Source organism: Mastigoproctus giganteus, chromosome 12, assembly GCF_048544385.1.
Source record: "Mastigoproctus giganteus isolate SK-2022 chromosome 12, ASM4854438v1, whole genome shotgun sequence".
Lineage (NCBI taxonomy): Eukaryota > Metazoa > Arthropoda > Arachnida > Uropygi > Thelyphonidae > Mastigoproctus > Mastigoproctus giganteus.
This window is the reverse complement of record NC_143586.1, coordinates 86,891,600-87,035,778: the sequence shown is the minus strand read 5'-3', so window position 1 is coordinate 87,035,778 and position 144,179 is coordinate 86,891,600. Positions and strand designations below refer to the sequence as shown.

The window sequence follows — 144,179 nt, the reverse complement described above, 5'->3', positions numbered from 1 at the left end:
GAAAAACATCTGGTAGGAAACTGGTTAGTTGATAACCATGAATTTAAACGATGAAATGGTTATGTCCGTGAATTCTACAACAAATGCACACCACTTGAGTTACACAGAAGTTATTGAATGTGATTTATAACAATGTGTACTGTAGTGTTTTTGCTCCTGGTAATGTAGCTTCCCTGTTAGATTGAATGTATTGCGGGAAAGCTATCAATAATGGTCATTGCCAAATAGTTATAAAAGAGATATTATGATAATTTGAGCTTCCCGGCGAGTAAATTACCTTGCATAAACCCCCTTACGTATTCCAGAAAGTGTTTTACTAAACATTTAAGAAGAGTCCTTGGTGCTTAAGTTCTTAACCCAAGAAGCGTAATCTAAAAAAGAAACTGTTTGTGGTTCTTTACGTCAACAGGGATCACTTAAATATTGACAGCATCGCGTCCCATTAACGACTCACTCATTCATTTATCTCCTACTGGAGCGCCGCCTACAGTGTCAAACAACTCGAATAGGACATTTCATCTTGCTAAGCAAACCTCTCCTTATTTGAACTTCAGAAAACAGCTCGAGGCATTCTGGAGGATTTCCATAGTGTTCGTATTGAACGTCTTCGGTAACGGACGGAACCGGACAAATAGCTAGAGGTGCATTAAGACGCTTATGGACGGTGGTGCCGTCGGTCGATATCAGAGAATGACAGGAAGTGGAGAAATCCAGAATTTCTGAGACTTTCTAGAGAAGTCAAAATAGTCGGGAAAATATTCTCGGAATAGATAGATTGACGTGGTCTGCAGGGAAACGAAAGATTCAGGGATATTTCCCAAAATTGGAAGAAAGATCTACACAAAAGATGAACTTCGTCATTTTTGTAACATTCTAATTGGCTAACTCGACTAAAATAATATTATTGATAACGTTACTGATCCGAATAACGATCTTAACATTGCTGTTCTTACCCACTTCTGTTACAGAATATCATTTCTCCCATTTATTAATTAGCATAATCCATCTCTAACGCCAGAACATCGCATCCCCTGCAAAATGCCTTCACCTTCTCGTGCAAATTAGATAGAAGTTAATTAGAGTACTTCAAAGTTTCGGAAGAAGCGCGGATGTGTTTCTCCTGGAAACACACTGGTTGATCTCGTGACACAAGTTAATGGAATATTCGCGCGTTCGGTCACTTGGCAACGATTTGTGGGCTTATACCAAAATTTAAATAACCCGACTGTAATTGCATTTATCGAACAACAAGAACAACAAGTTTTGTCACCATATTGCTGTTTGTAATTATTGTTTTATCCTATTAATTGCCCCTGTTATATCGCACTATATTTCATTGTAGGATAATCAAAAAGTCTGATGTCGAAGTTACTACAAATTATTGTTCTAGGGCTGTTTAAAAAGTAGTGGCAATCCCCAGTTGTATGCGTATAAAGTCCAAGAAGTTGTTCGAGTGTTGCAGAGGGAATCAGATAGTGTTTTCTGTACTTGGCTTGTTATATGGCTAATGGAAAGTAGTGTGGTAGATTAGGGAAATCGTGGCGTGTAATTAGCACTCTGCTGAGCGCTTTGAACGCATTAGCAAATAAGACTGGATTAAACTCGTGGACGTAATTGTACGGATTGTAGTTGTGGTCTGTGTAAAGCGTGAGAAGACGACGTAATGCAGTAGGTGACCCTCGCTCGGTGGTGAATGCCTTTCACTGTGAGAGTGAGGGTGAATGATGAACTACGTTTTGATCGACCCGCTGCTGACATCACAATAGATGCTTCACTGTTGGATACGAACAGGATGTGACGATATGGCAACTTGGAGTTGATCGATAATGGTGATGGTGCACACTTTGAAGGTGAATGTGCAAAAGAGGGACTCTTATAAAATTTCAAAGGTGTCCCACACACGAATGCGCATTGTTGAAATTTGGAATTGAATAACAATCCAGCATCCACTATATTCTCCCGAAATGAATCTTTCGAACTATGATCACTTCCCCAAGATAAATGAACTAATCCTAGTAGTTTCTTTAATCCGCTTTTGCAAAAGACATCTAGGGAGTGACATAAGATGATCACCTACCCATCCAGAACTACCAACCTGCAGGCGTATCGATTTTGAGGCACTTTAAAAATTTCATTCTGTAGATGTTATGTTCATCGAAAGTATTTAGATGTTTTTTTGACTAAATTTCTTTTATTTGGAATATTTTATCAAAAGATTAAATTTTAAAGAACGTTGGATGAAAAATTCATTAATCGGATTTTAGCAGAAATTTATAAATATTAATTATATTCATAGAAAAGAATTCAAAATCCCAGTAACTTTTGTACCCATTTCCACTTATAAAAGACAGACAAAAACCGGCGTCTGATGATAAATTTTTTAAAGAAGCGAAGGTATAATGGAGGACACCTTTGGGTTAGCGAGGATTCCAAAGAAACTTGGCGGTGAGAAAATCGAATTTTTTATAAAGCATTGGTTTATGTCGACAACTCCTCCCCAAAATAACTTTGGTTAGGTTTCCCCTAAAGTTAGATAACTTTCTCTTTGTTCCAAAGAACAAAACAGCTTTCTTCTATTCCCTGAAGACCGCCCACGTAACGAAGCTGTATACGTAGCGGGTGTTACCATTAACCGTGACTGAGAGCTGCATTACCATTATTAGTTGAGAACGCTGTCCATATTTCCGTTGGTCGCAAGGAAGGTTTGTTAGCAAAGTAGGGTAGTTAGCGATGTTTGTGCACTCCATTATCATTAGCAGAATGCGGCACGCGATAAACCAAAGACAGTAAAACAACAAACACAAAAACTGTGCATCAAATTTCCGATTTCGGCGGTTGTTGTGTACATGGAGGCGGAACAGAAAGAAAAAGAAAGGTGGCTAAGCGTCTGTTGTTGATTATTGCCGGAAGTAAGGGCTCATTACCGAACACCAACAAAAGAACAAACGAAGCGAAATCCAATTGACACTTAGTTTGCCGGACTTGTTAAACGCAATGCTGGTTTAGTGGCCGGTTACGTTTGGCCCGACGGCGATTTCTTTCATTGTGCCGGACAATTACTTTGGAACTGTAATTAAAACGTTCACGTGGACATCTCAGTAACAGCTACTGTTCCCTGGAACAATCTCTGTGGTGGAAAACGAACCCAAAAATAGAAATGGGAAAACACCGGCGTAAATCACGATCCTATTTGTGTAAAGAAAAAACGATTTAATATAATATACGTTCCCTCTTTACTCTTTATCCCTTGAGCATGATTTCGATGACTCCCTTTCCCTTTATTCCAAGGTTCTTTTCCCTTTATTCCACAATTCCATTTCTCGCTTCAGAGACGGTACCTTCCACTTGTAAATACCATAGTAATAAAAGAAACATTACCAGAATAAGTGCACATATGCGCATAAATAAATAATATACTCCTTCAAGGATCGTTCTCTTTGCTCTTCTACTTCTGTGGTGTTAGAACTATTTATCTTAGAGATTCTGTCTGCTTAAGAATGGAAGTCAGCGTTGACGAATGCGTTTCCTTAGCTACTCCAAAACAGCAGTGCATTCACGCGAATTTTGAACTGAGAAAAATTTCTTATACCAGCAAAGCGACCACGTAGACATTTCTGTTTTTCTTTCTAAGGGGATTTCTTTTGCGGGGTTTGCTCCTTTTTTTTGTACATTTCGGTGTAAAGCTCTCAGAGATGCGTACTATCTCGCCGTATCCCATTGTCGCCTGATCTTTGAATCCGTTCTTGAAGAATGTCTGTCAAGATCACGCCACTTCATCTCTATTTGCTGTGGAGTTAACGTGTATGCCTGCGTGTGTACGTGCGTGTGGGATAGCCGCAGGCACATTCAAAGCTGAAAGATGTAGTTCGTCTCCAGAATGCTACTTGCACAACAACGAATTCTTTGAAACGGCTAACGCCCGGAACAACTGGCGCCAGCTAGCGGTTAGCTTTGTAAGAATTTGGGAGATGTTCCCCAATACATCAAGCATATTTAACCCAACTTCGAAGGTCCCTGAATCATTACCTGTATAAGGGAATCCTTAGTGGTACTGAATATTGGAGAATATATTTTATCTGCGATCAATGCGAATATTGCCTTCATAAATACGCTTACCATTTCTGAATTTTGAAAGTAAACAACACCTTTATTTCTCAGGAGGAAAAGATGGTTATTAAAAGACACTTCTTACTAGAAAGTGAGTTTAACGTTTCCTTCATAAGCCATTCTTTCACCAAACCTCATCCTTTACTCCATCATCAAATATACGTTTAGGGACTACCACTTAAGAAGTGAGAAAAAGGCAATTCTCTCTTTTCTAACCATGAAATGTTCGATCAATATTTCATTCGGGGTATATTTGCCGTCCCCTGTGAGTATTCTTTTACTAAAATACTTCTCAGAACATCCACTCTATCCTAACTTCATCTGCCACCTCTCAAGTGCCCTGTGAAAAGCAGCAACACATACTCCCGGAATAATAAAGACGTATTTTTTCCCCTGTTTGATAAACTCGCTGTCAAGTATCAAGTGCCTATAGCCCGAGGCAGTGAGATTTATGACAGACCCAGAACAAAACCTGCTGGCGAAGACGATGCGTCGACAGTTGCGAGTCCTGTCTGCGTCCTTCGCAGAACTGAAGGTGAAAGTGGTCGCCCAAAAGACTGTCAACGCGAAATAATCTTCTAAATGAGATTAAAAGGAAATTACGCGCATCCACAAGTGGAAAGAGTCACCTATGACGTCATCAAATTCAGATTTTGAAGTCTACAGAAGGAAAGTAAAAGAAGTGAATTTTTTTTTAAGAGTCAGTGAAAACGTATTGCATCCACTGCAATATGCGGATAGCCCAGAAACCCGGCAACTCAACAGGTGCTTCGCTTTCCGGCCAGTCGGAAATTATTCAAGAATAACGCCATCGTTGGATGATGTTAAAAAAAGTCCAATATCGGTCGGAAAATAGTTTTCTTCTGTCGCTCTTATTTTCTTCTTTCATTCTCCTCAGACGGGCGCAAAAAGAGCTAAAGGAAGGAGCTCGATCGATATCCAAAAAGCCTTGTCATCAGCCGGATTACTCGTGTTGTCTGAATTGTACATGAAATCACATCGCAACGTGTTTTTTGCCCTTCAATCACTTCCGCTGCCGTTACCATGGTTATTCCGCAGAGTTGCCCGCTCCCGTTTTACATCGTTTCGTAGTCTTTAAAAAATTAGATTAGCTTTGTGTACGACTTTTATCAAATGTCTGGCCTCGGTAATGAGCATCAACTGGCAACCACAATCAAGAGTTAGGTTTGGCCTTCGCCTGTCTTATGTCAGAAATGTGATCTTCTTTTCGTGTCTCTTTTTTATTTTCTTGTTTCTTTTTGTTGTAGTTTAAACGACCCTTTCTTGCAACTCATTTAGTGGCTTCGGAATTAACGAGACAAAAAGTACTAATGAAACGCGACACTTCATTAGTTTCTCCAGGCATGGACAACGAGAGGGTTTGGTAGTAAAAAAATCCTCTGGAATACATTTGCATGCTATTTCAAGTGAAAAAGGAACGCGCTCTGCAAACAGACAGGGGAACCCTCCACGTATTCAGAGGATTCGCAGACCAGTTGGCCATGCGAAGGGAAGTAGCATTTCGCCAGAAATATGACATAAGCGGTTGCATTTGAAACGCAAAGTTGGAGCCACAGGTTATTTATCGGTAAGGGTGAAAAAAGCAGTTCCACTCGAAATACGATTCAAAATAAGATGTTCAGAATAAGAGATGGAAAGAAGGAAAAAAATAAATCAAAGGAAAATCTTTCTCGCTCTGTTTCCTTTGCCTGTTTTTCATCACCTCTCTCTCTATTTGCTTCTTCCTGTTCTAGCTTTCTTTCTTCCCTTTCTGTCTTCTCTTTTTCCCCTCTTTTCTCTCACTTTTCTCTTCATCTCTCTCTCCCTCTTATCACTCTTTTTGCTCACCCTCTTACACTCGTTCTTTCTCCACCCTATTTCGCTTTCATCTTTCACGTTCTCTTTCTCCCTTCCTTTGTCCTTCTTTCTCTCCTTATCTCTCTTCTTCATCCTCTATTTCTTCACTCATCTTTCTCTCCTCATCTCTCTTCTTCATCCTCTCTTTCTTCACTCATCTTTCTCTCCTCATCTCTCTTCTTCATCCTCTCTTTCTTCACTCATCTTTCTTCCGTTTTTTTTTGCTCTCATCTCTGTCTTTTCCTTTATCCTCTTTGTCCTTCTTTCTCTCCTCATCTCTCTTCTTCATCCTCTCTTTCTTCACTCATCTTTCTTCCGTTTTTTTTTGCTCTCATCTCTGTCTTTCTCCTCTTCTTATCACTCTTTTGCTCGCCCTCTTTCTTTCGTTCTTTCCCCATCCCATCTCTCTTCTCATTTATTTATTTAGTAAGGCACATCACAGGCACCAGTTACAACGTGCATGGTCATTAAGGCAGTTAAAAGAGAATTTGATGACGTAGTATGAAATAAAATTGGTTTAAATTATGATTAGGGGATGGAGTACCTTTTAAAACAATAAAGGCGAATACAATAAATAAATACAATGCAAGCAATATAATGAATACAAAAGTACACTACAATAAATTAAATAAATTTGAATAAAAAAAAGTATTTGTGTAAATTGAAAATAACTTTAGATAAAACTGGGTAATTTAAGAATTTGCGTAAGATATAAAAGAGTCGTAATGATCTTTTAAATGAAGGCGAGCATTTATTGGACTAAGTTTGCCAATATGGCTTCTAAAATTCAATAAAAAGTTTTTGTGAGAAGATGTGTTCTCTTGGGAACGTTAAAGTTAATTTCAGAGAAAAGGGACCTGTTTTGACATTTACTATATATAACTTTGTAAATAATTCTCAAAAATTGAGAGTATCTTCTTATAAACAGGGGTTTCATTTTATATTTGGCGAGATAAGAGTGATATTTATGACTGTTCATCCTCTCTCGTTCTTCCATCATTCTTTATCCTCTTCTCTCTTCATCCTCTATTTCTCTCTTCTCTCCTTTCTTTCTTCACTCACCTTTCTTCCATCATCCTCTGTTTCTCTCTTCTTTCTTCTCTCACCTTTCTTCATCCTCTCTCTCTGCACACTTGCGTCTGAAATGGATCCCGTCTCCGTCTTTCTCTATCCGATCATTACTCTCTCGAATCTTTTCTTGTATCGATTTTTGCATTTGGCGGCAGCGGCAGGAGTCGCTACTCTATTTACGCCACCCTTTCGCAATTTTCTCTCCGCCTTCCCTTATTATCGCCCGCGTTCTGCTCTTTCTTATTACAATTCCGACCAAATCTGTACAAGAAAATCCCAATTTCTGAATGTCTTGCCTATGTTTTTCATTCCTATTCAGTTTGTGAGCATCTCAGAAACCCTCAGCCCAAGCAGCGCCGTCTGTAATGGTGATATCAATTGTTCTGCCAACCATAAAGTCGATAACATGTATCCATTACAAAGGGAAACTTCTCGATCTATTTTACTTGACACGAAACCAGCGACAGGAAATACAGCAATAGAAAGAGAAATTACACTAACAATTGAATTGACACAACTTGGCTTTCAACTTCGTTTCCCATTGGAAAACAGAGATATAGAATATCAGAGGCTGCAATTACTTGTGTGCGCTGAATCCCAAACAGCCGAATTCTGCTGGCCATGCTTATTTTATGATGGAACTGCAAATCTCTTGTTCACGGTTTATCTTCGGTAATCAGAGAAGATAACAAACGTTTTTTCTTTGCTCCAAAAAAAAGCCACTTTAACTCGTCCAACTCTCTTTCGCGAGTCAGCCTGCCGATGGGCACGCATCAACACATAAATAAAGAGATAAATCGAGTTGAACACGTGTGGGTTATGCTCACAGCGCAGAATTACTCGGTCCGCGTTTACTGAACTGACGGAAACTTTTTCAATTTTGGGAGTTTTGTTTTCAGCGAAGATGCACAATCGATCATCGACACGTGGTAAATTGCTTCCTCTCTAAAAAGATTTCGCTTCCAAATATCCTCAGGTATCCAGTATTAACTTAATAATAATGTACGAAGAAAGGGTTCAATTTTAGGGGACGTAGGTGGCGCATTTATTGCCACGCTGTTCTTTCTGAATATTGCAGGTTTTATAAACCTTAGTGAAATGGAGTGGTGATGTTTGGGTTTGTAATAAGTTTCTATAGAATTTTGTAAACAATTTAAGCGTCTTGAGTGCTTTTACGATATTGTCAGAGGCTAACATTTTTGTCTCACGGAAATTGTATCGAGTACTTTAAGACAGAACGCGACAGAAAGAAATGCTGCCGTCTGTATGGGTTCACATTTCTGAGTTTGCTACACTGATTTAGAAACATATATAAAAATAGACGTCAGTTTTGAAATCTCTAGAATTTTCCACAAATTGGGACACACTTACAAAATAATAAATTTCAAAATATCAAATATTAAGTTTAAACTTTAAAAGAATAAATTTATTTTCAACATAATAAAACGCACAAAAATCATTTGAAGTGAATTAAATGGAAGATTATCTTCTTCTTCTTCTTCTTAGGATTTATTCCGTTATTACAACGGTTCTCCTCAATCTAACATCGAAAAGTCATTCCTTTATTCTTTTTTTCCATTTTTTCACCAGTCCTCTTCTATTCATAGCTGCTGTCACACCCTCTATCCACGTCCTTCTTGGTCTTCCTCTCTTTTTCCTTCTCCATGGCATCTATTTCATGGCTCCTCTGGGCAATCTGTCGTCCTCCATTCTCTTCACATGGCCAAACCACTCCAATCTCTTCTCCTCTATTTTATTAGTACAAAACTAAAGGTTTATGAAGAGCCACCAGATTTATTGGAATAAATTCGATGGTCTTAGAGAAATTTATTGAGAATTGCAAAGGTAGTTTCATATAACTGGTGTCTTTCGCATTTTCTAGAAGGTGTGAACAACGTTTCTGAAGCCAAATTATGCTTAGTTTGCGACTGCAGTCACCGTTACTTCACACTGATTGTCTGAAGTTAGCTTCTTCTATGGCCCAATAAAAATGCCTTCTTTAGTTTCACATCAATGCACTTGGACACCGATTGCAAAGAGACTTAAAGCAATTATCCCCTTGTCTAAAGTCTTTACAAATCGCTTCATCTACTCTAATTGGATGACTAAATCCCACCAAGCTGCTGAAGCCCAATATTTTTGAACCATATACAAGACTTTCTCTACCCAGTCGCTGTCTTCCTATCCAATTCTGAGTTTGTCCTCTGCTATTCCACATACACACGAAACATGCCATTTTAGCGTATTCTGACTGCTGTACCCAATAACATACATAGGACCTTCAAGTCTCCACAAAATAACCATTATGTTCTCCATATTTCACTTTATTAAGAAGTTTAGGCTTTCGGACTTCTTTAAGTGAACCGTATGTGCAAGCAAAACAAAAGCATAAATGTTCCCCTCATGAAGGAGAATGCCTTTCAGGTTAGTTTGGAGGAATCATTGAAAAATCTGCACCCACTTGGTTAATATATTGAAGCTTCAAAGACAAACATTAATCTAGAAATATTTCAGCGATAGAAAAGTGAGTCTCACTGAAAAGACATTGAATGAACTTCTTCTCAAGATGTCTGTACAAAGAAAATAATATCCCCAGAGAGAGAGAGAGAGAGGGTTGTAGTTCTGAATCCCGGATCTTTGCAAAATTTTTTGGAAGATCCAAATCTATCACCAAACCAATTATTTATCTCGTTTTTGTGGACAGTTGCGGTTCGCACTTTTCCACGATGTGAAGAGTCACTTTCGCGCCACACAAGCTAATTCAGAATCTGATGATGAAATGGTATTGAAGAGATCGGACTTATAGCAGATGGAAAGTTGAGATACAAAATCCCCTTTTTAATTTCTAGTGTTATAGCCTTTCACTTTAGATAAACAAAAATAGCAATCAAGACAGTGGCTTCTTGGTTCGCACTACAAGGAGATAGCGAAAAGTAGAGTTTTTCTTGAGTCCATTTCCTCAATTTTTCAATACAATTATACTGAACAATTGACTTTGATGGAGCCCATTTATCTTAGTCGCCAAGTTTCATCCCGAAGTACGTCCAATACATCATTTTAACAAATTCTGGAATGGTTTTTCCTTCGTTCTTTTACAACGAAGCTACCACAAACTTAAAAAAATATGTCAGGTTTATTTACCCAACCTCTCGTTGTCATACTACCACCAAAAAACATAAACAAGATGCTTTAACACGAACTGAAAGAGAACAGAGTGGAGACTCCTTAAAAGGTCCGCTGTCCAATGTTATCTCGCGCTGTGCATTCTCAGAACTTCTGAAAGGTTCGAGTTCATGCTGGAAAAATTGCTCCCTAGTAGTCGCCAACCTTCTAAGAAATGCAGCACCGGTTTTTGCTTATTTTATTGAAAAACAGAGTATGTAGAATATGTCGAAAAACTTGAATATAATGGAGAAAAATTTAAATTTTTTACACTCTGCATACGATATACTAAAGGAGACATAAAGGACCCCAGAACCATTGTAGGACTCTGTTATCTGAGACAAATACCCCAGGATAAAGTGGCATGCAATGTAGAAAAGAAGAATAATTATCCTTATACACAAAGATAATTACCCTTGTGTATTAGCCTGTAGTTTTATTGGCATTGTTAACGGTTTACTAAGAAACAGAATTTTACTAAAATCCTGGTTATTCGAGAGGTTAACGAAGCTTATAAAAGTTCATTGCCCGCTTGTAACACGAACTGGTGGAACAGTTTCAAAGTGCTGACCCCCTAATGGCCTTAGAAGGAAAATCTCCGACCGACCGTTTCTTAAATCTTCCTGTAATCCTCGGAGTAAACAGCCGACACACACAGACACGCACGCGCGCGAAACGCCCATCAAGCATACACGCATGGAACACGTAGGGAGAAACTGTATTAAAGTGCGAATCTTGGTTTATTTTTAAACGCGAATGTTTTACGAGGTTATTTGCCCTAAAAGATACCAATCGAATGGTGTCTTATAACGCAGTAATCAGCAGTGCGTGCCTAGAGAGAAAGAGAGAGAGAGAAGAGCATCACCAGGGAAGGAAATGGCACGACAAAAATGATGTGATGTGATGTGGCTACGTGATTTACCCAGAGTATTGCAGTCACGTGCAATCTGGCGTTCTCCGAGAGTTCAGTATGGAGGAGAGGTAGATTGTACGAGAATAATGGACTCATTTAAGAAAAAGGATTCGCCATTTCCATATTGGAACAGCCCCATTTCATAGTTGTCTGCCACACACCTCTACAAAATTGATTATTGAAGTACGGTAACAGTGAAGTCTACCTTGCTTTCATATTCTCACTAACCAAAGTGCTCCCACAAATACTTCTCAGAATGAAATACCATAAATTCGCTGGAAGCTCTGTGAATCTCTGCTGATAACGGCAACTTGATCGCGATAACTAGTTGAAGGTATACAAAGCAGAATCAAAATAGGTTTTTCGAACTTATGAAAACTCTGTGGAGCAGCACTGACGTCACTGTACATTGGCAGTCCATGCGTCATTTGGACTGTGACCTTAATCAGCGTTGAAAAGTCAGTCGTGGTTAAGACCTGACTGCGCTTCTTTGGATCTAGCTGTATCCCTTATCCAAAGAAAAATATATCGACTAAGCTGCTTTCATCTGAAGAACGCAAGTTTCAGATGAAAGCAGGACTGGAAAAGAATGGAAAGGTATGTCATTCCATTCTTTTTCCACACACTGGTGGAAAAGTCTTCAATTTCGATCCCATTCTCAGCAAAGGACAGAAAGGTTTTCTGCTCCTGAAACTCGGGTTTTTCATCCAGAAATATTGACCAGTGAACACACTCAATTTATAGACAATATACACAGCTAGATAAGAAGTAATTCTCCGTTGCGCGCCTAATACGACAGTTATTGAGTTTTCTCAAACCGTGGCCTCGCTGAAGACTGACCGTATTCAACGAGAATAGCAATCTCCTCCCTACCCCGAAACAAGGATATTTCATCTAAAAATAGACTATTTACAAAGACAATACATCGACGCCTCATGGTTTTGCACCGAATTAGCTATGATCGGGTGCAAAACCATGAGTTAACGGCTTCTTACAGTCTCTAAAGACTAAGAAGCCATTAACCCACCAATCGAGTCTTTGCAGACATAACTGTAAATAGCAACACGTCAGAGGTGCAAACAGAAATGGACCTTAAGAAGCCGGAATTCTCTTAGTCGATACAGGACGACTAATCAATAGTCGTCCAGTATCGACTTTCATCTGGCACAACTTCCAACATCTTCCTACTGTTCTAAGAGCACGGCCCACACGAGCAGTAATACACACCTGGGAGAAATTTCGCATTATTGAGTTATCTAAAGCCGGGTGGTTGAACAAGAAGGCATTACACTCAGTCAAAAAAAAAGGGTGAAGACACACTTCGCCCTTTTTGATCACCCTTGCTCAAACGTCTGTAATAATGACTAACACCCTCCACACTTCACAAAGAAGATAACCACCGATGTTTATTTGCTCCTTCTAGGTTAAGAAATTTCAGTGACGTGCGATGTATTCCTTACTTTTGCTCTTCTTCTGGCAATCCCCTCCCCCTCTTAGTTCTCCTTTGGTCTAGTGTCTTGGTCTTTCTCTTTGCGCCTGTGCGTGAGAGAGAGAAAAAATGAATTACAGACTTCCATCATAAATATAAACACATTTGTAATGACCTTTAATTGCTGTCCAACTGAGGGACTTTTGATTCAATTAAAATGTTTCTTCGACATCAAAAACTGAGTTCCCCATTAAGGGCCACAACTCCTTGATTTATCCCTTCAAGGCCCCCTGTCTATAACGCACGAACAGGGTGAACGATGTACTAAAAGCTGTAGTAACTTTCCAAACCCCGCTGGATATTCCACACACTTGTCTCATCACTCAACGCAAATACGTTCCTTTATTTCTGCGTCTCGCATTCCTTTCGGTAACTCGACTTGATATTTGGCTTCCCTGCCAGATCGTTTGCTCTAACAGCTGCTAACGATCGTGGAAGGACAGTCCCGCTGAGTACGGGGTGAAATGGTGTCTGAGCAATCAGTACTTTACTGCCAATGCCAACTGCAGCTGCTCGGATAAAATCCGCTCAAATAGGCTGACTATTGAGACACTTCTGTTACCGCACGTGAACGAAAAGGGGACACTAACACCTCGTAACCGAATAACAGAATGTCCTCCTTTATAGCGACATCTGTAGATTATGTGAAGAAAGTGTCATAAAAGGACACGTGGATGGCTGTTCAGGAAGCGGAAGGTGTGCGTGTGTTGGGGGGAATAAGAGAAACATTTGTCTGGATGGGTGGATGTCACTGAAAAATTTCCAGCACCTAAATAGACGTGCGTTCTAAAGGATGGTTTGTCTGCTTCTGATAGTGAACTCATATTAGATAACGTGAACTGTCCTACCCTGAACGAGATCTTGAATCGAATATTTAATAGAGAACTCCAAAGCGGATATTTTAAAAGAGTTATTTTAAATTCACTGAATAAAAATTGTGGTTTAGGTGCAAAGGGCTGACTAAATTTTTGATTGCTTTTAATTTTCTCCAGGTAGGTAAGGCAATGAGGAGTTAATACATTTTTTCTGTAAAATGCCTGTATTCTATGGTATGTTTTTTTTAACTTTGCGAGATATAAAATAACGACTTTCCAGCAGTAAAAAAAACCCTGCAAACTTTCTGGAGAGGCCGATTAATTCGTCGATTGTTTAATAAAAGCCCATAAATCTTCCCCCTTGACTGAAATCAGACCCTAGCGTAATTTAAAATTTAGCTTCGCTTTCTGTATAGATTCATCTTTTCAAGTCCGATTTCGTGTAAACACTTTAATCTGTCACTTTCGGAAAAACACAACTTTCGATAATTAAATTGAAACCTCGCCTTTGGTTCCGATGACAATATCGATTCATCGTGGAACACTTTCATCCTTGTTCTTCTTTGCAGCAAGCAGCAGAAATCTGTGTCTATTTCTCCTAAGCGCAGTCGCCAGTTCATCTGTAAAAGAGGGCGCATTGGTCGCACCTTGACCCGGCGTTGCAGTTCATCCCAAACGTCAATCAGATTCAGATACGGAGTCTGGGTTGTCCAGATTATTTGTTGTACTTCATTTACACAGAAAGTTTTTACTCTGTATTGGATGGAGTAAAACCTTGGAATTGTCCAAGGTTTTACTTGGAATTGTCCAAGAAGTCAGTAAACGACTTGGAACTGATCATTTTTGGCACTGCAGCCAATGGTACGAGTCTCAACCACGAGAAGCAGTCCCGCACCATGACTTTCTCTGCTCTGATAAAGAGGAGACAAAGTATCCTTCATTGTGCAAAGGATACACTCATGGGGTTGACCATCTCCAGCTATTCTCCATACCCATAGTCAACCGTCTGATGCGAAAACTGTGTAATGCGACTTATCGCTCCACAAGACCAGTTTCGGCTGTTCCATAGTTTCAAGGACGACTGGCTAGCCATTACTGCAAATGGCATACTCCCGTAGAGTCCACTTGAATTGAGCCTTCTTAACACAGTCCAGTTAGAAATGTTTTCACCTGTCGCCTCAGCATCCTCAAGAGACAATTGATCACAGGACATCGTAGGTTCCGTCTTGCTGTTAGAGCCAGATAGCAGTCTGTTCTGGTTGACGTAGTCTCAGGCGACCATGGCCTGCTCTTTTCGTAATAGTTAACTGAAACCGTTCCCAAAGTGCCCAGACGACACTGCGTGACACATTAAGCCAACGTGCTACCTACGCTTGCGACTGCCCGGCTTCAAGTCGTCCAACGGTCTGCCATCTCAAAGAATCATCTAAACGACGACCATTTGCCATCCTGCACTCCTCACCTGATACCGACTAACTCAACCATGTTGCGAAAAAAGCCCATAAAAATTCATGGTGTCATTGACGGAATTCGATCTCACAATTGAAAGTCTCTGGTACAGAATTCTTGATTTTCTCTTCAATAGAATCAAAATTCTTCAAATATTGATTATTGTAATGGAAAACTCCAAATTAATTCTCGGAGGTTTCCGCAACAACTTTATTTGAAATAATTTCCATATTTGTCCAAATTGACATTACGGACTTGATGGTACGCCTTGCTGCTCTCATTAAATAGATCTTTGAAGTCATCTCTGAGATGTTTAGAGATTTCTAAATCATCTTTCCCCCCCTTTCATTATGGTGATCCCACTCTCCTATTCGTCAGTGATTTATTTTCCAAGTCTCCACCTTACGCTGCCATCCTTAGAGATGACCTCGCTTGGAAACATCAAACTCCCGTCCCTCAGTTCTTCTGTACTTTATTATAGTGTTTATTAAACTTTATTAAATTGGTTAAGTGGCCAATTGAGTTATTTTCGATAAACAGAAAGTTGGCTACAAGGAAACAAACAATTCTTATAGTTCAGTTAGTTTTAACTGTTCACTAACTACAGTGGGCAACAGCAGCTGATTTCACCCTGTAAGAGTAAAGCTGACTCCCTCCAGTTTTTAACTTACAAAGAGATGTTCCACTGCGTGTGCAGATCAATAGAAAGCTACAGTGGTATTAAAACCACTGTTGTTAAGTTTTCTCTCAACGTTCCAATACTTGTGATAATATAGTTTATAACCGGTACTTATGTCTAGGAAAAAAGTTCTTTTATTCATTAACTCTCATTCGACCTACTTTAGTTCAACCGAATCTTGTAATTACCATAACAGATTGAAGTGAAGTTGCCTATTCTTCTGTCGACTACCAAAAAGTAATCAAGAATTCTTCTATTAATGTGCAGGTTAGTTCACAAGTAAATTGGACAAATCGAAATCAAGTGGACGAACTCCTACACTCATTCGACAAATCTCTTCTGTTTTCATATAATTCTTAATTAATTAAGGTGGTTATTATTCTTGTAGTAACCGTACTTTCAGCAACACTACTTGGTATCGTTCACTGACTCAATTCTTCCAATCTTATTTTCCCACGTTCTCATTAACCAAATTTTATATTCGTTGATTAGACAACCAACAGAAAATATTACATCTTTGGGTTGTTGCTAGCAGTGTGTCCTTAAATTTGTAATTTTGGCTAAAGGGACTTCTTTTGATTGTGCTGTCATCTGCCAATGGATTTCTCCGAATCCAGACCAAATTCTTATTTTTCTAAGCGCTCTACTCTGCAAGGTGTTTGCCTTTGAACACCGATATTTTCCATTGTACTTATGGATAGCAGATAATCAATACCAATTTACGTTCTATCCCAATGATAATGAGCACTCGTCTGTAATAAGGTTCGATTTTACGATAATGCTATTTACGCCTCACTTCGCAGATAAACGAGCAGTTCTTCATTTAAATCGTGTGACGCGAAAGTCGTGAAGTTTCATCCAACTGAGAAGCACTTCGATTAATTCGGCTGCGCTCAATATGTATTTCAGCTCAATTTTAGAACTGTTTTAAAACAATCTAAAAAATGCTACCAATTCCAGTCAAAAAGATCTTGCAATAAATTTCGTGATGTGGTTTAAGAACAGAGAGAAATGGGATATTCACTTGGTCCAAGGAAAAGAAGATACAAAAGTCAATGTTAAAAAATGACTAAGAAGCCGGAAAGGTAGTTAATGAACGTAGTGCGTTACATTTCAGGCGCGTTAGCAAACAGTAATAATTCATGATGTATAACAAAAAAAGAGCAAAGCGCTCCATCTACTGGGATTCGAGTTATTACATGTGGACGGACAGAAAAAGAAATAATAATTGTCGGATTAAATTTTGAATGGATCAACAAATCCTTTTGGAAGGCCCAAATAAAAAAAATCCGGACACTTAGAATTGAGTTATTAGATGAGGACCAAAAAAAGAAAAGTGGAATAATAATTGTCGAATAATTGGTCCGATTTTAATGAAATTTGTAATGACTATACAAATATATTTAAAAGGCTCAAATATAAACTTTCATGAAAATCTGTCTAATGGAAGTCGACTTATTACATGCAAACAGACGGACAGATGGACTAATATGATGAAGACAACAGGCGTATTGCACATAATCGCTAACGCGACTAAAAACAGAAATATTTTTAAGAAAACGAGGGTACGCAGTCCATGTTTACGTAAATTTATGCAGAGATATTTTCAATTCCCTCATCTGCTCTGCTCGGAGAGTTCCCTCAGTTTATTAACAGTCCGTTAAACTGTGGACATTCATCCCATTTATTTCTTTTTTATGTTACAACTTCCTCCTTCGCTGATTTGCCTTTTGATTTGTGAAGACTTAAAAGCTACTAAAACGCATCCTCCTCCCATATTTAATGTGACAGTCACCTCGGGGAGGCGTTGTATGACATAGAGGCTATTCGACTCACGTCTTGATATCCCAAAGTCCTTAAAAGATTTCTTCGCAACATCGATCCGCCACCTTAACCAAAGTAGCCATTTTTATGCAAAGCGCACGTAGTTGTCAAAGTGACGCATGACACATACGAAAGGATTTGGTGAGAACACACACCCACACACACACACACACAATGTAGCCATATATATTTATAGATCTCTCAAAAATTTGTATCCGCCGGAATTATGTTTCCATTCCCACAATGCCCTTTAAGTGAGCGATATGCGCGAGGCTCCCATTGGAAACAGAATTTTGATTCGAATAATCTAGAAGAGGAGAAAACCGAGCCGGCCCTGCTATTTACATAAGAATCGCTTCAACTGAAAGCTGATAAGAATGTCAGAACAGGCATCCGACAAGCGATAAAACTGAAGAGAACAGGAGTAAAGAATGAGGGCATATAGAACCCCATAACACGCGATACACAATGGCAGCATTAGATAATGGGTGGAGAAAATAAAGAGAAGAAATGTGAGCGGGTAATCCTCGCACGTAGACATCTTCATGCAAGAGCTTTCACTCTGATGCGCCAGCAGTGTGTGTGTGTGTGTGTTTTCCAACACACACACACACACACACACGAGAATTCAAAATGTCACCGTTGAAATAAAAGTACTCTTTAGTTTCTTACTTTGCGTTTCAAATTTACAAACCAATACACTTTTCTTTTCTTTTTTCACTACGGGTTGTTTGCGAAGGATGTTGGGTTAGAACTAAAAAGACGACCGCAGATGTTTTCCAGTGGAAATTTTAAAGAAAATGGTCTGGAAATAAATGATAAATTCTTTATCCCAAATGATAAAGAATTCGTCGTGGTTAACAATTTGTTTTCCATTGCTCTTTGGGGAAAAATGTTCAGATATTCTTTGTTTTAAAACCGATAAGCCAAACAAATAAATATGGCCCAAAATAAATAAATGGACTGACTCTTCCGAATGCGGAAGTAAAAATATTTGTTGGCTAAAAGGATTTCTAAAACGCTTAAAATATTCAACAGGAAGGCTCCTCTTGAGTAAAAAGTGAAATTATTACTGATACAGAACTATGATAAGCACAGGAAGAGTAGGATTCAAAGAGCTGCGTGGATTTCGATTTTTCAAGGACAAAACTGCCATTTATATTAATTATTACGCGTGTTTTAGCGGGTCTATGGCAGCTCGTTGACATTGGTCCACAGTGCAGACGGTGATCGCCAGGATTGGTAGAAACCATTCTCTCCATGTCTCTTTTCTCCTCAGATTTCAAAGATATTAAGAGTTCAGTTGGTGTGTCATTATTAAGGCGTCATATTAAGGTCACCTGAGGACTTAATCTCTGCCCACGTCTATTTTATCCATAAACCGCGTTTGTTCTTTGATCGATTTGCCTGTTTTGCTGGACGAGAAATGGGAGTTTACGGGGTTGAGGGAAGGGGAGCCTTGCTATCCGCGCCTGAGCCTCGGACTCAGCCACGGACTAAAAACCACCCATAAAAGTTCCGCGCGTCATTGACGAGATTCGAACCTGCACCTTTTCCATCCGGTATGGGAAGGACGATGATTGTAACCACCATACTGTGTCATCATTAAAGAAGAATTAAAGAAATAGAACACTCTTATAACACGTGGTTTTTGGATTAAAGTATAAACGATGAAGCAGAGATGATCCATCGTACTGGCTGCTTCTTCTCAGACGTTGGAAACGATTCCTCTTCGCTGTATTTCAACCTTCAATCTTTTAATAGTGGAAGCCGAAAGACTTGTCATTCAGCTAGAGCAACCTTTTCGTTATGCTGTTTATCCGGATGATTTTCCTATTTAGAACACATTCCAGACGATGTAAAAAAAGGTAAACCGCAGCCATTATCAACTCACTGCAGGATGAAAGCCACTTCGACAATTCATGTTGAGGGAAATGGATCATAATCTACCACGCTGGTCCAGGGCGAGTTGGCAGATCCACAGTATTTAGCAATGAGGGGCTTGAACCCAGGACTACTCCTTCCAGACGATGACTTTGACAAAACTTGGTTAGCTGTCACTACAACCCCTTATGGAATTCTCTGAAGGATAAATAACAACTTTCGGCCGGCCAACTGTCCGGGTTCCGTCTTAACACGTATTTATAATTTCAGCAATTGCAGAAACTTTATGCACGTCAATCATTCCTTCTTGATCACAATTGCCACATAATGAAGAAAATGTGGCGATCCACCTCTTTCAGTTGTTTTAATTTCAAGTAATAACCAAACTTCTGTTGTATTTTAAGGTCATGTAACAGAAAAACCTCGATGGCCAATAGTGTACAGATTGGCTACAGGAAAATCATTTCTCCATTATTCGTATTAATTTTCACACACTAAGAATAATTGCCAAAACTTCGTTTTCATCTCACTATTTAACTTCTTCCAGATGTGTTAGTGGCTATTTGATCAATGAATCAAGTGTTGGAAGTGGAAGAACAAGTTCCTCGTTTGGCTCGTACAGTAAAACAAATGTATCCTACTTCACACGCTAACTTCCGACAGCACTGTTCCATTCTGATATTGTCTTCACCTATTTTTCTTACTTAGAGCGAAAGTGAGCAACGGACAGAAAATAAGGAGAAAGATAAACAGGGAAGTTCAGAGCTGGTCGAATTGAAGACAGAGGGAAAAAAAAAACACCGATTTTAAATTCTTTTCTGTGTAATGAAGAACAAGTAATGAAACACAACCTCCCCTGATGCGTTTATTCACGGCAGGAGGTTTCTTCGAAGGCAATTTCAAGTGCTTATAGTGTCGCAATAAATTTTAAATATCTTCTCTCTTTTCTGACCAGACAACGCACTACGCGCTTTATTACACGAGCAGCTCTCTTGATTTAAGTTGAACAAATAATGAAAATAAATCCAGAAGCAGAGGAAGACGGCAACTTATAATGAACTGGTATGATTTCAAAAACAACATGGAATATATTACTGTTGTGTGTAATGCTAAACTACTCGCAGATAAAGTATTAACTAACTTAAAATTCGTATAGCCTCTTCATCCAATTTACGAGTATTTCTCTTATTTATAGCCAATGTCCCATATCAGGAATTTTTCGTATTTCTGATCTTCTTTGGTTTTATTAACATTATAAAATGAACCTTGAGGAGTCCACTGAATAAGTACCATAACGGACTCTTCGCTGTTCTTTGACATCTATTATACTAGAGTCTGGAGAAATAAGGTATAAAACGCAGGAAACAGATGCGCACAATGGAAAGCGTCATGTCCTCAAACGGCTGGAACAGTAATAGAATGTACCACGATGGCAGATCGCTCCACTTATATACACGTGGATGTGACGTCACTATAAATATAGCAACAATAGTAGTAGTAACGTGAACAAACAATTTAAAAAAAAGAAGGCAAGTTAATGAGACCTGATCTTCACTGATACTAGCTAAATTGAGGAATTCTGTTGATCAGAAGAGACCTGGACAAAATTATAAATCCGACAATTAAGCCAAATACATTGCCTTACCATTAATATACAGACACTTGCATATCTACAAATAACCTTCATTTAGAGGAAACGTTTAGCCTCTATGGTGGCCTCTAGTCTCCATGGAGCACACTCCATCAGTTTTTTTTTTTTCGATATTTTCCACCATTCGACCTTCAAAAATGGCGACCTCTTCAGCTCTGCTCTCTTTTTTTTTGTACATTCTCTCCTGACACGCATCCGACGATCCAATTCATTCGAGGTTTCTCTGTAGGAATGAGATCAGGGTTCTAATTTGGTCAGTCCAACTTTCTGACGCTCGTGTCAGACTAGTCTGCCACAACTACAGCAGTATGACATGGAGCGTTGTCCTACTGATACAGGTATGTGCCTTCTCCGATGTGCTACCACAAACTATGTGACGCATTATTATAAATCTCAGTCTAGATAAATCTCAGCATTCGTGGGTTTTCCGAAACAACCAGTGGTCCTAGGCCAAACCATGAAAAACAGCTCCAGAGCGTCCCGCTGCCTCCTCCAAACTTCATTGTCGGGACGATAATGAAGATAGCTTTCTCCACAATCCGCCATACCCAGGTAAGACCATCAGACATCATGAATCTGTTGTGACTCATCACTTCAAAGGATAGCTTTCCATTGGTCTATAGTCCAAGCTAAAAACTATTACTGCCTGTCCAGGGGTTTACCAACCACCATCCTTGGGTATGTCACCAACACCCTCAATGACAACAGGACTAAGAAGAAACTAATTGTAGCCAAGCTTATGCTGACCTGGCAGGCCAGATGGACAAAGACTGACCAAATCTCTACTCTGGTTCTCTCCAGGTCTTTACGCAAAGTATCTAATAACTAAGCATGGCTCCATCAATAAACAATTGACCGCCATTAGCATAATAGATAACATATTGTTCTTGTGGACACATCGAGGACTAGAACCATCTGCCTACTATATGAGGACCTTCATAGCGTCGTTTACACTAGGATCCAAGACTTACCACACGGATATAAACACTTGCTCACATAAGACCAACGCGTCGAAGGCCCACGAGCATATTTATAGTTTTGTCTGACACGTGATGCTTGGTTAGGATGTGACCTTTTACCAACGGAGGGGTGTCAGGATACAAATAGTAGAACAACGTATTGTATGTTGCTTAACATTTTTGAAGGGTGAATTTGGCATTTTAAATACTTAAAATTAACAACATTAATCAGTTGCTAAGTCTCTTTCTGTCAGCATTAACTACAGAAATGGGTTTTTAGAATTTGAACTGCATATTAATGAGTATAAACTATTTTTAGTAAACAAATGTCATAAAATTGCAGTCATTTATTTTTAAAAAAAAGTATTAAATATTCTCTTTAAACAACCGTAATAAAAATATTAAAGTTTAATCTGGCTAGCTTAGTTACTGAAGTTTCTGTTTACACTGAGTCCCATAGTTACATAGACCATACTGTAGAGAAAGCATTTCAGTAATCTCGTTGGATGTGAATAACGTCATTAAAGATAATAAGGAACACTGATTATTTAGTTATTGCAGCATCGTAGTTGTTCTATTAGGAATGTTACGGCTCTGTTGAAAAGCCAATTATAGACAGCTACTAAACTCCCATCCAAGATAATTAGTCCATTGTGAACGAGCATTCAAGATCTCAATTGTCGATATTGACGATCAAGTGCAGTACTTGTTTGTTTATTGTAGGGTCCTAGAGGCATCAGGAACTTAGGGCATAGGGCGCCGTATATAAATATGTATGTAAATTGCACGTGTTCTGTGGGCGATTTGCTGTTTCCGGGAGAAAAAACCATGCTATCCTCGCTTGAGACTGGCTAACTCAATCGTGGAGTGGAAACAAGCCCATAAAAGTTCCTCGAATCATTTATGGGATTCAAACCGAGGCCTTTTTCCATACGATGTGTGGCAGATGGTCATTCTTACCAATTCGCTACCCCGAGAACAAACCCAAGAACATTTGGTTAAAAAAAGTGAACAATTTTAGAAATATTTCGATTTTTGCTGGGATTGCTGTAGCCGAATGATTTTTTTCTGCTTGCTGGATGAAAAATCTCATGTTCATTGGGGAAGATAAGTTATATAATTCTCGCTCGACTCCAACTAAGCCATAATGGTAAAAATCTATAAAAGTTCTTCCTGTTCAAACCGACTTCGAATGCAATCCTTTTCCACCCGATGTAGAAAGACTGCGATTATAATCTCTGTACTGACCGCGGCGTTGGCTCCAGAAAGTTCATTAACTAATTACTAAATTACTCTTAATGGTCCTTTTTAATAGTAACTAACAGTAACTTAGTAAATGGGCTTCCTTGCATGTGCAAACCAAAACTGAGTCTTTTAAAGTAAATCACCCATCACTCGTTTGAAAAAGGTTTCTTTTAGATTCGAAGTCATTAGCCATAGCTGCCTTAAGCTCTTCAACCGAGTCCGATGAGAATCTCTAAACTAGTATATTGGCTAGTAATCATTACTAATAATTATTAATATTTGGTTATTACCTAGTTAATAAATTATACTCTTATTAACAGATCTTTTTGGGTTTTTTCTTTTCCATTCTACACTTATTTAATGAAATATTTGGAAGAAAAAGTTCCAGATAGTCAAAAAACAAAGTTATCTTGTTGCGAACACCATTCGCTAAGCCAAGACATTCAATTACATCCAGAAGAAAGGAATGGTATGGCTTCATTCTGACACTGCTCCAGGCATTGGTGTCTTATAGCCATTTCTATTATTTTTCTTTCTGCGCATAAAAAAGCTGTATCTTGGTCAGAATAAGATTAGTCTCTTCGCACGAATAATTGGACGCAAAAGAAACTCCTGGACTTGAGTACCGTCACAGACTCGAGCTTATTACTCGAAGTTTTGAGCAGATAAATTCTGGAAACAAGAATTCTTTCAAAGAAAATATTAATATTTTTTTTTTAACCAAGAAAAAATAAAACTGTTTGCTTCTTTTCTCTCCTTCTCCCCGTAAACCACTCCAGCATTCTTTCGCTCTGCACAATTCAAGTTAGAGAGAGAGAGAGAGAGAGAGAGAGAGAGAGAGAGAGAGAGAGAGATGTTTTGACAATAGTTGTGACAAGATAATGCCTCTACAATTCTAGTTACAGTGAAGTAGCCAGCAAGAAAAACTACCGGCAGCATTTAGTAACAAAGACTTAACCTCACTGTCACCAACCTATTCACATCATCAAGAGATAAACCTATTACATGACCCAGCACACTGCAAATAGGCATCGTGTGGCTTTTTTATTGCTTTCTATTTTTCCAGTAGTCACACATATTTATTATTTTTCGACGCTACCTTTCACGACACTTTATGTGAAATACATCGACGAACCACTTTATTGGGTGCACTTACCTAATAACAAATAGGGCTCCCCTTTAGCATTCAGAATAGCCTGGATTCGTAGAGACATGGACTCAACAAAGTGTCGAAGGGGTGCCACCTGAATGCTGATCTACGTTGACTGAATTATTTCCTACAATTGTTACAAATTGGTTGGTTGCAGATCTTTACTCCAAAACGTTCGCTCGACATCCCACAGATGCGTAGTTCAAGATCAAGATCTGGTTACTAGAGAGGCCACTTCAGTTGTCTGATTCACTCTCGTGTTTCTGGAACCAGTTCTGAATAATTCTGGCCTTGTGACGGGAACATTGACCTTTTGGTCAATGTTCCGGTTCTGTCGCAGATGGATTAGCTACTGGCAGAAAGGGATGTGCTTGGCTGTAAACATTTCCCGTGGCATCCAAACGTTGCTCCATAGGTATCAAGGGGGGGGGGGCAACGCGCACCACAAAAACACCATTACACCGACACCACTACCATCAGCAGCAGCCTACATTGTTGACACCTGGCAGGATGGATCCGTGGATCGCACTGTCTTAGCCATATTCTGGTCTCCTCCCGCCAGCGTGAAACAGTAGGAACTGGGATTTGTCAGATCGGGTACCTTTTTTCCAATCCTCCACTGTCCAGTGTTGGCATTTCTGTAAACGTACCTTCTAATTTTTTTTTTTTTTTTTTTTTTTTTTTTTTTTGATGGGAGTGTAACGTTCGGTCATCTGCTGCGATGCCGTAGCCGAGGGGTCAAGCACGAGAGTACGAAAGTGCACGCCTTTTGAGTGACCGCGGTTCGATCCTGCATGACTACTAAATATGGTGGCGTTCTTGTTGTGAACCCTATCCGAAATACCTCTTTGATTGCCACTGTTGAACTAAGTTGTGGTTTGACTGACTCTAGCCTTTCTGTTACCCTCCACAAGTCTTATCAGCCTCCGTTGGCTTGTCTTATACGTAAAAACCCCAGCAGGACTGCAACTCCCGAGATTATGGAAGATACCAGCGCGTCTGCTTCCGACTACCATGCCATGTTCAAAATCACTCAAATCTTTCGTCTTGTTCATTCTGACACTGAATTGCATTCAGCATCCCTACGCATCTTCCCACCCCCTCAATATCGCATCGTACGAATTCATGATGCTCTCACCAAAGGAGCATTCCATATCATGAAAAGGATAGGTGGCCACTCATTGATTATTTCTCTAAAACATCTTGTTCATGAAGTAGAAGTAGTAAGTAGAAGTTGACAATACAAATTTGATTGGCCTCGGGTGCCAAGCGAATCTTGAGGCCAAGCGATCTTCTGGGCTATTTCTACTGCGATTCCTGCGATTTTTCTAGAGCGACTGACTTTTATCTTGTTTTATTTCGTTTTAAAAGTCTTTCTGTTAATTACCTCTACTTTTTAAAGGTATAAAAAAGAGCCAGAAAAAGGAATGTACCTTTTACTAACTGTACTAACTCCTACGCTTGGCCACAAGCGACACTGCTCCTGCCTCTCCGTGGCGGGCCGGTAACCTGGGTGGAAAAGTTAATCCCCCAGGGCGAAAGGTAGCTGAAATGAATAAAGAAAACTATCCAGCATTAGAGCCTTCGAGCTCAAATACCACAGATTGGTATAATTCTGATGATGATAATACGCAACATAAGAGCCTAAAAAAAAAGACAATCACCAATCAGATTATCCAACTTTCCTCATTATCCATTCCTTAAGTAGTCAACCAGTAAGCAAACTCTCTCCATTTATAATACAGGGATATTTAGAAAATGCTGCTGGATCACCTAAAATGGTAAAAACATTACAATTAGGGGATTTACTTGTTGAAACGACACAGTCCAAACATTCAGAATTGTTGTTAAAGGTTACAACATTTGGAGATCCTGTTGAAATCTCTCCCCACACAACCCTGAATAGTTCCAAAGGTGTTATCTCTGAGTGGGATCAGACGAATGTAACAGAGATGAGCAAGAACTAAAAGATCAAAAGGTCATACAAGAGAAGAGAATTCTGACCCGTAGGGATGGCAATCTCATTCCAACCCGCAGTGCAATACTCGTTTTCAATACTCCAAACTTACCAAATACTGTAAAAGCTGGTTATCTAAATTGCCATATCCGCCCCTATATTCCAAATCCAATACGGTGTTATACGTATCAGAAATTCGAACACCCTCAGACAACATGTCGAGGAAACACAATATGCCCAAGATGTGGATCTCAGGATCACACTCAGACAGACTGTACTGCAACATTTCCAGTTTGCCTTAATTGCAAGGAAGATCATCCTGCATATTCTAAAAATTGCGAGTCATGAAAACTTGGGAAAAAAATACAAAAATTTAAAGTTGAACACAAACTGACCTATCAGGAAGCGAGACAACAAATACTGAAAGATACTTCTGCACGTACATATGCTAGTGTTACAAAGAAATATCGCTTACACCAGACTTGTAATACTCCAATTTCCATCCCCTCTACTAGTGGCACCAAGTCCCAAAGTGAGACTAGGATGCCAAAAGGTGAATCTTCTATTAAGAGCGAAATTGATACTACAGAAATGGATATAAATGACAAAACTCAAGAAGAACCTATATTAGAAATTTATGCTGAAGAAAATCTGGACACTGGACGGCCTACATTTCCTAAAAAAGATAAAAATTAAATTTGATCGCTCTAAGCCTACTGCCTCTAAAAAGCAACCGGATCATCCTACCACTAAAATTAAACAATGCAGGGCATTTTACAATGGAATTGTCGTGGACTACTAAATGCAGATGAACTTTATGACCTAATCCGAGATTTCAATCCAGCAGGCATTTGTTTACAGGAAACATAACTCCACAAGTGACCCTCCCCCTCAATAAAGAAATATACTCTGTACAAGCGTGACAGGAATGAAGCAACTGCAGCCCATGGAGGTGTAGCGGTTTTAGTATCCGTTACTAATCCGTCTAGGCAAATCCCCCCCCCCCAAACTAATTTAGAAGTTATTGCTGTAAGAATAGAACTTGGAATAACTTTATCTCTTGTTTCTATTTATCTTCCACCGAAACAAACATATATGTACTCAGAGACTTTGAATACATACGTTTGTTTCGGTGGAAGTTTCGGTTTGTTTGATTCAGAATGAAGTTTTTACATAACTTCATTCTGAATCAATAGATGAAGTTACTGACCATATCACTAACAGATACTAGCAGCAGCTGATAAAGCTGTTCCTCAGTCGTCGACCTATCCACGCAAGCGCAAAAAGTTCTGGTGGAATGATGAATGTAACAGAGCAAAAAAAGAAAAGAATAAAGCTTGGAATATTTTCCGCAAGCATTCTGCTATTAACCTTATAAATTACAAGGAACGTAATGCTAAAACACAATAAATAAGAAAAGCCGAAAAATATTCCTGGATACAGTTCTCTTCCTTCCACTATCACAAAAAACACCGATACTAAATTAATCTGGAGGAAGGAAAATCCAACGTCTGAATGGCAAATATCCATTGTCATCCTCTCCTATATTGATCTGTAAGACAGGAAATGTCTTTCCCCAAAGACATTGCAAACGCTTTTTCTGAAGTTTTTGCAAAAATTTCAGCAGCAAATTCATATGATGCTCCATTCCAACAAATTAAAGCGGTAGCAGAAAGGTATAAGTTAAATTTTAACACTGGTCTCTGTCTTTCATATAATCAGCCTTTTACAATATCCGAGTTAACGGAATTTCTAAACAGAGCACCCAATAGTGCAGCCGGCCCTGATGGCATATTTTGTATTATGCTAAAACACTTGAATGACACTGCTTTACAAACTCTTCTAATATTTTTTAACAAAATTTTTCAGGAACATGTTTATCCTCGCTCTTGGAGAAATTCAATTGTATTAGCCATCCCTAAACCAGGAAAAGACCTCTCTAATCCAGTTAATTATCGTCCAATTTCCTTAACTAGTTGTTTGTGGGAAACACTGGAGAAAATGGTTCTCAAGCGCCTCACCTGGTTTCTAAAGTCACATAGCATCTTACATAAAAATCAATATGGCTTTCGGCAAAATAGATCTGCATTAGATATGATGACCAAAGCAGAATTAAACATCAGAAATGCTTTTGTCAGAAATTACCACCTAGGTATGGTAAGTTTGTATTTAGAAAAGGCCTTTGTTACAACATGGCGTTTCGGTATTCTACGGGATCTTCAAACCTTCAAACCTACGAGGCAGCCTTCCCTTGTTTAGTCAGAGCTTTCTCCAGGGCATAACCTTTCAGGTTAGTCATCTAAATGTTCTTCCTAGAATTCATATACAGGAGAAGGGGATCCCTTCAGGGATCTATTTTGACTCATACTCTATTTTTAATAAGAATAAACAATATTATCCATGATATTCCAAGCACAGTAGAATTATATCACTATGCAGACAACCTCATGATCTCGTGCCAAGGAAAAACTCTGAATTCTATTGAGAGACAGCTTCAGATTTCAATTAACGAAATTGAGCTATGGATGTCTCGCAATGGCCTACGCTTATCAACACAAAAATCGAACTGTATTCATTTCTGTAAAAAAAAAAAAACGCAAGGTCCACCCTGAGCCTGAATCACAACTTAAAAATTTCACCATTCCTCTTTCCAGTAGTATCAGATTTCTTGGCCTAATCCTGGACTATCTTCATCAATGTGGGGTGCTGATTGATATGGTTCATCCCACAGCGCCAGTTCTGCTTACCAAAAGTGGCCCACTGGGCACTCACATCCTTTCGTCCGGGCTTCGATTCAAGCAAGCTGGACTTCTCACCCATTTAAAGTTTGAGAATAGGTTGAGGTTGTTTCGGCCCCAAGGCCTCTAATCATTCGCTTTACCGGATGAGACTGATTGCCTCTCATTGATACACTCTGCTTTGGTTATGTTGGGTATTAATCCGATCTCGCTTGGATTACGGAGCTCAAATCTATGACTCTGCCAGGAAAAATGCACTAATTCGGCTAGACATTATCTATCACAGTGGTTGGATCTGATTGGAGACAATTGAAATCCAGCCGAGTTCTTTGTTATCTTGAAGCAGACAGGGCTATTTAACAGATTTTAACTTGAAACTGCACTACTGAATTGAATCAGGCACGATATGGCCTTACTAGCCCTTGTACCATTAAACGACATACACGTGCAGACTGAATATTAGTTCTTTAATTACCATGCATAAAATTTCAGAAATGGATGTCCAGAATATGTTGTCTGCAGACTATCCAACTAAAAGCGGTTAAATAAAACTAAGCCAGGCTGTCACCAACGAAATATCCCAGCAAATGGGGGTGCATTATTTCGATTGGTGCCGATACAACGCGAGCTACTGGATATCGAACTGTCGTGCCTGTCCATTACTTGTGCTTTAAAATTGATTTGTTTGTGGCGTGAAAAGTTTGTCTTGTTTATCAGTGTGCGATCTCCATCAGCACTTAAAGTAGATATATCCAATTCTTGTGAAATATCTGTGTAAAAGAAGAAATAAAGAAATGTAATGAGTCAATAATATTGCTTGAGTGTTTCTATCAGCGAAAGTTTACTAACTGGCGAAACTTTTCTCCAGTTAGGTGTAGGTTAAACACTTAAAGGTTATGAGGCATATATTGTATCTGTGTCTGTAATTGCGTGCATTCTCCCGTCGGTTTGCTATTTCCTGGAAGAAAAACGCAATTTCCAAAAGAAAACACTATGCAATCAAACCCTCGCCTGATACAGGCTAACTCCTCAATCACTTTTTGAAAATAAAAATACCATAAATTCCTCGCATCATTAAAAAATTCGAACTCAGGCGTTTACCACCCGGTGTGGGCAAGGTGGTGATTATATCCATTGTGTTGCCTGCGAGGGCCTTTCGCCAGTAACTAACATCGTTCTAAGAAAGTATCAAATTCTTGTTAAACGTTGGAATATGTGCTTCAGTTGTGAAGATTTAAAGTATACTTGGTTCGATCGTTCGTTTTTCAATTTGTTCGCTTAGAACTCCTATCGAAGGATTCTGCTGAAAACATCATCTGTTGAGATAGCATTTGCGACATTTCAGGGGTGTGTTAAAAAAGGTTTTAAAAACAACCTGCATTCAGTTTTTCTTTTTAATTTTGGCTTCTTTTAACAGTTTTCAGCTTTATCTATTCCTCCTTGACAAAGTGTATGGTACAAACACACATACACGCACACTCTTTAATTTAAATGGGCCTCTCAAAGCATCAACGGGAACACTCAATTATCCTGTCTCCATTATCGGTCTTACTTTCGTCACAGCTGACACACACTACGGGAGAATATTATAAAAAGCTTCGAATCTGATTCTGTTCATTCAGTTGGCACTATAATTGACTTGGATATAAATGAAAGTCCATTACCTGACCGTATAATGATAATGGAAAATATCGGGTCTGTGAACTAAATTGCTACTCTGTGGAAACTAATGGAGTGTGTGGTTTCAAACTTGTAAGGTGTCCCAGTATTGTACAATTGACGATTTTACTTTATCATTATGAAGCTGTTGATCGCAGAGATAAGTCTGAGTTGATATCCACTGCCTACAGATGATGTTAGGAGTCCATCATTGAAAGTGTTATTCGTGGAGAAGCTCTCAGTTTAAAATAAGAATATCTTTAATGAATATAGAGAAGAGAGCGAGAAAATAAATAATCTATTTGGCGAGCTTTGAGAAACTTCCTCCTCGTTCATTGGTTTCTCTTAAGTACACCTATTTTTCATAACTTAATGAATTAAAATCTCATTCACCGTATCAATATTGTTAATTGAGATGAAGTATTCCTATCTCAAATATCTCTCGAATTTTCGGGATGTTTTTAATTCTCCATCTTTGTAAACAAGCTGCAGGGAGTTATAAAAATATCAGTGCCATTAAATAACTTTGTAGACATAGCGCAAGCTTTGAAAGAAAGCATCTTACAAATTAATTTTAATTAAAGATCACTGAAACCGACGTTGTTAAAGTAATTTAATAGAATAGTAATACATTTTTAAAATGCTATCGGTGTTTCACTGAGCAATATTTAATTAAAACTTCGGAGGGAATGAGATGGTTGGTGTTCTCTAAAAGCTTGACAATTTCTGGGTATTTTCGAGGACAGTAATCGTCTTACATCTAATATTACATAAAACAACCCTTCTAATATTATTTAATATTACAACGTTATGGATTTACCAACACTCCCACTTTATTGGTAACTCATGCCATAAATACGAAAGTCGAATGCGGAATGGCAGCGCCACCGTACAAGTTTTGGCAAAGTGGATGTAATAGGCAAGTATGGTATATTTTAAAGTGACAAAGCTGGATTACGAATGTCAAAACAACCTTTTAAAGCTGTGCGTGGATAACTCCAAAAGCTGGAACGTCAAGACTATAGAAAAGTCATCCAGAATTTCCACCCGCCATATAGAGAAAAGTAGTAGAGGAAAACTAGCACGATCTTTCTCCACCACGTAGAGTTTTCGCACACATTTTACAAAAATAAATTATCTCATTATATTTTTTATATAATAATTTAACTGCTTTATTTAAGTCGTTAAATTTTTGACATTTAAACAGTTCTCTTTGAATTCTGTCAATAACTTCACTCTCTATTGATGTTAGACAAAAAAAAAAGCCTTCGATGTTTCTGTTTGCATAGAGCAGAGCATTGAAGAATAGGACGTTGTATTCCTGTTCGTTACTAAGCAACACATTCAGAATTAAATCAATTTCTTGTGCGCCTGAATACAACTAATCCTTACAAAATTGTATTCCTCCTGCCTCTCAGTCCTATTCAAAAGTTGAAACTTGCAGTTTTTCTTAATCCTAGTAAATACATTTAGTAAAAGACGTTTGGGCCCGCACACAGCTGACCACATTCTTACTAGCTCACGTGTGTGACTGGTGGGAATCATATCTGTCAGCTGACACAACATTTCTCTTGTCTGCTGCTCCTTGTAAGCCCACTCAAAGAGGTTTCTTTTCTTTTTTTTCCCCGATCCCCGGATGCTGAGCACATCTGGTCGTCGAGCAAATGCAGACAAAGAGGCCAAAGGAATCTTCTTCTTTAAGTATGTTATATTTCTGAGATCAAACAAAACCTATAAAACCACGTGTACAGGAAAATACAGAAACATCCACCGAAAAGAGACTATAAACAGCCTGCAACTATAACGCCATCTAAAAAAACTTTCTAAAATGAAAAAAAAAAAAAAAAACTTGAGGGACGAGTCACGTGCAAATAATAAGATCCTGTATTCATCCTTCTTATGATGAATAGTGGAGTAGGTTTATGCATAAGAAAACTGTGGATGTCTGCGCAGGACTGAGGGTTTTGCGTTTGAAATGCTACTGCAATTTCACCCTGAAGAGAACTATTTATACCTTCCAAATATATTCACCCGTTACTAGATGAAAATTTTAATTAAACTAAACAGAAAGCAGAAATGTGATTGCTTCCTAGTTTTCGAAAATAAATATGCAAATTTGGCAGGTTATTTATGGCATTAATTTCCATAAGGTGACGATCTGTTTCTTATGTCTACAAGAAGACAAGACAGACATGAAAAATTTTAATAAGAATTTTAAAAAAATACGATTTAAAAACAGTGGTTGTAGGACGTTAACAACAGAAGTGATTATATTTACGAAATATAAAATCTCAATAATGTGTTCAAACATCAAGTAATAGTCGTAGTATTTTGTCCTCTGGTTATTCTTTTGCAAACGATTCAAGACTTGTCTCCTTGCTCGAGGTAATTTAGGATTTTTCTCGACACAAGAAAACACATGAGACAGTACACTGCCCTTCGATTAATATCTGGACATCTGCATATCTAAAAATAACCCTTAAAACTACTAAGGTGTGCTGATAACTTTAGCCTTTATGACCGACAGCCTTTAGTCACCGTCGAACACTCTCCACCAGTTTTTGCAACTGTCCTCCAATATTTTCCGATATTCGACCTACAAAGCGTGAACCAGTTCAGCTCTGGTTTTTAGATGCACGTGAGCAGGCAATCCCTGCTCACGTGCATTCGATGATCCAATTCATCACAGGGGTTCTCTGTAGGATTGAGGTCAGAGCTCGCGGCTGGCCAGTCCAACTCTTCGGTGCTCATGTCCTCAAGCCAGTTCGTCACAACGCCAGCAGTATGACATGGAGTGTTGTCCTGCTGATACAGATTATTGTCTATGACATCTATGTAGGCTTTGTCTACAATGTTTCCAGGCCAAACTATGAAAAAACAAAACAACCCTAGACCATCACTATGTACCGTGAATCGTCACTCCAAAGCACAACTTTCCATTGGTCTACAGCCCAAGAATGGCGGACCTCGCACCCAAATAGATAGCGTCTGGCATTAGTCGGGATGGTTGGTTGTTTGTTTCTAGTTGTATCAGCAACTTAGGCCATATTGCGCCGTATATAATATATATATATATATATATATATATATATGTCCGTAAATTGCGTGTGTTCTGTCGTCAATTTTCTGTTTGTTGGACCCGAGTTTCCGGGTGAAAAAACAATGCTACCCTCTGATGAGAACGAATAACTCAGCCACGTTGAGAAAAAATGCCCATAAATTTTTTTTAGCGTCATTGACAGAATTTGATCTCAGGTCTTTTTCATATCGTATGAGGAAGATGGTGATTATACCAACTGTGTTACCCACGAGGGCTCTTCCAGAGTGTCGAGTATATTCCTCACGGACATGACATTCAAAAACCCAATTTAATTTGGTCTGTCGGTTTAACAACAATGACGTTAGTGGGTGGAGAACGTTTACGCCGTTTTGGAGGTCTCCTCATGGTGGATATTATGACAGGTATTTTTCCAGATGTCGTGCAGAGATACTGAGTGTTAGTTGAAGAAGTGTGGTTAATATAGAACAATGTTTCCTTTTATTGCAGCACATGAGCTGGTATAGACTGGATTCAAGAGACAGGAAGGAGAAACAGCGTTGGTGAGATTACTGACAGGTGATGTGTTGCATGCCTTCCAGATCGGCAGGTTTCCAATTCGGTCATAGTTAATATGGTCGGAGTCAATTCAGAAAGAGGAAAAACGCTGGTGTACATTGTTTGAAGTTGATGGATTTTACAGTCGGCGTGAAGCGCTTCATTAATGGCTAAGGTAGTTAACGGGTTCACACTTTTAACATTAATGACAGGGCAGTGTATTTGCCTCTTCTGGTGAATAAAAAACCAAATTTTCCGGGAGGAAAAACATCATGCAACACTGGTGAGGCTCGAATTTTTAGAATTCTCCTGTGGAAAAAGTTTTCCATACCTCCTGTATATAAATTGCATATATGCTATTATTGGTTTGTTCGTTTTGCGGGATGAAATGTCCAGAGTTTCCAGGATTAAGATCATGTAACTCGAATGAGAAAGTAAAAGCTGATTTGAAACTATTACAGTAATCAACATTAGTATTAACAGTTATTAATAGTTATTAATAATATCAATAGTTATTAACATTAGTATTAACAGATCTGCTGAAGTTGTATACTTCCATACTGCGCTGTTGTAGCTGAATATGACCTTAAAATTGCTAATCTAAAAATACTATTTAGCAATCAGGCAATTTGACTACTTTATTCCCAATGTCAATTAATCAACGTGAAATTATTCACTGCATTAGCTGAATAGTTTGTGTAGACAATTACACAAAGCAATCGCGACAAGACTCTTCTGCTACGAAGATAGTATAATTAGCCAGGTAACCAGAGATAGGCTCAACTTCTGACATCGTTTCAAGACCAATATTCGAATCATTTGTGTAAATAATAAGCATCACAATCAGACCAACACCGGGGGAGATGTCTGGTGCTGAAAGGTCGGAAAGATCAGAAGCGTCTATGATTAAATCTAAATCTGGAATTCAACGAAATCTTTTTTTTATCTAAAGGAACAAAAAGACATTTTCCTGTAAAACTTAATATATATATTTTTTTGTCTAGTAATGTACATTAGGAGATTGGTTACCAGGGAAAGTAGTGGGTTACGAATGAAACTTTTTCGGTTATTATTACATCTCTTCAACCACAAAAAGTTGTGATGCAGATGAAGACTGAGCTAATTGGATAGCAGGTATAACATTTTATGAAAGCAGATCAAAAACCCTTCAAGATGAAGTTTAAACGAAACTGTGCAAAAGTTTTGGATGAATATACGAAATAGATATTCATGAGAAGAATAAGAGAAAGTGCTGGAAATGTCCACCGATGCATTCATACTTTGTAATTTGTCTGATGCAATTCTGCTAAGAATATATTCATGTGAATATAGAAAAATATGACAATTGTTTTAATTGGTACCAGCCGATTTGTATATTTATTAATAAATTTTAATTGCAAAAATTTAGACGCAAGATAATTTCTAAGACAAACACGTTTTTTATTTTTTCGGAAAATTCCGTGTCTTGCACCGCATTAATGTCGCTGTACTGCTTCTCAAATGTCATTGCTGTCATAATTAAACTGGTTTGTGCTATCGTGTGTAAAAATATATCACTGCACATGTGATGACATTACGTTCTCTGTTGCTATGGTTACCTCGTTTCACACTAATGTTGACCAGTGGGTTGAGCGATAAATTGATAACGCTATATACAAGTCTGGCTTGACAGTACGTTGTCCAGATAATTCATTCCTCTGTCAGATTATGGGAGATCTCTTGTCAGAATTTTCGCTGCCAGTTTAATTTATCACTATAATTGCGAAATCATTATAAAAACATCAAGCATTTTTAAAAACTTCCAATTCTTTTTGTGTTTAGACATCTTATAGTGGCATCATTGCTAGTAGTCATTGAAAAATCTTAGGATGCACTGCGACTGAAATTCATAGAAAAGGTCAACACATAATACTATCCTGTTGGGATGATAGACATCAGTCGGGTGACTTAATCTCGCTGCTAATGGACGTAAGGAAGCACCTGATAGATCGAGTCTGAATATTCCATTAGATATCCGCTTAATTCAGTGGCGTTAGCTATTATAATCGATATTTCGCTATTATAATCGCTATTTTTCCACGTCGTCTACAAATCGCTTATCATGAGACAAAAGGGTCACTGAGTTAGTCAATATCAAGCGAGCGTTGCTGGGATTTTCCTCTCAGAATTTAGGTTTTCATTCCGGAAAACCACGGAATGAAAATTATTAATTTCATCATCATTAGCCATTTTCAATCCACTGCAGGATGAAGGCCTCTCCAGCAACTTTCCAGTTCCTTCTGTTTTGAGCACTGGCCATCCATTTACTACCCACAAACTCATGAATTTCATCTATCCATCTCCGCCTTTGTCTTCCAGGTTTTCTTCTAGCTCCTCTTGGATACCATTCTGTTATTTTCTTAGTCCATCTGTCATCATGTCTTCGAGCTATGTGTCCTGCCCAAGACCATTTTAGTTCTTTAGTTTTGATAAGAATGTCCTTTACTTGAGTTTGCTGCCTAATCCACGTGTTTCTCTTCTTATCTAACAGTCTGATTCCCAATATGATTCGTTACATTCTTCGCTGTGTAGTTCTCAGCTTCTCTTCCATTCTTTTGGTGAGTGCCCAAGTTTCACTTCCATAAGTCATGGTGGGGAGTATACATTGGTTCATTATTTTACGTTTCAGACAAACTGGGATATTGCTTTTCAGTATGTGACTATATTTCCTGAATGCTATCCACCCAAAATTTATTCTTCTCTTGACTTATCATTATTACAGCTAATAACTTGTCTCAGATAATAATATAGCCTATTATTAACTAAAGTCAATAATAGGCTATCTTTGGTTTTGGATATGCAATATTTGTTAAGTATCCACCAATATGGTTTTCGTAAACCGAGATCATTCGCGTACCTAATGATAAAAGCAGAAACAAATGTTCACATCTTTCTTCGAAATGAACATATGGTACATGTGTTCGTGGAGAAAGCAGTTTATACTACCTGGTAATATGGCATTCTTCAAGATCTTCAGACGCTGACTTGAGAAGAAACTTACTGCAGTCAACGCAAAAAACTTTCTAGGCCATGATCCATTCAGACGAAGTACAGAAATGTCTATTCACAAGCCATATGTAGAGAACTCCACAGAGATGGGCATTAGTGATTGGATTTAATTCCATCAAAAGACATATCAGACATAGCGGAAACGGATCTATATCCGAATTATCTTACCATCTCATATCATAGATTATTGGTATTTCAGGAAATCAATGAAATACGAAACACCGATTAAGAACAATGAATACGGATTCTACGAATTTACGTCCATAACTGAGAGCAAAGTGGAGGAGAAATTGTTGAAGATAAACACAAGAAAGGCACCTGGGGTGGATGGGATCTATCCAGTTATATTAAAGGAGGCAGCAAAGGAAGTAAGCAAACCCTTAGCCATAATTATGAGAGCTTCCTTGGACTCAGGGGAGGTACCCATTGACTGGAGATGTGCAAATGTGACCCCAATTCACAAAGGGGGATCAAAGGCTGACACAAGTAATTATAGACCTGTGAGTTTAACTTCTGTTCCCGGAAAATTAATGGAGGCACTGGTGAAAGAAGCACTGCAGGATCATCTAGACAAGACTTCAGTTATAGCTAGGACACAGCATGGTTTTGTTAAGGGGAAGTCTTGCCTGACCAATTTGATTGGATACTATGATGCAGTCACAAAAGAACTGGATGCAGGGAATAACTTTGATATTATATACTTGGATCTTAGAAAGGCTTTTGATACTGTTGCACATGGAAGACTGCTGCACAAATTGGAGCAGTGTGGCATTGGAGGCAGGTTGCTGCTATGGATAAAGGGGTGGTTGAGGGGGAGAAGACAGAGAGTGGTAATCAATGGACACTGCTCATCGTGGACTAATGTTATTAGTGGAGTCCCTCAGGGTTCAGTATTGGGGCCTTTATTGTTTTCTGTATTTATAAATGATATTTATGATGGTATATCAGGCTTAATGTCCAAGTTTGCAGACGATACGAAGGTTGGCAGGGTTGTCAAGGACACTACTGACACTATGCTGCTGCAACAGGATTTGGAAAGTTTGAGCAGATGGGCTTCGAGGTGGCAAATGAAGTTTAACATTGACAAATGTAAAGTACTACATATGGGAAACAGCAACCCCAGAGCAACGTATCAACTCTGTGGTACTACACTGACAGTGGTAGAGAATGAAAGGGACCTGGGGGTGGTGGTGCAGGCAGATATGAAGTTCTCTGAGCAGTGCAGACGAGCTGCAAGAGTAGCTCATGGTGTATTGTCAATGATATATAGGAATTTTTCTAGCAGGGATAAGGAGGTGATTATTCCCTTGTATAAGGCAATGGTCAGGCCACACCTAGAGTACTGTATACAGGCCTGGAGGCCTCATTTCAGGAAGGATGTAGAGCTGCTGGAACGAGTACAGAGAAGGGCAACTAGATTGGTGAATGGGACAAAGGGGTTCTCTTACGAAGAAAGGCTTAAGTTTTGCAAATTACAGTGTCTGGAAACTAGGCACCAGCGGGGTGATCTGATAGAGGTGTACAAAGCCTTGAATGGTTTGAGCATGCTCAATGCTGATGGGATTCTTCCTCTAGCTCAGAAAAATCACCTGAGAGGGCATAAATTCAAATTGAGGAAAGACAGATGTAGGATAGATGTGCGGAAATTTGCCTTTAGCCAGCGGGTGGTTGGTGGGTGGAACAGACTTCCATCCCTTGTCGTGGAAGTTGATAGCCTAAATAAGTTTAAGGCTCAGCTGGACAGGTATTTCGAACGAACAGAGGGGTGAAGTGGAAGTGGTTATTTTTATTTATTTATGTTACTTAATTTTTTTTTTTTTTTTTTTTTTGGCTGATGCTGCATAAGCTTGCTTTCTTGCATCAAATGCCTCTACTAATGCTAATGCTAACTTGAATGAAACAAAAAAGAATAGCTGAAAAAGAAAACCTACAGGTGACATCAGCACCTCGATAGAATATACAAAACGAAAATAAACGAGAATAAGCCAAATTATCTAATAAATATAACTTGGATGCAATACAGGGCAATGGTTCCCAACCATTTATTATTTATGTTATCTCAATTTCCAGTTTTCGCATCGCCTTTTGAATTTATGAATTTTCAGTGTATGAATATAGTTATATATTCAAATACTGAAAACTCATAAATTCAAAAATTTAACTGCGTGAATAATTCAACCAATATGGCAAAATAACCACAAATGGCACATTACTGTTACGTTTAAAACATTATTATTCAAATGACAATAAATATAGCGATATATTCACTAACAGGGCCGAACCCAGATATTTTGGTTGCCTGAGGTGAGATGTGAATAATCATTTGTAAAATATACCAGTTTATAAGGCGGTTTATTCATATATAAGTTATACCTCAATATCTTGTAATAAATCTGGGATGCTGAGTTTATTTTTCTATTTTTAATGCGGACTCATATGGCCAGGTTTATGGAGTGGGGCAACTTCACTGTAACTCTGGAAAGATGATCAAACTGATTATCGAGTATCACGCATGTGTAAGAATACATTTCATGTGACGTGTGACCACACACCGGAACTACAAATATGTAAATTTGATGAAATGGGAAAAAAAATTATAATAGTAAAAGATCTGGAGTATTAAACATGCTCGAAGATGAATTCTAAGAAATTCTCTATCCCATCGATATGCATTGACATGCAAAATACGTGAATAGATAAAAGAGACATGCATGTATTCAAATTATAAATGAAACCAGTACACATAAATGTATTTACATTTCAATGGTACTTTAAAATGATGAAGAATTTATTCACTGGTTATAAAATAAAATACTTTAGAAAATATTCATAGAAAGAGAAACAAACAGATATAGGAAAGATGAGATCTGAACTATACAAGTTCATTCGAAACGATTCGGAAACTATTCATCATTTCAACAAAAGCGAAAGATGACACGAAGAACCAAATTAGCCGAAACCTTTAATTCTGAATGCAGTACATTATATAAGCATTTAAATGCACAGGTACGTGAAAGGTATTTGATCTGCAGTTGAATTCCACAGAAACGAAGAAACTTTTTCCCATGGAATAAATAGGTGGTATTATCGTTGTCGATTTACGTTATCAAAGGCAGAATCCAGTCGCAAGGGCTTTTATAAAATTCATTATTCACAGTGTTCGATGTAGCTCTTAAACTTTGTAAAACTGCCAAATCAGTTCGATGGCTTAAATTCTTCCCTTGTGTATTAAATTTGCCCATCAGCTCAGTGGGTGGTGTCCTAAGACCTCTAGCGTTTTTTGCACTTCGCGGCTCCACAAACAAGTCTGGTATGAGGCCAATGGCGTAGCTACCATGTAGGCAAGGCATCCGGGCTCTTTAGGGGCCCGGCGTCTTTGGCTGTCTCTCTTTTTGCAATTTTCATTAATTAAGTAGGGACTCGAACACGTTCTTTGCCTCCGGGCCCGAAAAAGGGTAGCTACGCTACTGTATTAGACCCATCTTCAGAGTAAAGACGGAAGTAACATTGTGACATCTGCCTGGAAAGCGCTCTTAATCTGCTGTTTTGAAATAAAATTGCAAGGGAAACTTCGGAAAAACAGCACTTTGTATTCCTTTGTTTTCCTTTTTCATAGCACCTATTAAAATTTATCTCACACCTCATCGCACTGTGTCACTTTTATAAATATGAATATAGTATGAACGAAAATAAATTACATTTCCGGACGTTATCTGGGAAAATTCATTTCTTAACCATCACATATTGGGAGTCTGCTGTATTGAAACTGGGCCTGTGTTCTATAATTTAACATTTTCTCCTCTAGATGGCAGCACGATACGGCTGCTCTATAAAGTAATTGTGTACAAACTCTTTTCGAATGATATGCAGCATAATATTCTTATCAGATTCTCTGAAATTCGAGATTTTGAGCTTCATTCTTCTGATATGCTAACAGTTACTAAAGTAAAACAGAAATAAAATAATGAATAAACGTCTCTATGGGAGAACTAAAACGGTGAAATTTATCTGTTCTGCCGATAACTTTTGTGAGATTTTGAAAAATAAATAAAGAGCATTCAAACTAAAAATATACTAGGAGTGTGGAAACCTCAAAAAGCATCTTAAAGAATACAAAAATGTTTTATTAAAAAAATTTTGTTAAAATTATTTTAGTTTTATTTTTCAAAAATATTTTATTAAAAGAGGTAGGAAGGAACTGTATCGAGGCACGTGAGCATAAACGGTTTGATACTGCGGATCTAGAATAATGCCCAAACCAGCTTATAGTGACTTCAAACTGAATATCGGTATATTGAAAAAGATTTTGGTGAGAAGGATCTACAGTGAGGGTGTCTGTAACTAGACCACCCTGTAATTGGATTCATTAGACCCATTGTGAATTCTGTTTTCGATTGTATGTTGTGGGATGAAAAAATTCAGTTTCCAGGAGGAAAACGATTGTGCATCATTGAAACTAAATTGAGCAATTTTTGGTTATAGCGTTGAAAAAGTGCTAGAGATGAGAGTCAAATCAGGTCTTTTCCATATGATGTGGAAAAGCAGCAGAAGCGGATCTTTTTCATGATTCTCCAGTACCATTTAAATACGATTTCATGGTTATGAAATGGTACTTGAATGGAAAAGTATGGAAAAGAACGAGTACAGAGAAGGGCAACAACATTGATGACATGAACAAAGGGGTTCTCTTACCGGTAGAGGCTTAAATTCTGCAAGTTGCAGCATCTGGACACTAGGCACCTGTAAGGTGATACGATTGAGGTGTACAAGACCTTGAATGGTTTCAGCAGGCTCAATGCTGATGGGATACTTCCACTTGCTGAAATTAAGAACCTGAGGGGGTATAGATTCGAATTGAGAAAAGACAGTTGTAGGATAGATGTGCGGAAGTTTTCCTTTAGCCAGCGGGTAGTTGATTGATGGAACAGACTTCCATCTGTTGTTGTGGAAGTTGATAGCTTAAATAAATTTAAGGCTGAACTAAACAAACATTGGAGTGACTGGATGGGTGATATGGGAAGGGTTTTCGTTTTTTTTTTTGTTTTTTTTTGCTAAGTAGTAATGCTAATGCAAAGTACTATTTCATGGTTATGAAATGGTACTTAATTATATAGTAGTAAAGAAATGTAAACAAATTATAATTTTTTGCAGATTCAAAGGGAGACACTAATGCATAAATGTTGCTTTTGTGAGATTATAAATAACTTATCCGCACAAAAATATACACAAACAGGTTATGTAAAAGTTAACTTGTAATACATAGTTCTCTGCAGGACCGAATTTTAGACGAGTCACCGGATGCAATGCACTAGAGACCCTGATTGAAAAGAATCTCCCCACTCAGTCCAGGGAAGGCGAACGCATGGACCAAACTTTAATTCTTGCACTCTGGACTCACTGAACTCTAGGACTGGCCCACGTCTTCTATGATAGAAAACTGACTTGCCACTGATTTCTCTAAAAAAAGGTGTTAAACTAGAGGAATTCTCTATAAGTTTTGTTAACCAGAGCCGTAGTTATCTAGTCTGAGGCAGAAAGTGTAACCCTTTCGCCATGTACAAAAAAACTGACTTAGAATGCTAAGTTTCCGCGTAGTGTGTATTCTGCGTATTCAAAGAAGTGTTTTGCAGTCAGTTGATTTCTTCATGTCTTTATATAATGCGTGTAGTATTATTTTTACAAAAAACAGATCGACTAAAAAACATATCACGTACTTTGTAACCAGCGTATTCAAGAAAAGCAGACTAGTTTTCAGAATGTTTTTATTTTCATGCTACAATCGAAAATAAACAATATATAGGCACACAAAATCCAGCGATCACTAATGCACTTTTCTATTCATTTACAAAACGTACGATTCATTCGACTGTTTTAGCTAAATGGAGTAGAGAGAGACATTTCTTAAGTGCTGATCCATCGAAAGGGCTTATGGGAAGTATGCTCGGACGTTGATTAATTCTTAACAAGCTGCGATAACTTTGTTTCTGGTGGATGTCGCAGCTTCTGTCAATCATCAAAAGTATTTTCCAAATGTGTTTGGAATTCCGACAACTCATTGATTGTGTTATCAGTCGAATACAACCTTGATGCAATTGGAACATAGACACTCATATCTACTTCTGTTAGGTCGGGCAGAAGTATCTGAGTCAAATAACAAAAAACAACTCAAGACTCATATTATCATTATCGTATATGAGTCTTGAGCCAATATTATCAACACTGTAAAGCCACAATGTCTTGTCAAAATACGATGTTGGGAATGAAACCGAGGCTAATTGGATCAGTTTCTCCTCGTGATAGCAAACAATAATCATAGGGTGCTCAAACGAGTTATCCATAACTCGTTTAAGCATCCGAGACCTTATGATAAAATGTTTCTAGGTACGTTTAAAAATAAATAGAATAGTTAATTCGTGATAACACAATCTGACATATATTGAGATACATCTTAGTAAGTTAAAAACAACGAAGTGCAGTATAATTCTGAACTAAACCATTCCCTTGTAGGGCTGCCCCTGCTAATATGATAATGAAATGTATTTTCTTATTATCAGGGAACACTTTACAGGTTTACTCTGTTAAAAATTATTAAAGTGAACAGCTGCAAACTATTCAGTTAGGAATTATCACAAAATATAACAAAATTCTGGATAAAAGCATACAACCAACGTTATTAACAATAATGGTATTATTAATTATTATCGAAAAATAAAATTCCCATAAGATGGCACGCCCTTGCATCTGTCCACTAGAAGTCGCATGAACATCGTTAATTAATATTAAATATACGACAGTTGGGTTGAAGCATACAACGCAAACAAGGCACAAAATGCATATGAAGTCTTCATCTGTTGGGGCTAGTGGAAGTAGAATTATTAAAGTCGTGGAGCTAGGAGGGCTTCAACTTGAGTCTAGGGAAAAAAATCAATGAATATTAGAAATTGTTTAGTAAATAACTAAAAAAATAAATAAATAATTGAATACATACAACATACATTGCGTATGTTGTATGTATATGTCGAGAATGGACAAGAGTAAACATTTAAGTGACTTTTTAACGTGGCATGGTATTTGGCGCGCTGGGAAACTGCAACCATGCTGGGGTTTTCGTATTTGACTTCTCACTGATACGAGAAGCCAATGCAGCCGGACAAGACTTGTGCAGATAACAGAAAGGTTGAAGTCAGTCAAATAACAAACCAGTACAACAGTGGTAACCAATGTGATAAACACAACTCGTCACGGATGGGAGCCCCGTCAACGTGGGCACTTGTACGTGGGGAGTGGATCTCCCAGAGACGCTGCTAATCCTCCAGATTAGCATCACTGGAATCCAACGCCCACAGCCTAGGTTCCAGGCTAACATCATAGGAATCCCGCGTGTTTTCCGTGTGCTGAAAATCGTGGAAATTAAGAAAGGGAGATCCTGGTGGTTGAAGATCCGGCTTCAACACACCACTTTTTCCCCTGCTTCGACAAGCTCGGATGGTCTGGCTAAGATCAATCAGCTAGTGGGTTCGCCTACAAGGGTCAGACGTGTCAGTGCTATACCCCTATCCTCATAGTCAGAGGGACAGGATTCAGGTTGGCGGAGTGCGGGTATGGTGTCTGCGTAGCCCTCGCGTCCCACTCCAGAGCGCATTTATTGCTTGCCGGGGAGGCCTGACGTAGCCCAGTGGTCAGGAGCGAGAGTGCATAGCACGCGTTCCTGAGTAGACCGGGGTTCAAGCCCGTGACTACTAAATACGATAAATATTTGTATTGACGATTTATTGTAAACTCTACTGACTTGGTTGTCGTGCCGGAGTATAAACAGAAAATTTATTTATTTATTTAGTGGGCACTCATTTGGGCTTCGTGGTGGATGCGGAGCCTGAGCACTGAACCACAATTAAAAACACTATGAATCCTGATAAAATTATTTCTTCTGGGGCCCCAACCCGATCCCTGACTGAAAACAATACCTCAGAAACAGACAATGCCACTGGCGCAAAGAGACCACGAACTGAAGTTCTGTCAGGTTCCATTCCCAGATTTCTGAGAAAATGTCGTTGTCGTTTTGGGAAAATGTCGTCCTTTTTCATTCAGACGGGTTTAGATGGGTAAGCAGGTGCCCCTAAAACAGTTAAGAGGTTTCTTTCTGGGGACCTCTTAACTGAAACCAGAAATGACAGGTACTCTGAGCAGCTATTTCGAGCAACATCAATCGGAGGAATACCAGTTAACGTAACACCACACACAGCTCTAAATTCATCAAAGGGTTTCATCTCAGAGTGGTACCTCCTTGAAGTTACTGAGGAGTAAATCCTCTCCGAACTAAAGCCACAGGGAGTGAGCTGTTAAAATAATTTCTATGCTTAAGGATGGGAAGTCAGTATCAACTAGAAACCTCTTCCTTACATTTAATTCTCCAACGTCTCCGAATTCGATAAAAGCCGAGTACATAAATTGCAATGTAAGGCCATGTATTCCAAACTCATTGGGAAATATGGGCATTCGTAGATGGCCTGTCGTGGAGCACCCGCGTATGCTTGGTGCGGTGCAAAAGGCAATGAAAGCAATGCATGTATAGCCACCAAACCCACTTGTGTCGACTGTGAAGGTGAGCACCCTGCATACCCAAGAGCATGCCAGCGGTGGAATCAAGAAAAGCAGATACAGCGACACAAAGTAGAACTGAATATTCCATATCAAGAGGCGAGAAAACTGATATTATGCCAATAGGTAGCAATGAACCCACATGTGCTTAGAAGGCTGCAGGGAGGCAATTTATTGGAATTCAAACAGATATGACAATCCCACCGAAAGAAGCTTTTGCTCCCATTGCCGCTAATTACTGAACATTCAAAAGCCAGTACAAAACACCCGATCAGCTGCCTCTCCCATATAGATACCACCTACTGCTCCACCTCTAACTAAAAAATATAACGTGGAGGAAACAAAAAACCTAATTCGCTACCTGTGACAAATGAAAAAATGGAGATAGGGGTGAAGGAATCAAATGATGACGCGGTATCGGAACTTTTTGTGGACGAAGATATGGACACTGGACAACCGCCATTCTTCCCCAGAAAGGATAAATCCAAGACTGAAAATGTAAAGCCCTGGGCCTTTCGAAAGCCCACAGGCGGACCCACCAAATTTAAGTAATGTCCACTTTCAAATTTCTGAAGCAGAACTGCCACGGTTTCCGTCGAAACAGTGAAGATATCAAGGCCTTGCTACATAAGTACGAGTCAACGTGCTTCTGCTTACAGGTGATATTTAAAGGCAAAAGAGGACCCTCATATGCGTAGCTCATTCGGAAAGACAGAAGTGGGCTGGACCTACTCACGAAGGATTCGCCATCCTTGTGGGTAAGTAGTGGTGTGGAGAGTGTCGTGGTGTGCATTTAGGCGCTTTATGAATTTGCAAAAAAGACAAAACTTTTCTTTAAGTGACTCACAAAGCAAGCTGAAAAAGCAGATTATTCATAATTTCAGCGATTAATTTAGAGACTATGTTAGATTGGAGGACATACTTTTAAACCATCATTTGTTGTTTGCAAAATGCTTTCCTCTTCTTCATAAACCTTTTGTTCTTCTGCGAGCTCCTCTTTCATTTTAGTTATGTACTCCTCTACCATAGCAGTGAGTTCTGCTTCCTGACGCACTAGCTCTTCTTTCTCCAGCTGCACTCTCTCGACCTGCCAAGCAGAAAATGTGTCCAACCATGAATATTAACTTAAGCAACATATAAACGTGTAAGAAGGTCGCTTGAAAAGTAAGGTAACAGACGTTATTTGTTGTTCTTCTTGATTTTGCGCCAGGGGAACCTAAGGTTATGAGGTGTCAGCGAATTGTGTCTGTAAACTGCATGCATTCTACAGTTTGCCTGATTTTCTTGATGAAAAATCCGAATTTTCTGGCCGTACACTCTTCGTGCGAAAACAACTAACTCGGCTACCGTTTGTTCACGTGACATTTCCGAATTGGGGAAGGCAGAGTTTCTCGCCAAAAACATCTGTTACCTTAGTTTCCAGTTCAGCCTTCGTATAGAAGGATTCACAGCAGGACTCAGTGCATAAAATAGATTAAATTAAAATCATAACGCAAATTTTCTCAGCTGAGTTTTAAATTCGGCCAATGCTTCATGTGCTTTAGAAGTGAGTTTAGTAAAGTATTAACTTAACTGAATTTCTAATCTTAGATTGGATTAAAATTATACATAAGTATACCGTTGCGAGTATTGTATAGATATTACAGCAATTCAGTTTATAGGCTTTAATCACCATAACCATTGCAGCATGTCTGCACTACTCAGAGAATTTCATCTCTGACTGCAATTATCCCCATCTCTTTTTCATTCTCCACTACCCTGAGTGTAGTACCACACAGTTGATAAGTTACTCTGGGGTTACTGCTACCCATATGCAGTACCTTACATTTACATGATCACCATAACCACCCTCTCCGCGCCAAAACTATTTCCAGTTATCAGTTCTCACTGCAAAGTAAACTACGTATAATCTAAAACACAGCCATAAGTGTTCATCATCACAGTCAGTACTGCCTAAATATTCACCCCCAAGACAACATCTGGAATCATTATAATATGCCGAATTCTACCAATTTGCTGTACAATTCGTTAAATTCAAGTTCGCGTGAGTTCTGCGATCGAGTTTCTGTTTTCTGGACGAAAAACCGGGAGAGAGAAAAACTATGCTGCCCTCTCCTGAGACCGACTAAGTTAGCCACATTTGGAAAAAGGCATATAAAAATTTCTCGCATCATTGATTCGAACTCAGTCTTTTCCACCCTTTATGGAGAGGGGAGTGATTATATCAACTGGCTACCCATGAGAGCGACGTGCTATCAGTTGAAAATTTTTATCATGCAATCCGATTCAACAGTAGATATGGTGGTCTCACTTTGAAATGTGTTCGTTTAACATTTTAGTAATTCATCAAGACCAGTCGGGCGGTGATACTGTCTCAAAAAAGTCGTGTGGTGACACTGTCTCAAACCCATGTTAAGGTTCCTTGCCCGATGTGCCAATCTGGTTCGGCTGTCCTATTCGTACTATCAGTCTTTCAGTTCTAGTGACATTCGCCAGTTAACTTCACAAGGGCCCAAGTGGTAGAAACTGCAGGAACACTCTTACCATCCAGTGATATTTTCTGTACTGGTTATCCGAGCGGCAGCTCATACACCAAGTGTACTGCGTATGTATGGTGGTCAACTGCGTAAGTATGGTGGGTTGCCTGTTTAACTGGATGAAATAACGTTTCCACTACAAAAACACTTTCTACCCTCACCCGCGATCAACATACTCAGCCACAGTGCAGAAAAAACCCATAAACATTCTTTGGGTCAATGACGGAATTCGAATCAACTCGAGAACATTTCGAGGATATTTCTGTACGGTGTGGAAAGATGGTGATTATAACCACTTTGCTGCCTGCGAGAGCTTCCATCCAATGCAAGCAAATAAATATCAGTTTAAATCAAGGTACCACGTGCCATTTGATTCCACATCATTGCATATACCTTCAGCACACGTAAAATAGATAGCCTTTGTATATCATGAACATCAGTGTTTAGTGTTACAGGTCAAATGGCGCCGGGGAATTCTTCCAACTACATGAATATCAGGAACATCAATGAGGCGAATTGTGAACTTTTCACTTCACTTCTCTTTTCTTTTTTTTTTTTTTTTGCGAGTATTTTTCAATACTTCCAATAGCACCGTGAGAGTATTCAAGATGGCTGCCTATGTAGTGTTCTGTGTTGGTAGCTCTCGGTGAAATCGAGTTTGAATTTGATATTGTGAGCAAAGAAGTGAACAAACCGATTTTGAATTTGGATATTGTGAGTGAAGAAGTGTACAAATAGTTGGGAGTGATATTCGATACTTCCTGAGTTGTCAGGAATTAACAGAAATTAAACAGATACAGATACTTAATAAGTGGTGATATTAGTGATTGTGGAGTTTCAAACGATAATAATGATGCCAAAATGGCGGCCATTATGAGGTGAGAGGAGATTTAAAATTGAATATAAAATATATAATTAGAATTGCTGCTTGTTTGAAAATGATTTTATTTAGTTCTTTGATTAATATCTACCAGTATAAATAGGGGTTAGCAGAAAGTAACAGTGTTATTGATTTAGTTGCACTGGATTATATTCTGGTAATTTAGTTGATTGGCTTAGACTGTTCATTTAGTTCATTTAGTACTAATTCATTTAGTACTAATTTAGTACTGTTCATTGAGTTCATTTAGTACTAATATCGTGGTACAACTGAAGATTAATATAATTACTAATTTGGTGGCTAGGAAGGTTGCAGTTAATTTAAGTCGGACTCGCTACTTTCAGTGATAAGACTTTTTTTCAGTGTATGATAGAAATACCTTGCTTGTCTGCGTTGATAAATAATTTAAATTATCAGAAATTATTAGATAATTTCTTAATAACTTAATAAGAATTATAGAGGATATAAGTGAAGAAGCTAGGAAGCATACAGTGAAATCAGATACAGGGGTGGATAGTCCCCCCCCCACTTCCACCTAAAATGCTGCAATCGCAGGAAGAGTTTAAATGATATGGGGAGTTTGTATATTCGAGAGGACATACTCTGGAGCATTTTTCTGTCTAGCCAGGATGTTGAAACAATGACTGATGAATTAGAGAATGTACGAGACTTCAATGTATGAAGGGATCTCTAAAATGGGAAAAGACATTACGAGCTTTCTCTTAGAAATTAAAAAAGTTACAAAGAAGGCAGGAGACATAATGAAGGACAAGGACTTATTTAGAAACGGTGACTACGGCTGTATTAAGAAAAAATGAAAAGGCCTGTAAGGCACACTGTGGGTGTGCCTTAAAGGCCTTATAGTGTTATTTTTAATGCTGCTCCGAGGGTTCCCACCAACTCCGCGGGTTCAAATCCCGCCTCGGGCTTGGATCAGAGTAAAATGCAAAAACTTTGGGAGGTGCATTATGGCCACAGAAGCCGATGCGCCAACAACTAACAAAAAAAAAAAAAAAAAAAAAAAAACACCAACTCCGCGTCAAGCAATGTGATGAATACAAACTCTATTCATTTACGATTTACGTAAGTTTAGTGAGTATTCTTGTAGTGCTAGTGTGGGTTGTGTTGTTTATCCGGCCTCTTAGCCTAAGGCAACCTGTGGCTCTTTAACTTTTAGCTCATATAAAGCATAATTTGAAATGGAGTTAAGAGGACTTAAAAATCAAGGACATTTGGAGTGCAAGACTAAAATGCCTTAAAACTGAAATTGGGGATTTGGAGAGGCAAAAGGCTGCCCTTGCACTTCTACACAAATGGACGGCGATAGATGAATTGAAAAAGCGCGACTAAATTGTGTTCCATACCGGACACGTATATAAATTTGAAAATATTTGGATTTGAACTTCTCCCAGTTTTTGGTTCGATGAATTTCTGCTGGCAAATATTTTCGAGCATGAACTATATTAAAAATAAATCAAGAAACCGTCTGAACAATACGAGTCTCTCAGCATGTTTACAGATAAAAATTACGGCATACTAGCCTGATGTTGAGAGACTCGCCCAAGAAGTTCAGCAACAAAAGTCACATTAATTCGTACCTAATTGGATGTTTGTTACGATTTTTCAGTTATTAATAAATAATATTTGAAAAATTATATTTTTAATAAAACACCTTCCCGCTCTATTCCACTTCTTAAAAGTACTTCCCCTCCCTCATCCCAGCTTGAGCCGAGGTGCGGCTCTTCGGATTGATTGTATATATATTTTTTTATTTAATTAGATCAAAAATGGCTCTTCACTCAGAAAAGGTTGCCGACTAATGGCCTAGGGGCTTGCAGAAGAGGGTCAGGATGTCCATCCTGCTCTGCGGGGGAGTGCCGCCTAGGATGGGGGAGGGGAGCGAAAGAACAACCAACCCTGGTGGTAGGAGTGAAAGATCATAGGGATCCCTTTCCCTATGTTGAGTGCCTGTCTGGTGCTCTGTCCCAAACTGATGCCGTGGCTACTTCTAAGTAGAATACTTAGAAGATAGAATACTTTAAAGTTAACTTAAATAAAATAATAAAAAATATAAACACTGCCAAGAATAAGGGGTAGTACTAATATAACTTACTAAGAATTATGATTTGTATTGGTCCTCACTCACACCCATGCTTCCATTCATTCTTTCATGCATTCGCTTCGGTTATCTTATTCCATTCTTTCTGCACTGCATCCCCGGGCCCCACTACTTACTATTGCTATTTAGTTGGGATGCAGTTCCGGCTGCATGTTTGTATGCCAGGGAGCTGTGCAGTGAGTGTATTGGAGTTGTTAGTAACTGAATTTATTTGTGTTATGTATATTCTAAGAAAGTGCATCACTCCTTGTAATTGTCGTCCGAATAACGTAAGTATATGCCAATATTTCTTATAGATTGCATCAGATAAGATTGACACGCGTATGCGATGACGTAATATTGCATCAGCAGTTACTTTCGCTCTGCAAGAGTTGCAGTCATTCCTTGCTTATATCAGGATGGGGAGTTACGTGCAGTTGACGCCACGAAGAAAAAGTGCTTTATTTGAGGACGGTCATATTCCCGTCATATTGCTTATAGAGTGTCTTAACAGTGAGTAGATTTCTTTCAAAACTCAAGAATACTGGTTCTGCTGATAGGAAAAAAGGAACCGGACGCAAAAGAGTCTCTACGCCAAAACAGGACCGCGTTTTGAAGCACTTATGCCTTAAAAACAGTAAAGCTTCTTCGTCTGAGCTGAAAAGAGAATGGGAAGAACATACAGGAGTGGTAGTAAGTGCAATAACACCCAGAAGACGCCTTTTCTAAAATGGACTTATAGCCCGTCGTCCTAAGAAGAAGCCCATCCTCACACAAAAAATGAAAAAGGCCCGATTCATTTGATGTAAGGAGCATGTCAAGTGTGGACATGTGTATATGTAATGGGCATCCCCCTCCCCCATACTTCTCCTTCAACCCATGCACGGTACTAAGTACTATAGGTTTTGATACCTTTCGTGTTTGGGGATTTCATAAAAAAAAAAAAAAAAAAAAATTTATACTCTCAATCACATTCACTCCCTTTCACCAAAATTCTCATTAACTTTCTTTCACCATAACTTCATATTCATTGCCTTTTGTGAGTGAAATATACATAGAGGGAAAATTGTGGTGATATAATTTCATTTACACTCTATCACATTCATTCAGTGCGCAGCATATTCACTCAATTCTTTCGCATTCATTCATTCCATTCATCTTACTTTCATTCTACATTGCATCCCCTTGCAACAAGCTTACTAATATTATTCAGCTGGGTTGCTTCCCTGGCTATCTGTGCATCTCCCTCCCCTTTATGTTTACACTGTGAGTGAGTGTGGGTTCCCCAGGTCCCTACCCAAGGCACGGTAATCCTGGATGCCCCACATCAATTCGGTTATGTCAGTCTGGGTATCTTTCAGGGTGTTCTTACAGCTACTTAAATGTCATCATCTGAGCGGGAAACATGGGCACTTTGGCTGTGGATTGTTGTTTGGCTGTAAGGCCTGTCTCTGCATGTTTCTTCTGATTTCGAAAAATTATTAAATGCCTCATATGTATTTTCATCTATAATAAATTGATATTTCTGCCTCCTTAGAAGCGGGCCAATTTCAGATATTAATTGTGTTCTCTGGATTTCATATATTGTACATTCATAAAGAATGTGTGCCCATTCTTCCCTCTCGCCACAGGTACAGTTTGGGTCATCACTCAGCCCTAAGGAAGTTAGTTTTGCCTTTAGAGAGCCGTAGCCTGCCAAGCCAGGGCCGAACCACTTTGGTGTATTTGGACTAACAATTGCCACCTGTGGCAGAAACATTTTGGCAACAGTACCTCTGGTTTCCTGCTCCCAATTTGATTGCCATTGCTCGTGGAGCTTTGTGGCTATTCTCTTTCTCTCAGCCTTGGTATTAGTGGCTCTGTCAAGGGCTATCCCCAGAAATTCTTTGGGAATGCCCTTCCTCATCTGTAATATAAGCCTCTTTTGGCTATTTCCAGACAAAGTGGGAAAGCACCTGCAGTGCCGGTGTGCTCACTGTGCAACATGCTCTGGTTATAGTGAGAAGTATTGTTCTCTGAATTGTCTCTAATTTGTTCCTGTTTCTGAGTATGACCGGTGCGGGTAACCCACGCACCGGCTCCATAGATGATGGTAGACAAGAACACTTCTCGGTATATGATTGCCTTGTTTTGAACCCCCAGTCAGCCCGACTGATCCTGGAAATCATACCTGCATAGTTTCTCACTTTTTTTTTGCAAAGTATGCCAAATGGGGATAAAAAGTTAATTTTTTTAGTCAAAAACAACCCCTAGGAATTTTATTTCTGATGAAAGTTTTACATTTTTCTCATGAATTTTAATTTGTGGGGGGCCTCCTTATATTTAGGTTCTCTTTCAAAAGTATGGATTTAGTTTTTTCAGGTGATATCCTGATCATGTGTATTTGTGCCCACTCCTGCAGTTGTATGATCTTTGATCTACAACCACTCTTGAGTTTCCTACTACAAGGAAAATCAAGTCATCCGCAAAGGCCAGGCTGGGGATTCCATTGGGGCTGAGATTCAAGGATAGAAATTCATCTAACACAATTGTCCAGAAGAAGGGCCGAGGATTCGGTCCTGTGGGCAACCTTTATTCACAGGCCGTGTCAATTCCTGGAACATTATGCGTACCAAGACACTTCTATATTTTAGTTAGCTGTTGATCACCTAATAAAGGTTTTGTGGAACATTTGTCTGGCGGAGTTCCTGAGGACACTATGCCATCAGAGGGAAGCAAATGCCCCAGCAAAGTCTAATTGAAGCATGTATGTCTATCTGTGCCTTATGTTCATATGTCATATACGCCTATGAAGGAAAAGATGAAATAGTCACGATCAGGTGCAAGTGCAGAGGATGGAACCTAGGCGTACTTATGCTGAGATAGTGAGTGGTACTCGGCCTAGGGACGGAAAATCTTATAATCCTCCGAGCCTCAGACAGTAATGAGCTTAAATTGAGTTCTAATATGAAAACTGCTGTAGCAAATGCATTAAAAATTTAATTTAAGTCAGTGTGAAAGTCCGGGCGCTACGGATTCGGTGAATATTGCCGAGTCGGATTCTCTGTCGTCTGTTGGAATAACAAAAGGGAGTTCCCAGACAGGGTATCCCCTGTTGTTATTATGATAATATATGACATTCCTATGTAGTTAAGCTGGGAAGATATCACTGAAGAGTTGTATTGGAAGAGTACGGTATCTCATTAGTGGAAGTTAAGAAAGAAATAAGTTTTAGGTTTACGATCAAGTCTAGAAGTGCAGCTTTTGTAAATTGGATTGTTACTCTTCTCCAATGCTATAAAAACTTATATCCACATTGGATCGACTATATTTGGAGTAAGTTCTTATAGGCTTAGACCTTTTACCATTGATTGCAGATGTTTTCTGTGTCTTGGATACGGACATGTTACGAAGTATTGTCATAGCTCCCCTACTGGTGGACATTTTGCAGTGGGGGGGGGGGGAATGTATACACAGAATGTCCAAATAAAGACCAGGAGCCAAGCTGTGTTAACTGTCAACGCCGTAAGCGGGATTTTTGTTATTCAGTAAAGGGATATTAGATGCTCTGAATATCAAAGCGTACTGGAACTGGTAAGAACTCGGATAATTAATGAGTGGTTGTAACAGTCGAGATATAGGCAGAAGTAATGAACGAACAGCGAGGGGTTTGGATGAGAATCCTGGGTTAACCGAAGTATTTGATGCGGAGGGAATTAAAATAATGCATATCAATGGACGTTCGAGATTGGTAGCTGATGAGATTAGAAAGATTAGTGAGGATTTTCAAATTGATTTGTTAACAATACAAGAACCCTATTGGCAGGGACGTTCTTAGGGGATGCGAGGCCCGGGTGCCAATCGCAATTTGGCACCCTCCTCAAAAATATTTATATACTTTCAATAACAAAAGTAACACAATTATAATTATTGACAAAGAAACTTACATAATTACAACTAATAAAAAGTATAAATTAAAAATTAATTAGAAAAGAAACAATGAAGTATAGGTTATACATACAAAAGTATTATTTTTATACATATAAATCATATAAAGAATGATTTATACATATAAATAATGATATATCATATAATATCAAAGTATATAACTAAAACTAATCAAAGAAAAATCGTTAACAATTTCAGAAATATTGAAACTGTAATCAATCTTTTTCAATACTAATGAGACTCAAATTTGTTAACCTTTCTGGCATCATTGTGGAATTTCTTCGTAAGAAAGCTTTGAGTTTATGTATCACTGAACATGTTTAGTGATAATTTCAGTGTCCCCATATACGAAATTGTTTATTGGTGATGATTGTCACTTTGAGTTTTGAATTTTAGTCACCATATTAGCAATTACACGAGACGTTTATGTGAACATCTTTTATAGTCCGCTTTTAGTACTACTGCTGGAATGAGAATGCTGACTTGATTGGGATTTTTCTAGAGAGCATGAGTGTATTTACGCCATAGGCCTTGATTGGATGGGGCATCCACCATCACACTATATTTCACTGTAATAAAAGGTTAGGTCTTCCTTTCATCATCCCACAACTTTTTTTTTTTGTTTTGCCAGAGAAGTAATCTGAACTATGCCACAAAATTTAGCGTTTACAAAATCCTTAATTTTAGTACTATGCAGCTAAAGACCATTGGCAAATATATACTTTAGTGCTATATTTGCCAATAAGTCCTCGCTAGCTAAATACTTGGCAATTTCAATGTATTCCTGGATAACATTCCATTAAAGAGTAAATAAATATTTTCAGTTAGGTGTAATGCCCATATGCGACAGAAAAAAAAAAAAAGAGATAATAATGCCGGTTCGAATAAATTTATTAAGCACCAAGGAGGTTAATTAAGAAGCTGAATATGTATAAAATTAAAGAAAATAAATTCTACTATTACTGCAGGGAGGTGAAAACATCGCTAACATCATATACGTATTCGGATACATGATGTCAGCGATGTTTTCAACTCCCTGCAGTGACGGTAGAATTTAATGTAATTAATTAGATAAATCATTTGCATAGAGGTAGTGGGGGTGTTCGGGTCTGTATTAGTGTGTGTACATCGGCCGATTTTGGTTGGTGAGGGGGGAAAAAACCCCCCTCACAGGGCCCGGCCCAAGATCGACTAACTTGGTACTGAAAGAAAAAACCTCTGGAAACTCGTCCAGTGGGATTCGAACCCAGGTTGTTTTCAGTCAGCAAGCGCGCTGCCGCCGAAGGCACTACGCTACCGAGCCCCATGCGTACAGTCCGTAACTTCGCTTACTTGAACTCTTTACGTGCACGTACATTATACGTGATAATGGAGTTTGCGTAGTTCGGCTAGAAATGTAGTAGCAGCTCTGCGCAATTTACACAATCCATTAAAGGAAAAAATCAGACAGTTATTTATGATTGTTTTTCTTTCACCATTATTACTAAATAACGTAATAATCAAAGATAATTTTCTACGGAATTTGTATTTCTTTATGAAAGAAAGAAATTATTTTTACTACAAAAAGATTACGATTTATTAGTCATTCCTCGATGATACATTATCTACTTCTATACTCATTATTTAGGGAAATATCTGTATAGATATTTTAAAGAGCATCGCATATTTTATCAAGATTGAATTTAAGGACTTTTCTGGCATCAAATCTACATTCCCATTGCGTGTCACCGTTGGAACTGCCGGTTTTAAGCCACTCCAACGATATGTTGATGCTGGAAACGTATTCATGGATACTGCTAAAAAAATCCTGCACAATTTCCTAGAAAGGTACTGTGAACAGCGTTTATGGAAATTTTTTGACCAAGAAAGTATACCATGTAAAAAACAAAAAGCTGGAGTCCACCTGGACCTCGCGCGAGTATTGAAGAGTTAATATATACTGTATACAGTAAATTTTAGAGTAGACAAGCATTATGCACGCATCAACAAAAGTTCGATAACATGTTTTAATATTTTCTTCGTTGTGTATGTAAATTTAAGGTATCCCTTGAACGTTGACGTCCTCTTGACAGCCCGCCCGTGGTTATGATAGCCTCGATAGATGTTCAATTCTATCTTTTATCTCTTTATGGTGCTTCTTAAACTGCGTGGATGATATGCGTCGCTCATTTTAAGACCTAAGCAAGTGATTATTTCGACAGATGCTAATGCAAAGTCTCCATTATGTATAGTGACATCTGAATAAGTCAAATCAACTGTCTACATTCTGTGGGGGCAATGGGTGAATCCAATATTGATTTAACCATAACTTCCGGTATTAGACATCGTATTTGTAACTAGCAAGTAATACTTGATTGGACATCAATTGATCATCGAGCCATATTGCTTTATGTGAACCATGTGCCGGATTTAACTGGTACTTAGGATCGGTTACCATAAATTGTTCGGTTTTTAATGAAATCATTTGATGGGTCCATGTATGAAGCTTCAATTCTTCGGGATTTTCCCTTGAATAAACAACAACAGATATCTGCAGTATATTTAGTCAATAGTGTACAGGATTCACTGGTAAGTCAGGTAGGAAGAAGACTATTAAACTAAAATCCTGCCCATGGTGGGCAAACGAATGCATTATCCTACGACGGGCCGTATATCCGCTGACAATTATATACCTCTTAAAAATAATTACAGGAGTACCGTGGAGATCGTTTGTAAAAGAATCGGGGTGAAATGATCTCTGGGGTTTGTTATCAAGTGATAAACTGAGGAGTTTGGAGGTATTTAATACAATTCAAGCGGATTCTACTGAGACTATTGGCTGGGAGGATTCGGGATGCGCTATTGATCAGGCTGTTCCCGGGGTGCCAATCCCAACTGCAGATCAAAAATTAGTCATATGTAGTTAGAGACAATACCAGAGCGTTTACAATAGATGAAAGGGCAAGGGTGTTAAAGGACCTTAATTTTGCAAAATGTCCAGGAATAGATTTGACTGAGAATGCATTTACAGGGAGGTTTTTCAAGTTGGTGTGTGTGTGTTATGGGGGTTTAGGGGCGCATAAGCTGCCTGGGCTATTGTGCGCCGATTCACGGGAAAAAGCTAAAACCAAAGTTCAGATGTAACTGCTTAATTTTTATTACCAAGATCTTTTGTTACCTACCATGTTGCTTCTATTATATAACAAGTATTTAGAGGAAGGACTATTCCCATTGAAATGGAAACCTTTATTGGAACCTAAAACAGAGGTTGATGGCAATACAAGAATTGTTGCAAATTCAAACAAAAATTGTTTGAACAACACGATATGGTTCCACCTAATCAGCATAGTTTTACACCAGGAAAATCGTGCGAGGATGCTCTTGTGGATTTCCAAACATACATTTCAAACTGATTCAAAATATGAACTTACTATATACAGACTTTCACGGTGCTTTCGATTCTGTATGCTGAGAGGCACGAACACAGATCACCGGATGACATCACGACCGGACCTGAATGAGAAGAGCAAGAAGATTCTGCTAAATGGCGATCACGCTTGTGCTCTCTTGCACGGCAACTTTTGCCCCACTTCCATCCCTTACTTTCGCCTGATGGATGTATTCCATTGTACCTGGGGGATGCCTTCTTCTTCATCCCCCATATTTCTACCTTCCCCCCCCTTTTCTTGACTCTAAAAGCCCACCCGCTCTAACTCGCCTTTTTTTTTTTACATTGGTCTCTGTCAGGAAGCTTAGGCGACCCTGCAGAGACTAGCCAGAGAATAATGGGCAGCCTGGCTACCTCCTAGCGGTGTGTGCGGCGGGCAACGTGGGGGTTCTATCATGGGCCCTGTGGCCAAATGCCAGGACACCCAACAGAACCCAACACAAAACTACGTATTCAACACAGAACACTTTTCTGGCATTTACAGTAGTTCTGTATTTCGTCACAGTGTACATATGGCGCAGATGTAGGAAACCACAGGGGGCGCCTGACCCTAATACTATGCCATTAGTGAACACCAAAGACGACCGACTATAAAAACTGTTCTCACCCACTACCTGCAGAACGTGCAGTACTGCGTTCAGCAATGGCTCTAGGATCATTTCTTTCACAACGTCGTCGCTACTAGTGTATGCGGCGATCATTAGTCTCAAGCATAATCGGGATTCATCGCTGAAGGAAGACCACTGGACACCATCATGAATCTCATGTGGCCCGTGCGCAGCACCATTCCAAACGCTGTTGACGATGAACAGCGGTCAGAGGTAACTGACACAATGGATGGTATGTACAGCAGCCCCCTACTGTCAGTCGGCGCGCAATAGTATGATGAGTGATCGAGCAAGCTATCACAGCTTGTTCGATGGTAGCAGGAGTGGCTATAGTCGTGGTGTAAACTTGTAGACGGATAAGACGATCTTGTTCTGTACGCCTCCGTCGTGCTTCACTGCCCATTCGACGAGCAGTCGTACCTTCTACCACTTTTGCCATGTGTGCATTCTGGTATCGTCACGACCTACACATTTCGCTACACGACTATCTAGCCTGTCGAAAGCCCATAATCCACCCTCTGTCGAAATCACTGAGAGTCTGATAACGGTGTCTAACGTGACCTCTCGGCATTCTCTACAATCTCCTTGCACTCTGTAGTCGGTTCCTGGAAGCGTGTGACGCAGTTAGCAGAAACCTGTTAACTGCGTCACAAACGCATTAATTTGAACTGCACGATCTCTACTTTAGTTTTTATATCAGCCGCAGGTTCTGCCCAATTGGTCCCTTATTTTAATCGTTTGTATATGTTGGCGCAACTAATGTGCTTGCTGATTATTCCTTCTGGGTGCTATATCGGTATCACAGAATGCACCTTGATTCTAAATCAATTTTTGAAAAATTGATTTAGAATCATTGAACTGCTGCAATCCTGTTATCTAAATTTTACAAGCAAGCGCAAGCTAACTGTGGTGATGAATTTCTTTACTTTCGGCAGTTTCACACTGTTTTCTTGTATCAGAAAAAAAAAGAATATGAAAAACTTGGAACAATTTATATACAGGGTGATTCACTACCAGTGCAACAAACTTGCAGGAGGTGTAGGGGGCACAAACACGAATCGGAATCACATAGCATTGCAGGGTCCGAAATGCCTTCGTCATGCGGTAGAGGACGTTGAACGGGAGGTCGCGTGAACAGCGATCCCGCTGGAAGTCAGCATTTGCGAACCGGTTCCCGAGGCAGTAGGATGGACGAGTATTCAAACGTTGAACTGGCCGACATGCACCTGGCGTATGGAGCTGCGGACTGTAACGGGCGCCCCGCTCTGCGCTTGTACCAGGAACGTTTCCCGCACAGGCGTGCTCCTCATCATACGATTTTCGCACGTGTGCACAGAAGATTACGTGAGACTGGTTGTTTCACGAGAGGTACCATGAATCCAGAGCGAACGACGAGGACGCCAGACAATGAGGAGAATTTCCTACGTCTTGCAGAAGGCAATCCGAGTACGAGTACTCGAGCGATAGGCCAACGATTGGGTATTTCCCAATCCACTGTATGGAGGATACTGTCAACAAACCAAATGAGTTCATACCTCCTACAACGCGTCCAATTATTGGAACCTGCGGATTATCCACTGCGGAGGAGTTTTGCTACTTGGTTTCTTCAACAGAAACGGTTCGAAAATGCTGACTTTTCACGCGACCTCCGGTTCAACGTCCTCTACCGCATGACGAAGGCATTTCGGACCCTGCAATGCTATGTGATTCCGATTCGTCTTTGTGCCCCTACACCTCCTGCAAGTTTGTCGCACTGGTAGTGAATCACCTTGTATAATCATACATGACGTCACGCATGATAATAGTGTTTTCGAGTAACTTCTAATACAGAAACGGCTTTTAAGATCTTTCTTATACTAATGACAACGAACTGCTCTGTTGAACGTTTGAAAACGAAACTGATAAAAAAATCTCAAAGTACAAATATAATCCAAAGTTACAATGTAAATCGCTCTATAATGAATGCTGAAGCACGTCTTGACTCCGCGGACACTACTGAAATATTTGAGAGCTGAAAGGATCTGAAACTACTATTTTAAAATAAATATTGGAACGAAGAATTGAACTGATAATACAGTATATATATATTTTGTACTCTGGAACAATTTGTGTCCTAGCTTTATAAAGTAATAAGGTAAGACAGCTTTAAAATAAATTCAATAATATTATGAATTTTTTCTGTTACTAATATGAGGGAAACAAATCCATATGAAAAAATAAAAGGGGTCCCGTCCAGAAAAATCATGAACACACGCCGTAATGCACGTCAAAATTAATTTTTTTTTCAAAATTATTGGGTCTATGAATAAATTTATGCATAAAGTGTAGATACCCCATGCTTTAAATTGATACCAATGTCATTTCTTCAATATCTAACTGAATGCTGAGGCTTAACTGAATCCTGAAAGTTACTTATGAGTCTGTATACTTTACACCAGTCATTCTCAATTGACTGCTCAACTAAAGACTGGGGAGGGGAACTAACCCCGAATCATTTTCCAATGAGTGCCATGCCGGCACAGTGTCAACTTAGACAAAGTCAGTAAGGAAAACCGCACGTTTATTCTTCATAGACAATGAGTGGCACATACATGTATCTACATCTCAGCAGTTACCGGCATCGTTTACAATATCAACCTTCATTGAAAAGCTTTACTCCTCCAGCCTTTTGAAGCATAATTGGAGAAATGAAGACTGGAGAAGATTATATTGATCTCTTCTCTAATAATTACAGTGCCCAGCTCCTGGCACTGCTTTCTTTGATCTAAGGAACCTAAAAGTATATATATACTGTATTATCAGTTTAATACTGTATTTCTTTACATCAATGCTCCCAACAGGGCAAACAATACACATAGAGAACTCAACTATTATGAACCACTTACAGTAGCTTCAGCATCCATCTTTTCTTTTTCTACAACCAAGCTCTTCCTAACACCAAATGCGATGCTGCTCTCATAAATAGTCTGGTAAGCGTCCAGAGTCATGTGCAGCTCATCCCTTACTTGCATTAACAACAGCCCTCTCTCCGGACAGACGATTGTCTCTTGTCTAATGATTTCGTCTGAAAGAGAAAGTGAAAATTGTATATCTAAACCATAAATGGCTAATTTATCTGGTAGCAGTGAAAATACAGAACTAGATACCATCATAGCAGAAAAATTTTCCAAAGCTTGTACGAAAACTATAACAAGTGTATCGATCCCTTGTACATTATTTTGAAGGAGACTTTCGGCTTCTAAGACGCCGAAAGTTTTCTTCATTTTACCGAGTACAGTTTTCGGTAATTACCAGACTGTTGTTGGAGTATCAAGTGAATTCCAGTTATACAGTTTTAACTTGTGCTGATGGGACCAAACTTCCGCCAATGTTAATTTTTTAAAGAAAAAATTTAAAAGACAAGAATAAACGATAAACTGCCAAATGAAATTCACGTACTTGTACAACTGGAGGGATGGCTGGATGAAGAATGTATCAAGGATTGGCTTGTAAAGTTTTGGTCCAAGCGTTTGGAGCACATAGGACTGAAAACATCAAACGACTGGCAGAAATGATGAACACAGAATTGGCGGTAATTTCGGGTGACTTAACTTCCCAGTTACAGCCGTTAGATGACAGCATCAATAAGCCATTCAAGAATAATATGCAGGAGCAATGGACTAAATGGATGATAGAGGGGAACCATGATACGACGCCTACGCGAAGGCTGAAACTTGCATCAATAGCAAAAGTGTGTGAATGGTTGCTGAAGTCATGTCATGATGTTAAGACTGTCCTTTAAAAAGATGTGGTATAATGGATGGCACTGAAGTTCATTTATTGCATCAGAGTGACAGTGATACTAGTGAAGAGGATGATGTTGAGGATAAAGACAATCAAGTCAGTAATGAATCTAAAGTTGAATAATAATAAGAGTAATAATCCTATACCTTTCTTTATTGGCTTTTATTTTTATTGAATTTTAAATTTCCATTGTATTAATAATAATTTTTTTTCAAAAGTTTTTTTTTTTTACTTAAATATACCGTTCCAAAATTAGGGTGCGTCTTCCACGTCGCAGCGTCTTATAAGCCAACAAATACAGTAATATTTAAAGACATTATCATATAAGACTAAGTCATACCTCTGTCGTTGCGAAGTGAGCGAAGCAGTTAATATTATTACTATGTTTAATACCACTCTCGTGCCACGTGAACTTCATAATATAGTTTGTTGAGCGATTGCTTGGATCGCCGTGAATTGGGGGTATGATATTCCCTGCCAGAGACTTGGTAATTTGAAATCTCCTCTGGCTTAAAATCTCTCTTCCTCATTCTGTTAAATTCATCTGTTTTCTCTACCGTTCTCCCAACTCCACTAATCACTTGGAGCTCTTTGACTTCCTCTCTTTGTAACTTGGTTTTCTCCAGTCCAACTTTCCAGTGAGGTAATTTTCCTTGGTGATTTTAATGTTCACAACTCCAGCTGGCATCCGTTTTCTAGTCACACCGACCCAGCTGATCGAGATGCTGAGGCTTTTGCAATGACCTTGTACAGATTATTCATTTACCTACAAGAATACCAGACAATGCTAACATACAGCCAACACGCTTGATCTTTTTCTCACAAACAACCCTTCTAAGTACACGGTCGAAATGAGTGGTTCTTTAGCCACCTCAGATCACAACTTGGTGATTGTCTCTTCTCCAATGGAGCCTTCTCCAACCTGGTGTTGTTTGGCATTACAAGAATGCAAAATGGGATGACCTGCGAGATTTATTCTTTTCCTAGACGGATTAATCTTTTAAAATTATTCTTGTAGGAATGGAATCCTTTATCCCACACTCCACTTTAAAATCTTGTCCTTTATCTAAACCTGGGTTTTCCAATAAATGTGCTAAGGCTGTTCAAGAGAAGAACGTTGCATATCGTAATTGGCTTGGTTCCAATTCTTCAGTTTCATTTTCTGCTTACACCAAAGTTCGCAATAATTGTAAAGCAGTTATTAATCAGTCCAAACTAGATTTTGAACATACTAAGAGTAGAAAACTTGCTTCTTGCCCTAATGGTAGCCGAGCATTCTGATCTCTTTGCTAAAGCTACTGGCGGCAACGTTTGCTCATCTATTCCCACCTCTGTCCAAATCAGATGGTTCTATTGTCACTTCAGCCAAGGATAAAGCTGACTTGCTAGCATCCCATTTTTCTTCCAACTCATGTATTAATGATCTTGGTAAAACACCTCCCACCATTCCCAACACGCTCCATCCAATGCCTCCTGTGGTCTTCCATCAAAAGGATGTCAGAAGGATATTGAAGAATCTTGATGCTAAGAAAGCTCCAGCTCCTGGTGGTATTTCTCCACTTGTTCTCAAAACCTGTGCTCCTGTTCTTTGCCGCCTTTTTTCACATTCTTATTCCAAAGGTGTTTTTTCTTCTGCTTGGAAATTTGATCATATCTAGCCAGTTCCTAAAAAAAAGGGTGACAAATCCCTACCATCCAATTACTTCTACTCTTTCTAAAGAAATGGCGAAATTAATTAACCGCAACTCTTAAACTACCTAGAAACCTTCCGTCTGATAAACGATCGCCAATATGGATTCCGTCAGTGTCGATCCACTGGTGATATTCTGGCTTATGTTACCCATTTATGGACTAATTCAATGAAAAATTCGGTGAAACAAAAGCAGTTGCCCTTGACATCTCAAAGGCTTTCGATCGTGTTTGGCATAAAGGTCTTCTAAACAAGCTTCCATCTTATGGTTTTCCAACTGTTTTTTTGTAATTGATTCTACAGTTTTCCCTCTGATCGCTCATCGAGGATGATGGTAGATGGCTCTCTGCCTTCTAACTTCTCCACTGATGCCGGTGTCCCCCAAAGTTCAGTTCTTTCTCCCACTCTTTTTTGTATATTAATGACCTTCTTCCATTGACTGGAAATCCTATACATAGTTTTGCCGATGATAGCACATTGCATTCCACTCTCCATTTTAAAAACCTTTCCCTGCTCAATCAGCTTCAACTTCTCGAATATCCGCTACCAATTCCTTAAATGCTGATCTCCAGGTAATTTTCCAGTGGGGCAAAGACAACTTAGTTGATTTCAATCCTTCTAAAACTCAGTCTTGTCTTATATCTCGCAAAAAGGATTCTTCTGCTTCCATGCTTATCTTAGACGGCACTCTGTTTCCTATGCAAGATCATATGTCTCTATTGGGGATTATCCTGACTTCTAATCTCTCTTGACATAAGCACATTACAAATATTGCTTCCTCTGCATCTAAAAAACTTGGTTTTCTCTTTCGCTCTCAGCGTTACTTTTCTTCTGAAGAGCTGTTCACTCTATACAAATCGGAAATCCGCCCTACCATGGAATATTGTTCCCACATCAGGCCTGGTGCCCCCAAAACCTCTCTCAGGCTTCTAGATTCCATTCAGAAGAGGGCAGGTAGGTTAATTTAGGACTCCTCTCTAATAGAGTCTCTCCACTCGCTGTCTCACAGACGTACTGTTTCTGCTGCATGCCTTTTCTAGAGATACTTCCATGGGCACTGTTCTTCTGAATTGGCTTCTTTAATTCCCGCTCTCTCTTCCAAAACAGTCCGAACAAGTGCCGCCACTAGCCAACATCCATTTACTGTCCAACTTCAAACTCACAGATCCAACCTTTCTTATTCCTCATTTATTCGTTCTACTGCCGTTTTCTGGAACAACCTTCCTTCATACATATTTCCTGAAAATTAGTCTACAGAAGTTCAAGTTTAATGTCAACAAATATCTGCTCTCGTCTTCTCAACCTCCAACCCAAGCATAGGACTAAGTACATAGGTTATAATATCTCTCGTGTTTGGGGTTTTCATTAAAAAAAAAAAAAAAAACAGACGGGTATAATGTGCAGGAGCTTCGTCATGCAGAAAATACATACCAATCCTTGTAGCCAATGTAACATCCTCCAGTAGTAGTGGAAGTTCGTTTTGCAGAAATTCCAGGTAAATGGGGTCCTGTAAGACGATTTTGTAACACAACAGGTCCAATCAACTGATTATCGATGATACCGCACCACAGAGAAGCGATGTTGAAATTTTGTTTCTACAGTGGCATGTGGAAGTTGGTCTGACCACCTATGAGAGTTACGGGTTTAAGTAGCTTCATCGCAACAGTATTAATTTAATTAATGGATGATTAGCATTTATCCATCGACAAAATTCCAATCGCTGGGCGTCGTCTCCTGGTTGAAGGTGTGGCACCAGCTGTATGTGAAATGTATACGAGACGTAATGTTCGCCATACTCTTGTCTGTGGAACAGAGATACGCGTCGTAGAAATTCTTCGTGTGCTAATAGTAGGACTACATTCTACCGACTGAAAAATGTGTTCTTTTTCATCCACATTTTGTTCATTTGCACGGTCAGAAGAAATATAAGTGCTGGGAACTGTACCAGTCTCACGCAGTTTGGTGTAAACACTCTTGAATCTGGTACACTGCTTCCCTGTTAGACCGTGCCTTAATCCGGCACTGCTTCTTGGTCACACCTGATTCGGGGAGCTGTGCGCACCAGTTTCAAACAGCTGTATCTCCATATCCATTGAGAATTGGACACATATTTATATGAACCTTTTACTCAGAATAAACGATACTATAACCTCCCAAAATATTTACTGTTCCTCCTGAATCACCCTTTATAAATCATAACGAGAAAGAATACAGTCTCACAGACGTACATCATAGTAAATAACTAAATAATGTTTATTCTTCATGATTTTCTTATTGAAAAATCGTTGGCAATTTCAGAAATACTGAAACTCTAAACAATCTTTTTCAATTCTAATGAGACTCAAATTTGTTAACCTTTGTTTCTTTGTTGAATTTCTGCATCACTGAACATGTTTAGTGATAATTTCTGTGTTCCCATATACAAAACTGTTTCTTGGTGATTGTCACTTTGAGTTTTGAATTTTAGACGCCATATTAGCAATTACAGGAGACGCTTAGATAAAAATAATTTATACTACTGTGGAAATGAGAATACCAACTTGATTGGGATTTTTCTGGACAGAATCAGTGTATTTACGTCATGGGCCTGGACTAGGGAGAAGGCTCCTACCAGCACACTATATTTCACTGTAATAAAGGTAATGTCTGCGAAGTAACCTGAACTATGCCACAAGATTTAGCCTTTACAAAATCCTTAATTTTTGTAAGAAATGTCTAAAGTATACAAGGCAAATATAGACTTTAGTACTATATGGAGAATACTATTACTAATTCTCGATAGCTAATACGTGGCAATTTCAGTGAATTCCTAGACTTAATATCTGATAATGTTCCTTTAAAGAATAAATAAATATTTTCAGTTAGATGTTAATGCCCATATTGAAATTCAGCATGACTGCAGAAAAAAAAAAAAAAATAAATAAATAAAATAGCGGGTTGAATCAATTTATTAAGAGCCAAGGTTAATTAAGGTTAGTTAATTAAGAAGAATACGCTATATTATCACTAAAACCAATTAATTACCAATAATTAAATTTTACCATCACTGCAGGGAGGTGAAAACATCCCTAACATCAATTAGCTGAATATGTAAGTGATGCTAGCGGTGTTTCCACCTCCTCACAGTAATAGCCGAATTTAATCTAATTAATTAGATAAATCATTTGCATAGAGGTAGTGGGGAGGGGGTGTTTGGGTCTGTATTAGTGTGTGTACATCGGCCGATTTTGGTTGGTGAGGGGGGAAAAAAAACCCCTCACAGGGCCCGGCCCAAGATCGACTAACTTGGTACTGAAAGAAAAAACCTCTGGAAACTCGTCCAGCGGGATTCGAACCCAGGTTATTTTCAGCCAGCAAGCGCGCTGCCGCCGAAGGCACTACGCTACCGAGCCCCATGCGTACAGTCCGTAACTTCGCTTACTTGAACTCTCTGCGTGCACGTACATTACACATGACAACGGAGTTTGCGCTGTTCGGCTAGAAATGTAGTCAACAATTGTATGTGCAAGTTATTTATTAGACAATCCATATTTAAAGGAAAAATTCAAACATTTATTTATGATTGCTTTTATTACTAAATTACATAATAACCAAAGAAAATTTTCTACGAATTTCTATTTCTTTATTTAAAAATTTACTAGTTATTCCTCGATGATACTACTATTTATAATTGGAAATAAATGATAAAGATAGCAGCCCTTCACTGTGTTATAGCAGAAATGAACGAAAATATTTCGATGCATGCGTGTTGTAGACAGCAAATATCTTGATTAAATTTCAAGACAACGTTTTATGCTTAGTTACATATTGAATAACATTTGATACGGTTTGCGGAATATATTTCTATTAAAGTAGTCGTCAGTTGGGGTGGAGAAATTCCAAACCACGTCTGCGAATTAGAGGCGTAAAGTTGACTGATCGTTGTGTTTAGTATTATTAGTCATATAAAGCAAGGAAGCTACAGTTTTTGCTGCCTGGGACACAAAAATAAAAATTATGCAATTCCCTCCTCACTGTAGGTAACTATCCAGATGACCTTTTTTTGAACAAGAGGTATTAGAACCTATAGCACTTAGTACCGTGCCTGGGTTGGAGGTTGAGAAGGCGACAGAAGATATTTGTTGACATTAAACTTGAACTTCTGCAGACTGTAATTTTCAGGAAATATGTATGAAGGAAGGTTGTTCCAGAAAACGGCAGTAGAACGAATAAATGAGGAATAAGAAAGGTTGGTTCTGTGAGTTTGAAGTTGGACAGTAAATAGATGTTGGCTGGTGGCGGTACGTGTTCGGACTGTTTTGAAAGAGAGAGTGGGAATTATAGAAGCCAATTCAGAAGAACAGTGCCCATGGATCCGTAGAAGAGGCATGCAGCAGAAACAGTACGTCTATGAAACAGCGAGTGGAGAAACTCTGTTAGAGAGGAATCATTAATTAACCTAACTGCCCTCTTCTGAATGGAATCTAGAAGCCTGAGAGAGGTTTTCAGGGCACCACCCCAGGTATGGGAACAATATTCCATGGTAAGGCGGATTTCAGATTTGTACAGAGTGAACAGCTGTTTGGAAGAAAAGTAACGCCGAGACCGAAAGAGAAAACAAAGTTTTTTAGATGCAGAGGAAGCAATATTTGTAATGTGCTTATGCCAAAAAAGATTAGAAGTCAGGATAATCCCCAATAGAGACATATGATCTTGCATAGAAATCAGAGTGCCGTCGAAGATAACCATAGAAGCAGAAGAATCCTTTTTTGCGAGATATAAGATAGGACTGAAATCAACTAAATTATCTTTGCCCCACTGAAGAATTACCTGGAGATCATCATTTAAGGAATTGTTAGCGGATGTTCGAGAAATTGTAGCTCTTTGAGAAGTACAAGCTATCTCAAACTGGAAGGTGGAATGCAATGTACTATCATCAGCAAAACTACGGATAAGGCTTTCGGTCAATGGAAGAAGGTCATTAATATACAGCAGGAAAAGAGTGGGAGAAATAACTGAACCTTGGGGAACATCAGCATTGGTGGAGAAGTTAGAAGGCAGAGCCATCTACCATCACTTGCAGTGAGCGGAGAGAGAGAAAACTGGATGCCCAATTACAAAAAAAACAGTTGACCAACCATAAGATGGAAGCTGATTTAGAAGACCTTTATGCCAAACACGATCAAAAGCCTTTGAAAGGTCAAGAGCAACTGCTTGAGTTTCAAAACATTTTTCCATTGAATTTGTCCATATATGGGTAATATAAGCCAGAATCACCAGTGAATCGACACTGACGATCGTTGATCAGATGGAAAGTTTCTAGATAGTTTAACAGTTGGCCGTTAATTGATTTCTTCATTACCTTAGAAAGAGTAGAAGTAATTGAAAAGGGACGGGGGGATTTGTCAACCTTTTTAGGAACTGGCTAGATATGAGCAAATTTCCAAGCAGAAGGAAAAACACCTTTGGAATAAGAAAGTGAAAAAAGGCGACAAAAAACATGAGTAAAATTTGGAGCACTGGTTTTCATAACAAGTGGAGAAATACCATCAAGACCTGGAGCTTTCTTAGCATCAAGGTTGTTCAAAATCCTGCTCACATCCTTTTGAAGGAAGACACCGGAGGCATTGAATGGAGCGTACTGGGAATGGTGGGAGGTGATTTACCAATATCATTATCACACGAGTTGGAAGAAAAATAGGTTGCTAGCAGATCAGCTTTATCCTTGGCTGAAATGACAATAGAGCCATCTGGTTTGGACAGAGGTGGGAACAGATGAGCAAAGGTTGCCGCCAGTAGCTTTGGCAAAGAGACCAGAATGCTCGGCTACAATTAGGAAGAGAAGCAAGTTTTCTACTCATAGCCTGTTCGAAATCTAGTTTGGACTGATTAATAACTGCTTTAAAATAATTGCTAGCTTTGGTGTAGGCAGAAAATGAAACTGAAGATTGGGAACCAAGCCAGTTACAATATGCAACATTCTTCTCTTGAACAGCCTTAGTACATTGATTGGAAAACCAAGGTTTAGATAAGGTGGAGTGTGGGATAAAGGATTCCATCTCTACAAGAATAATTTCACTGACACGATCTGAGCAAACGTTGAAATCCGAAGTTTTGAAACAGTAATCCAACCAATGAAAAGAAAAGAAATCTCTATTCTCCCCATTTTGCATTCTTGTAATGATAAAAAACAAGAGGTTGGTAATGGCCGTGAGAGAAAGGCTCTATTGGAGAAGAGACAATCACCAAGTTGTGATCTGAGGTGCCTAGAGGACCACTCACCTCGACCGTGTATTTAGAAGGGTTGTTTGTGAGAAAAAGATCAAGGCTGTGTTAGGATTGTCTAGTATTCTGGTAGGTAAATGAACAATCTGTGCGAGGTTATTAGTAATTGCAAAAGTCACAGCATCTCGACTAGCTGGGTCAGTGTTACTAGAAAATAGAAGCTAGTTGAAGTTTTGGACGCTAAAATCACCAATGAAAATTACCTCACCGTTAGAAAAGTTGGATTGGAGAAAGTCAGAGTTCCAAGTCAAGTGATTAGTGGAGTTGGGAGAAGAATAGAGGCAACAGATGAATTTGGCAGAATGTGATAGAGAGATTTTAAGCCAGAGAAAATCGAAAAGAGGAAATTACAAAGTCTCTGATAAGGAATGTCAGAAAAAGTACATGCGGTTTGCCAGACTGTAAGTGGAAATGGGAATCAATGAGATTAGAACTGAGACCACGTATATTTCTGAAATGAATGAGGAAGTATTTGGGAGGGTTAGATCTTTCGCAGATGCGTTTTCTATTTGTTTGACAGTTCATGGTTTATTCAGTAATAAGATAAGGTGTGAAGGGAGGAACTATGATACTTGTGGAGGCACTGGTTCCATTAGTCAATTTGGCTAAAATAAAACTTCCAGAATGTAATCAAAACCTCTTCCCATGTAATTTGAATTTATTGACCATCGTTTTTGAATTTTTTTATAACAGTGAAAATTCTGCCTATATTCATTTTACTAACATCTCTCATAGCCTTATGAACCCCAATCAGGTCCCCTCTAAGTTGCTTAGTTGCCAAGCGGCGCCAGGTGCCAAGCGATTGTGATCGAGCGTTTTCTCTGTGCTTAAAGTGTGATTATCCAAAAGCGATTTAGAGTTCTTTTAAGTTCCTGCCCTTAAGAAATTTATTTATTTAATATCAGCTACTGTTACAAAAGTACTTGTACAGAGCAAGAAAGAAAAACTACCTTTCTTTATTTTTCATATTTCTTTTACTAACACTTATTACTTTATGCTTGGTCACGCCGGGCACTGGTGTGACCTCCCCGTGGCGGGGCCGGAAATCTTGGCAGAAAAGCTAATCTGCCAAGGGCCAAAAGTAGCAAATATGGATCAAAATACGTTTCTGCCTCTAGAGCCGACAAGCTCTCGGCCAGAGGTAGACAGTGACCATAACACGTCGCAACCCAAGAGGTTGAAAACCACTTCCTCAGCGACAAATTGTCTTGCATTTCTTATAATTCACTCGCTTGCAGATCAGCCTCTCCGTTCCTTATCCAGAAACACCTGGAAAGTCTGGCAGGATCTCCTAAGACAGTCAAGAGACTGCAATCAGGCGACCTTCTATTGGAAACAATGAACTGTAGACATTCAGAGAACTGCTAAAACTTACATGCTTTGCTGGAATTCCAGTAAAAGTTTCTGCCCATGCAACCCTAAATACATCTAAGGGTGTTATATCCAGCTGGGATCTATTGAATGTCACGGAGGAGGAGATAACACAAGAGCTTAAAGATCAAAATGTCATTGCTGTGAAAAGAGAAAATACACTCACACCTACAAGGAACATTATTCTAACCTTTAACACGCCAAATCTACCACCATCGATAAAAGCAAGCTACCTACTTTGCCGCATTAGCCCATACATTCCTAACCCATTGAGATGTTTTAAGTGCCAGAAGTATGGCCACTCTCAAACGGCGTGCAGAGGAAACCTAGGCGCCTCCGTAGCTAGGTGGGAAGGAGCAGCAGTGCGTAGCACACGCTTCTTGATTAGACCGGGGTTCGAGCCCGTCACCACCAAATACGGAGGATGCGGAAAGGTCAGGGAATGACCACCGCATATCCCGGAGCAATATGGCCTTAGTTGCTAATACTCCTAAAAACTAAATAACAAATAACTAACAAGCAGAGGAAACCAAGTTTGTCCTAATTGTGAGTCCTCTGACCACACCCAAAGTGACTGCTTGGCAAAAGAAATGACTTGCCCCAACTGTAAAGGAAACCATCCTGCCTGCTCAAGGACATGTGACAGACGAAAAACTGAAAAGCAAATTGTTAAATATAAGATCGAAAATAAAGTAAGCTTTCAAGAAGCACGGAAATTAATTGCTCCTAGTATGAATAAACGCACGTACGCCAATATTGCGCAAAAATATCAATCAGTGGCCACCCAAACTGATGTTACAGTCTCTTCAAACACCTCAATCTCTGACTGTTCTCTCTCAGCAACAGTTGAACCAGGCAAGTAATACTGCACTTACAGTACCAGCTACATCTTCTCCTCCTCCCCCAGTGATTGCTTCTATATCGAATAATCGAAGCTCAAATTTAAAAACCGATATCCAAGAAATGTCTATGGATACAATTGACTCATCCAGACAAGAAGAACCGATCTTAGAAATATAAGCGGAAGAAGAAATGGACACCGGTCGACCATTATTCTCAAAAAAAGACAAACCAAAGCCTGAACGTCACAAGACAGTCACATTAAAAAAAAGTCAGATACAGCTTCTTCTACTAAACACCAGTAATGCCTTACATTCTACAATTCTAGTGGATTTCGTAGCAACCTTAATGATATTCAAGTCTTAATTAACCGCTACTCTCCATTTGGTTTCTGTCTACAGGAAACCTATCTAACTCCTCAAATTTCCCCCCACATAAAGAACTATGCCATCTATCGACACGATCGTAATACTTCAAATGCTGCCAGTGGGGACGTGGCCATCTTGGTCAGCTCAAAGATTCCGACCAAGCAAATTGTTTTGCAAACTGAAATTGAAGTTGTCGCCGTGCGTTTGATAACCCAGATTGCTTTAACACTAGTATCTGTCTATCTCCCACCAAGTCATACCTTCTCTTACCAAGATCTTGAAAACCTGCTAATGCAATTTCCTTCCCCTGTCTGTCTCTTGGGTGATTTCAATGGCCACAACCCCTTATGGGGATCGACAAAATTAGATATACATGGCCGCTTAGTTGAAACCTTCCTGGATAAGCAAAACCTTACTGTTCATAATATTGGTGCACCCACTCACATACAACTACCAACTGGACAAACCTCTGCAATCGATCTATCAATATGCACCCCGATTCTATTTCCAATCATAGAATGGTCTGTTATGGACGATCCCAAGGGCAGTGACCATTTTCCGATTATTTGTGATTTTCTCACTGCACAACCACCATACCTCAGTCTTAAAACTATCTTCGTGTTGGCGATACATTGGCATATTTCGAATCCAGCAGAATCTCTCCCAAGTCTAATGATGCCCTCGTAATTAACCTCACTGGTTCAATACACTTTCTGATTGTCTCCCTCAAAGTTACTGGTTATACGCCATCAACTCCAGGAGCCTTACTTTCCTTTCTGATCGAAATTTTTTTTAATAAACAGTCATCAGTAATTTCTAAATCACTACTTTCTCATGGCTCAAAATTTACGCAGCCTCTCTTCAGCAAAGACCGATGAAGAGCCAAGCATCTATTCAGTTCATTAGCAACATCACCTGGGTTATCTAAGACTTTCCAATACTCAGTACACAACGGTTCTATCTGAACCGTGTTTTCTTCTTTATATTAGCATACAGCACGTGAAAAAGTCCTTATCTCCCCCTTTGCTCTCTTAGCCAGTGTTTTCTCATACTCACCCTCCCTAACCGTATTCATGGTTAGGGAGATCAACTTGTAGGCTTCAGCACTTTTCATCGGTCTATAACTTTCCCACGCTATCTTTTTCTGCTCTATTAGTCCGGCCAGCTCAGTATTCATGCATAACGGCATCCTCCTTGTGCGACATTTCCTTGATGGTATATATGCTTTCATGTTTTCTTGGGATTTTTGCTTTAAAGGTGTTCCAATATATTCGCCCCCCCCTGCAATCTTCCAAATTGATAGACGCCATATAGCACCTTAAACTGATGTAGTTCTCTCTTCCGAAATTATAGCTCGTGCCTTTACCTTTAACCACTGCAACATCTTTCAACTAACAATTGCGTGATCACTACCTGCCAAAGGTTCCTGTTGTTTAAGCCCTGAGATGTCAACTGATTCATGAGTAACGATGAGGTCAAGAATATTCTCGCTCCTATTATTTTCTCTAACATGCTACTACAACTCATAATCACGTAGTTCATTTAAATACTTTGTTCTTCTTGATGAGTCTCCCTCCCACTTATTCGAATGAAATGGGAGACAGATTACCACTAATATCGAGTTACCCATACAATCATGCTTGTTTGCCCGTTCCATCTGCATGTAGAAATTCTTGTCGTACTATTCAAAATCTTCTGGTCTATAAGATTACTTCCATTCTCAGGTTTTTCCCCCCACACTGGGTGGAAAAAACCTGAGTTCGAGTCCCTTCGATGATGGGAGGAATTTTTATGTGGCTGAGTTAGGCGAGGGAAGCATGGATTTTTCTCCCGGAAACTCGAGTTTTTCGTCTAAATATAAAAAATTGACCTCAGAACACACGCAATTTATACACGGAGCAATATGGCCTTAGTCGCTGATGCTCCTAAAAACCCTACAACAACGCGCTCAGCCTGCTTTTGATAAAAATTATGACCCCGTCACCCTCTCTATCTTCTCTAAGTACGTCATCTACAGTTTTTGAGTTGCAGCACGTTTCTCTTATCCCAGCATTAGTTGTCCTAACCAAGAGTTCGAATTCAGCCATTACCGTAGACACAGTGAAGACCAGGTATTTTCTTATATTTCTTATTCTTCCTGGCACATTTTGTCTATAATGAGGTTCACCGATTGAAGATGTAATCTTCCGAGAATTTTGAAATTGTGGTTACCCAATTGTGTGCACTTGCATTCTTTTATGTTGAGAAATTAGGAAAACTCTATTGAGTACAATTACTACGTATATTGCGAATATACAGCTTTTCAACTTCGCATGCAACAGTATTGCAAAAGTTTGGGAATCACTGGTTTAGAGTAGTGATCGCACACCAATATGCCTTGGCACATTGGTGTGCCGCGAGATTAGGAAAAATTCCATTGAGTTCGATGGCAATCACAATCCGGTGTGCCGTTAATATTCGGCTTTTAACTTAAAGTGTGCCTTGAGTGATGAAAGATTGGGAACCACTGGTTTAGAGAGTAGTGCACTGTTCTCCTACTTCATCAGCAGATGAAAAGATTGGAGGATTTGGTATTTTTGCTTCTTGTACAATTTCAATGAAAACCTAATTTGCATTATGGTCACCGAGGGACGGAAATTTTTTACATGTGACAGATTTATGCTTTGTAAGAAAGCTTGGGATTTATGCGTAACTGAACATGTTTATTGATAATTTCTGTTCCCTCATATACAAACTGTTTCCTGGTGATTGTCACTCTGATTTTTTAATTTCAGAAACCATATTAGCAATTACAGAAGACGTTTATGTGAAGATCTTTTACAGTCCGCTTTTAGTACTACGGTTGGAATGAGAATACAAATTTGTTGGAGCTTTTCTGAAGAGCATGAGAGCAAATGGTAAATATAGACTAGTACTAGTCTATATTTACCTATAGTCTATAATGTTCCATTCAAGAGTACATAAATATTTTCAGTTAGGTGTAATGCCCATATTGAAATGCGGAATGGCTGTAGTAAAAAAAAAAGTGGGGGTTGAATAAATTTATTAAGAATATGCTATATTATCACTAAGATCATGTAGCTGAATATGTACGTGATATCACCTCCCTGCAGTAATATTTAATTTTCTGAATTTAAACTAATTAATGAGATAAATCATTATTGAATAGAGTGTGAGTTGGGGTGTTCGGCTGTAATTAGTGTGTGTACATCGGTCGATTTTGGTTTGTGAGGGGGGAACCCCCCCTTACAGGACTCGGCCCAAGATCGACTAACTTGGTACTGAAAGCAGGCTACCTATAATTTATATAGTAAAATTTAGAGTAGACAAGTATTATGCCCATATCAACAAAAGTTCAGTAACACGGTTTAAATTTGTTTTTTCATTGTGTATGAAAATTTCAGGTTTTCAGACGCCCTGGTGCAGTGCACCTTATACCCTCAGGACGGCCCGCCCCTATATGATTGCTTGGAATTAGCGCTGAAGCAGCTAAGAACTCGAAACATCGTTATATTATCTGTAAGCTGCTGGCCGCCTGTGTTGCTGAGTGAAAAGCAACTTTTCAGAAAGAAAAAACATACAATCCTCGGCTGAGACTAACTCGGCCATGAAAAGAAAGCATAAAAAGTCCTTCCGTTTCTGCAGAATTTGGTCCCAGGCCGTTGCCATACAGTGTCGAAAGACAGCGTTCATAACCATTGTGGTAGATGTGAGCACCGGCTTCACCCTACATCCGACCACATGAGTTCAGTATATTTTCCGCCGAACTAATGGCAATTTAGGTTGCACTAAAGTATATTGAGTCCTCCAATATTGAAAACAGTATAATTTTCTCTGATTCTCTAAGTGCACTTCAAGCCCTGGAAAACACCATGAACATCACCCACCCAGTCGTAAAAGAAATAACACACTCTTATCTTACCTTATCTGAGCTTGGAAGAACCATACATTTCTGTGGGGCCCCAGAACATATGGCAATTCCAGGAAATGAATTAGCGGACATTTCCGCAAAAGCGACTGACTTACCACCCGATGACAAGTGGAAAGTTCCACATCAAGACTATAGACGAATAATCCAGGGAAAATGCATGTACAAGTGGCAGTTAACATGGCAAATAAGCTTCGAAGTATCAAGCCAAATCTTGAGCAATGGCCTTCACGCTTTAGTCCAATTCGACAATAGGAGGTAATACTAGCTCGTCTGGGAATAGGTCACACTAATAAGGTTATATTTTATGAGGGAAGATTCACCCTCAGTGTCATCACTGTAACACAGTGCTTTCAGTGAAGCATATCCTTGTGGAATGCACAAAATTTGCAACAGAACGCCATAATCTCCTCACTCCAGTTACAACAAAAGACCCTCTAACACTTCACTTTTGGGCAAGCATTTTTACCTTTCTCAAAGCGATCAATGTATACCACCTTCTTTCAAAAGTCAAAAACCAGTTTTATGACTCGCGATTTTTGTAAACTATTTCTTTACAAACCATAGTGCGCCATATGTATGCCTATAGAAGGAATACCCTAACCCTATTCATCTTTAATTCCCTATCCCCCCGGCAGGAGGGGGAGGAGACGGATGCTCTGTTTCCTCCCTTCCCTGTCGACCCATCTCTTCGCCTGGTGAGGCGTGGGCCTGCTTCATAGTGGCATAGTGTTTTGTGAAAGGCGCCACCTGTGGTTTCCCACATCTGCACCATGGTACTTTGTGAAGAAATACAGAATCTCTGTAAAAGCCAGAAAAAGTGTAATGTCTGGTTTCTGTCAGAGTAGTGTTATGTTTTGTTGTTGTGTCTCTGGCTGCTTGGCCGCAGAGCCCCTAGTGGGACCCCACGTTGCCCGCCACCACCACTGGGAGGTGAGCCAGGCTGCCCATTATACTCTGGCTGGCCTTTGCCAGGGTTGCCTAAGCTTCCTGACAAAGGTCAAGTGAAAAAAAAAAAAATAATAAAAAAAAATAAAATAAAATAAAATAAAAATAATAATAATAAAATAAAATAAAAAAAATAAAAAATAAATAAATAATAAAATAATAAATAAATAAATAAAAAATAAAAATAAAAAATAATAAATAAATAAAAATAATAATAAAAAATTAAAAAAATAAATAAATAAAAAAAATAATAATAAAAAATAAAAAAGTGGGGGGGGAGGAAAACAGAGCAGGAGTACGAGTTAGAAGGAACAGAAAGAGGGAAAGGAGGACGGACTGAAGTTAAGGAGCAGTCCGCTCTTTGTGAGGTGAAAATAGGGATCTGGGGTGGGAGTTAAAGTAGCAGGGGACAGGTGCCCCCTGCATGATCACCAGAGGCCAATGGACTCTGTATCCCGTACTCAGGAGTTCTCCAGAGTGCCACCAATCCCGCACCAGAACGGTGCCGGCTGATCCTACCCTATAAGGGGTTTGCAGCAGTATCCCGCACTCGATGAGTGCCAGCAGTCCCGCACCAGAATGGTACCAGCAGTGTTCCTACCCTTAAAGGATTTGCAAGTTGTCAAGGCAGTGTCCTCTAGCGGAGGAGGAGCTAACCCACGCCAGTCTGATTCAGGCCTTGGGCAGCATGATCCAATGTTGTTCTCATTTCAGCAATCTTGGCTAGCCTCAGTGCGAAGATTTCCTGCGCATACACAGTTAGTGCCCTGTATGTGTTTTCATCGAGCAGCAGCGAGGACTCTTGGTTTCGTGGATTCCTTTGAATTGCGGTAGCAAACTTGATTCTACTGTTGTCATAGGCAGGGCACTCATACATGAGATGCCCCCAGGACTCTTCTTCTCCACAATGGCACCGCGGGTCTCTTTCAATCCCCATAGCTGTGAGTTTCTGACGGAAGGGGCCGTGTCCAGTGATGATAAACGTCATGTGCAGACCAGGTGAGAACCATGGAGGGGGCTCTGGGTGAGTATGGTTTATAGTTGGGAGGAATCGCCTCGTGATGTCTCCTTTCTGTGTGGTTTCCCAGCTCTGTTGCCATATCGCTTGTAGGTGTTGGGTGATTCTCCTCTTCTCTATCTTGGGGTCATTTGCAAGATCCAGCTGGAGATTTACTATTTCAGCTGGTGTTCCTTTCCTAAGGTGGTAATATAGGCCTCGCCTGACTACTTCTAGGTAGAGTGGCTGACAACCTGTTAGAACTTGCAAGGCAGGGGTGCTAACAGTGCGGCACGCCCTACTAATTGATAGCAGCATGAACCTTTGAATTGTATCCAGCTTCTGTTTGTTTTTTGATAGTGTAGCTTGTCTATACCAGGTGGAGGCACCATAGCAGACAATCGGGACATATACTGCTTTGTATATGAGGGTCAGAGCTTTGCTTCAGGCCCCAGTCGGCTCTGCTCACCCTCCTGATCATGGCGGCATACTTCCGGATTTTGGTGGCTAGATATTTCAGGTGGTTATGGAAATTAAGACCTGAGTCAATGTAAATACCTAAGTATTTAACCTCTGTGTACAGTCGGATGGGGGTGAAGTTTAATTTCATCGTAGGTGGTCTTCTAATTTGTAGTCTGCCCTTTAGGAGAATGGATTTTGTTTTTTCTGCCGAGATGGTAAGGTTGTGCAAGGCTGCCCAGTTCTGGAGCTTCACAAGCGCCGCATTTGCAATAATTTCCAAGGACGACCTAGTGTCCGCACGCACCAACAGGACAAGGTCGTCCGCAAAGGCCAAGGGCTCAGCCCCCCCAAGGTCCAAGCCCAGGAACTCGTCCAAGACAATAGACCAGAGGAACGGGCCAAGCACAGAGCCCTGCGGACATCCCCGGTGGATGAATCTGGTAACTGTCTGATATTTGTTAGTAACTCGTACTTTTCTGTTGGTTAGATAAGACTTCAAACTGTTATATAGATTTTTAGAAACATTTGAGTGCCGAAGTCTCCGAAGAACGCTGGGCCACCACAGGCGGTCGAAAGCTCCAGCAAAGTCCACCAATATAGCAAGAGAGTACTTGAAAGCTGAGTGCGTTGCTTGGGTGATTAGATTGTTGACAGCGTCTTCAGTGCTGCAGCCTTTTTTAAAGCCATATTGTTTTTCTGAGGAGAGTTGGTGTTCCTCATAGCAGGCAGAAAGTCTAAACAAGAGTAGACGCTCCAGTAGTTTGGCCATCACGGAGAGTAAGGCAATCGGGCGATATGAGGCTGGGTTCTGTGGTGACTTGTCCGAGTTTTTCAGAATTAGTTTTAAGGTTGCAGTCTTCCATGAAGCTGGGAAGGTGCCCTCTGCCAGGCACTTATTCTGTAGGCTTAGAAGTATAGCTGGGCAGGCCTCAGCGAATTTTTTGAGAACTTCTACTTCCAGCAGGTCTGCACCTGGTGTTTTTCCATCTTTCATCTTGTTAATTGCCACGTCCATCTCAAAGCTGGTGAACGGGGGCTCCACCGTTGCTGTGTGGTATTCTAAATTCTGGTTGATAATTTCTTGTTGCTGTTGCGTCAAAGGTGCCTCTTCAACAGGGTAAATGGTATCAAGAATGTTATTTATAGTATCCTCCCAGGTATAGGTGGAAGTACCGTCTATTTTCAGTGTTGTATCAAGCACCTCACCACGTGGTAATTTATTAGTTACAATTTTGAAAACGATGCCCCATGGGTTCTCATTTCCGGAGATAGACACCAGAGTTTGCCACGATTGCTTTTTGTTTTTGCGAATTTCTTTAGTATATTCATTTCTGACTGTGCGGTAAGCTTCCCTGGCTGCCGTAATCTCTTGGGAGGACATCGTCGCCCTTGCCCGCTGGAACATTTTCCTAGCATGGTGGACCCTTCTTCTTAGATCGTGTAGCTGGTGGTTCCACCAAGGGACAGCATATCTGTAGGGCCTTCTGCGTGGGATGGAAAGGTCGCAGACGCTTCTGATAGTAGCGGTAATGCTTTTTACACAGTCATCCGGAGTTAGCGTGTCAAAGAGTGGAATATCTTCAGGGAGTCTCGTTGACAGTTCTGTTCGAAAGCGCTCCCAGTCAGCCTTCTTGACGTTATAACGTATCACATCTCTGGGGACTGGAGGGGTACGTTCCAGAGAGTGAACCAGGGAGAATGAAATTGCTCTGTGGTCCGACGTAGTCCACGATTCTTGAACAGTCCATCTGGCGAGCTTGACAGCAATATCTGGAGTCGCCGCTGTAACGTCAATGTTGCTTTCCCAGAGGGGGCCGCTGTAGGTGTGGAGATGACCAGGGCGGTTTATAACTTGAAGTCCTGTTGTGAGGAAGAAATCTTCAAGTTGTGCACCATTCCTATAACGTATCACATCTCTGGGGACTGGAGGGGTACGTTCCAGAGAGTGAACCAGGGAGAATGAAATTGCTCTGTGGTTCGACGTAGTCCAGGATTCTTGAACAGTCCATCTGGCGAGCTTGACAGCAATATCTGGAGTCGCCGCTGTAACGTCAATGTTGCTTTCCCAGAGGGGGCCGCTGTAGGTGTGGAGATGACCAGGGCGGTTTATAACTTGAAGTCCTGTTGTGAGGAAGAAATCTTCAAGTTGTGCACCATTCCTATGAGCAGACCTGTCAGGTGTGTGACTGTGCCAAAGCACAGATCGGCAGTTTGCGTCCATGGCTATTAGCAACCGCCCCCCTGAAAGAAGTTGGAGAGCTGTCTGGATAGTTGAGATTGCTGGGGCAATATCTTCTCCAGGATGGGTATATAAGGACAACAAGAAGAGCGGGCCCAGCGGAGTTATAATTTGTGCGCAAGCACTGTTTGCAGTACAGAGTGGCGTTATCTTGGTGGTAGTGATATCTGGATTTCTGACTATTATTGCAGCCCAAGGGTTCTCTGTTGTGCAATAAACTGTTTTGTATGTTGCAGGATACCCAGTAACCACTCCCGACCGGACATAGGGTTCTTGAAGTAAGACCACATCTATTTGATTTTCCTCTATTTTTACTTTTAGCTGGTCGGCTACTCCCCTAGCTCTCTGTGCATTTTGTTGGACAATTCTTATTTCTTTGTAGTTATTGGTTAAAGGGGCTCTATCCATAGTTGATTCTCATTTGGTACAGACTTTTAGCTTTTAGGTATACTGGACAGTTTCCATCCCTGATTGAGTGCTGATGGGGCGCCTTGGCCACCTTACAGTTGGCACAGGTTGGTGGTTGATCTTTTGCTGGGCAGTCCCTGTATCCATGCCCTTTTTGGGCACAGTGGCCACACGTCGACTCTCGCTGGTTGCATGTGTGCGAAGTGTGGCCAAAGCGAAGACATTTATAGCATTTGGGGACAGGAATATGTTCTTTAAATCTGTGGCTTCCCCAGCCAATGAAAATACGGCTCTGCGTTCCTAGGATATGCCACGCTCTAGTAGAGAGATGGATTACCCAGTTTACGTTAGAATGAGTTTTTGATTTAGTCTTGTATTTTGGAGAGACGTCATCTTCTGCGTTTTCATGTAAGTGCAGGCTGAGGTTTTTACCGTAAATATCTTCTGCAAGTTCTTCAGGAGTGACGTCCTGATCTACGTCAAACACTACGATTGAAGGCCCTTTTTTCTTGGGAACTTCTGCCTTTAGTCCAAACTTGGTCATATTGGCATTGTTAAGGATAGTTTGTGCCTCCTCCTTGGTGTCTGTTTCTATCACCACACCTGGGTGCCTGGTCTTCCGGATACTCCTAATCTTGACAGTCTTCATTTGCTCCTTTAGATTAGCTGTCAGCGTCTCTTTGACGGATTCACTAGTGTCAAGCTGCGCATCCTCTACCGGTTTAATCAAAACGATGTGCGATTCTGGCTTTCGTTTTGTCCTCTTGGTCTGGGAAATGTCAGGTTTGTTAGGCGCAACAGGCGCGCCATTTCTCAAAGATTCTGCAAAGGTTGGGGGGCGTTTTTGCATTTTATTTCCCCTTTCCTGCGAAAGAACTTCCAGTTTGGATTGTAGTCGTTCATGTTCAATATGGAGATTTAGGATTACCGTCTCCATTTTGCTGAAGATGGTGAGAATGTCAGTGCGGATAGCAGCAGTGACTCTGTTGGATTTCTTGCCCAAATATTCATCAAGTGTCCCTCTAATAGCAATGACTTGGTCCACAGGGGTTCCTGATAGTGGGGGACTCTGAGTAAGGGGAAAGGCTCGGGTATTATTATCCTCGTGGTCGGAATCACTTATCGATTCGTTTTCTCCGTCGTCTGGATTTTCCTTTGCTGGTTGCGAGTCTGTCGCAGATTTTATTCTACACCTCTTCTTTAGTTTTAATTTTGAAGATTTGGTTGTCTCTTCATTTGTAACCGGCGCTTCACTTCTTGAGCGGATAGGATAGTCAGACCGCTGCCGGTCAATAACCTCGATATCTGCGTCACTCATAGTGAAGTGTGGGAATTTTTGGGGTGGGGCAGTCAGTTGACAATTCTGCAGTCTAAGTACAAGTTGGTAGAGTTTGAGGGAGAACAATAGCGTTTAAGTCGGACAAGCGCGCTGCAATGAAATGGGATAAAAACAGGTGGTCGCGGGTGGGAAACTATTTCCGAAGGCAGTATAGTGCGACGAAGGCTTAGGCCGCAAGCAGTAAAAGCAGCATGACCTTGGCAATTAGCTTTATATATGTTAACCAGTCGTTTCCCAGCAGTGACCTTCAGCCGGTCAGATAATGGCAGCAGTTCGCTTCGGCTTTAGCAAGATCGTTCATATACAAATTAAAATTTAAAGTTACTTATCTGCTATAAGTCCGGTACCTCCATAACCCGTATGGTTGAAAAGCTTTTGGCGTCCACTACACGATGATATCCATCAGATAAAGAAACAAACTAGATTTAATCACTAAATTTAAATCACTTTAGGGAGCACAATTTACTATCAACTCGTACTACCGGCCACCTAGCGGCGATCGTGGGCCTGCTTCACTGACCACCTGGGGTCGCATTCTCTATTGTCCCCATACTTCTCCCTTTCACCCCCTGTCTTCAGCCTCCCCCATTCTACCTGTACGCCAACGCACACTGCAAAATCTAACTACATCCAAATTAAATCGCGTTCTCAAAAAAAAAAATTTTTTTTTTTAATTCTAGCGTTTACCCCATGATTTATTTTTATTTTTATTTTTTAGTCCTTAGCCACTGAAATCTCAGGAAACTAGGTGGCAGGACCTGCCAAAGTAAAATATAGAGCTACTGTGTGCCTGGTCTGCCTCCACGGGGTTTAGTGTGAGCAACTGTGGGTCCCAACGGCTAAATGGCCAGATGAACAACGATACACAAACACTACACTTCCCAAAGCCCACATACTTAAATAAATCATGTATACACTTTGATGTACATAATCTTGAGACTGTATATTGTGTGTAATTAATAAATGAATGAAAAATGAAATGCTAATATTGGCGACACCGATATTTATAAACCAGAAGATAAAGTCTTAAGACTTTATCTTCTGGTTTATATTTAATAGCCTTAAGTAAAGAAGATATCTAACTTATTTTAGATAGACCCTAGGCCTCAATTTTTTTTCTATTATCATATAAGTATATAGTGTGCATTTGACAGAACCTTGCAGAAAACTGCACAGTTCTTTCATTAGGTTGGTTTGTTTTTCCATGGAAGCAACTAGGACGTTAATGTGTTGCGTCTGCCCTACATTGCGTGTATTCCGTTGTTGGTTTATCTGCTTTGCTAGAGCCGAGGTGGGGAGAGAACACAAACTGCAGTCCTCACCCGAGACGGACTGCAAAAACCCACAAAAATTCCCCCCTCTCATTTCGGGATTATTCGAGTGTTTTGTACAGGGTGTAGGAAAGGCCTCGATTGGAATCTTATCTTTATGAAAGAAACCTTTTTCGGCTTTCTATCACAACGTAGGCCGAGTTAGTCAGCTCAAGCGGGGGAGGGGAGTGCAAGGTGTTATCTACCAGCAATTCTGATTTTTCGTCCATCATGATGTGTTAAGTTCCTGTTAAGTTCTTAAGATCATTAATGAATAGCATTCTCTGCGTTACAGCGAAGAGTTAAGTAAGATAACAAAATAGGAATTACTTACTGAAACATTGATCATATAGATCCCGGCGAATTGGACAAAGACCTAGTTCCCTTGCTTCTCGTTGTTTCAAGCGAATATCTAACTGTTCTTGCAAATTATTGATATCATTAACTGTTCCTGGACTCCGAGCAACATATTGTATCCACAGTTTGCCTCCTTCTTCATATCGTCTACCACAAAAAAAAAAACAACTTTTAAAATAATACAGAATGTATAGTTTTCCTCCTGTTAATATCCAATGGGTGTTAAAAACTAAAATGAGGGTACTATAAATGGAAATATTCCCAAACTGGGTTCGTTTGTTTCCCAATTCGTGTAGGTATTATTTTATAAAAATTTCCTATGGAGAATTAAATACGTCTTCTCTGTCCAGTAACAAATGAATATATTTCTCATAAAACACCACAAGCTCCCATATGTTTTCATAACCTCGGGAAATTCTAGGAACAGGTTTGCGCGAACCGGCTGAATCCCACCACTGCTTATAACCAATTCAGTATCAATTCCCTCAGATCGGTGGCTGACGTAAAACGTCTTCCTGAAGGTTGCAGCAATATATGTTGTTGATTGCTCGACCACCCTTACCAAAATCTGAACCAACGTAAGCAGGGGTCGAGGTATGGAGCCCACACCACATGGAGGAATGCCGCCCCTCTATGTTACCAGGCACTACTAGGTGGTCATCAACCGGTGCAATACCACCACTTTGCTTATTGGAGGCTTGAAGTGGTGGAACCCATGTTTAGTCTCCAGACCTAAGTTCCGGTCAATCCTTCCCCATCTCTTCCATCATGCAGTATGATTGATGACTTTTGAGGTTATGATGAACATCGTGGCGAGATCCAATATTCCTTACATTTCGAGGGTACAGCTCTAAAACGGCCGCTAGTTAGTACATCGGACCGAACCTATTGATAACCCTTTACGAGGCTTCCGGATCAGCTAGTGTATAATCTTGCTACCTCTACTCTGCCAGATAGTGACTGGAGGGAGTCCGAGTAGTGTGTGTGCGGGGGGCATTGTCGAGGCCACGTTATGTCAAGGATCTGGATATATTCTTACCATGTATACACCATATCCAAAAATTTCATTAATTCATACAGCATGTCTCCCCCAACTTTTCTTACTATTGAATACACCGTGAATTGTCAAACTAATAGAGTAAGCTTATCTGCGAAAAGATCTAAATCTCCCAAACACTTCCCAGTTCATTTCTAAGTAAAAGTCTATGCGTTATGGTTTCTCTCACCTTGGAGGAAGAATTATATCTAAAACATCCTCGTATTGCTCTTTTTTACTTGGTTCCGGTTTCTTCTGTTTAGGCAGTTCGCCAGATACAGACACGCCTGAACCTCCTTCTGGCTTTGAAGGCTGGAAAATAAAATAAAAAATAAGTATAAACACTGAACAGCTACTTTACATATATGTGTAATATTTAAATTAATTTCCATGTTTTTAAATTTGGAAATTAACACATATACACGCAGTAATCACTGAATTATGACCACACCATCTGTAACTATGCAGTGTAAAAAAGCCCAACAGCTTCCTACGCTAGGGTAGTGGTAATTTGCATCTGATCGAGCAAGTGAAAGGGATAAATAACAATTATAGGAGGTAGTAAAGATATCACGTAGTTTCAAAACGGCATGATTGTGGGAGCTCGTGCGTCGGATGCTTCCATATTGAAAACGGCATGTCTTGTCGGTTTGCCACGGCCACTGTGGTTAAGAATGGTATGGAATGGGTCAAACCACCTCCAACAGACAGAACAATAAAGAATTACGCAATGAGGACGTTTGTGATAAGCGAAGCGTGCAACAGTTTACATAGAAATACAATATTCCAAATGACGATGCGTTGCACACTCAGATGTATGGAGTTCTACAGCAGACGACACAAGGGAGACTCTCTCCTCACCGCTGTTCATCGTAGACGGCGAATGCTCTGGTGTCAACAGCATGCTAGTTGTTGACACCAGAGTTCAGAACTAGTGTTCATTATCCAGGCAGGTGACGATGGTTTCTTAAAATGGGACATCTTTTGCTGACAAGACTAGGACCAACGTTTCACTGGTGAGGTCTTAGGAGACCAAGTGCACCCTGTCATATTGCATTTTCCTGGACAGAAACGGTAACGCACCTGCACTGTACACAAGTAGTTCGCAGAACAGTGAAAATATCACCCATCTTGATTGGCCTCCAAATTAATCTCACCTCAATCCAATTAAATAAATGTGGAACGTTTTGGAACAGGTGTTTAATTGATGGCAGTTCATCAATTAAACATTAAGTATGGACACGCAACTGTCATTTATTTCGATACTGTGGAAAGATTTTCAGGCAGCATGGCTCCAAATCTCTACGGACGCCTTCAGACATCTTAGTGGAGCCAAAGCCTTGGAGAACAGTGGCTGTTATCTGTGCGAACGATTGCCCAACACTGTATCAGGTAAGTGGTCATAATTCAGTGTATATTCCGTGTAAAGAGAGATACAGTTATCTGAAATATATCGTAGAAGGTAAAGTGAGAATATTTTTATTTTAAAGATAGGGACTACAAGAATATTTCATATGTTATGGTATCACGTGTATATATAACTCTGCATGTTAGCAATGACCTCGAATACTCGCCCTTAATCTTAATCTTTACTGTACGTAAAGATACCATGATACCCATCACGGCATGCTTCCAGGGGTCTCACATGGATATAAATATGCAAAATAGTGATATTGAGTAATACAGTATATAATGCTAATAACAAAATAGCAATAATAAATCAATAAAATAAAAATCCATGATCAGATACCATGTCAGCCAGTTCTCCACACGTCTAGATAAGACGATACGTGGTTCACAGGTAAGTGGCACCGACAGAATTATCCACTGTACCCCCTCGACATGGGCACATGTACGTGGTGAGAAGACCTGCCAGTGATGCTGCTAGCCTTCCAGATTAGTATTACTAGGATCCAACGCCCACAGCTTAGGTTCCGGACTAACATCAATGGAATTCGGCGTGTTTGCCGTGCGCTGCGACCCGTGGAAAACTCGAAGAGGGGAGCCCAGCTTCAACAGCCAATTTTGGCCCCTGCTTTCATTCAACCTCTGAAAGACCCATTAGAAAGATGTCGCCCTTCTTTATTCAGAAGGGACGGCAGGTTTGCCGAAATCAGTCAAACGGTTACGCTCTGGCGATATCTTAATATAAACAAAAAACGAAAAGCACTCAGAACAGCTTCTTCGAGCCACCTCTATCAAGGGAATTCCGATTATAGTTACCCCTTATAAGACATTAAATTCCTCTCGTGGCGTAATCTCCGAGTGGGATCTTATGGAAGTGTCAGAGGAAGAAATCTGTTCTGAACTTAAGCCACAAGGAATGACAGCTGCCAGGAGAATGTTCGTACGTAGGTATGGGAATCGACTACCTACTAGAAACGTGATCCTTACCTTTAATATGCCAATATCTCCTAATGAGATTAAAGCTGGGTACCTGAACTGTACAGTAAGGCCATACGTACCAAACCCCTTAAGATGCTTCAAGTGTCAAAAATACGGAAACTCGCAAATGGCTTGTCGTGGTTCCCTTGCATGCGCTCGATGTGGTGTAAAGGACCACGAAATAACGGGGTGTTCAGCTACGAAAGCTACATGTATTAACTGCAATAGAGAACAAAAGGAAATACAACGACAAAAGGCAGTTAAACCAGTAAGCAGCGGTAAAGCAACATACGCTGAATAGGTATCCAAAGAATGCTCGATTGGGACTCAAAATAGATATGACTGTACCACCGAAAGAGTCATTCACGCCCATCGCCCGCTATTTACTAAGTTCAAAAATGTGGGGTAGTGCTAATATCAATGGAAGGGGGAGAGTCATAGAGCATATGCTCACTGACAATGACCTCTCCCTCCTAAATGTGGGAACAAACATCTTCTTCCACATGCCTACCCGTACGTTCTCTGCCATTGATCTTGCTATCTGCTTCCCTCTCTCCTTCCTTCACTTACTTGGGAGGTGGAGGAAAACCCATACGGAAGCGATCACTTCCCCGTGATAACCACCCTAACTAGTTGCAGACCGTGTCAGCCATTTAGTTTACGGCAGTGGAAGATTGATCAGGCTGACTGGAACGCCTTGACATCGCTACAGTCAGTTAGGAGCCCATCAATGATGCAGTCGCGTACATCACAAAAAATATTGTCCATGCAGCTGCAATTTCAATCCCAAAAACATCCAGCCGGTTTCCGCTATTTCCTAACCCTTGGTGGAATTCGGAATGCACAACAGCAAAAAGGGCACAAAACAAAGCCTCGGGGATATTCCGCCGATGTCCCATGACCGATAATTTAATATCATTTAAACGTGCACGTGCAAAAGCACGTTATGTACGACGTCAGAGCCAAAGGAAATCTTGGATCCGTTTTACATCGTCCATAACCCAGACTGCTGGCTCAGTTGTATAATGTATGTACAGAATCATCAATGTGTAAATACTGTATATATTAAACATAAAATGTGTATATAATATTTCGGGACGAGACTACGTGTTCAGTATATGTAACCCACTGCACGTAGTATCTCGCACCCTGATATGTACTTAGCACCCTCCTGGCACTTTGCCGTCCCGGGGTGGTTTCCTTATGGAAATAAACGGATAATAATAATAATAATAATAATAAAAAAAGTAGTCTGGGATAAGATCCCGAAAATGAAGGGGAAATATCCACCATGTCCTTCGGTGATCCTCGAGCACAATGGATATCCATTTGCAGACCGAACTGCAGTTGCAAATACTCTAGGGGAAACATTTGTAAAAAATCTCTGCAATAACATCATTTCATCATTTCCCCCCCCCCAGAGTTTTTGGCCCTGAAAAAGAAAAGTGAAAAAAACCCATTAAACTTCTATTCAAAAGGGAGCAGCACTCTTTCTCATGCATGCAAGTGCTGTGGGGCCAGATGACATCCACTATGAAATATTAAAACACCTCTCACCACAATCTAAGGATCACCTTTTAATTTTGTTTAACAGAATTTTTCTTAACAAACAATTTCCGGATTCCTGGCGAAAGGCTACCGTTCTTGCTTTCCCAAAACCAGGAAAGGATCCTAGAAATCCAAGTAACTATCGTCCGATCGCTCTGACAAGCTGTTTGTGCAAGGTCCTGGAAAGAATGGTTAAAGCACGCCTCGTATGGTATTTGGAAACAAATGGTCAGCTTTCTAGGACTCAGTGTGGCTTCCGAAGAAATAGATTCTTCGGAAGCCGCACTGAGTCCGACTGGAAACGTGCATTCATAATGCTTTTATTAAATCCAAGCATCTGGTAGCAGTTTTCTTTGATATTGAAAAAGCGTACGAAACAGCTTGACATATTACAAGACCTCTATAACTGTGGTCTCAGGGTAACCTCCCTCTTTTAATTAAAAACTTTCTTTCGAATCGCAATTTCAAGTCCGTTTAGGAGGGAGTCCCGCAAGGATCCGTTCTAAATGTCACGCTTTCGCAATCAAAATAAACTCTATCATCGAACGACTTCCACCCACGATGAACAATGCCCTCTACGTTGTCGATTTTACTATATTTTGTCATTCATGCAATATGAGGGTCATTGAAAGACAACTGGAGAAAACCATTGATCACCTTACAGCAATGTCTTTGGCTAATGGGTTCAGATTTTCATCACAGAAGACTGTACACTTCTGTTGCAAACGTAATCATCATCCTGACCCTGATTTAAGCTTGGGCAAAACAATATCCCAGTTGTAGTAAAATTCAAATTCCTTGGACTTATTTTCAACAAGAAGCTGACATTTCTACAACATATTCGTCAGCTTAGGAAAAGGTGTCTTAAACGGCTTAACATCCTTCGTGGGGCGCAGATCGTACTACCCTCCTTCATCTTTACAGAGCACTTGTCCGTTCCAAACTCGATTATGGGTCTCAGGTTTATGGTTCTGCTAGAGATAGTGTACTTCGGTGGTTAGATCCAAGCCATCCGGACAGCCACTGGAGCTTTTCGCACATCTCCTGTCCAAAGCCTTTACGTTGAAGCAAATGAACCATCTCTATCTCTTCGACGTAAGCAGTTGTCCTTACAGTACGCCTTTAAATTGAAATCACTGCCCGATCATCCCACGTGGGCATCCGTTTTTGAGCCACTTTGGGAAAACCTCTACAACAGCCGTCGGACTGCCAACAAACCTTTTGGTATTCGGATCCAAGGGCTGTTAAATGAACTAGACATGACGGTAGACACGTTGCTCAGTCACCAAGGCAATTCCTTCCACCCTGGTATGCCTATTTTCCAACTTGTGACTTCTCCCTTAAGATCTGGGAGAAGGCTACTACGCCATCATCTGTCTACCAACAACTCTTTGCATCACATATAAAGCAGTATTGTGACTTTCTGCCAGTCTATACAGATGACTCAAAGTTAAAATGTTATGTGGTATCTGCTGTTGTGTTTCCTCACAAAACGTTATCCAATAAGATCCCACAAGAAACTAGCATTTATACTGCAGAGTTGCGTGAAGTAGAAACAGCCCTAGATCACATTAAAAATAGTGATTACCAAAGGTATATGATTTATTGTGATTCATTGAGCGTGTTGCAGGCTCTAGTATCGATGAGATATAACCCTCATCGATATTGGTGAGGGAAATGAAGGGATCCTCTTACCAAGAGAGGCTTAAGTTCTGCAAATCGCAGTGGCTGGAGACTAGGCACCTGCGCGGTGATCTGATTGAGCACGCTGAATTCTGATGAGATCCTTCCATTTGTTCAGATTACGAACCTAAGGGGGCATAAATTCAAATTAAGAAAAGACAGAATAGATGTGCGAATTTGCCTTTAGCCAGCGGGTGGTTAATTGCTGGAACAAACTTCCATCTGTCGTTGTGGAAGTTGATAGGTTAAATAAATTTAAGGAGGAACTGGTGTGATTTTTTTTTTTTTTTGGCTGATGCTGCATAAGCTCATACACTTGCTTTCTTGCATCACACTCCACTACTACTGTCACGGATTCGGCAGATCCTTTTTTCTCTCGTGGAATTAGAATTTGACATTCGCTTTTGCTGGATCCCAAGCCGAATTGGCTGATACCGCTGCCAAATCAGCCACTTCCCTAGGTAATCATTGCCTGTCAGTCCCTATACAGACTACAGGAAAATAATACGCTCTAAATTACATTCCCAATGGCAAGATTCTTAGCACGGACAGGCAACAAATAAACTACATCACATTAAGCCTGTAATCGTGCAATGGCAGTCCAGTTTACGCAGTGCTCGAAGAGAGGAAGTTGTTCTTGCTCGGCTCCGCATAAGTCATAGTCATCTAACACATTCCTATTTGCTGAGGGCGGATGACCCACCTGCGTGCGAGATAACTTTAGATTGAGTGGGGAGAAGGCTGAAAACTGGGGGGCGGATAGATAGAAATATGGAGTGGAAAGGAAAGGCAACTCCAGTTTACAGTGGGGCATGCCCAGACCCCACCAGAGGGAAGAAATGGGGTGGCAGAAAACTGTCCCCTCCCCTCCCAGGAAGGAAGAGGTGAAACAGTGAGCCTGCTCAGGTCGCCAATGTGGCCTGTGTGCAGGGTTGGGAGCAGACCAGACCAGACCGCGGGGTCAGGTCCACACCATCCAGGAGAACTTGAGGCCCGGCAGAGGCGATACAATGTTGGTTTGACCGAGAACAATCATGTCTAGGCAAGTCTTGATCTTAAACGTTCTGGGAAGTGGAGTTTTGTCACTTCTTGGAAGAGTTCCAGTTTTGTCCTGCATGATGGATCAGGCAGTCAAACCTGACGTCTGGTTGGGGGTCTCTGGGAAGCTGTGTTTGACATGTCTATTCGAGGTTTGCAGGCAGAGGAATGGTCAATCGTCTGGCATACAGGTTTAGGCAAACTTGGTGAGTGCTATATATGAGGCTTCGTCTTCCAGTAAGTTGTGTTCCCGGTTTTTGGGGTTGAGGCACACTTGGGTGATTAATTGAACACGAAGATCTTCATAAAGTTCGCAGTCATGCATCTGGTGTCCCCAGGTCTCCACAGAGCCACATGCACACATTGGGTTGTCTTCGAGTCCCAGAAGGTATAATTTGTGGCGGATCGCTCCATGTCCTGTACAATCTAGGGCAAAGCCATGCCGGATACTGTGGGTATATTTGCTGTAGATCTGGAAGGAACTTCCGTGTGACTTCCCCTTTTGTGGAGGTCGTCCAGCGCTGCTGCCATATTGATCGCAAATAGATCTCGAGTCTTTTCTTCTGCACTGTCCGATTTGCAGTTGGGTCTGTGGTGTTGATTCTGGAAGGTAGTTGGATTTCTGCGTCCAAGCTGCTGTAACATGCCTAGGCGAACCACTTCAAGATCAAGGGGGGAGGGTTCCAGTGAGTACTTGCAGGGCATGAGCAGATAAGGTGCTGCACACTCTGGTAAGGGTTAATAAAATCGGTCGGTGAATGATACTGAGTAGACGAAGATTTACCGCAGCAGAGGCCTTGTGCTAGACTCCAGAAGCATATGCAATCGCAGGGATGATGACTGCTTTGTAAAAAATTGCTAGGGTTCGTCTTTTCAGCCCCTAGTCGCGGCAGATAATCCTGGCAGTGTAGTTTTTCATTTTCTTCTTCTTGTATTTTAAATGGGGTTTAAATGATAAATTTCGGTCCAGGATGACTCCTATGTACTTGATCGTTCTGTTGTGGATCTTTATCTGCGGTGGCCTGGTAGGAGTTAGATATCCCTTTAGTAGAATAGGTTGGGTTTTAGTGATGATTTTCAGTCCATCAGCAGAGAGGATTAGGGCGAGATCATCTGCGTATGCGAGTGCTTGCACGCCCCCCAGGGAGAGGAACTCATCCAGCACGTAGTTCCATAGGAGGGGACCCAGTACAAAGCCCTGAGGGCAGCCTCTGTGTACCTGGCGCTCGACTTGCAGTAGGGAGCCTGCACTAGGACCCTCCTATTCTTCAGGTAGCTCTAAATGCATCCATATAGGTTTGTTGGTAGCTCTTAGTCTTGCGAGGACACTACCACCAGAGGGCGTCGAACGCCCCCGCAAAGTCCACAGAGATGAGAAGGTATTTTCGTTGGCAGTTTTCAGCGGAATTCATGATATATTCTAGTGCATCCAGAGTAGATTTCCCCGGTTTGAATCCAAATTGTTTGTCTGTTGTTAAATTTGCTGAGGTGTAATGTACTTCAAGCCTCTGTCTAAGAAGTTGTTCCAGGACTTTGCTGAGTACTGACAGGAGGGCTATAGGTCGGTAGGACTCCAGTATGTGTGACTGCTTTGATGGATTTTTTTATGCTGGCTACCTTCCAATCGGAGGGGAACCAGGCCTGACGAAGACAGTGGTTATATAAATCTAACAGCAAGTTCGGGGCATACTCGGCCACCTTTTATATCCGTTGTGGTTCAAGCATGTCCAGTCCCGGGTTCTTTTGTTTTTTATATGGCAGTTTGTAAATCTTGCAGAGTGAATGGTTGTTCCACTCGGGCCGATTGGTAGGTTTTGTTGGCATGGCACAGCTGTTGCTGTTGAGGAGTGTTTTTGTCCTCTTTGATGGGTTTGCAGGTGGCATTGAGAATGTTGTTGACCCACTTGTGTGTGTGTGTGTGTGATCTGAGCAAGAGGAACAATCTCGTCAGCATTGAGCTTGCTCAATTCATTCAAAGCTTTAAACACCTTAATCAAATCACCTCGTAGGTGTCTAGTCTCAAGACGCTGCAAATTTGCAGAATTGAAGCCTTTCTTGGTAAGAGCATCCCTCTGTTCCTTTCACCAATCTCTAATGAAGTTCACTATAGATATACCAATGAACAGAATGCACTGTGGAATATTACCCAGTTTAGCGCATGTATTGTAACTGAAAATATGCAAACTATAACAGCACTTTATGAAATACTGAAAGCGTACAAAATTACACTAAATACACAGTACGGTATAATTAAAAACTTTGGATTTTTTTATGTAAATGAAAGCATTTAACTTAATTAAGATATTACAACGGGTTGCCCAAGATTCTTAAAATTCGTAAGTAAAGCGCCATCCCTTTGAGATCCCATGAACAAGTTCTACCTCAGTAGTAGCTACTGAGGAAGAGTCTTGCATCTCTTCTATTGAAATGTATACAGTGATTAGAAAAGTACTCCCATCCGTTACCCCAAGAACTGAACAATCTTCCCAGGCTGGAATTGAGTGACAAAATTTAGCACATAAACTACTTCCCATAATGTGTAGATTGAATTCTAGACACTTGCGCGATTAGTATTAGCAATGTGATACAAAGAAGCAAAGCTAAGAACAACAGCAAGCCAAAAAAAAAAAAAAATATATCCGCTTCACCCATTTCCACAACACTAGGTGAATGCAAATTTCCGCATATCTAGTCTACATCTATCCTTCAATTTAAATTTATGTCCCCCTCCCTTGTGTGTTAGATTGTATCATCTGAAAAAGAGTAATGCTGTCAGCATTTAGTTTACCTAATCCTTTGAAAGACATACACTTCACTTAGTTTGTCGTGCATCCTGTAAAACCGGAACCAATTATAGAACGCCTTCCGGTCCTAGCTTTTGTAATCAATGCCAAGGAGGACTACTGCTCTCATCACTGTCAGAGGTGAACCTACTGGTTATTATCTGTCCTAATATTTTGGTAAGTAAGTAGTAGTAGTAGTAGTAGTAGTAGTGGCACTTGATGCAAGAAAGCAAGTGTAGGAGCTTATGCAGCATCAGCCAAAAAAAAAAAAAAAAAAAAAAATCACACCATACCCTCCAAATGCCTGTCCAGTTCCTCCTTAAATTTATTTAACCTATCAACTTCCACAACGACAGATGGAAGTTTGTTCCAGCAATTAACCACCCGCTGGCTAAAGGCAAATTTCCGCACATCTATTCTACATCTATCCTTTCTTAATTTGAACTTATGTCCCCGTAGGTTCGTATTCTGAACAAGTGGGAGGATCCCATCAGAATTCAGCGTGCTCAACCCATTCAAGGCCTTATAGACCTCAATCAGATCACCGCGCAGGTGCCTAGTCTCCAGCCACTGCAATTTGCAGAACTTAAGCCTCTCTTGGTAAGAGGATCCCTTCATTCCCCTCACCAATCGTGTTGCTCTTCTCTGTACACGCTCAAGCAAATCTACATCCTTCCTAAAATGAGACCTCCAGACCTGTACGCAGTACTCAAGGCGTGACCTGACCATTGCCTTATACAGAGGGACAATCACCTCCTTTTCCCTGCTAGCAAAATTCCTATATATCATTGACAAAACCCCGTGACCTGCCCTAGCAGCCTGTCTGCATTGCTCAGAAAACTTCATATCTGACTGCACAATTATTCTCAGGTCTTTTTCATTTTCTACCAAGTGTAGTACCACACAGTTGGTACGTTTCTCTGGGGTTACTTCTACCCATATGCAGTACTTTGCATTTGTCAAGGTTAAACTTCAGTTGCCACTTCTTAGCCCATCTGCCCAAATTATCTAGATCCTGTTGCAGTAGCACACTGCCATGACTGTCATTAACAACCCTGCCAACCTTCGTGTCATCTGCAAACTTCGACATTAAGCTTGATATACCTTCATCAATATCATTGATAAATATACAAAACAACAGTGGACCCAACACCGAACCCTGTGGGACTCCACTAATAACATTAGTCCACGAAGAGCAGCACCCATTGATTACCACCCTCTGTCTTCTCCCACTTAACCATCCTTTTATCCATTGTAGCAACTTACCCTTAATACCATTCTGCTCCAATTTGTACAGTAGTCTTCCATGCGCAACAGTGTCAAAAGCTTTCCTGAAATCCAAGTATATGATATCAAAATTATTTTTTGCATCCAGTTCCTTTGTGACCACATCATAATAACCAATCAAATTTGTCAGACAAGACTTTGACAAGACAAGTGCTGTGACACTATTTATCCCGTACACACTGAGAAGTAAACAATTACGGATATGTTTTTGAACTGGCCGTGTTTCTAGGTCACGTGACTATTAAATACCATTAGTGGTAAAATTCTCTTGAAATGAGTATTATAGGAAGGAAAACAATCGGCTGTTCAAGGTCACTCACTTGGCTTCCCAAGTGCATGACCTCGGAGTCACCTGCTGTTTTTCGTCCTGCTATACTTGTAAACTCATTTGAACCACATGGTCTATCTCCTAATAATTTTTGCCATGAAAAGAGGGAAGTTATCAGGAGCAAATTTTGCTTTATTAAAAAGTCCATTTATGGCTTTCATGAGGTTTTATTTAGTAATCCTTATGCCTGGATAAAGTTAATATGTAAAGGAACCTCCATAATGACTTGAGAAACCTTCCTTAATTTTTAAACAATGAGAAAGGTTTGTATTAAATATATTTGTGAAGCAAAACAATTATAATATTAAAATTTAATTAGGAAAGTATTTTTCAATATACATATTAATACTGATTTAAAAGTAGTATTGTTTTTTCAGGTATATTTGTTTCTTTACCTTTCATTATCACGGCCATTTATGAATGTTTAACGGCAATTAAATTACATTTTCCATCATTAAATATTGTACAAATAATTATGTGTGTACACAAAATGACCACTTTGATCCTTAAATGTACACACAAGATTTATTGCTGCAGTTTTTAATAAATTCCTTGCGATGACGCATGAAAATGGCATTGGAGCACTTTTTTCATAAATTTAATATACTGTTATGATGATAAGTATGGCTAACCACCACACTTTTATATTTCAAAAAAGATATTAATATCAGCACCACTCTTCCCCCTTCACATTAAAAATATAACTGTTCCTAAGCTATTACTCAAAATAATACAAATGAATTGATAAATTCGAACTCCTAACCTTTACTAACAATTGATATAAATAAAACAAGAATAGCTCGTTATTTTCATGTATTAAATAAACCTTACTCTTGGCTTCTTCTTTTCTTCATGCTTAGTAATTAAAATAGGAGTGCTATATTGTACAAGCGTCCAGGGAATCGCCGAAGGAAGTGCCATGCTGAAATACTTGACAATTTAGAATTACAATAAAAGATTGTGAATTCTCGATCTCTCATTAGTATTGAACTTGGTTAACTGCAATTTATTTTCGTACACCTCGCGCTGAAGCATTCAAGAGTAGAAAATATTCATTATTTTGTATTTTTTTTTTCTGTTAATATAGATATTTATTGATAAATATCAAATATTTTAATAGAATCTAAATTGAATTCCAAATGAAGAAATTAGTTGCGTTTTCGAAATACCATTTTATGGATTTCAGTAAAAGTCAGTAACACATCTTACTACTCTGTGGTCAGTAAAAATGCTAGCGCTTTTAGGAAAATTCAGCCTTCGGTAAAAATTTCATGTATTTCAATAAAAAAACATTACGCTTCTTATAAATTTTAAATTTATACTAAATAAAAATGAGTTATTCCAATCTATTGAAAATTTATTTTAATTTTTCAATAGATAAGTTCTTAAATAAATCCCTTTTGGCTCTCACTACTTCCTGGCGTAATTTAAAATGATAAATCCCAATATATCGGCGGAACACCATTTTAGGTTCAAGAACATGTCAGCTAGTTATAAAAGTTCGCACTACCACAGCATCAACCCACTGCAGGATGAAAGCTTCTCCAGCAACTTTCCAGTTCCTTCTGTTTTGTGCAATGACCATCCATTTACTGCCCACGAACTCTTGAATTTCATCTGGAGATCTCCGTTCTTCCAGGTTTTCTTTTAACTCCTCTTGGGTACCATTCTGTTATTTTCTTAGTCCATCTGTCATCATGTCTTCGAGCTGTGTCCTGCCCAAGTCCATTTCAGTTCTTTATTTTTGATCAGAATGTTCTTCCATGAGTTTGCTACCTAATCTACGTGTTTCTCATTCCATCTTTGCTGTGTAATTTTCAGCTTCTCTTCCATAAGTCATGGTGGGGAGTACATATTGGTTCATTTTTTTACGTTTCAGACTAATTGTGACCATATTTCCTGAATGCTATCCATCCGAGATTTATTCTTCCCTTGACTTTACAGCTAATGACTTGTCCAAGATAAGTATATGAATCTTCCTTTTCAATTTCTGCTCCTTCAATCATTATATCCCTTCCTGTGGCATACTTGTTCATCATTACTTTTGTCCAAAATTCTTACTAACTCTGCATAACTGATTATGATTTTCGTCTAATTCTTCGGGATCATGGCTTATGTCACAATATCATCTGCAAATCGTAAATGGTTTAAGCACTTTCCAATCAAAGTGACTCCTTTCTGCACCAGTCCAATCTTCTGAAAACTTCTTCAAGGGCAGCAGTAAACAACTTCGGTATTGTGTCTCCTTGTCTTCGATATTGTGTCTCCTTGTCGAACTCCTTTCTCAATTTTAAATTTGCTAGGCTTTGTCTAGGTTAATAAAGTAGGAAGCGTTGTAATATATCAGTGCCCGAAACATTGCCTTATGCTGATTGGAGTCAAATGCTTCTTCATAATCCACAAATGCCAGCCATAATGGCGTTTCGTATTTATTTGCTTTCTCCATTAGTGTGAAGGTGATTCATAGTTGAGAACCCTGTCTTAAAGCCAGCTTGCTCTTTCGGTTGATTCTCATCAAGTATTCTTTCTAATCTGTTAATAATGACCCTTGTGAACAATTTGTAGATGTGAAACAAGCTAATTGGTCTATAATTTCCAATGTATCTCCTTTCTTATGCAGCAAAATTATGATTGCATTATTCCACTCCTTTCGTAATGTATTTTGTCAACGACCTTTTCTTCCTAATTTTAACAACTCTACAGTAACTTTATCATCACCTGCGGCTTTTTGTTCTTCTTCATCAGGAAAGATATCGGGTATGTCGTATATGTTGCAAATTTATGATCCATCTTGCCCAGTGGTATTGTCACCGTCCTCCCCGCACCTGGTGGAAAAGGCCCCGGTTCGAATCCCGTCGATGACGCGAGGAACTTTAATGGGCTGGTTTCAGGCGTAGATAGCAAGGTTTTTTCTCCAGCAAAACAGGCAATTTACAGACACAAAACACATGGGTAAAAAAGGTAAACTGCAGCCATTATCAACCCGCTGCAGGATAGAAACCTCCTGAACAATCCATGTTGAGGGAAATGGACCATAATCTGCCACTCTGGTCCAGTGCGGGTTGGCAGATCGACCGTATTTAGTAGTCAGGGTTTTGAACCCTGGTCTGCTCAAAGAGCGTGCGCTACTGCACTCCCGCTCCTGACCACTCGACTACGGAGGCCTTGGTAGAGGTAATCAATTACGGGTAACCCTAAAAATAATTTGGTTTTTTTACCCACTGCTGGCATCATTCCCTTGCTTCATATATAATACTTTATAGTAGTCTGCTGCTATTTATAAGTACCAATATTCTTCAGATTCAGTGTCATTTGTCTTTCTGTATTGCTGCTCATGACTGTCGTTTAAATCCTTTGTTTTCACTTAATATTTGTTCTACTTTTCTTGTGTTAAACCTTCTTATATCCTCTCTGAGTCTGTTTCTAATGGCTTTGCATAACTCAGTATTGTCCTACTCTTCATTTGTCATCTTCGGTTCACAATGACTAATTTTTATTTCTTTGGATTTCTCTTTACCTATAGAATTCTTGGGCTTTATCACTTTCAGAAAGTTGTTGTATTCCTCGTCGATATCTTGATCCTAGAAGGTCTACAGAAGCTCAAACGTGTTCCTAAGTTCCAGTACATACTGCCTTTTCTCCTCTTCTGTTATATCAAAAGACCTTCATATTATTTACTAGAGTCAATGTGCATCTTACCGTTCTGTGATCACTTCCAACATTTACCCTTTCCAGGATGGTAACATCGTTCACAATATATCTTCTGTTAGTGAGGATGAAGTCAGTTTCATTAGTTATTCATCCATTTGAGCTCTTCAATATTCACTTTCTGATCACCATTTTCTAGAAAAAAGTGTTCATTGCTCGAGAGTCTGCAAATTCCACAAGTCTTCTATCATTATAAAAATCACATCTATACCAAATGAACCAGTGCACCATGATCAAAGGAATCCCCTCATGCTCGCAATTAGCAGACTGGTTATGTTCACTTGGCTGTAGTACGAATCCCGTCGAGTTTGGAAAAATAAATTTTTATGGATTTTTTCACCCAGTGGCTGAGTTGCAATTCTTTCAGTAATTACAAAGGATATTAAAGTCTTTTTCTAAGTTACACGCAGTTATTTAATTTGCTCTTCAATAAAATAAAATAAAGACACTTTTCGACCCCTTCATCAAGTTAATCATTAATTCCTGAACCCACCACATGTAGCGCAAAAGGATATTGTTTGTGTGCATCATTAAAGATTATTCTTATAATGATTTGCTTACAGAAATCGCTGTCCAGTGAGATTGCATATGTATTATTAAAAGAATACTAAATCGAACAGGTTAGTGCAAAACATCATTTTAGTTGGTAGTAAATCACCGGAGGAGGCATAATTCAAGTTGAGAAAGGATGGTTGCAGGGTAGATGTGCGGTAGTTTGCCTTCAGCCAGCAGATGCTTGATTGTTGGAACAGGCTTCCATCTGTTCTTGTAGAAGTGGACAGGTTGAGATAAATTCAAGGAAGAACCAAAATTCTCGGAGGAAACGGATGGGAGAATTGTGTAGGTTTTTTTTTTGGCTGATGCTATATAAGCTTGCTTTCTTGCATCATTTGCCATTGCTACATCCCATATTGTAAACGCCTTCACGAGTTGCCTATTATTGCACTACCTCAAATAGGGATGACTAGAAGGGAGTTTACACTCTTCAGTGTAAACTTCCTTCTAGTCATCCCTTGCTACAACAAATTCAAATAGTTAGTCAGCTTCTTTCAAACAAGCAAAAAAAAATCTTCTGTAGGATACTCTGAACAATCTGGAATCACTGGAAACGAACAAGCAGATTTTATTGCCCAGAATGCCAGTTGCATACCATCAGACAATGTACTGTAGAAAAAAAAATGGTTATCCGAAGCCAATCCTTAACTCACCAAGAGATCGAGGAGTTGGCTGTCAGCGTGCAATGCGACGCCCACACATGGATTTAAGTCTGTGAGCGTTCTGGCCACGGCAGTCGTGGGATATCTTCAGTTTCAAGATTCTTCCACCACCTGAACGCTATGTGCAGTGAGAGGATCTGTTCTCAGTGCCTTTATCAAAAACATGAATCGATGATCAATTATTCAACCCCACACTAGAATACCGCCTCCACCGTAAGTGTCCCTTTCTCTGCTGTTGGAGGGATGGTAAAGCAATCCTCGTTGTCTCGATGAAATAACATCAAGGAACTGTTTGTATATTAAACGGGATTCACAGAGAAACTTTCAGGGCTACAATTTGCATGTTCATGGCACCAGTTTCGACAATTCTACGGTTAATGGGATACAACCTACTGGCTTCCTTGTGTAGAGTCCACTTGAATTGAGCCTTTTTAACACCCACAAGTGAAAATATTTCCACTTGTGGCCGCAGCAACCTCAAGAGACAGTTGATGACGGGACATCGTCGAGTTCCGTCTTGCTGTTAGACCCAGAAAGCGATCTGTTCTGGTTGACGTAGCCCTCTGGCGAACTTGGTCAGCTCTTCTTATAGTGGTTCCTGTCTCCTGAAACTGCTTCCATAGTGCCGAGACGCCACTGCATGACACATTAAGTCAAAGTGCCACTTGAAACTTCCCGCCATCTAAACGACGATGAGTTGTCATCCTGAATACTGGAGATGTGGCTATCCCACTGAGCAAGCCAAAAACGGGAATGAAGTGATGTGGTCGCAACTGGTGTTTTTATAGGCATGAAATTAATGTGCAGCTCTGTAAGGCAGTGGATCGATTTCTTTTGGATACATATTATATCAAATATTCGCCTTCGGCGACATAATAAAATACTCATGAAAAACATTGTTCTCTTAATTTTGTCCAGCAGTGTAATAAATCACCGATGTAGGTGAAATGGCATCATTTTTGTTACATCTGGGATACTTACCTACCCGCCCATGAATGAGAGGCCAACAAGCTTCAAAACGGTAGTATCCTCTGGGAAAAGTAACATTAATGTCCTCTACTGGAGAAGCGTTGCTTATTCGAGGTAGTACAAAAACAGACAACTCGTTGTGAAGACGTTGACAATATGAGATGTAACATAAACGATGCCATTTCACCTACATAGATGACCTGGAAACTGGACTTCACGAGATAAAGATACAGAGGCAGTAAAATATCTGGAAACATCCTTTTCCAAGAAACAGAAAACAAAATCAAACAGACTCTCCTTACTTCTTAAAAAGTGAATAATGGAATTGCAAGGGGTTACACAGATTGATGATCTTTATAATCTGATCTCTCGATATGACCCTTAGCTATGTGTTTGCAAGGGAACAACTTAACATCGTAAATTTCTCCAATTAGAAATTGCAATTTACATAGAAAAGATAGTAACTTAACCTCCTCCGCGTATGTAAAGGTGACAATCTTAATAGACCGTAACATCCTATCTAGACATATTACCTTCAAACTTCTTTAGGAGCAGTTGCTGTTTGTGTTATGCTTGACATTGAGATATCGTGCCTAACGACACTGGGGGTTTCGTTTTGTACATTGTTGCGTGTCACAGTTCGTTGTTAATGCCAGAGATTTAAAAGTATGGGCTGTATATATATGTTTAGCGTTATGTACCGTTGTGATAACAATTGTTTCTCTGTATCTCCCCTTGAAGAGCTAGTTAATCAAATTCCATCTCCAACCTCTATATTAGGCGATTTTTATGGCAACCATTCATTATGAGATTTCAAACTGCATGCCTGATTTGATGAACAATCATCTAATACCAACTTTTTTTTATTCTGTTGTTGGGCATATTGCACATCCAATGCTGTCAGCAGCCTCAATTCTCTACCCGAAAACGTAACCATGAGAAACTGGTGGAACGAGGCTTGCAGTAGCGACGGAATAAATCCCGTAGATACACTACCACTGGTAATCTCATTGTACATAAGAAACGTAGTGCAAAGGCTAGTTATGTAAGAAGACAGGCCAAAACAGAACCTTGGATTAAATTTGCAGCGACAATACTGCGTCACGCAGTATCGTCTCGGCACGATGGAAGCAGTTTCAGAAGACCCGACCAAGTTCGCCAGAGGGCTACATCAACCAGAACAGATTGCTTTCTGGCTCTAACAGCAAGACAGAACTCGACGATGTCCCGTCATCAACTGTCTCTTGAGGTTGCTGCGGCCACAAGTGGAAATATTTTCACTTGTGGGTGTTAAAAAGGCTCAATTCAAGTGGACTCTACGCACGGAAGCTAGTAGTTTGTATCCCATTAACTGCAGAATTCGTTGAAACAGATGCCATGAACATGTGAATTGTAGCCCTGAAAATTTCTTCGTGAGTCCCGTTTTAGTCTACAAACAGATTCTTGACGTTATTACAACGAGGAATGCTTTACCATCCCTCCAACATCAGAGAAAGGGACACTTATGGTGGAGGCAGTGTTCTCGTGTGGGGTGGAATAATTGATCAGCGGCCGAATCCCTATTCAAGTTTTTGATAAGGGTACTGAGAGCAGATCCTCAAACCCTATTTTCACATAGGGTTCGAGGATCTGTTCTCGGATCGTCGCACTGCACATAACACTCAGGTGGTGGAGGAATTTTGAAACTGAAGATATATTCCACGACTGCTCTGGCCAGCACGTTCACAGACTTGGATCCAATAGAATATGTGTGTGACGCCCTCGGGAATGTCATTCCTTGCCGACAGCCAACTCCTCGATCTCTTGGATAACCAATTTTTTTGTACAGTACATTGGCTGCTGAGTTGTCTGACATGTATGTCAAACAACTCAGCAGCAAATTACCTTCCCAGCCATTATCAAGCATGGACAAGAAATAACCTCTTCCACGAAATTGTAAATGCTCTCAGAGGAGCATTTTCTGAAGTATCTACAACTACATATGATCCTTCTTTTCAAAGAATTAAAAATACAACATAAATGTGTAAACTTTAATACAGCCTTATAATCAACCACAATATCAAAGAATAGCGCGGCTGGTCTCGGAGGACTGTACTATTATAATGCTGAAACATTTAGATAAACAAACCTTGCATCTTTTATTCTATTCACTGAAATTGTCTGGCTCCTTCCCAGACACGATAGGAAGGAGTACATGTTGGGAGCTTTGTAAATCAAATAGGCCCTGGAGAGACTGTGCAAGACTCACGGGGAGAATTTTTCGCAGCGTGGTCTGTTCTTGTTAACAGGACAATCTGTTTTAACATGTATGTGATACACTTAAATGGAAAAGGAGGAAGAGCTAGGTAGGTTAGATAGCTTGGGGAAAACAGACTAATAAATTAACTAGCGTCACAAGCAAAAGAATTCGTGCACTGCTTGTATTGAAGCACGCAGCAGCCTGGAAAGCAAGGTGTCAGGGATTTCAAGCCCTGCTGTGGGTCATTATGGAACTAAGAGAAAGAACAGGTGCATGTATACTAATGCTAGGAGCATAGTAAATAAATTTGATGAGTACTGATGAAGTCGTCTCAGACATAAGGAGTGCAGAATTTGAATATAGGGATAACAATGTGTCATGCTCTTAGTCTAAGAAGCATATTAAATCTAAGGGAGTGAACCAGTACAATGTTGAGTCAGTTGGTGACATAAGCACTGAGAAAACAAGAATGACAGTAGGAATGTGTTATAGGCCTAATGGTGTTGATGAGTATGACAAAAACTGAACAAAAGAAATAATGTGAGCCAGTAAATCAGAACGTCTTATAATGAGGGATTTTAACTTTCCAGATATTGACTGGAATTTGTGGGTTGGTCACTAGTCACACTTTTATTAGATGACTGTTTTCTACAGCAGATAAAAGTGATCACAGCCGTATGTTGATGTGGGACTTAGACATACTAGCTGTCGATGGAAAGGGCTTTTTCTTTCATAAGGGTGATACTGTGGCCTGTTTTTAAATTCTATACACTGGTTGGCTGGTGTAGATGTTTATCGGAACAATAGCAACTTACGCCAAAATGTGCCTATTATAGTATTTGGACGGATGATTTTGAAAATTCGCTTTATTTGACATTGGAAATATTTATCTAGTCTGGTTTCTTTAAGATAGGCAAAGAGCTCGTCCAGATTAGCATTGTTTCCCAACAGGTGGGTTAGTGATAAGGGTTCTTGTATTTGTGTCCGAGCAGAAGGTAGTATTTATGATGTGGGAATAAAAAGAACAGTCTAAGAGAATGTGATGAACATGCATGAATATAGGAGGGTCATCGCCCATGAGCAGGAACAAGTGGGTGTGCCCAATGCATAATCTTGCCAGCATTACCTCTTCATGGCTGTTTTGCCTGAAGCTGGAGTTCCATATTTGTGGTTCATGTTTAATTTCAAATAATTTATTGTTTGTATGTGTCTTCCAAATGTTTAACCGCTCGTCTCTACAGATATGTGTTAGTAAATCACTTGGTAAGATGGATGTGTGGTGCTGTTTCGTTACCTGCAATGCCAATATGCCCTGGAATCCAACAGAAGCTTACAGTATGATTTGTATCCCTTAAATAATTTAAAATATACTGGATTTCTTTTACTGTGGGATAGAGAATTTATTACTTATTGCGGACAGCACACTCTTGGAGTCAGTACATATTAAACCAGTGGTTCTCAATCTTTTGTCACTCAAGTCACACTTGAAATTAAAGGATGCATATTCATAGCAGTCTGAGAACTATTGCATTAAACTATTGGTGTTGAGATGGATATTGTCTATAGCTAGCTGGATTTCATAGTTCTCCAGTATAACGACTGCATTCAGTTGGGAGATACAGACACTGTGAACGAGGGAAAGCATGCAACATCACAGTGACGTCTAATTTTGAACCATCAGTATACTGTATGTTATGCAGCTCTGCGCAATGCTAGTAGCATGCCCTTCGTGCAGTTGTTTTCCAGGAACTTTGCCCCCCATTTTTAGAAATCATGTCACAGTAAGACAGGTTTGTGGACCAGGTATTTTAATTTCTTTCAGCGTGTTTTCAAAATGTAAGTTCATTAAAAAATTTTATCCAAATATCTGTGGTATTTTTGAGGTCTTTTGTCTCAATCTTTCTATGAAATGATTTCAACAGAACATATTCTTCATGCAGCAAATCGATATTGACAATCGGAATTTTAAATAAAAAAGAAGTGGAATGCAAAAAGGTTACAAAGTAAGCGTATTTACGTGATTATTCTTAAATAATCACATAAACAGAGCGTTTTATGATTTCTGCTTTTTTTCAGATTTTAAAGAAGGGGTTCGTCTGGCAACCTTACTGTAAATGTTTTGCTTCAGCTTTCATCGAGGACAGCTGAAGCGAAATGAATTGCCACAGTTCATCCATCCTCTTCTGCAGATTTTGAAGATTTATAAAATGCATGTGCTTTCTTATAGCCAAGAAAACAAAAGAGTACGCAACACATACACGACATAAAATGGAATTCCATCATTTACTGCAGGAGTTAGAAAAAGATGAAAATCGTTTTAAGATGTACTTATGGGTGAATAAAGAATTTAATTTCCTGTACAATCTAATTATAAGGATGACATTCAAGGGCAAAATACGCAATTTCGAAATTCAATCAGGGCTACGGAAAAATTAGTTGTATGTTTAAAGAAAATTGAAGTACTGTAAGGTAGTTAATTTTGAATGAGTTATTATATCAAATTTAATAACAAAAACTACTTTTCAACGCTAAAAATTGAACTTTTACGAAATTTTTGAGTTGTGCAAATTGAAATGGTCGACTTGCTTGCTCTCTTAATTTGTTAATCTATTTCCCTCCTTTGGCCATTTGCGGTACGCCGAGTAGCTAGTCAAAGTGGAGGGTTCTTCAGAATAGACACAGGAGCAACGTTCTTGATGCTGTTTTCTTATATTCCGACTTGTAATTTATTTTTCTATTAGCATTGCCTCCATTTAGACCTTGTCATGACTAACGAAATTTCTGAGCTCCTGAAAACGTGAATTGGCCTTGAAGCCTGACGTGTTATCTTATGAATACAGCCAATGACAACAGTGTCTCCCCGAGCAATAAACTGCATGGGAAATATAGCTCCCCCGCATTTGACGTTAGACATGTATACAAGTGAAGTGATAGTAGTGTTTCCGCCCTTAATGTTTGATGAACGGCATATGGGAGAGATCGTCGGCATACGTATATACTTTTATGGAGAGTTGTAGCTGTGTCTCAATGGCATACATATATATTTCTAATTGTTGGAACAGAGCTCTTGAAGAATGGCATACCTCCATTAACCCTCTGCTGGGGGTCCTTGATGATGGCATTGGCAAATTTTATCCAGGAGTCTCTTTTGTTTATGAGGTTGACTGTTGTGGGAATCCTGTGAAACTGATTCTGAGTTTTATTTTTCTCTTTTGGCACTGCACAAGCCTCATTCCACTAGTGTTGTGCACATCTGTGGTCTGAGGAATTGCTTTAGAAGCTGCTGCTAAACTTTTTGTGGTAATGTGCCTGGTGAGTTCGTCTATTGGTCGTGTTGTAATAAGTTAATTTTGTCAAAGGAAAAACAGATTGTGTATTTTACCCAATTTGCTTTTGAGAACTTCCATTTTAATTCTATAATTGGGACAGTTGGATTGTTTTGTTTGAATTTTGCATAATTGGAAATGACCCTGTAGGTAGGTGAAAATAAGTGTAATGGCCAGTATTTAGTAAGGTCTCAATCAAAGTTTGTTGTCAACATCCATATGTATAGAGAATTGTTTCTTGGTCTGAGCATGATGTTTGGTACTGTTTTGTCTGCTTTTTTTTAGTAGTTTCAGGCTTATTGGATAGAACTGAAATTGGAGTATTAGTTGCTTGTGTTTGGCAGTTGCAGCTTAGCATTAAATACAGATCTGGTCCAATCGGCAAAAGAAGTGTTTGGAGGGACAGTAATGTCAGAGTGAGTAGCAAATGAATGACTTGGGTTTCTCGTGCATACATGTTTCGATATTTTTGTATTTTTTACCCACCTCCCATAAATTTTTGAATATGCTGGATGGTTACCTTTGCAAGTAGGACAGGTGAAAGGTTACACCTTTCACCTGTCCTACTTACAAAGGTTACACAATCAGATTGAGTGTGTTCTGTTGAACCCATTTGGGAAAATCAGTACCACGGCATGCTACCTAGTAGTGTCCTCATTTTTGGCACTAATAACACCTGATGGGATTTGGTATATAGGGACATATACAATTTGGATACCCTGCTTTAACCATTGTTGGCAAGTTTAGGGGTACTAAAGATCAGTATTGTTCCATGTAGGCTGTATTCTCCATCTTTCTGGATTAATATTCTTTTTGTGTATTAGTTTGATCTGCCATTCTTGTAGCTTCATCCTCTGAGATACTGAGGTCCCAACTCTGCTATAACTTCTTTGGAGCTATCCAGACCAGAGTGGCATGATTTTCACCAAATGTGGCCAGTTTCATTGTTTCTACCATAACTCCAGTGATCCTGCCGCATTTTCCAAGCATTTCTGGATTAGAAATGGGGATAATTTTCTCACAGAAAAATCTGGAATGAATAAGGATAAAGGCTCGGTGATTTTTTTGTATTTTATTTTGATGAGTCATAATCAAGGTTGGTCTTTATTTGTAGATGATCTCAATGGATCAACTGGAGGAAAGGTTTCTTTGTCCATTTTGATCTCAATGGATCAACTGGAGGAAAGGTTTCTTTGTCCATTTTGGCCCTGAGGGTTGGCTTTTGCACTCAGTTGTTATTTGGTGTTTTAGGAACATTAGCAACTAAGGCCATATTGCTCCGGAATATGCGGTGGTCATTCCCTGACCTTTCCGCATCTTCAGTAGTTGGTGGTGACGGGCTCGAACCCCTGTCTAATCAAGAAACGTGTGCTACACACTGCTGCTCCTTCCCACCTGGCTATGGAGGCACCCCTTTTGCACTCAAGTTACCGGCCCCACCACAGAGAGGAAGGAATAATGCCATGAGGTTGTTAGGTTAGTAAATCTAATAAAAATGTCTTTTTTTTCCTGACTTAACTTCTTGTAAGATGAAATCTATTGTGCTTTTTTCAAACTTAATAAGAGTGATTCCTTTGAAGGAAAATGCTTGGAATCACTGGGCTCTATACACCAGACCATCTGATGTTGCCAGTAGCAAATGCTAAATCAGCTTTTCATACCATTCCAGGCTTTGGGCTAAATTGATGTCATATTAACTGATGAGACTTGCAGCTGAAAGGAAAATGGATGCACTGCATATAAATTATCTGCGATACAGAAGCGTATGTTAGGTATAAACTAGCCTGTAATGAAGTCAAAAGGAGGCAGACTATGAGACGTCTCCGGAAAAGAATGCCAAAGGCTACACAGATTAACGGTAGATGGGGTTGAATCACATCAGTCTACTTGACAATAGTTGAACTATTGATGATCCTGCCTAGGTTGTTGACAAACTGAAGGGAGCTAAATGATTTTGTGATAACTGAGAGAAAAGTGGAAGAGGTACTGTTGAACTCAATATAAAAAAGGAGCCTGGGGTTGATGTGATCTATCCAATTATACTAAGGGAGGCAGCAATCCCTTAGTCATATATATGGCAATTAGGGGATCCCTGAAGATGTGTGAATGTATCATCAAAATTATTTTTTGCATCCAGTTTCTTTGTTACTACATTATATATTCAATAAAATTAATTGGACAAGATCGCCCTTAAATCCATGCTGTGACTGCAGTATAAGTGCATAACCAGTGACCATGATTTCCCCAGCTAACAGGTCTGTAATTACTCATGTCACTCTTTCCTTTTGCTTTGTGAACCCAATTCACAAGGGCGATCTTGTCCAATTAATTTTATTGAATATATAATGCAGTAACAAAGAAACTGGATGCAAAAAATAATTTTGATACTTGAATTACAGGAAAGCTATACTACTATACAAACTGGGGGCAAGTTACTGCTGATAAAGGATTGATTGAGATGGGGAAGGCAGTTTTTTTAGTGGTCTCAGTGCTGGACCAATTGTTGTTTTCTATATTTATTAATGATATTGAAGGAATATCAAGCTTAGGCATTAAGTTTGTAGATGTACAAAGGTTGGCAGGGAGGTTAATGACAGCAATCAGGGTAAGCTGCTGCAATAAGAATTAGGCCGATGGGCTGAAATTTAACATTGATAAATGCAAGGTACTACAATCAGGGCAGAAAATGAAAAGACCTGAAGATAATTGTGCAGTTAGAATGTTCTCTAAGTAATGCAGAAAGGCTGCCAAGACAGCTCATGGAGTTGTCTGATATGCAGGAACAAGGAAATGATTATCCCGTTGTATAAGGCAATGGTTAGGCTGTATCTGGAGCGCTGCATACAGGTCCAGTGTCCTCATTTTAGGATATAGATTTGCCTGAACAGGTGTGAAGGGAATTAAAGGGTGGTCTCATCAAGACAGGCTTGGTTGTAGTTCTGCAAATTGCATCTTAAGACTAGGCACCTGCAACTGAGGTTTTGAATTGATTGAGCAAGCTGAATGCTGATGGCATAAATTCAAATTGATGATTGCAGGATAGATGTAAGGTTTGCCTTCAGCCAGCAGGTTTTGATTGTTAGAACAAACTACCATCTGGTGTTGTGTAAGTGGGCAGTTTGTGTAAAGTAAAGGAAAAAAATAGACAAATTGGAAGGTTTTTTTTTTTGGCTGCTTAATAAACTTGCTTCTTTGCATCATATACAACTATTAATATTGTTCTAATCCTCATAATTACTATCCAATTTCTCTTACCAGTTGACTACAGAAAACTTTAGAAAAAATTATACATCAGCTTGTAAGGATTTTGAATATAAAGGCCTGATGACTGACCAGTAATTAACCTTAAGATCAAAAGCAGTTACAAAATACATTAATAAGAAACAAGCATCTGCTCATGGTTTGCTTTGATTTTCAGAAAGCCTCGATACTATCTTTCATCCTTCTATGCCTAATTCAAATTTCTGCAGGATAAAACTTTTCACAATATTCTCTCCCAAGCATTTGTTCAAGAATTCTGCAGGGATCAGTACTTATTCAGTACTTAGTCTGAATAAACAATGACATAAGATATACAATTGACTCATATCCATATGCCAACCTTTGTTTTGTGCCCTCCCAGAACAAGCTCCTTAGAGAGGCAGCTCCATATTTCAATAAAGTTTTCTTGGGGGTAATGTACAATGGACACAGACTCTCTGAACAAAAAAAAAACTGGTTCCTTTTTTTTTTGAAAGAAGATGCATTCCAAACCTGAACTTCGGCTATACAATAATATCATACCTGTTTCCAGTAGCATTCAATTTGCAACCCTGATTCCCAATAATAAACTTAACTTTCTTAGGTGAGATTTCACTGGCCCAGTAAATAGTTGTTTGTTATTTGGTTTTTAGGAGCATTAGCAACTAAGGCCATATTGCTCTGGGAATATGCAGTGGTCATTCCCTGACCTTTCCACATCCTCCGTATTTGGTGGTGACGAGCTCGAACCACGGTCTAATCAAGAAGCGTGTGCTGCGCACTACTGCTCCTTCCCACCTGGCTACTGAGGCACCCGGTGATCACTTGAATTGTGACCACCCCCATCCATAATGGACTGCTGAGGCCTATCTTCTTACATACTCAATACATAAAACAGTACCCTGTAAATCAATATTATTTATATTTTATAATAAATTTTATTTTCTGGATTCACATCAATGATATGTTTTATGTTATTTGCTGTATCCTTCTGAAGTAATTGTGTCAGCTTTGCATAATCTTTTGTGATATCAGAAGTGACAGCCCAAAACTTTAACATACTTTAACAAAAACAATGTTGTTTTTGAAAAAACTTCAAAAAACATTTTTCAATTCCTTCTGTTCTCAAGAATCCACTGCAGAATTTATGACACACAATTCTGAATCACCCTGTTTACATCTGTGGGTATACTCCTATCTTATGAAGATATTTCATCTGTTTCCCTTTGGTTCCAGGAGGCCTTCACACATCACCACAACTGAAATTTTCAATCAGCTCTATGGATAATGGAAGCCAGAAGACTGACCACTTGCTATATAGCCAATACCCTCAAGATCTATACAAAAGAGTGCAACACATTCAGAAACCGTGGGAATGAAGTTGGTTTCTGCACACAGTCCAAACAGCCTTTAATACCTGATAAAAACAGTTGTAGCAGAGACATTTGGTGCAATATCTACATTTTTAAGGCAGATCCAAAGAATTTTTTTTGGTGTTGATTTGTGACACTGGGAGGAAAAGAACAGTCCAAGCCAGTGTTTTTCTACCACATAATCTGTAGAAGAGTTTCTATCATATGCCATATATTTTATACCAGATATCTATTTACCTGCCAGCCCACTAAGTTCTAACAGTGGCATCAGTGTAGCATAGTACCATAATAGTACAGTGATGAAACTTACTGCTTGAAATATTAACTAAAATGAGGAGGAGAGTTGCACCCTTATTGTCACAGGCATGTTACACAAAAAAGTGCAACATGCCTTTGACATTAAGTGGTCCCCTTTATCTAAGTGTCAGACACATAGATAAAGGGGAGACCACTTTTGTAGAATTGACAGTTCCATTAAACTCAAGGGAGTAGAGCTAGCTAATGTGGGATATAAGCAACTGCAGCCCATGAGTGATGAAAGTGCTTAGTTTTTTTTTTTGTAATGTGTTATACAATTCTAATTACAATTACAGTTCTGATTAATGATTTATTCTATGTATTCCTTTAACCTGTTCACCATGCCCAGATACACTGTTGACAAAACATTATGACCAACTACCTAAACAGTAGACTTTCAAAATAATGTACCCTCAGGGATTCAAGGTGCCATTATTTTGATTTTTCTGTTATCTAGAAAGTTTTATTTTTAATATATTTAATGCAGAAATAATTAGGTTAAATAAGAAATAGAGATATTAAGAATGCAATTTTATTAACTGTGTATAAAAAAAAATAAACATGTTGACGATCCAGTGTTACATTCTGCCATTAATACACTCCTACTTACGTCCCATTCTATTTCCTTTATTATATCAAGTTTAATCTGTGCGGGGGTAGCACAGTGGTATTGTCACCATCCCACCCCCACACCAGGTGGAAAAGTCCCAGGTTCGAATCCCGTCGATGACGCAAGGAACTTTAATGGGCTTTTTTTAATCCGTGGCTGAGTTAGTCTCAGGCATAGATAGCAAGGTTTTTCGTCCAGCAAAACAGGCAACTCGACCAGAGAACACAAGCAATTTACAGACACAATACACATGGCTTTCTGGGTGATGCTATATAATAGTTTGGATTATATCAAGTTTGTCACTAAGCTTTAATGTTTTTCTTCTCTTTATGAGGTTTATTAATTTTAGGAACCATAGTGAGGGATATTTAATTAAAAATAAATGTAAAACAGCAGTGTAATCTGTGATATTAGTACAGAATTCACTTTCAAAATAGTGAATGTAAACAAATACAGTAATCATGTGACTTGCCGTTTTCTTTTTTATTGGCACTGCAAGACATCTGCACCATATGTAAACATCCAATCTCGAAGTGGTGTTAGTTCAAATGTTCCATTATTTGGGGTGCCATTATTTCGACAGTCTACTGTAGTAGACTGTCGAAATAATGCCACCAGAAATTGCATCCCACAGATCGGTAACAATCCATGATGGAGGATCCAAACACCAGGTCTCTCGACCCACATAACCCCCAGAGGTGTTCTAAGAGATTCATATCCAGCAAAGTTGGAGGCCAAGGTGCTATTCTTGAGCAATGTGGCATTATACTGCTGGAACACACCTGTGCCATCCAGGAACACAAGTCACCACACGAAGGGGTGTATCTGATCAGTCACAACGAGGTAGTTTTTAGAATACAGAGTGCAGTAGAAGGGATGCATATGAGAGGTTCAAAAGATCTCCAGGAAAACACCCCCCACACCACCTGCCTGTTTCTGGTGGACAGAATATCGGAGTGATTCCTCTCTGCAGTTTGCCGCTGTACCCTCCACCTTCTGTCCACATGGCACAGTATGAAACATGATTAATCAGAAAAGTCAACTTTTTTTTTTTTTTTCCCTAGTCATCAATAGTCCTATAATGCCAGTCAGATGAAACTTTAGGCTTTGCTGGTGATGGGTGACCACAAGCATTGTCCAGTCAATGTATAATCAGAGTAACAACACAACTGCTGAGAACCATGTCCAATACTCACTTTACAATAGTGTTTTGGCCAAGCGATAACATACTTATTCTACCTGCTGTCCAAAACTGATTATACATTTTTTAAAGGGAAGAAATTCTATTCCCAAAAACAAGTCTCAGAAATGATGGCATATGGTTCTGCTTAAAATTTATACTATAACTAGTTGGGGAAGGGCTCCACTTGGAATCAAATTTTTCTATAAAATCTATTGGAATCAGGTATCTATAAATAGTTCTAGGTAACCTCCTGTATTGCATGCAGTGATCGAGCTCTAAAAAGCTCCACATTTAAATCTCTTAAGGTTCTTATAACTCAATTGACTTGGTTGCAGTTCTCGTGAACACTGTCTTGTTAACTTCTGTAGTATCCCATGCACTCATAACAGCTTGATACTGTGTACAGTTCCATTTTCCCCAAATTTATCACACGGCAGGATTACTATTAGACAAGTAGGCACCCCTGTTCCATATTTGTCTTTCCTATGTACACCGAACCTCTACATTTTCATATTTCCAGTATCACTTGAGAATCTCCTTTCTATCATCAAAACTTAACTGCATATTTGTCATCATTTATTTCTATGGGTTTCGGCCAATCTGAAAAAAATAATATAAATCGTTCATCTAATTCATTAATTACAGATTTTTAAAGTGTGTATGCATAATTCTGACTTGCCTTGTACATATATAATAATAGTACTGCAATAAACAATCAAAAATATAGAACTACATAAAATGTGAACCAAGAATAGAGCAAGCTTTAAAAGCTACTGGTGCTTCACATTATGAAGAATCTTCGGAACATATTATTTGAAATGACCATTAGCCATATAGTGCAAGGAAGCTATTGGATTTTGCTGCACTAGCCAAAAAATATATATAAAAAGAGAAAATAAACAACATATGTTTCCTTCCTTATATAGATAACTATCCGAGAAAACTGTGGTTCACCCCAACCCACAAAGGTAACTTAATTCAATAATTAACTTTCTGGCTAAAAGAAAATTTTCCATGATCCTGTCTAAATCTCTTTCCTCATAATTTGAATTCATTTATTCATCGTATCTCCTCAAAGGTACCTGGCTGCCAAGCTCTGTAGCCTACATTAAAAATCTCTTCATACACACCTCAAGTGAGACGCCCATCATTCAATACTTTTAAGCTCAAGATGCCATCTCCATACTTGGGCACAGTATTCCAAATGCAGTCTAACAATTGTCTTATACAGTGGGATTGACATCCCTATCCCTATCAAATGTTCAATAAATAATTGATAGGATGGGCCTTCTTTGCCAGCTGCCTGCACTGCTTGGAGAATTTGTCTGACTCTATCCTAACTCCCAAATCCCTTTATTCCTGTCTTTAGTTCAATCCCAAAGTGTATGTTAATTTGAGGTTGTGTTCCCTAAGTATTTCATTTTTCTGCATTAACACATACCTTCCACTTTTACGGGCTATCCAAGTCATCTTGAAAGAGTGCTCCTTGGTGCCAACCATTAACCACTCCCAATCTTCACATCGCACCATCTAGCCCTTCTTTGAACACTTATGAAAAACAGAAACTGGCCTCGGAACCAATCCATGGAGATGCCAACTTTAATGTTAGACCCCTCTGGAGAGTAACCATTAATTGAAACCTTCAGCCTCCATCTTAGAATCATATCCATGATCATGTGTTCCAGCTTACAGTAACCTCTCATGAAGGATTGAGTGAAATGCTTTACTCAAATCCAATTGTCAAAATAGCTAACCAGGTTAGCTATTTTGACATTTGGATTGAAGTGATATGAATTAATATTTACTATCACTTCTCCAATCCAGAAGAATCTCTCCGAAATCCAGTGATGCCTCATAATTAACCTTAGTGGTTCTATATACTCTCTCACTGGGTATATGTGAATTCCAGAATCTTTATTTGCCTTTAGGCTCGAAAGGTTTTCTAATAAACAATTATCTGTAATTCAAATGGTATAATGATGTAACACAGCAAAGACTAAAGGATGCAAATGTCACTAATGCATTTCTATAAAACATTGAAAATTGAAATTTAAGATAAATGCAACTGGCTAAACTTTTAATAGTTTCACCATTTTATGTTTCTTTTCTAAGTTACAATCTTTATAACCACTCTTTGTTAACTATTGTTTTCTAAAAGGAAAAAGAAAGAAAAAATAAATAAACCCATAACAAATAATTTTATCTTTATGATATGGTCCATATAGACCTTAATAAGAAAAAAAAAAAAAAAAAAATTCAAGACATTTCTTGAGTGCAACATAAACTTGTAAAAGTAGAGCATAAATAACTATTGGGATCAAGGATACACATCTGCCAATTTTTAGAAACTCTAATAAGTAAAACTTTTATAACAAAAAGTAGCTTTCTGGAACGTTTCTTCCAAATTAATAATTTGGAAGAAACGTTCCAAATTACAGGGGTAAATTATGTATGTCATTATAGTTGCATTATTTATGTCCAAACACAATACAGTGATTCCATTTTTATCACAGAAATTCAACCTACCTTTATGGATGCAGTGTCACATGAGCAGGTATGTACACATTGTACACCATTTCAGTACATCTTTTTGGAATAGGCAAAAATAAAACAGTTAGCAATAAATGCAATTCTTTATTATTTCAAATTTTAAAATAATTTTAACCCAGTTGGTCATCTCAAAAAATATCAGTGCAAAATGCATTGCAACAGAGTAAACTGTAGGGAAATTACCTAAAGTACTTAATGGAAAGGACAGCCCTACATTGCCATGAGTTTTTTTGGGTGCTAATACACTACTGTCCCCACATAAACATTAATGCTATTTACAAAATAAGACACTGAAAGATAAATCTTCATTAAATTTCTCCAAAATTAAAAAAATAAAAATAAATAAAAGTTAAAAAAAAAATCACATACCTATCAACAAAGCATGCAAAATACAAGCTATTTCTTTAACTAGTAATTATGTAAAATAACAAAGAACTGGTCTTCTTTAAGTCAAGAATCAACACAAAACATCGGCTCATAACAAAAACTAAAATGTATTGTTTCATTTGACATAGAGGTCTGAATTACCTTCTGTTCTTTTCAACAAGGCCGAAAACTACTCTCAAAAAAAAAAAAAGTTAATTAATGTGTGCAGTGTATTAGCCATAATTCATTATTAAAAAGAATAAAAAAAAGCACCGACTTTTATGTACAAGCGGAAAGAATTTCATTTCTGCACATCCACCATATTCCCATTCATTCCTCAAATCATTGCATGGCAAAAATCATAGCATCCAATACTACAGCTACAATGTACAGTATAGGGACAGCTTAAGAGGCCTCCGTAGCCGAGTGGTCAGGAGCAGGAGTGCAGTAACACACGCTCTTTGAGTAGACTGGGGTTCAAGCCCCTGACTGCTAAATATGGTCGATTTGCCAACCCGCTCTGGACCAGCGTGGCAGATTACGGGCCATTTCCCTCAACATGAATTGTTGAGGAGGCTTCCATCCTGCAGTGGGTTGATAATGGCTGCAGTTTACCTTTTTTTTTTAAGTGATATGTACGAAAAAGAAAGGAAATGATAATTACAAGATTTCTATTGGCCCAATTTTAATAAAATTTGGAAAGGCTCAATTGGATCACTCTAAATGAGCAAAATATAAAATTTCATTAAAATTCATCCACTGGGGTTATGAGTTGTTATATGCAGACAGGCAAAGTAATAATAACTGACAGATTTCCACTGTCCCAATTTAAATGAAATTTGGATGCTCCAAATATTTTTTTCTAAATGAGCCAAATATAAAATCCATCCAATTAGGATTCACATTATTACATGTAGGCAAACAGATTTGGTGAAAACAACTGGCTCATTACACATATATGATAATGTGCCTAACAAATGAAAGAAATTAGAATACACACTTTCTCCTTATAACAAGAGGAATGCAAACCAAAAAATACCTAGGCAATCATTTGCCAAGCATACATGATTTTAGCTTTCCTTCAAAACTTTTGCCATTGAAAAATAAAGACAACATCAATACACATAACCTGAATTTATTTGCATCACTGGATTATTTATTAAAAATTATGGTTCATATCTTCAATATTTGGTATGAATTGGTAAAACATGACAGAAATGTGAATTTAAAAAACAAACCTTACCAAAATTCTTAAAAGTTCTACATTTTATAAAAAAACTGTAAGAATTGGCAAGTAAGTGAATATTATTTGAGTGCATTTAATGAATATACAAAAAAAAAAAAAAAAAAAAAATTACACAAGTATATGTCTGATTTCAGCTATAATGTTCTATTAACTTGCTGCATAAAAAGCACTTGACATCATTAAGATAACAAAATAAAATTATAAAAAAAAAAAAAACTGAAAAAGATTCCTATATAGCCATGCTGTGTTAACAACATGGCACTATCAAATTTGCTTAAATGTCAGTTCACACTAAAGATAGGATGCAATACATCACCATACATAGCAGCAACAACATAAAGATTTCTTCTAGCCATTCCTAGCAAAGAATTCACACTATCTGTTCAATGACACTGCACAGAATAGCACTCTTGAAGAAAATATCAAACATGTTGGTATACAAGTACATTTGGATAGTATGAATGGATAAATAACAGCTCAAAAGCATTTCAGTTGTCTTTATTATTTGTCTTCCAAAATGGATAATGAAAAGTTCATAGAATATGTTTGAGAACATAAAGAACTGTACACCTTATCACTTACATGTTAGTTTTCCAAACAAGAAAATCAGGATGCTGATTTTGTTGTATTTTGCCTGATGAGAAAACTAACTTCCAAAGAGAATATTATTTTATTTTATTTATTATTTTCGGGGTTTTTTTTTTTTTGTTTTTGAAATTTTGGCTGTTTTCCTGTATAGGGAAAATAGTCAAAAACCCAGCAAGGAAACTGGATTTTGAAACTCCAACTTTCACCCCACTAGTGTTTTTACCACCATATCACTGTCTTGCAGTGATATCACTTTCATGTTATTAATTATTGCCAACCACACTTTGTTAAACATCCTCCCAGCTGATAACTATATGCTATTTTTCTGAAGGAATCTCCCATCACTAGAAAAATAAAAAAATAAGTTAAATTCACACTTTCAACACAGGATAAAAGTATAAAAGATAAGTGTTTTTTATTTCAGCATAAACTTGCAAGAAAAATAGTAGCATCTCAATAAACTATCAAGATATAGATGTGTGAAGATAAGTCTGGCAATGATATGACAAAACTTTTGTTTGTCTCTTATGTAGTATTACCATGTGGCATGAACTAATGAAATAGTTGTTGGTAAGGTGATGGTGTGTTGCATCATAAGTGTAAATTTTCCTTAAGGAATTAAATACAGTGAAAGAAAGAGGACAGCAGGAAGAGACAAAGAAATGTAAAGTTTACTAAACAACAGGAAACATTTCCTGTACTAATGTTTGAATTCGTGCAACACAGGTAAAACTATAACGATGATAACAGAAATATTATAATGAATAAGATAAAAAAAAACTTCTTTTTTAAAAAATGTCAGATATATCCAAAATAAAAGAATTGTATAATACAGTAACGTAAACTGCATCACTATAAATAATCACAAAAGCAAGCATTAAGAACTGGAATAACCGCATCCCTCCTGCCAATTTGCTCTCATTGTCACTTGAAAGCAATCCTATTCACTCATGAGTAAAGAACTAGAATAATTAGACTATACATTGAATTTTCTTATAAGCTGATCAAAAATGATTAAATAATTTACTATACTGATAAAAGAAATTACAAAAGCAATTATTTTGATACATTTACTCAAAAAAAAAATCATAACAATACACTTCAGTGTATTGTTATGATTTTTTTTTCTGAGTGAAGGGTTCACAGGTGAAAGGTGTTCATATGGCCTTCAGACCATATGAACACCTTTCTTTCATGACTGATGTTATGAGTTAACATTTATTTTAAAAAAATGATGCCAGTAAACAAAGTTCCAATATAGCATAATGTCTTTTTTAAAAGATTAGTATTTTGATAATCCACCAAGAGCTATTTGGCATAGATTATGTCACCATGAACTAGGCAATGATACCATATCAGACAAAAATAATGGTTTCTCTCATTGTTTGTTACCTTGCTTGTCAGATTCTCTGCAGAAATTCTGTCTCATAATGTGCCAGCAGTTTCTATAGGGTTCACAAATTTGAACTATTTTCTGGGCACAATAAGCACTGGACATGGAAGCTTTGCATGAAATTCTTTGTCCAAAATCAAAAGAATACAGTAATTTGATATATATTAATCATTACACTGCATGTAATGATTGCAATGACTGCATGTAATGCAAAAAGGAGCAGAACCATGATGGAAAATAGATTTTTAGAAAAGCACTGCATTTCATGGAATATACAATGCTTTCTCTTCTCTGAAAGTGGTCAGTAGATATCAGTGGATAGCAGGCATTTCTGCCTACTATCAGTGACTACAATTTTTTTTTTTTGCAGTAACCACCTTTCCAAAGTATATTCTATCCACTACCTTGTTATGTATCCCCAAACCATCTGGCTCAATGGAAAGTAAAATCTTAAGCCCATATGATGATAAAGCTTCTCCTGGTCTATATCAAATGTAATAGTTCCCATCTGATCCATGAAGGTTAAATTTGAACTTATTGGAAAAGATTATAGAGTCCCACTGTTTAATTAGCATGTTCTTTATCTTTATGTTGATCAATAAGAGCTTCTTGCAAGGTCTCCATGCTTTCAAACCACTCTTGTCTTCATGAAACAGTTATTTCACTTGCCTTCACACTAGTATATTCTTCCCATATAGTTTTTAGGTGTTTGCAGAGCTTGCAGGACAATCAAACTGGCTTAGACATTTTAGAAGTCATCCTATGCTGGAGTTCTAACTGCTTTAGCCCTGTTCCAGGGTTTTCTTTTGACATTTCCAGTCTCAAATTTCTTTTTAAAATAGCATTTCAATGTCAGCACCATATAGGTGCCAACAATGAAATGTCATAATGGGAAGTTAACATTCTTAATCACACCAATGTATACAATATACTTTACTTACTTTGGCTTAGGTTTAAACTAATTCTTTTCACACTTTTTATCACTGAAATCATATACCAATTGAGATCTTATATCATAAATTCTTGAAAAGCTATACTCCTTTTGAATGCCATTAAAGGATGGATCGTTTATGGATATTATGATATTAACACACTTGCCTAAGTAACTAATACTTTAATGGCAGCGGCAGAATCTTCATAAGGGAGACTTCATTAGTATATCATCAGTGCTTCTAGTGATCACTTTTGATGCAATGTGTAAACAATAAATTTTCCAACTTCATAAAAAAATTTTCTTCGAGATAATTTTTAATATAAATTGTTGCCTTATTAAACATTACTTTTTTTATTAAATTTATTATTGTAATGTTTATTTATTTAATTCACAGCCTCTGATAATTGAGTGGGTAGAGACACATCCAATCCATCCATCTTTTAAAATGTGCTGCTTGCACACACACTTTCCAGATGGATGGACAGATAAATGTTGGATAGCTGGGCTTTCACTGTATATTGACTAATTTTAAGCCCTCCCCATCAAGAGCAATAATTGCACTTTTTCTTTGGTGTTAACTGTTGGTATGCCATGTCACTGAATAGAAACTGACAGCATGTATTATCTTGTGGATTCCTTTATACACTATACATACATATGTTAATATGTGCATGTACCTGCAAATGAGAAGCATTCATCATGATGTAATAGCATGCTAATATTACAGGATGATGAAATGCCATCAGGTAATATAATTTTATATGTTTACTATTTTAGAATCTCTTGTATGGAAATAAATTATGAAATAAACTTTAAGGGCTGATGCAGTTTTATGGCCTGTAAATATGTCTATAAACAATAAAACAAAACTGAAATTGCAAAAAAAGTAGGAGAGGAAGTTGGTCAATAAACATAATGTAGAGATGGAAAGGAGAATCAGTGCTGCACAAAGAGCTTACACAGAACAGTGTTAGTTTAGCCTTCTTTCAATCTGCTGGACTATTAATAATCTAAGTTTGAATTCAAGACAAAAATGAAAGACTGCTGAAATATTACTTTAAGTCTGAGTGAGTAGTACAGAATTCTGTTCTATTAAAAATTTCATTTAAGAATTAACATACAAAAATGCAGGAGGTAGTTGCTGTCCAAACAGCAGAGTCTCCTCACTTAATAAACATGTTAATAACATTTTCTGATGTTTACCAGTTGCTTTCTCTCCCCATTCCAGAAGACTTTAATGATAAATATTTTGTAATTACACTGAAAGGACAGAATTCATGGGATATCTAGTTCCTGAGCAACACAACACTTCATCCCTCTCGCTAATGGGCAAACCCACCATTTGGCAGGTACATAGGTACACTGCATAGACAGTAATTCGATGTCAGTATGGATAAATATCATGAGTTAACCGACTTTGAAAGAGGGATGATAGTGGGCGCCTGATGCATGGGTCACTCTATTGCAGAGGTGATACAGAAATTACACTTTCCCCATTCAACAGTATCAAGAGTGTATTGGGAATATGCCATTTCGGAAATAACATCTCATTGTGGACAGCGCTGTGGGCGGAGAAAGGTGGTGGATGAACGCGGCCATTGACATCTGTCTCGCATTGTTTCAGGCAACTGGAGAGCGACAGTGGCACAAATCACTGCCGACTTCAACAAGGATGGTGCCTGAAATGTCTCCACCAAGACCATCAGGCGATCATTAGCAGCAATAGGTTATGGGAGTCACCGACCCACCAGAGTCCCATTGCTAACACCATGACACAGGACTCTACGCCTCAACTGGATGATTGGAGACAAGTCTCCTGGTCTGAAGAGTCCTGTTTCCAGAAGACGGAAGGCTACGTATCTGGTGGAAAGTGCACAAAGCTATGCACCCATAATGTCAACAAGGAAACTGTTCGGGCAGGTGAACGGTAGGTAATGGTCTGGGGCATGTTTAATTGGCACACATGGAACCTCTGGTATGTCTAGATGCATCTCTGAAGGGTCCAGGTTACATGTCCACCCTTACAGATGATCTGCATCCCTTCATGGTCATCATGCACCCACATGGCAATGCACTCTTCCATCAGGACAATGGGCTCCCCATTCACCGGACATGAACGCTGTGGAAAGGTCCGTTCGAGCTTTGGATCCTCCACCCAGGAATGCAACGGAATTATGGACAGTGGTGCAGCAAGCATGGATGGAAATATTTGCAGAACACTTTCATGAACTGGTGGACTCAATGCCTTGCCATGTGACTGTTCTTATCTGGGCGAAAGGTGGGCCTACCCAGTACTAGGTGGGCATCCCATGATTTCTGTCCACTCAGTGTACATGTTATACTGTCTGACGAAGATGTATAGCTATTATCCCTCCAGATCTGAAGTGAATTACTAGCAATTTTTTGAATGCTTTTTCCCTGTTTTCATGCTTCCATGGCCTTCCCCTTGTGCCCCTAATGTCTTTACTTGAATGGATAACTGATTGTTTAATCTGCTGGCTTTTGGGAAGTTCCTTAGCTGGTAAGCTTATAAGGACAAACAAAGTGTTTATGGCCCAGCTCAGGAGTCAGGAAATGTGGGATGAATTTTCTGAAAGAGATAGCAAGCAATTCTATTAATATTTTATAAAGCAATATTAATGAATTACACAAACTTAATATATATCACATATGATGTCCATCTCCCCAAACCAATATTTTCCTTCTATATAACAAATTTCTTGTAATAAAATTTTGAGTGTGTGTAAATAAAAGATAAATTTTTATGTTATGTAAAAAGAGCAAAAAGGAAAAACTATGGAGAATTAACAGAGCCTACTTTCAACGGTGTCTAACAGAGCTTGTTTCAAGGTGACAAAATGAAATTAGCACTTTTCCATCACAAAGTTCTCCTGTTTACACATCTGGTTTGTATCAGTCTGTAAACACAAAAATTACTGATGAAGTAACATATGCTATGGTCTTCTTTCCTTCTGGTACACATTTTAAAAAAATACCATATGTTTTTATTAATAAAAAAATTAATTTTCATTTATATTCTGTATGGCCAACACATCCAGATGAACTTGCAACCTCATTTTAAGAGTGTATCAAGTACTCAGATGCAAACAAAAATGCTGTCCTTACTCATATGAATAGGTTCCAGTAATACCATATTGCTTTTATCATCACACTACTATATAGGGGGAGGGGGTTACAAAGGTCCCAACAATTACTATTCAGTTTGCTGGGGATTTTTTTTATGAAACCCCAAGCAGGAAAGATATTAGACCCTACAGTACTTAGTTCCTTGCATGGGTTGAAGGTTGAGAAGATGAAAAAAGATACGTGTTAGACTTGAATTTCTGTGAATAGTAATTTTCAGGAAATACATATGAAGGGAAATTGTTCCAGAAAACGGACATTGAAGGAACAAATGAGGAAGAAAAGTTGGGTCTGTAAGTTTGAAATTGGACAATAAAAGGATGCTGCCTGGTTGTGGCACATATTCACGAGTGGTTTGGAAGAGAGAGAGAGAGAGAGAGTAGAAATTATAAAAGCCAGTTCAGAAGAACAGTGCCCATGGAAGTTATCTATAGAAAAGGCATGCAACATAAAGTCTGTAAAAAATAGTGCAGAGAACCTGTTAGAGATGGGTCATTAATTAACCTAACTGCTCTCTTTTGAATGGAGCCTAGAAGTCTTAGAGAGGATTTAGGTGTGCCATTCCAGATGCGGGAATAATATTCTATGGTAGGGCAGATTTGAGATATGCACACAGGGTGAGTAGTTGTTTGGAAGAAAAGTATCACTAAGAGCAACAGAGAAACCCAGATTTCCAGATGCAGAGGAAGTACTATTTGTAATGGGCTTATGCCAAGAGAAGTTAGAATTCCAGGTAATTGCTAAAAGAGATATGTGACCTTGTCTAGAAATCTGAGTGTCGTCGAAGATAAGTATAGGAGCAGAAGAATTATTTTTGCGAGAATCCATACTGGCAATCATTGATCAGGTGAAAGGTTCTAGACAGTTTAAGAGTTGGAAATTGATGGATTTCTCCATTAATTTAAAATGAGTAAAATAAGTGCAATGAGAAGATAATTGGATGGGAGGGATTTGTTGCCATTTTTAGGAACTGGCTGGATATGACAAAGTGGAATAAGAAAGTGTAAAAAGGCAACATAGAACAGGAATATATGCACACAAGTTTTCAGAACATGTGGAAAAATACAATCAGGACCTGGTGCTTTCTTAGCATCAAGATTGTTCAAAATTCTTCTGATCCTTTTGAACAGAAGATCACAAGAGGAATTGAATGGAGCATACTGGGAATGGTAGGAAGTAATTTACCAAGCTCATCAATACACAAGTTAAAAGAAACAAAGGATGCAAGCAGGTCATCTTTATCTGAGGTGTCAATAGAACCATCTGGTTTTGACAGAGATTGAAGTACAGATGGGCAAAAGTTGGAGCCAATAGCATTGGCAAGAGACCAGAATGCTTGACTACCATTTGGACAAGAAGCAAGTTTTCTACTCTTACCTTCTTCAAAATTCAGTTTGGACTGATTAATAACTGTTTTCAATTGTTGCAAGCTTTGGTGTAGACAGCAAATGAACCTGGATATTTGGATGCAAGCCAATTGCAATAAGTAACGTTCTTATCTTGAACAGCCTTAGCACATTTATTGGAAAACCAGGTTTAGGTACAGGAAGAGATTTTAAGGTGGAGTGTGGAATAAAGGATTTTATCCCCACAAGAATAATTTCACTAGCACGATCCAAGCAAACGTTGACATCAGGAGATTTAGAACGGTAATCCAACCACAGAAAAAAAATATTGCAGATCATCCCATTTTTCAATCTTGTAATGCCTAACAACACCAAGTTGTGATCTGAAATGCCTCGAGGAACACTCACTTTGATGGGTTGTTTTTGATAAAAAGATTGAGGTGGGTGTGTGGTTGGGACTGTTTGATATTCTGATAGGTAAATGAACAATCTCTCAACCAGCTAGGTCTGTGTGACAAGAAATCAGAAGGAATTGTGAACATTAAAATCACCAAGGAAAATTCGAACCAATAATTGGAATTCTATCAGTAAAAGTACATGGGGCTTGGCAGACTGTAAGTGGAAATGGATATCATTGAGATTGGAATTGAGACCACATATATTTGTGAAATGAACAAGAAGTGTTTGGAAGGTTTAGTTCTTTTCACAGATAAGTTTGTTCTATTAGTTTAGTTATTCATGATGTATTCAGTAGTAAGAAAACATGGGGAGGACATGTTGCATGAAGTAATGAAAATTTTTAGATATGGCAAAAATATGCTCATCTCTCTGACATAACGTGGTCTCAACAATGCTCCCCACCCCACATACACACTACTTGGACTCCCTCTCACTATCTGGCAGAGTAGAGGCAGCAAGATTATACATTGGCTGATCGGGAAGCATCCTAGAGTTACCAACAGGTAAAGTCCAGTTGGTCCATTTCCCTCAACATGAAGAAGGCTTCCATCTTGCAGTGGATTGGCAATAGCTGCAGTTTACCTTTTTACTTTATGATCTAGTGGACTATCTAGTGGCCAGCCTGCAAACACCATTTTAGAGTTGTACTCTTGAAATAAATAAATAAAGGAAAATTGGATCTCACCACGATGCCCATCATAACCTCAAAAGACATCAATCACACTGCATGATGGAAAAGATGGAGAGCGGTTGCCAGAGCTTTGCTCTGGAGAGAAAACATGGGTTCCACCACTTCAAGCCCTACCACCTAGTGAGTTATCTACCACTTGTTGTGAGAGCCAGTAACTGGATGCAGTTTTCCTACATCTATCTTAACACAGCCTTTATTATAACTTTTACTGCAGCTGGTTATACTAGCACAACAGTTAAAAATGGGCCATGCATTTTTTGTGGCAGCATACATACATTGGTTGGCCAGCCACTTAATTGAGCAGATGTACCTGATAAAGGCAGGCTGGTGCATTCATCTCCAATGTGTTTGGTGGGCTATACCCTGACTAACCATTGTGCTAGTGCACCAAGGGTGGCAGAGAGAGAGAGAGAGAGAGAAGGCAAAATAACCAGCTTGTGCAAAATCTGTGATACAAAACTGACAGTGAACAAGGCAATCATGGTGGCACAGCTGATCATGCAGTAAAATGCAGAACAGCCCTGAGCACATTGCAGAAGGTGCTGGACCATAGGATGTACTCTCATTGGATGGGGTAAGAGAGAAATGGCTGACTTGACATCCCTTCCTTACAGCACATTACAGATATATGCTTCTCACCAAGCACCATGAACATTAGATTAAACCACACCTTCCAGCTGTCTAGCTGGAAGAAGGTGTGTGGTGGTCAGATGAATTGTATTTTATTTTGTATCGTGCCAACAGAAGGGTATGTGTATGAGGATAACAATATGGTTGTGAGTAATAATGAAAATTATGACTGTATACTCATTGTATCATCTTTTGAATGACGACCAGGCCAATTTGGCAATTTTGGAAGGTAAGGCGGAATACCAATACCAAAAGACTGCCTTATTTGAAGAGAAATTATTAAGCATTATTTCTGTCAATCTTGCTCACTGATAAACCATGATATTCCTTCCCTAAGTCATAAATTCATTATCTTTATAATATCTTTATAATATACATATATATATATATATCACACAGGACTTACAATAATGACCATGACAGCCCAGAGACCAGGGATTTATTGTCGATTCAAAGTGTTTGGAGCAATAATAACTTTTATGACTGTGTAAAAGTGCCACCTTGTGCACCAGAATATAAAAATCTATATATATATTCATTTCTTACAAATATATAGCAGGCCTGATATAGCTGAGCATTTAGGAGCAAGAGTGCAGTAGCACACACTCTTTGAGTGGACTGTGGTTCAAGTACATGAGTGCTAAATACAGTCAACAATTGTATTCATGATTTATTGTGAACTCTTCTGAACTGGTGATTGTACCAGAGTATAAACAAGAATTTTTTAAAACAGGGTTTTATGGCTAGTAGTATGAAGGCCTAACTTCCATTTATAACATTGCTTCTATGGTTCAACCAAATTATGAACAAACTTTTGGAACATAACCTATTAATAAGTTGGGAACTTCCTATATTAGAAATTAAAAGACAGCCACAGTGGATGGTTCCCCACTATGCCTGCTCCTGCACTCCCACTGAAGAATTTTTGGAACTTTATGAAAAACTACAAAAAATGCAACATCAGTTTAAAAATAGAAACTACATTTAAAAAAATCCTATTAAGTTATAGATTTGGCACCCAATGCAGGGGGGGGGGAGAGAATACATTATGTAGTTCAAGGCTGGTTGATTATTATTACACAGCAGGCCAGATGGGAAAATTTTGAAGACGAAAATTTTGACCACGAGCTGGAGAGCTATAGAAAAAAAATTCAATTGTTTTAAATTTGCCAATGCTGATAATTCATTCCGAAAAAACAGAGCGCTAAGTGAATCCGCGCTAAGCGAGCGCCACATTCCCATAAGGTAACATATGTATTTGTGAGTTGCAGTCAGTGCCATAGGATATTTCCTAATCAATAATAAATGGTAGTGAAAAGATGCACAAATGTCGATCAAAATATTTAATATTCAAATATGTGTACATATAAAATATTCTACATTACATATGTATATAATTATGTGGTAACTACTTACGTATCAAAATTAAACTTAAAATTCCAATTAAAACCATGAATTTAATTGATCTAAACTGATTTTAATAATTTGAATTAATCTTGAAAAATGTATTGATTTTATTTTGTACTTTGGCCCTCTTCCTGATAAACTAAAAGGGATATTAATTTTAAATTCCCTCACAGCATTACCACCCAACAATAAAGTCAACCGATCCTTTGCCACTTTGAAACCTGGCATGTTTTTTTCTTCTATCAATATGAAACTTCTTGTAGGCATTAATTTCCATAAAAGTCCTGCTTCATCTATGTTGAAAACTTGTTGAGAAGTATAACACATAATACCCCTCATCAATAATTTTAACAGGTTCTTTTTTGAAAGTTTCGGCTCCTTGATCTGCACTTGCAGCTTCTCCCTGGATTTTAAATCTATTCAACCAGCCCTTACTAGTTTTAAATGGTTCCATATTTATTTTATTTTTTTTTCTAGGTGAATTTTCTTCAGATCATCATATAGGCTAATCTCTCTTTTTTTTTTCTGTTTTTTTTTTATAATATTTAACTTAACTGAATTCTGCATTGAATATAAGTCTCTCCATTTCAATCCTAATAGCCGGCCGAGGAACTTGCAGTGGAACAGCTGTCTTTCTCGCTGCTAAAATTAATTCTTTATATTTTATAATTGTTCTTACAGTTAAACTTGCCAGTCCTAAATTATGGGACACATCCTCTTGTCATTGACTGGAATCAATTCGCTTCAAATTTTCTAATTTATTTTCATATTCAGTCTTTTTCTTACATTTATAGTCTTCGTACTGTATCCAGACATTGTTGCTTTTTCATTCTTATCCGCCATTATTAACTCTTTGAAAATGTAACTGCGTTGGTGCATTAATTATGATACAATGTTCAAGTAAACTGTCCGTTATGCACAATGTCTAATACTGTACTGAGCGATGACTAGACTTCGGATAAATGCATATAACACAAATATTACAAGCAATATACTTGATCATTTTTTAAAATGTTTTATCTCGGAACTACGTAACAAATCTCTGTACTGCAATTAAATTATTGTGCAAGAAAATTTCACTGAGCATGGGAAACGTTTTAATGCTATTTTGCTGTTCATTTTAAAGCTACCGACTCCATCAAATGAAACGATTTCGTTAAATATGCCAAAATTGCAATCTGTAAAAGAGCGTTATAGTGATTTGTGACAGCGTTTCAGATACAGGTTATAACATAAGAACAGCGTTATAGCGAATCAGTGTAAAACCCCCATGTTATAACAAGGGCCTGCTGTATTGGCACCGATGCAACATATCTCATGAATATAACAAACACAGACTGTAAAGAATTATTTTCATTCACTTCAAGATATGAAAAAATAGTTGCAAATTAAGTTGTGACATTTTTATTTTCTGAATAACTATTTTTGGCCCCATTAAGTCAGTGCTTACACATGTTTCATAAAACATAAATACGGAAATAAGTTTGCTTAATGGGAAAGGCATGAAAAAAAGACATAAACAGAAACTAATAGTTTTTGAAATAGGTAATTTAAAAAAGAAATGAAAAATTTTGCAATTTCATACAAGAAATCTTTGGGTTCCGCTATAGAAACCAAAACCTTCAAGTTAAGTCATAAGAATTTAAAAGTACAAAAAGCACAACTGCACATTTTGTTTATTTATTTTTAAAAACCATCTACGTGTTCAAGGGTTAGGTTTTTTTTTTTTTTTAAGAAAAGAAACAAAATCACCAGCTTCCTACTCCAAAACCTTCAAAGGCTATGATCAGGAACTGACCTGAAGCACTGATACGATTAAATTCCATCCTGCATATTACCACATATCCACAGCTGGCTCACCTTGGATCCAGATTAAGAATTAAGACTGCAATATAAGAAAAAATATCATTCAACACTGAGCTATAAGATTACGAATGGAAAACACCTTCTGAAGTACTGACACACAAGGTAAAACAAACACTTTTATAAATTCTGATTATGCCCAATTAAATTTTTAAGTTCACTCACAATTTGCAAAACTTCAATTTTGTAGACTACTATGGTTGATTATTATGTAGTGCTAATCAAGGGTATTACAAAAGACTCTTGTAACTTAAATAATTTGTGAAATGATCACATGCAGTTAAAAAACTTTATATATTAAAACAAAAGGATTTTACTTACATCTTTAATAGATGAAATGAAAGGACAGTGTGCCCTATAACATGGGAAGATAACACAGGTCAACAAAATTAAACTTCCTTTTGTTTAATTTCCACACTGATATCAAATATGTTATCAGTTTCTCCCCCCCCCTCCACAAACATGTGTAGCTTTTGAATTGTGGCAGCAGATAACATCAGTGAAATTAAGGCAATTTCATTACAAAACACACACAACTGATTACAATTACATTTTTATCACTTTCAGAGTCTAACCCAATACACTTTATGTGCATAGTTAAAAAATAATACAGTACAATATTGTAAAAAGCTGCGTACAATTTAAAAATGTTGTGCAGATGATTTCCTTAGGTACACTTTGTGCAGAATGTCACAATTCAACAGTAGTCTGCCAACATACATTCATTCTGTAAACCTTGGTAGCGATTTTCTCTTGACTTAATGTCTCGAGAATTGTTCTCCTTGTTCATCACTCACTATGCCAACGTTTTTTGGAAAGAAGTCTAATTGCAAAAGCAAGAAATTAAGTTTCACCAACATACATCTCACTTCTTTATATGCCATGAGCAGTTTTTTAAATTCCCTCTTTTGGTTACCCAAAAAGCTTCCCTCCTTCATTCTTGCAGCTTTGATCTTTGAAAATTTCTCACTTAAGTAAAAAAATCCTCTTGAGGATATCTTACCCAATCACACTAACAAAACTTTTAATTAGGTCAAGTTTAATGTGGAGAGGTGGAAAGAATATTTTCACTAATAAAACATACTGTAAACTACCCACATGGGCTTCTTTGAGGCCATTTACTTGTGATATATGGTCTACAATAAAAAAGCTCTCCCATAGGCACAGAAAACAATATTTGAACCCTCCTAGCATGCTCATTAATATTACAATAACTTTGAGATCACTGCAGATACTTCACTAATGAGTGCCGAATTGAATGTCTCCTTCAGATAAAGAGAGTGGGCAACTACGGATGACTTTAAGTTCCCACAAGAAAACAGCTTTCAAACTTTTCTATGAGAAGTTTATGAAGAGATGTCATTAAGATGTAACATATACTTGTGGCAACTCGTAAAGCTCCATTAATATCATGGCAGTGATGTCATGCTGTAGTCTCATGGCAATAGCAGAGCAGACTGTTTATTATAAAGAACTGTCACCAAAACTTGGTTTCTTTTTCAACAGTAAGACACTTTGAAGTTCTTAAATGAGTGTTTCTGCTTTATTCTTGAGGTGAGAAGTTGGGCTCTACCTTTGGAAAGCGCTAACTCTCCAATGAAGTCACTCAACTCATATCTGTTAAGCAACTCTGGCTCTAATGTCTCTTTTTCGGGTGTTTCCTCAGGATGCTGTGGTCTCTGCCAATTGCACCTTCATCTAGAACAGGGATCAGCAACCTTTTTTGAATGAAGAGCCATTTTTGATTTAATTAAAAAAAACAGAATCCAAAGAGCTGCACCTCAGCTCAAACTGAGATGAGGGAGGGGAAGTTTTTTTAAGAAATGGAATAGGGGGGAAGGTGTTTTATTAAAAAAATATATTTTTTGAAATATTATTTATTAATACTGAAAAAAACACAACAAACATCCAATTAGGTACGAATTAATGTGACTTTTGATGCTGAACTCCTTGAGCAAGTCTCTTAACATCAGGCAAGTATGCCGTAATTTTCATCTTTAAACATGCTGAGACTTGCATTGTTTTCAGACGGTTTCTTGATTTATTTTTAATATAGTTCATGTTCGAAAATATTTGCTCACAGAAATACGTCGCTTGTCATACATGTGGGCTAAAAATTAAAGAGCCGCAGGTTGCCGACCCCTGATCTAGAAGAATGTAGTACATGCTATGGGGTACCAGAAGTGGCATACTGTCATCATGAGGGATTGGTCTTATCAATGAATCCAGGTTTATATAAACAATTTTGTGCTTATTTTTCACTGAGAATCGTTACATTCATATTAGAAGAAGTAATAATGACCATTGTGATCTTTTAGCTCCCCCTACACACACACACACACACCATGAGTACGGCAAATCGCATCAACGTTTTCCTTTTGTTAACCAGTCACATACTCCATTTGAACAAGCAGTACAAATAAGGTGATGCCCACACATTATTCTGGTCATCTAGAAGACAGCCGAAGTATAACTGCTAAATTTTCTGTATGTCCACCATGATTGTATGATACTGTGATTTAGCTAGGAAAAAGCAGCACACACAGCAGAATTTGTTCAGATGATTTTTACACTTTCAAGGCATGACAAGGAACATGTTTCAGTAACTCACTGGATCTTACCTGACACAATTTATAATTAAATTATGAAATAACAAGAATATCAATATATTCAAATGATTACATAAATATGAATATATAAACATCATATGTATAAATAAATAATAATTATATTCATATAGGTGGCTAAATAAATATCTAAGTGACAGTCTCATCATGTTTGTTCTATTGGTCTCATCACAAAATGAAGACATGGTAGAGGAAAACTGAAAACAGATTTGGAATCAGTATCCAAAAATCTAACAATTCCACTTTTTTTTGTTCCCTTCCCCCAGATGAAAAAAGTTGACCTGTATAATTAACTGGAGCTAGACATGATTGTCTATATAACACAGATAGACAATAAAAGCAAACAAGCAGTGCATTACATATCTACTTACATAATTTTACTTATATCGTATAAAAGTTGAAAATTGGCCCCATTCATAATTCTGCAGATATCCAAGTGATATTCCAAATTTTCACACTTTGCTGATCACTTCTTCATTAGCTGGCAATTGCATCATAAATACATTCATTCTTATAACTATTGTGAGTAAAAAGGAAACAAACTTGGACTTTCACAGTCTCCTCTCACCACTATCAAAATTAAAAAATAAAAAAAAAACGTTGGGTAAATTTCTGCTCACCACAACTCAGGAAGCTTACATATGCAAGCCAGTTCACACACTGTACTGTTACACATACCTCACCAAATAAAGAAACAGTGCTGCTATGGTACTAATATGCAGGGCACAAATTCTCCAGTTTTCTTCACACATTTGCCAGACTGATTAAGATTTGGATCCTGAGAGCCATGGTAAAGGATCTCTGTGACCAATCCAGCAATTAGGAAGCATCATTCAACATCTACACATGATGTCTCTGTGAAAGTGTGGTGCCGCACCATCCTGTCAAAATACCAGCTTAGAACTCTTCTAATCTTCCTCAAGCTGTAGCATCAACAGGTTCTACAGCAAGTCCAGTTAAATGACAACAGTAATTGTGCATCCTAAAAAACAGAATGGACCATATAACTTCTGCACCAAAATAGCTCAAACATGTTGGTCTTGCAGATATTTGCATAATTTCAAAGTAATTTTGCACGGAAAGCTGTTTCCCACACCCGAGGAAGCCAATGAGCAAACCAGTTCACACATTATAGTTCTAAAAATATCACACCACATAAAGACAGCATTACCACAGCACTAATATGCCGGGCACAGACACTCTTCAGTTTCCTCAATGACAATCAGCCATCATGAACTCTTGTCTCGGCATAAATCCTTCTATTCTAGACTTCTCAGATTATGAATATATCATAATAAAGTTTACAGATCCTTCTTAAATGCACTTCAACAGAAATTATGAATAAATGTGGCTGATGAGGCTTCATGAAAATACAACATGACTAAATCCACATTTTTTCTGATACTGTTGCCATTACAATTATTGTTATTGTTTTCTGCTCCTACAACAGAAAAATGGAAATTCAAGAATATAAATGTGGATGGATGGATGCAAGATAAATCTGTTTACTGGAAAGAAACCATGGGTTATTTCTCTTAATTCAATGCACAAAGCACTGCTTCACTACATGTAAATAGCCTTACAATAAATTTTTGAATGATTAGAATGAAATTATACAAAAGAGCCTGACCTACCAGGAACAATTCCTGTTCACAGTTATCAGGTGAAGACATCTCAATAGGACATATATAACATACTCTCCTTCCAAAAAGTGAATTGTAATAAGTATATATTACATATCATGTCATATTTTAAGCATTACATCCTATTTGGTGTTTCTACAGTTTTATGTCATGTTACTTGATTATGTTAAGTGTATTTTACCAATCTGCTATTGAATAAACCATTTATGACTCAGACCAGTGTCCTTACTGCCAGCAAAGTTGTATAGTTTGGTTTCAGAGTCAGAATTATCAGAACATGGAAACAATTTGAACAAAGAGCTGTGATGTGATCTTCAAAATGAACCTTTCTGCCAAACAGTAAAAGTGTTAAAAACAGTAAATTACAATACAACTATACTATAGTATAATTGCAATGTAGCTTCACTGAATGAGACCTATAAGCAAAACTAATCAGAAGTCTTCACTGCAGTTTCAAATTCAATTAATTCACATTGACAACCTTACAAATTGTATACTTTGACAGTGGTTCTATTTAAATCTCTAAACCAGTGGTTTTCAACCTGGGTGCCGTAACAACATTCTAAGGGTGCCACGTAATTTGGGTTTAAGTTACTTAAACTTATTATTTTTTAATTTACATGTTTATTTCATTACAAAAAGGTGTACAGTATCTTTTTAATTTTGTGATGGTCTATAATTGATGTTTCCTTAGTACCTCTATATAAAGAATAAAATCATATACTGTATATATATATATATATATAATTTATATTATGAAATGTAATTTTTATAATTATATTATTGTAATAAATATCATATAACATATATATTTTTTAATATTATATATACACGGATATATATAGAGAGAGAATCGGATCTAACAGGCAGAAAATTGAGAAGGGGTGCCACAAAATAAAATAAATTACTTAAGGGTGCCGTTATTAAAAAAAGGTTGAAAACCACTGCTCTAAATATATGTGGTAAGACAAAAAAAAGTTTTCAGACTGTACGTTCTTCTTTTTACTTATTGTGTTTAGGAATATTTCTTGCTGTCGCCTTAAAAGAAGTTCTCTTGTAACCAAAAAGCAGGCCCAGTGATTCTGCATTACTGAAAGTATCTGTGGAATTCTTGGTTTATTAGCTCCATTTTTCTCATTGCAATAATGCTGTCAAATCTATTCCTTTTCAGTGCAAACTGCAGTTCTAGAATGAGAAGAAGAAAGTTACACTATGTTAAGTCTGTGGACTACAGAAGGTGGTGGGCAGGGGAAGTCAATAACCATGCATTTTTGGCCAGAAATTCCTGCACAATCAAAACAGAGGAAACAGGAGCATTCTCACAATGGAAAAAAATCAATCTGCAATGCCCTTACAGACATTTTCACTATAGAATATCTTTGTAGAAATGCTGAATCACAGTTTGTCCTTGTATCCTGATGTGCAGTTCCATCTATGTTACAAAAAAAAAAAAAAAAACAACCAGCATGCTCTTCACATAGAGTAATGTAAAGTGATTTGAATTTTGTCACGTATTTATAACATTTTAGCATTATGTATAATAATCTGAATAACACATTACAAGATCCATAACTATACAGAAATTCAGACACAGAAATACATCAATATGATATACCAATTTTTCGTTGTATCTACAAAGTTTTCTAAAAATATAATATTCCAATCATAATTCTAATTATAGACTATAAAATATTTAAGAGCAAAGGCCTCACGCTACGAGGTAGAATGACTAACATATAGGTTAGTGCAAAAGCATCATTTTAATGTAGCCATCTACCAAAGTAGTTAAATTAATTAATTAATTAAATTGGCATCGTATATATCATGGCAACTCATTGAAGGCATTCACAATATGAGATATAACCAAAACAATGCTAATTTAATTGATTAATTTAACTACTTTGGTAGATGGCTATGTTAAAATGATGCTTTTGCACTAACCTATACGTTAGTCATTCTACCTCGTAGCGTGAGGCCTTTGCCCCTAAATATTTTATAGTCCATATCACTGCACACCATCAGGCATCTCTCATATTGTGAAGTTATACTTCATAACTGGGTTGTCACTATTGCAACACCAGGGTACCTACCCACCCACCGAAGAGAAACCAACAAACTTTGAAACGGTGCCATCTGGGTGGTGGTATCCGCTGAAAATAAATAACAGTAGCCTTCTCCACTTTTATTATTTTTTTTTATCATATGATGTGAGCAATACACAAAGGAACCAGTTTTTTCCTGCTTCCTTCGTGTATCATGGCCCCGTGAGGTCCAACCGCAGAGTATGGTACCATTGTAATATCCAAGCCAGAGGCGGTATTTGAACTCGCAACCTTTGGGTTGCCAGGCAGGCACTTTACCCACCCAGCTAGCCTGGTCGGCTCTTCTCCACTGGTGAAGTGTTACTTATTCGAGGTAGTACAATATCATGGCAACTCATTGTGAAGGCATTCACAATATGAGATATAACCAAAACAATGCCAACTTAATTAATTAATTTAACTACTTTGGTAGATGGCTACGTTAAAATGATGCTTTTGCACTAACCTATATGTTCTAATTATAGATTAATTAAAAAAATCCTGCATTCCACATAAATCTGGACAAAAATGACAGAGTTCATTGAAATAAATGAAAAGTAAAAAACTTTACAAAAAACATTCCAATAAACCTAACTACAGCCACTCCCTGGCTTACGTAATACTCGACTTACAGAAATTCAACTTTACATAAGTTTTTTCTGGCTGGTGCAAAATGAAAAAAATCATGGAAACATTTTGCATCCCGCAGGAATAAATGGAGGTATCGTAAAAATATCATAGTGTGAACCTAATAACACATTGTTTTTTTTGGTAATTTGTTCCAAGACCTCGGAAGTTGAAATTTTTGCTATATATCTCTTTAAAAGGTCATTTTTATAATGGAAATTGCAATAAAATTTCATCATTATCGCATGTTCCGTTATAAGAATCAATTTTGAATGCCTTTGTGATATTTTTCTAAAGCACATTTCTGGAGGTCATTACCATAAAACAAAAACAATTTTCACTTTCTGGGTTATTGGACTTTTCAGTTAGTACAATTCATTATAAACAGGTAGTAAACTCGATCTTATTGCATTTGCAATAATACCGATAACTGGAATTCTGTGAGTTTTTACATTACAGTATTATGGTGAAATGAGTTCTCCTTCACTGAAATCTTCAATCATATAAAAAACAAATAAATTTTCAGAATCTTCTCTTCATTCCTATTTACTTATTACAATGGTGAAAGGGAAAGGGACCAACGGAAAGTGCAGGTGCTGGCAGTGTTAGGAAACGAAACAAAATTGATTAAGAAGTACAAAGTAGGAGAAAATTTGTCGTCTATTGCATGGAATTAGGTCTCGCTGCTTCAACAGTGAATACTATTTTAAGGTGCTATAAAAGAACATGTTAAAGGATCAGCGCATTTAAGATCAACAGTGATCACACTGTTTTGTGATCAACAGTGATCACACTGTTTTGTGATCAACAGTGATCACAATACAGCGTTCAGGTGCTATATCGAAGTTAGAAAAGCTATTAATAATATGGATGGAAAATCAGATTCAGAAGCAAATGCCCAAGTCCAATGACCATTCAAGCAGAACCCCAAGCCAAGTTCGTGGCAAGCAACGTGTGGTTTAATAGGTTCAAGCATTGCGCTGGTTTCCAGTGCGGTGAAGTTGCCAGTGCCGATTCTGCAGCTGCAGACAAATTTTGTGATGTGTTGGGAAAAAAACCCTTCTAAATCTCCACAGCGGTGTGCTTATCAGCTGGAGTTAATTCTGGCAACAATGCTCGAAAGGTAAAACTTGTTTACGTTATTCCTGTCTCTTCCCTCTTTTTATAATTTTATAATTTTGTACACTTTTGTAATTTTTCCTGCACATGAGATGTTTGTTGTTTGTTATTTGGTTTTTAGGAGCATTAGCAACTAAGGCCATATTGCTCTGGGGGATATGCGGTGGTCATTCCCTGACCTTTCCACATCCTCCATAGTTGGTGGTCATGGGCTCGAACCCCGGTCTAATCAAGAAGCGTGTGCTATGCACTGCTGCTCCTGCCCACCTGGCTACAGAGGTGCCTGCGCATGACATAAAAAAATTGAATAAATAATTTTATTTACATGTTCGTCGAACATTTATTTTTTGCTTCAATCAAATTTGGAGTGCTGCATAAGCATTTAGGGAAATTCCAACTTACGCAGAGTTCCGTGGAACACAACCCTTACGTAAGTTGGGAGTGGCTGTATTTTTATATGCCAATTATAAAATGGTTGAGTCAATGGAATGTTTTATTGTAAAGAAAACATTATTTACAAGAATGTCTCTCAATATGTCTTATGAGAATGCCATTTCATATGTCTTCCTTCCAAGAAATTGGATTCCCACTTTTTTCTTTTCCTGAATAATGAATATTACAGGCACCATCAGAGCCAGCATTAAAGGCAAGCAAAGTAAGTGGCTGCCTGTGTGCAGATGTATAAGGGCCATTTAGGAATCCACTCATCCATGGTGCCATTTAGGCTAGTGTTTGCCTTGGTATCCTTCAGAAAAGTAAACATATGAGGTTTGACAAAATCCAGGACCGAATCCATTTGCATGTATCTTAAAGATATAGGACCATAATGCAGCTCACTGTAGCAGTACTACATGACTGCTCCTGCTATAAGATTACATGAATATCATAAGTCACTTGCTTGTTTTAGAGATGTTGTGTTGTTAAAAGCACTATCATTGCATTACGTAGTGGAACAATGAGCTAACATTAAACTTTAGTTCATGTTGTGGAAAAGAGTAACTGAGGCCTAAAAACTGGTAATACAATTGTACGGTAATGATGCTATATCTCACTGATTTTTTTCACTGGTTTTCAAGATTTCAGAATGGCTGTGAGAATCAAGAAGACAAGTGCTGTGGACATGTAATAATGATTCAAGCCCTAAAAATGATCAAAAAAAGTTCACATACTGATTTCATATGATTCAAATGATTTTTAGGGAAGTACAGTTTCCATCATTCACTCTGCAGTGCTCCAATTTCTAATGGCATTTTCACTACAGAACATCTGTGTAGAAATGTTAAGTCACAGTCTGTCCTAGTGGGAAAAATTCTGATGCAGTTCCCTAAATGTCAAAAAATACAACAAGCATGCTCTTCACATACGTAGTGCTATAAAATTTAAACTGTATGTATAAAATTCTGAATAACATTACAAGGTTCATAACTCTACAAAATTCAGATGATTTTTAAAAAGAATATATAATATACCATGCAAATTTTTTTGTTGTATCTACATGAGAAACAATTCATGCAATTCTGATAGAATGCTTGGGCAAAAGGAGGATCTGCACTGTTCATTCAGCACCCTGTTTAACTGGTGGGGAAAAAAAAAAAAAAAAAAATGCTCTGACTCAAAGCATACAAATGGCATAATCATAATATTGATGATGATCTTTCCTTGGCCACTTTCATCATAAAAGGTGACAAGCTGTAGTGTTACAATCCACTAAAAAAAAAGATGAATGGCAATAAAACACGTTCTCTGAGACACAAAACATTTTGTTTTCAAAAAGTAAAAATGAAATATCAAAAGCTGACATTTTCGAAAATCAAATTTCAAAGTGATTTTATCGCTTTATTCAAGGGCAAGGGAATCTTCATTCACGAGGAATTTGTTCCACCAGGTAAGATAGTGAATGAGGTATACTATGCACAAATTCCTATCATAATCAAAAAAATCATTTTATTAAAATAATTCACAGCGTAATGTTTCAGTTTTAAGAAAAAAAAACTGTTTCCTGTTGCATGACAATATTAAGTGATAAAAGATAATATTGTGATGATTTTAACTTTTAAAAAATTAAAATTAAATTAGAAGATAATGGTCGCTATTTCAATTCTACAGAAGGTGCCAAAGTAGTACAATAAATGAAATTTAATAAAGATATTATCAGACAACAAAAGTTCTTTTTTTTTTTCCAGATTATTCTTTTGACAAAAATTATGTGGATGCCATTGTAAATCCATCAATGCACTTCAACAGTACAAGTGACACTGTCAGTTGATGCCTAGAAATCATGAAATGAAGTTTAATAGAATAGTGAAAAGCAACAACAAAAAAAAAAATGGCTGCTCCAAGTAGTCATTCAAGCATGTTTACTTGCGTGTAAACTGGGCACAAATGCTACATAAGCAGCTTTGTAAGATATGCATGTCATTCAAAAAAGAAACAGTGAGTGAAGGCACAGCCCAAAAATGACTCAAAAAATTTAAATCTGTGTGAAACACTTGACAATGCATATTGTAGGGGATGACCACCTGCCATTGATGATGATGAACTGAAAGCTGCCAGGCACTTACACAGAAATGCAATGTGAGTAAGGAAACTATTCATCTGCATTGGCAGGGACAGGTGTACAAAATGAGCAATCTGGGTTTTACATAAATTCACAACAACAGATAATGAGCCACTAAATGATCACATCATTTATCATTATCCTGTGAATCTGTGCCATGCACAGTGAGGGTCACCATTTTACCAACAAAGGATTCACTGTGTAGGTAGTACATACAGCTGGTATGAGCTTCTACCCTCTGGCCAATCACAGGGGACAAAGTGTTATTGGCCACTTCATTTTTTGCACGTTTTAATTTTATCCTAAAAATCTGCACAAACTTTTTTGTTATCTCATACTGTATATGCTGATATATTCCAAATTAATAAACTTTACAGACATTATCCACAAGGCATTACGGCATAACCATCTTGCTTAACTTCTCTTTTCTACTCCCTTTTTCAGCTAATTTCACCTTGGTAATTTGCTATTTTTGTTTTTATTTAGCTTATTATATTCACTCTGCTTAACCAGATTCCTACTGTTATTTGATTCTCATTTTATACAGCTTTTATTTATTCTTATTTTGTACAGCATTTATTTTATTCTCATTTTATACAGCTTTTATTATTCTTATTTTGTACAACATTTATTTTATTCTTATTTTATACAACTTTTATTTTATTTTATTTATACTTATATTGTTTGCCTCTTAGCTTATATTGGTTGCCTCGTGCGAGCCAACTACTGTTGACTCGCATGTTACCTTAGGCTACTTTAGGTTCACATTGTGCATAATGGATCAGAACACTGCAATGTTAGATTCCACTTCCTGAACTCTTTCATTAATACTTGACCTTTTTTACTATATTCCATATACTGCACTCTAAATGCTGCTCTACACATGTTGACAATATCATATTTTATCTATGGTTTTACAATGCTTAGCAGCTCCTCTTTCTTAATTACATCTATTTGATAATCATCACACACACACAATACAAACAACTGTTTTACTATTCTGCAATTTTATTCAAATAAAAAACAT

The 144,179-nt window shown here is 38.6% G+C and overlaps 1 protein-coding gene across 1 annotated transcript; it reads right to left on the bottom strand.

Moving 5' to 3' along the window:
* Positions 1 to 43,258: 43,258 nt before the first annotated feature.
* Positions 43,259 to 136,798, bottom strand: LOC150077251 (33 kDa inner dynein arm light chain, axonemal-like). Its single transcript, XM_090385830.1, has 6 exons — positions 136,760 to 136,798; positions 86,858 to 86,979; positions 85,609 to 85,778; positions 62,213 to 62,391; positions 46,773 to 46,937; positions 43,259 to 43,393 (listed from the first exon to the last, which is right to left on the bottom strand). Exons 1-6 carry the CDS (start codon positions 136,796 to 136,798, stop codon positions 43,259 to 43,261), a joined length of 810 nt encoding a protein of 269 aa, XP_090241956.1.
* Between the last annotated feature and the right edge of the window lie 7,381 nt (positions 136,799 to 144,179).

Coding starts and splice junctions, on each gene's coding strand:
- LOC150077251 (XM_090385830.1), bottom strand. CDS start 136,798: ATGTCTTCACCTGATAACTGTGAACAGGAATTGTTCCTG. Junction 86,980..136,759: donor GTGAACAGGAATTGTTCCTG/GTAGGTCAGGCT, acceptor TTTATTTTCCAG/CCTTCAAAGCCAGAAGGAGG. Junction 85,779..86,857: donor GATATAATTCTTCCTCCAAG/GTGAGAGAAACC, acceptor TTTTTGTGGTAG/ACGATATGAAGAAGGAGGCA.